General features: G+C 50.1%; 6 protein-coding genes and 1 pseudogene across 7 annotated transcripts; 6 read left to right on the top strand and 1 right to left on the bottom strand.

The window, feature by feature from the left end:
- Positions 1-8,367: 8,367 nt before the first annotated feature.
- On the top strand, positions 8,368-17,370 carry KRT78 (keratin 78). Its single transcript, XM_003988744.4, has 9 exons — positions 8,368-9,022; positions 9,683-9,897; positions 10,942-11,002; positions 11,480-11,575; positions 12,675-12,839; positions 13,194-13,319; positions 16,327-16,547; positions 16,824-16,858; positions 16,940-17,370. The coding sequence occupies exons 1-9, from the start codon at positions 8,657-8,659 to the stop codon at positions 17,209-17,211; spliced, it is 1,557 nt and encodes a 518-aa protein (XP_003988793.2). The 5' UTR covers positions 8,368-8,656; the 3' UTR covers positions 17,212-17,370.
- Positions 17,371-23,016: 5,646 nt separating this feature from the next.
- On the top strand, positions 23,017-34,901 carry KRT79 (keratin 79). Of its 2 annotated transcripts, XM_003988743.5 has the most exons (9): positions 23,027-23,667; positions 26,388-26,608; positions 27,909-27,969; positions 28,094-28,189; positions 32,037-32,201; positions 32,364-32,489; positions 33,119-33,339; positions 33,891-33,925; positions 34,202-34,901. In XM_003988743.5, exons 1-9 carry the CDS (start codon positions 23,191-23,193, stop codon positions 34,402-34,404), a joined length of 1,605 nt encoding a protein of 534 aa, XP_003988792.2. In that variant the 5' UTR covers positions 23,027-23,190; the 3' UTR covers positions 34,405-34,901. The 2 variants fall into 2 exon arrangements, with proteins under 2 accessions (XP_019690542.2, XP_003988792.2); XM_019834983.3 differs by lacking the exons at positions 33,891-33,925; positions 34,202-34,901 and adding an exon at positions 33,448-33,794 and having other exon boundaries at positions 23,017-23,667.
- An 11,735-nt stretch (positions 34,902-46,636) lies between these two features.
- Positions 46,637-53,442, top strand: KRT4 (keratin 4). The gene is made up of 9 exons (XM_003988742.5): positions 46,637-47,196; positions 49,021-49,235; positions 50,182-50,242; positions 50,629-50,724; positions 51,242-51,406; positions 51,666-51,791; positions 52,211-52,431; positions 52,684-52,718; positions 52,827-53,442. The coding sequence occupies exons 1-9, from the start codon at positions 46,735-46,737 to the stop codon at positions 53,012-53,014; spliced, it is 1,569 nt and encodes a 522-aa protein (XP_003988791.2). The 5' UTR covers positions 46,637-46,734; the 3' UTR covers positions 53,015-53,442.
- Positions 53,443-64,956: 11,514 nt separating this feature from the next.
- Positions 64,957-71,176, top strand: KRT3 (keratin 3). The gene is made up of 9 exons (XM_023257101.2): positions 64,957-65,701; positions 66,739-66,959; positions 67,499-67,559; positions 67,909-68,004; positions 68,283-68,447; positions 68,871-68,996; positions 69,328-69,548; positions 69,929-69,963; positions 70,452-71,176. Exons 1-9 carry the CDS (start codon positions 65,042-65,044, stop codon positions 70,808-70,810), a joined length of 1,944 nt encoding a protein of 647 aa, XP_023112869.2. The 5' UTR covers positions 64,957-65,041; the 3' UTR covers positions 70,811-71,176.
- An 11,289-nt stretch (positions 71,177-82,465) lies between these two features.
- On the top strand, positions 82,466-92,172 carry KRT76 (keratin 76). The gene is made up of 9 exons (XM_045061845.1): positions 82,466-83,092; positions 84,636-84,856; positions 86,264-86,324; positions 87,015-87,110; positions 87,711-87,875; positions 87,985-88,110; positions 88,964-89,184; positions 90,828-90,862; positions 91,284-92,172. The coding sequence occupies exons 1-9, from the start codon at positions 82,466-82,468 to the stop codon at positions 91,622-91,624; spliced, it is 1,893 nt and encodes a 630-aa protein (XP_044917780.1). The 3' UTR covers positions 91,625-92,172.
- Positions 92,173-96,601: 4,429 nt separating this feature from the next.
- LOC101098474 lies at positions 96,602-97,213 on the bottom strand (annotated as a pseudogene).
- Positions 97,214-108,945: 11,732 nt separating this feature from the next.
- On the top strand, positions 108,946-133,143 carry LOC101098240 (keratin, type II cytoskeletal 4). Its single transcript, XM_045062668.1, is given in 13 exon segments — positions 108,946-109,059; positions 109,610-109,735; positions 110,263-110,391; positions 115,845-115,894; positions 117,813-117,951; positions 127,496-127,716; positions 128,689-128,749; positions 129,391-129,503; positions 129,727-129,877; positions 130,983-131,108; positions 131,719-131,939; positions 132,579-132,613; positions 132,911-133,143. Coding segments are annotated over 13 exon segments (1,719 nt in total).
- The last annotated feature ends 6,586 nt before the right edge of the window (positions 133,144-139,729 follow it).

Below are 139,729 nucleotides of genomic sequence, written 5' to 3'. Positions count from 1 at the left end.
AACCCCCATCCCCAGTCCCTCCCGTGGTCCGGGTACAGCTCTGCAGATGGCCAGGGGAGGGATGCTGGCGAGGGGGATGAGTGGGGCGGGAGTGGGGGGGTGGGGGGGAGCTCATCCGGGTAACCCCCCCCCTTCCCCCACTTCCCAGTCCAGGACTTCCGGTGAGGCCTTACCTTACTTTCCCCAGCGCTGTAGGAATCCTGGGAACTTTCCCCTAGAAATTGCCCCATGGGCCTTTCACCCTCTGGGGTGTTAGGAGGCTGACCTTAGCAACACGTCTCACAAATATTTACCACATCAGGGGCACTTGGCTGCTAGCGACAGGGCACCCAACTGGCTGAACCTGATTGGTTCAGAGTGGCGGCGCCTGCGTGCTGAGCCCTGGACGGGCAAGTCTGGACTCCCAGGTTGTCTGGTGTGAACACCTCCCTCTTCCTCGGTCCGGCCCTGCCCCGTTTCCCTCTCCCAGGCACCACTGGTTTGCTCCCCGATGCCTGGGAGGGTCTCCCTCACCTCCGCTAGTGGCGTGCTGAGCCAGCTTGTGCAAACGCAGGGGAGCTAATTGTGCCCATTTTGTCCCGGCTCTGCAGTCACTGGCCCGAGCGCCATGCCGCGGGCCTCCTGAGAAGACCTGGGTTCGCGTCCTGCCTTGGCGTCTTGCCATCTTCGAGATCTCAGGCACTTGCTTTTGTGCCTGTAGCGTAAGCAACCATAATGCTCGCTTCTTGGATTCTGGAAACAAGATGAAGGATCTGCCAAGGCCTGGCCCAGGCACAGCGATGGTGCCCAGAGGGTCCTCAACAGGCGTTTGAGGAGTGCCTCATGAAACATGATCAGGTTTTATGTGTAAAAGGTTATTATTCCAAAGTAGGAGTTGGGGCATTGTCCCTTACTGCCTCTCTCTCTCAACCCTGAACTTGGGGACATACATTTAAATTCGGAACTCCCAGGCAAAGCTTTGCAAATCCCTGCTCTCCCAGGCCTCTGTCTTGGGATTGCACTCCCTGTGGGTTTTGGGGCCTCATTACCTGGACTTGGAGGGGCTGCGGGGGCTGTAGCTTGGCCCACCCTTGATGCAATAAGCCCATTTTCGGGGTGCCTGGGTGGCTCAGTCGTTTGAGCGTCTGACTTCGGCTCAGGACATGATCTCCCGGTTCGTCGGTTCCAGCCCCGCGTCAGGCTCTATGCTGGCAGCTCAGAGCCTGGAGCCTGTTTCGGATTCTGTGTCTCCCTCTCTCTCTGCCCCTTTCCCCCCCTCTCAAAAACAAATACACAAACAAAAAACTAAGCCCATTCTCTGGATGGTGCCACCTTCCTCCATTGCCAGTGAAGTGCGGAGGGCTCGGGCCACCTGTCCCAACCCAGCGGGCAGGAGGGTACTGAGGCAGAGAATGCCGGAGTGTGCTCTGCTTGGCCTGGGGCAGAGCAAGGGACTGCCTCTTTAATCTCCTCCCTCTCCTTTCCTGCCCCACAGGCCACCAGAGATGTTAATTACAGAAACTGGCCACATCTGAAATAGTGCTGCCCCCTCCTTGTCCTCACTGGCTTTGGGCAGCTTCGAGCCTTCCAGCTTTTTCTTTTTTTTTAAAGTTTTTATTTATTTTGAGAGAGAGGGAGAGAGAGCATGCACATGAGTTGGGGAGGGGCAGGGAGAGAGGGGGAGAGAGAGAATCCCAAGCAGCCTCCTTGCTGTCAGTGCAGAGCCTGATGCAGGGATCTATCCCAGAAACCTGTGAGATCATGACCTGAGCTGAAACCAAGAGCCAGACACTTAACTGATTGAGCCACCCAGGCGCCCTGAGCCTTCCAGCTCTGATGCAGGAAGCAGCTCCAGGTTGAACTGCGTTTCCTGTGTAGGCCATTGGCACATGGATGAACGTGTGACATTTTAATAGCTCTATTTTATTTAAATATGAATTGGAAAAGTTGGAACTACCACACAAAAGCCATGATTTGAAGGACATTACTGGCTAGGGTCAGAATAAGAAACCAAGTGAATTGATTTAGATTTGATTTAAAGAAAACTATTGGGGCGCCCGGGTGGCTCAGTCGGTTAAGCATCTGACTCTTGATTTCAGCTCAGGTCACGACTGAGCCCCTTGTCGGGCTCTTGGCTGACAGTGTGGGGCCTGCTTGTTATTCTCTCCTCTCTCTCTCTCTCTCTCTCTCTCTGCCCCTCCCCATTGACGCTTTCTCTCTTTCAAAACAAATAAATAAAGTTAAAAAAAAAAAGAACACTATTAAGTACATGATGGTGAGGATCGCATGTGCGAAGGACTGATGTTCTGGATGTTCTGGGTAAGAATTTGGCATGTATTTCTCAGCCGTGAAGGCCAAACTGAGGGAACCTTCGGCGACTAACAGAGAAGTCATGGGCTGTGCGTGGTGGGGGGTGGGGAGGCTGGCTGAAGACAAGTGAGGGACACTTTTCTGTCCAGTCCCCCTCAAACAACAGGACAGTAACCAACCCTTTCGCTGCCCTGCAAAAGCCAGGGAAACCAGAACAAATGTGGGCAGCACAGCCTCGCCTTGACCCCAGGAGAGGATTATCTTCTTCCTGAACATGTCAAGAACACGAACACCTGTTGCTGCTTCTAGAAGATCCCCGGGCCCCCACGGTATCCTGTACATAGTACAGCGGCGCCTCCAACACCTCTGTTGCATTTCCTGGTTTTCACATAGATTCCCCACCAGACTGCAAATTCCTCTAAAGCAGGGACTTCTCGGTATTCTTTGTTTCATCGAGTCTAGCACCCGGTAGTGCTTAATGAATGTTGATAATTGATGTGGAGGAATGACCTTTACTTTTGCATCTACTGTGTGACCTCAGGCAAATAGTCCTACCTCTCTGGGCTTCAGCTGGATACGGTGTCCTTCAACACGGATATTTCCAGGTCTCTGAGAGCATCATAGCGTGGTGGCCAAGCACAGAGACTCGAGAGCCCAACTACCTCTGTTCACGTTCTGGCTCTGTAGCATACTAGCTGCGTGGCCTTGAGCAAATTGTCTGTTCTCTTCAGTGCCTCAGTTCCCCTTTCTGTAAGATGGTGATACTAAGAGTCCCTACTTCATAGAGTTGTTAGGATTAAATGCTTCATATACGTAAAATTCTTAGAATGGGGCTTGGCACGCAGGCCCCATTTGGTGTTTTATTGTTGTTTAAAAAATAGTTCACTGACAGTGTTACCTTGATAGTTTTTTAGGTCAGACAAAGGCTTTCTGGGATTCAGTGAGATTTTTTTTTTTAAAGTGGCCCCAGCACAGGGCTTGACCTCATGATCCTGAGATCCAAGACCTGCGCTGAGATCAAGAGTCAGACACTTAACCGACTAAACCACGTAGGTGCTCCACTGAGACATCTGATACATTTTCTGATCTTCTTGTAGAGAGACAGCAAAATGGGGTCAGGGTAAAATGGGTGCAGGGGACGGGGACATACAGGCCTCCAGTTATGGAATGAGTGTCACAAGAACGAAAGACACAGCACAGGGAATGGAGTCTATGTTATTGTGATAGAGTTACATGGTGACAGATACCTACACTTGTGGTGAGAACAGCACAATGTGTAGAGTTGTGGGATCACTGTGTTGTACACCCGAAACTGACGTTGTGTGTCAATTCTACTTCAATTGAAAGAATTGGATGCTGGATTTAAAAAAAAACGGGGTCTGGAGAAAAGTATGACTGGGTAGATTCCCAAATAGCTGAGCATAAGACCCCAAAGCACAGACCCTGGGAGGATGTAAAGGGAGGGCGTCCAGGGGCATGCTTCCTGAGTCTGCCCTTGCTTTCCTCCAAGACCAGGACCCTGGGTCAAGGTTCTTCCAAAAGAGGAATTTCCCACTGTTACGCCAACACACCAACTTACAACCCGGTGCGGCCCCTCTCAGACCACCTCCCATTCTGTATTCATACGTGTATCCTCCGTGGGACTATATATTCCTTCAGAACGGGGATGGGGCCTTATCCATTTTTTATCTCCGGTATCATGTAGCTCAGTGCTGACCCAAAGTAGGAGTTCAATAAACACACACACACACACACACACACACACACACACAGACACACAGACACACGACCATGTCTCTCAAATGCATTCATGTCCCCCACCTTCAGTGGTCGGTTGGGGATTGACCAATGCTTCAGAGAATTAAGAGTCACAAGGACCTCCAGAGGTTGAAAGATGGAAGGAAATCAATGAAACGAAACTGAACGGGGATCCATTCATTCATAAGGTATTTATTAAGTGCCTCCTGTATGCCAGGCACCATTCTTTTTTTTTTTTTTAAGTTTACTTTTGTTTATTTTGGGAGAGAGACAGAGAATGGGTGTGGGGGGGGGCAGAGAGAAAGGTAGAGTAAGAATCCCAAGCGGGCTCCGGGCTGTCAGCGCAGAGCCTGATGTGGAGCTTGAACTCACAAACCACGAGATCATGACCTGAGCTGAAATCAAGAGTCAGATGCTTAACTGCCTGAGCCACCCAGGTGCCCCTGCCAGGTGCCATTCTAAGTGCAGAAGATACATAAATGAACAAAGGGGCCAAACGCCCTGCCCTCATGAGGCTCACAGTCTGCTGTGGGAAGGCAGGTGAGCAAAATGAATAAGTACATGGAATGTTAGGAAGTGCCAGGAACTAAGTGGAAAGAAAGAAAGCAGAGAAATGGATAAAAAGTGTCAGAGGAGGGATGGACCCAGGGTTGCAATTTTGGTTTTAAGGCAGCAGAGAAGGTGACTTTTAGGCATGGGTATTGGCGGAGGAGCATTCCAGGAAGAAGGAACAGCAAATGCAAAGGCTCTGAGGCATGAGTGTTCCTGGCACGCTCAAGAATAAATCAGGGGATCAGCTAGGTTAGGCTGATGTCTCATGTCGTATACTTTTCTCTTCTTATTGTAATTGCAATGAAATACTTGTCTAATTACCTGTTCACTGTGTGTGTCTCCACGAGACTCTAGGCTTTCTTGGTGCGGGGGCTGGGCTTTGCCCTTTGCTGAATTCTTAACCTTCAGAACAGGCTCCCGCACACAGTCGGTGCTCAATCACATTTTGTTGATACAAAATTAAATAAACGTGAGTAACGAATGGCATTTGGGTCAAGAAATTGCGCAGGCAGGACAGGCTTGAGCCAAAGAGGTTGGGGAATTCTAGCGGTGGCCAGGGGCGAGCTTAAGGCCCCCGGGAGTTAGAAGAAGCGGTGCCAGCCTGGCACTTTCCTGAAGGTGGGCCCAAGTGGTCAGGGGCTACAGAACAGGAGGTGTGGCTGAGGAGGGTTAACCGGGAGCAGGGAGCCTGAGGACAGCCGTAACTGTGACCATAACCGTGACCCATCAGAGCCTTCACACTCCTGGGTTTGGTGTGAAGTCCGCGATTCGAGCTGTTTGTCCTTTGGCTGCTGCATGAATTGAGACCTCTCTGTGCACCTTTGTGTACCGGAGCAGATTGCTCAGGCCGTGAGGGCCTTGCATTCAAATCTCCAAACTGCGTCAGCATTCTCTCCATCACTGAATGATTGTTTATTTATTTATTTATTTCAAAAATTTTTTTTAATGTTTGTTTATTTTTGAGAGAGAGAGAGAGACAGAGTACGAGTGGGGAGGGGCAGAGAGAGAGAGTGAGACACAGAATCCGGAGCAGGCTCCAGGCTCTGAGCTGTCAGCACAGAGGCCCACGAGGGGCTCAAACCCACCAACTGCAAGATCATGACCTGAGCTGAAGTCGGACGCTCAACCGACTGAGCCACCCAGGCGCCCCTACTTATTTATTTATTTATTTATTTATTTATTTATTTATTTTTGATTTCTTGATTTTGATTATATTTTTTTAAAATTGTTTTTAATGTTTATTTAATTTTGAGAGAGAGAGAGAGAGAGAGAGAGAGAGACTGAGTGTGAGTGGGGGAGAGGCAGAGAGAGACATAGAATCCAAAGCAGGCTCCAGGCTCTGAGCTGTCAGCACAGAGCCCGATGTGGGGCTCGAACTCACAGACCATGAGCTCATGACCTGAGCTGAAGTCGGGTGCTTAACCGACTGAGCCACCCAGGCGCCCCTTATTATTATTTTTAATGGAAGGAAACAGCAGCATTTGAGAAACGGGGCGATTCAAGAAGGTCCTTGGGTGTGACAGTCACAAATACTTATTGGTGCCTAGCGTATGCCAGACCCTGAGCTGGATAGAGTGGTGGACAAGTTATGACCAAGGGCTTAGTGGGTTGCTCCGTGGGACGGTGGCCTGAGCTGAGTGGTGGTCCTGGCTCCAGCCTGATCAGCTGTGTGGGTGGCCTTGAGCAAAAGTCACTCAGATCACGGAGTGATGGGTCAAAGCAGGCTTAGAGGACATCTGGTGCCATCTCTTAGGTTACCCAAGGGTGCACAAGTCTCTGCACCCCGCCCTACACCCTGTGGGGCCTCAGTCTTTAAGTGTAAAATGGGGGCATTGGTCAGATGCCCTTGAAGTTCACTCTGGCTTTACTATTCTATAACATTACAAATATGAGGAAGTTCTAGGGAGGTGGATTTGGTGCCATCCCACCATGATCTCTGTCCTCCACCCTTAATGCCAGGGGGAGGGGTGGTAGAGTCCAGTTCACAGAGATGTTTCTCAAACACACTCACGGAGCCCGGAAGGCAGGCATCTGGCTTTCCTTGTTGCTGCAAGGTGGTCCCCGGGGGGGAGGGTTTGGAGGTGAGTCCTCAGTGGGATTCAGCCCATTTCCTGGATTCTCTTTCTAGACCCCAGAGTGGCTCCACGCTGCCTCCCTCTCCATGGCACACTCGGATTTCCTGCTGGGATCTTTTCGCTCTTCTTCTCTTCCTCACCTGGCCCCTTAGCGCTTTGATCTCCTTTGTTCTCCCCACCGAAGGCCCCACTACTTCTTCCCCTTGAGGTCATCTGTGGTTCAGCTTCGTGCAGGGGTGTGCCAAGTGGGGCGAGAAGAAGGAGGAAGGGGCTTCTAATCCTCTGGAGGGAGGGGAGACTTGCTCACTGTTGTCTGGCCTGCGGGTAGGGCAGCCACAGGATGGTTCACATTGCTAGGACTGACTTCCTCATAGCATGTCCCTTGAGTGTCCATTATGCCGAGTCCCTGTTTATTCTTGCTTTGAGTTGCATTATCAAAGGCACAGTATCCTAGTATCAGGGGCCATCCGGCTCTAGGAGCAGGTGGGGGGTGGGGAGGAAGAAATTGCCCTCCCACCATATAAAGAAGGAACTTTAGAAATTTCTAAAAATCCGAGCTGTCCAATGCTGCTCACCAGCAGTGGAGGAGCTTCAGGGAGCTTCAGTGGTGGTGGCTAGATGCCCCCTACCAGGCGTCCTGGACCTGGTGGGAGGCTCACGGAATACCAGAGGGCAGACACAGAATCTATCCTGGGGGGAGCCCCGGACTCCCGTGTCTGCTCCCAGTACCCCAAGGGAGTATTTTTCTTTTTCTTCTTATTTTTTTATTTTTTATTAAAAAAAAATTTTTTTTTTAACGTTTATTTATTTTTGAGACAGAGAGAGGCAGAGCATGAACGGGGGAGGGGCTGAGAGAGAGGGAGACACAGAATCGGAAGCAGGCTCCAGGCTCCGAGCTGTCAGCCCAGAGCCGTCAGCCCAGAGCCCGACGCGGGGCTCGAACTCACGGACCGTGAGATCATGACCTGAGCCAAAGTCGGACGCTTAACCGACTGAGCCACCCAGGCGCCCCTCTTCTTATTTTTTTAATATGAAATTTATTGTCAAATTGGTTTCCATACAACACCCAGTGCTCATCCCAACAGGTGCCCTCCTCAATGCCCATCACCCACTTTCCCTGGGAGTATTTTTCTAAATGCGTATTTTACTTCAGAGCCCAGGTGCCTCTGATCTCTAAGCTGATACACTCAGTGTGTGACCCAAGTGGATGGGCCTGGGCTGCGTGCCTGTGGAAGGAGCAGGGACATAGGCTGGGCTTGGAAATGCGCCACTTGCCCAGATCCTGGATGGAGATGCCTGGTTGGAGTGGGGTGGCGCCTCATGGATGATTGCTGGGTTGAGCAAGAGGAGGGACTTGGACACCCTGTTTTTCGGTTTCATTTCCAAATCCTGGAGCGTCTTTCGGCCAACGATGACAATAACACCTCTATTAACCTCGTAGTTTCTCCTAGTGCCACCAAGCGCCTTCCTTCTCCAATTATTGCAGGTAGATTCTCCCTCGAGAAGCTTCACTCTCTTCTGTCCAGTGTCTCCTGGGCACTCAGATGCTCCATCTGAACCCCGTCTCTCCTTTCCCACCCCCCCCCATCTCCTTCTCTGGGACGCCTTCCTTGAATGACCCACAGTGACTGCTCGGGGCCATCGCTCCCACCCCCAGCCCCGGGGTCCAGGTCTCCAGCTGCTTCCTTGTCTTTGGGACGGGCCCAGCTCTCTTGCTGGCCTGGGAGCTCTGAGGGCAGGGTCTGGGCCTCCTTCTCCCTTGGGCTCCGCACGTGTTGGGCCCCTGTTCTCCAGCCGTGTCGGAATAGGTCAGCTGGAGCCAGTGACAGATACAGTCAGGCCAAGAGCATCTTGCTCCCCAAGGCCCAGCCCAGGCATGGGAGGGGATAAAAGTCTCGTGCTGGGGCCTCGGGGCAGGAACTCACACACTTCGATTATTGTCCGTCTGTCTGCCTGCAGCTGTGTGACCTTCCGTCTCTACCATGTCTCACCCCTCCTGCCAGGCCCAGAGGGGCTTCAGTGTTCGCTCGGCCTGCTCTCCTCGCTCTGGGGGCTGTGGCAGAGGCAGCTTCAGTAGCAGGAGCTTCGGTTCTTTTGGGGGGCGCAGGGGGGGCTTTCGTGGGAGGGCCTGGGCATCAGGGGGAAGGCTAGGGGTGTGGCTTGGGGAGGGCCGCTGTGGGCCTGGGCTTTCCCTGTGCCCTCCGGGGGGCATCCGGGAAGTGACCATCGACCACAGTCTGCTGACCCCCTTGAAGATTGAGATTGACTCCCAGTTCCAGGCGGTGCGGACTCAGGAGACCCAAGAGATCAGGACCCTCAACAACCAGTTTGCTTCCTTCATTGACAAGGTGAGGGTCAACTCGGCTAAGCCCCTCTCTCTGGGCCTCCCTTGGAGGAACTGTCCTCGGTGGGTTTCGGAATGGAGAAGTTTCCTTGGCTACCACTTTTCTTTTTTTTTTTTCCAACATTTATTTATTTTTTTTGGGACAGAGAGAGACAGAGCATGAACGGGGGAGGGGCAGAGAGAGAGGGAGACACAGAATCGGAAACAGGCTCCAGGCTCTGAGCCATCAGCCCAGAGCCTGACGCGGGGGTCGAACTCACGGACCGCGAGATCGCGACCTGGCTGAAGTCGGACGCTTAACCGACTGCGCCACCCAGGCGCCCCTGGCTACCACTTTTCTAATCACTTCTGCAGTGAGGAAGTCCTTCCAGTGGTTTAACTGCAGTCCTGATTAGGCTGAGGCCCTGCTGTTCTATGGTTGGGGCACAGGGACAGAGAACAGTTGTTCAGCAGTGGGAAGCCCCTCCCCTGTTAGCCATCCTGATCATTTTGATGTGCTCAGAGCCTCATGCGAGGGCGTGAGGCTGCCCCTGCCCAGGCTGGATTTGGGAGGTAGGGGAAAGGTGGGCTAAGTGGTGGTGGGGGGTTCCTGGGGCTTGACTTTCCAGAGCCTGTGGCCAGGGAGTCCTACCGGAACCTCAGGGACCCTCTGTTTGTGCTGCAGGTGCGGTTCCTGGAGCAGCAGAACAAGGTCCTGGAGACTAAGTGGCACTTGCTACAGCAGCAGGGGGTAAGCGACAGTCCCCAGGGCCTGGAGTCTTTCTTCGAGGCCTATGTGGCCCAGCTCAAGAGGTGGCTGGAGCAGCTCCAGAGAGAACAAGGGGCCCTGGATGCCGAGCTGAAGTTTTGCCAGGACCAGGAGGAGGAGTATAAGGCCAAGTAGGCAAACCCCAGTGCCCCTGGGGGCCCGGGTGGGGTCCAGGAGGATTTGGATCGGGGCTGTTGGTTGGAGGGTCTCCCACATGCTGAGCTCCCAGAGACACATGGGTGGCCTCCCTTCTGCATCCCAAGCCCTCTGATTCTCAGGGTGCCCCGCTGTCACAGGTAAGGAGGCCCCACAGTGCCTGATGCCCAGGTCTAGAGAGCCTCAGTTCCAATAGATCCAGCTACAAGGGCCACGTGTCCGGTCAGGGCTGGGAGGGGCCTGTTTAAACAATGCCGCAGTGGGTTTTTCCTCGATAAATCCTGTTGAGCAAGCTGTGTGCTAAAATGACTCAGATGTTCTCTGGTCTCGGTAGTGGAAGGGAATCCATTTAGGGGGACCATCCCCAGGCTTGTGGCATGATTCACAGCTGGGCTGTGTTTCTGGGCTCCCCACCTATGTCACCTGGTGGTGTGGAGAGAGCCCTGGACTAACCAGAGGCTTGGGTTTGGCGACTGTGAGCAAAGGGGTAGCTGTGTGGCCTTTTACCTTTGCTGGCCTCAGTTCCTTACCTGTAGGTTGGGAACATGTCACTGGCTCTTCTCATCTCCCAGAGCCATTGGGAGGATGGCTTGTGAGGCGGGGTGGGTCCTGCAGAGAACCCAGGATTGGGACCGGGAGAGCCGGTCTTAGATCTGCTCTCGCCACCTAATTATCTACGACTTGGGCAAAGTCACGTGATCTCCCTGACGCAAGCCAAAATGTCCCCTTCACATGACGATTGTGAGTAGTGAGGAGAGGTGTGGGAATGTGCCTTATGGACGGGAAGGAAAGTGGCCTCATGTGGTCGGGTGGACACGGGCTGAAAGAGTGGAGAGGGTCATAGCCAGATTGTGACAATGACCTCCTGATAGGGAAGGTAGGGGAGCTGGCTGGTTATGTGTCCTGCTTGGAAGCATCTAAAGGCAAGAGGGGCCTTTTCTGGGAGGTTGTGCTTGGAGGAGGGGCATGGGTTCTGATCTCACCACCTCAGGCATCGTCCTTCTGTACGTATTTGACAGGTATGAGCAGGAGGCCTACAGGCACGCCACACTTGAGAATGACTTTGTGGTCCTAAAAAAGGTGAGGGGGGGGGTGTCCAGCTGCTTCCTGCGGATCCTGAGCACCCACCATGCACCTTTAAAGCCCAATTCAGGGCTGGGAGGGCAGGGGGTGGGAATCCTAATGCAGCACATGATCTCATGCAGCCTGTAGGGGGCCCCAGGGAAATGAGACATCTATGTAGACAGAGGGACCCCAGGACAAGATCGGATGGAAGGACTGCATGATGAGCTCTGGGTGTCACTGTGGGAGAGGGTGGGGAGGGAGCGGAAGAAGCAGAACTGGTTGAGAGTAATCCGGGAAGGCTTCCTGAAGGCAGTGTGGGTCAGCGTCAGGCAAAAGGGAGAACAGGGTGGGGCGGGGTTGGAGGAGGAAGGAGTGGGTCTGCGGGGAGAGCTGTGGATGAGTATTGGGCAGTGCGCGACCAGAATTCCTGAGCCAGAGTGGGACCCACAAGCAGGAAGTGGGAGTACATGGCTTCTGTCTTCCTGTCCCCAGGATGCGGATGGGGTTTTCCTGAGCAAGATGGAGCTAGAAGGCACACTGGAGTCTCTGCAAGGGTACTTCTGCTTCTTGAAGCATCTGTATGAAGAAGTGAGGATCCACCAGTGCAGGGTGGTGGTCTGCTGAGGGCAGGTGGGAGTGAGGGGAGGCGATGGGGCCGGCAGGCTCCCTGGCCACAGTGGGCGTGGCCAGGAGGCGAAGCCTGGTTAGGGTGACTTGGATCCAGTCATGCAGACAGTTGACAAGCAAATACTGAGAATGTACTGTGTGGATTGTTAGGTCCTGGAGATGCACTAGTCAATAACCAGACACAAATCACAACGCCTGCTTTCTGTTGGGAGACAGGCAATAAACAACAGACCTACTAAAGAAGTAAATTGTAGAGTACGTTAGAACGTGATCAGTGCTATGGCCAACAGGAAATATCAGAGCAGGGAAAGGGGGCTTAAGAAGGTGGGGAGGGGGTAAGGCAGGTGGCAATTTCAGATAGGGTGGTCAGAGTGGCCTTAATTAATTTTTTTTTTTACGTTTACTTTTTTTGATAGACCGAGAGAGACAGAGCGCAGGTGGGGGAGGGGCAGGGAGAGAGGGAGACGCAGAATCCGAAACAGGCTCCAGGCTCTGAGCTGTCAGCACAGAGCCCGACGCGGGGCTCGAACTCACAAACCACGAGATCGTGACTTGAGCCGAAGTCGGACGCTTACCCGACTGAGCCACCCAGGCACCCTGAGGGGCCTTATTTGGAAGACAAAGTTTGAGAGAAGATTAGAAGGCTGGTGGGGAAGTTAACCAGGCAGGTGGAACAGGGGAATTGCAGGTGGAGTGCAGGGCCCCCAGTGGAGCACTGGTATCTTTGTGGAAACGAAGAGGCTGTGGGGGTTGGAGCAGAAGGAGCAAGAGGGAGGCAGGTGTGATAAGAAGTCAGGGCAGTGATGGGGACCAGGTGATTTCGAGCTTGCAGGACATTTACCTTTAATGTCCACGCTGCAAGAGTCATCAGACATCACCTCCTACAACCCTCCTTTTCAGGAGAGGAGACAACAGAGGGCATGCTCAGCACCACCCAGGGGAATGAGGGCTGCCCCCTGACGGAGTGTGGGCAGAAGTCAGGCATCCTGACAACCTGCCCGGGACTCCAAGGGGGAAAGGGAGCAGGGGCAGGTGGACACTGAGTCAGTCTTCCCTGCAGGAGCTGAACCAGCTCCAGACCCAGGCCAGCGACACGTCCGTGGTGCTGTCCATGGACAACAACCGCTGCTTGGACTTCAGTGACATCATCGCTGAGGTCCGTGCCCGGTACGAGGAGATTGCCCGGAACAGCAAAGCCGAGGCCGAGATGCTGTACCAGACCAAGGTGCCAGGGCCAGGGGGCAGCACGGGGCTGGAAAGGGCTGTGTCTCCATGCCCATGCCCCAGGGTGGTCGTCCCCCTCGGTCCCCTTGGGGCAGTTCTGATAACCTCCCTGGGGCTCCAGGGCTGGGTGGGCATGGCCACTTCCCCTCTCCAGGAGGGGGGCAGTGAGGGAAACCAGGGGACACCAGCCCAGACTGGCGTGCGCTCGTCCCACCGTGTCCTGCCTTCAGCGTTTCACCTGCATTCCGAGTGAGGATGCGAGGAGGTGAAGAATTGGGGACACGTTGTTTCTCATGGTCTTGGGGTCAAAGGTGAAGGTCCTCTCAACTAATGGTGTCACCTCTGTCCCCCTCAGTACCAGGAGCTTCAGGCGTCCGCCCAGCTTCACGGGGATAGCATGAAGGAAACCAAAGTCCAGATTTCTCAGTTGCAGCAGGCGAGTCAGAGGCTGCAAAGTCAGATTGAGAACCTCAAGAAGCAGGTAAGGCTCCCAGAGCTCCCCAGGCCCTCCCGGTACTCTCTTGGTGCCAGGGTCACTGCTAGGTTTGTGTGCAGGTTTGAGTACTGGCTGAAGCTTTGGATAATTTGGGTGGAGAGAACCTCAAGCCCCATTTCGGAGGAATTTGACCTCCTTCTGAATTCAAGCCTGTGTGTGTTTTGCACTGAACAACTCCAGGGGGCGCTACTTGTGCTGCCTTTCATGGCCAGGTGTACATTTGGCTTTTGGCTCCTTGGGGGAGAGTGTTAATCCATCTGTTTTCTAGTCTTTTCGTTTGAGTCTTACTCCTCAAGCCCAGCGGAGACTCTAAGGCTAGGTGCTGACTTTCTGGGTCCCGCGTTGGGGAGTGTGAGAGCCAGGAACTCAGGGGGCAGGCGAGATGGAAAGTGGAATGGGGGTGCATGGGGGGGGGGCGAGCCCTCCGTAAGCAGATGCTTTAGATGCTTTGTGTGGGTTGGAGGTGATGCTGTAGGTGCCTGGTGTGGGCTGGCAGGGGGAGAGGGAGAGGGCAGCAAGGAGAGAGACATGGTTTCCTGCTAGTCCCGGAGACCTCACTTCTAGACGTGAAGGATTACAGACTCTTCAGCTCTCAGTATCTTTGCACCCACTTTCCCCAAACCCGAAGAATCGGTTTTGGGATGGGCAGAGGGTTGAGAGCCGAGACGGCAGATCAGGCGGGCTCCTCACGCACTTCAGCTTGGCAAGCAGGGCGCGTGTGACCCGTCCACTCCCCGGTGGGGCCCCCCCTGGGAAAGCCCTTGGAGCTCAGGCCATTCAAAGCCCAGACGCAGTCTCCACCCATCCTCACCTGCTCTCCTGTGGGATGTGATTCGGGACCCGAGATGAAGGTGACCAGGTCCTATTGTTCAATTTGCTGCCAGTGTTTTGTCCATAGATTTGAATTCCTTGCTTGCGAATGCCTCGGCAGTGTCTGTTAAAATGCAGATCCCTGGGCCTCTGTCAGACTGAGGGAATCAGTATCTAAGGGCAGAGCCCAGATACTCTCTAAGCTCAGTTCGTTCACCAGGGTGACTGAGGGTGCGGAGCCTCAGCCCAGCAGCCAGTACTTAGGAGTGCTACTCTGTCCCCACCTCTGGGACCCACAGCTTCTGCCACACAGCAAGGTGCCTGTCCTGCGAGAATCCCTCTTGGGAATTCTTCCTGCCCGGCCCCATTTTCCTGCACACACGTGGTGGACTGGATATCCTTGGTGCCAGACCTAGGGCAGAGCCCCGCGGTCTAGGACCAGACATCAGCTGTCTGGGGTTAGGGTCCCAGTTCTGCCCCTCACCGCTTTTCTGAACCTCAGTTTCTTCATTTGTAGGATAGAGATGATATTTCCCAACAACAAGGTGCTTGTGAATAGAATACAAAAGAAAAGATGGGGCGCCTGGGTGGCGCAGTCGGTTAAGCGTCCGACTTCAGCCAGGTCACGATCTCGCGGTCCGGGAGTTCGAGCCCCGCGTCAGGCTCTGGGCTGATGGCTCAGAGCCTGGAGCCTGTTTCTGATTCTGTGTCTCCCTCTCTCTCTGCCCCTCCCCTGTTCATGCTCTGTCTCTCTCTGTTCCAAAAATAAATAAACGTTGAAAAAAAAATTAAAAAAAAAGAATACAAAAGAAAAGAAAAGAATAGAAAAACATAGAATAGAATAGAATAGAATAGAATAGAATAGAATAGAATGGAATGAGACTACTCTGGGATTAGAATAATGAGAGCCTTTAGGGAATGCCTTCTTTCCTGACCCAAACAGGAAGGTAAACCCACTGGATGGCAGATTAGATAGAGAAGTTGTTCCCCTTCTGGGAGTTTTCTATCAGATCAGAGAGGTAAGCACAGAGAGTGTATTTCTCAACCCCCAAACCGAGGCACATGGTTTGATATATAGTAAAACCTTGGCTTGCAAGTAACTTGTTCTGCGAGCGTTCCGCAAGGCGAGCAAACATTTCTAATATATTTTAACCTGACAAACGAGCGATGTCTGGCAATACGAGTAGTATGTGACACTGAACGTCACATGATCACAACGGAGCCAATGGTTCTTGAAATTCGCTTTGACGTAGGAGTGCTTTGGATTACAAGCATGGTTCCAGAATGAATTACACTCCCATACCAAGGTTTTGCTGTACTTTGATAACAGGACAAAGTGTTTGAAATGGGGCTGTTCCCAAACCATCAAGGATGGTGGTCACCCTCAAGATGAGACTTGTAGATCCTGCTCCATACAGGACAGGAAGGGCATTAAGTGCCTGGGTAGAGCTAAAGTGCCTCGGGTAAGGAGCTAAGGGGCAGGAGTGGGAAGAAATAGGGGAAGATCATCGGAGGAGGTGAGACAGGAAGCAGATGAGTTTGCTGTGGCTGCCGTAACAAAGTACCACCAACTTGGAGGCTTGAAAACACCAGACCGTGTATTGTCTCAGTTCTGGAGACTAGAGGCATGCCATCGGGTGTTAGCAGGTGCGCTCCCTCTGAAGGAGCTGGGCGGGGGAATCCTTCCTCGCCTTTTCCTAGCCTTTGGCGGCCCTGGGACTCCTGGGCATTCCTTGTCTTACAGTTGCATCACTCCAGTCCCTGCTTCCGTTGTCACATGGCGTCATCTCTCTGTGCTTGTCTCCGTGTTCTCTTGTCTTTTTCTAGGGACACAACTCATTGGATTTAGGGCTCATCTTGCATGCAGGATGCTATCGTCTTGTGGTCCTTAATGCATTACGTTTGCAAAGACCCTCTTTCCAAATAAGACCACAGTCTGAAGTTCTGGGTGGACATGACATTTTTGGGGACACTATTCGACCCACTCGGGGAGTTAAGGAAGCAGAAGAGGCAATGCGTTCCCTTAGGATGAGAGCAACGGGGAAGTGGGGGTGACCATGGATACTTTGAGCTCATGAGATTGTGGTCTACCCTGGGCTTTAAGCTCCATCCACAGCAGGTGACTTGGGAGGCTGTATTGGGCTTGCAGCCACTTTCTCCCTCATTTCTACACCCATCCCAGAATGCCGACCTGCAGGCCACCATCGCTGATGCTGAGCAGCGTGGGGACCTGGCCCTGAAGGACGCCCAGGCCAAGCTGGAGGAGCTGGAGGCTGCTCTGAGAGCGGCCAAGCAGGACCTGGCCCGGATGCTGCGGGAGTACCAGGAGCTCATGGGCATGAAGCTGGCCCTTGATGTGGAGATCGCCACCTACCGCAGGCTGCTGGAGGCCGAGGAGTGCAGGTGGGGGGCCTGGGAACTCAGCTGAGGGGGCAAAGGGCGATGGACTGCCACTGCAGTGCCCTCCTTGCTGAGGGGGATTCTGAGATTTCCTGGCACTCCGAGCCACTAAGGGCAACCCATTCTGCTGGGGGGCGGGGAGGCAGAGATTTAAAATCGGGACTGTGGCTTTTATCTGCTGATTGGGTATGTGAGCTGCTCCAAGAAGCTAAAAAGCATAGGGAATACATTCTTTGCAGCCCTTCTTAGCATTTCCTTCTCTTGTCCTTTCTCCATCAGGATGTCTGGGGAATGCACCAGCCAGGTCACTGTCTGTGAGTATCAGGGGACTTGGGGAGAGGGGTCCCCGTGGGGAGCTGAGGACCCTGCCGTGACTCTGGCGCATTTCTTGGCAGCTGTAGGGGGAGGCAGCAGCATTGTGTCTGGAGGAGCTGGTGGTGACCTGGGGGGCACTTGTGGACTCAGAGGCGGGAAAGGCAGCTTCGGGTCTGGCTGCTCCAGCATCGTGACCGGAGGCTCCAGCGTCACCCTGGGCTCTGGGCAGGGCCCGGTTTGGGGCCCCTGCTCTGTGTCCGGCTCCGGCTTCAGCTCTGGCTCCAGCTCCGGCGGCCACACCATCCTGAAGAAGACGGTGGAGTCAAGTCTGAAGACGTCCGTCACATACTGAGTGACCTGGCAGCCGCTTGCTCCTCTCGCCTTCCAGAACCTTCTCAGCCCAGTTCCCACCTCCACCGCCCTTCCTGGCCAGCTCTGGGTCCCTTGCCCACAACCTGAGCCAGCTCACAGGGGACTCTGCACAAGTCAATAAAATCATGCCTGCCCGCTGTTCCGAGTGTTTGTCCAGTCTCCCTTGCTCTGCCTGCTGACCCACATCTCCTTTGCCTGCTGTCCACCCCAGGCCAAGTCCACAGCACCCTGTCCTCTAGCCAGCCAGCCTCATCCTCTCCTCCCCGCAGCCCTCAGGAGGAGCTGGGAAACCCCTGATGGGCTTGGCCAGCCAAATATTGTCCTTTGTGGGGAGGGGAGGGGCCTGAGGCCCACTGACCAGAGCCTGCGGGCTGGAATCACGGGCCAACCTGCCTACTCCTCTTCCCCTGTCTCTGGACCATTTCTCTAGCTCTTCTGTGACATGAAACAGCACCCACTTCTCCCTGAGGGGGCATCTTCCCTTCTCTCTCTCCCCTCTCCCACTCTTTCCCTTTCACGAATTCTACTGAGTGCAAACCATACTTGAGGCACTGTGCCAGGACTGGGCTATGCTGGCAAGCTGGATCAATCCCAGCCTGCCCTCCTAATGGGTTCAGTCTCTCTTTCTCTCTCTTTGAGTAAATTCTATGTCCAATGTGGGCTCAAACTCATGACCCCAAGATCAAGAGTCACATGCTCCATAGACGGAGCCAGCCAGGTGCCCCCGGGGTTCAGCATCTTCCCGTCCCCTTCAGTTTCTGGGTTCTCCAACATAACCCTTCCCACCCATGAGAGCCAGATCGTCCTTCCAGAGGCCTTGGTTACCAGGGCCAGAGGCCAGCCTCCTGTAGCTACTTCAGACAGCCTCCGTTGGGGGATGGGGGTTTCTGGTGAAGTTCCCTCTGTGTCCTGCCCCTTTGTACAGTCTCCTCCAGGGACACGCTGGCTCCAGCTCCATCCGAGGTAGCAAGCTGGGTCCTGTTGCCTCAGCCCCACCTCATCTCTAAGCTTTAACCTGGCCCTTCTCCTGGACAGCAGTGCCCCCAGGAGATTAACAATTCAGCAGTGATGCTAAGCACTAGCTTTAAACAGGTGATCCCAGGGCATTTAGAGGGGAGGCTGAAGGGCAGAGATGAAGGTGCCCTGTGGTGGTGTGCAGTCTCTCTGCCACTCCCTCTGGCAATTCAGCTCGGCCCCCAGGCTTGCACCTCACCCAGTAAAACAGAAGCAGGCCTGCTGCCCAGCCCACGCTCTCCGCAGAAGTCAACCTGGGAAATATCGATCACTGTTTGGGAATGTCCAACGGGTATCCCACACCTCATCCCAATCAGCTCATCGGGGGGCTTCTTCCAGCCCTCTGTTTTGCTCCCTGGGATGTCCTTCATTCCCTCCATCTCTGCTGATGTTTCAGTATCTCTTCTAGCTTGTTCCCTGGTAAATTGGCTGTACTCCTGACTGAACACAGCCCCTCATCCCTGTTCTTCCTTCTTCCCATGTCTGCACCGGATTTTTCTCCTCCTGGAAACCTTCTCTAATTCCCTCGGTCTGAATGTGCCAGACCCTTTCTGTCCCCGGCCCAGCCTGGCTGTACCCGTAGCTATCCTTGGCTCTGTCTCTGTCTGGTTCTTGCCTGGGACCCAGCTTTCCCATTAGCCTGGGACCCGTGGGCAAGTTCTTCTTCTGCACCCAAGATGGGGACCAGCTGCTCGGCTTGTGCAGGGGGGCTCTGGTGGGCACTTGGGACTGAAACTCAGCCCATCCCCTTACCTCTTGACTCTCATCCCACCACTGAGCCTGTCTGAATATGAGACTGGAAAAGTCTTCTTCCCTCTTCAGTGGGAAGCTCTGCAGGAGGCCAGGAGTGTGGGCATCAGGGCCAGATGCTAAGAGGGTGGGGAGGGTCACCTTCTCCACCCGGGCCCCTACCCCAGCAGCCCGTCGGCTCCTGCATGGCTCCTCTTGTCTCCTCCCTCCCCATGTGGCTAACACCAAACTCCATGGTCTTGGCCACAGGAAGTCAGGACGTTCCCCACCCCCCGTCCCAGTTTTAAGGGGAGGTCAGCCCTTTTCTCAGACCTGTGGATCTCTCCATCAAAAATGTCTGAGAAGGAAGCTTTTGAGCCTTCTTTAAGGGAGACAGGGGTTGGGGGTACACGGCTCAGGAGCCAGGATTCCTGGGCTTGCGTCCCAGCTCTGCCACTTCCTAGTGGTGTGACTTTGACCAAGCTGTGGAACCTCTCCAGTTTCCTCATCCGTGGAAAGAGATTAATAACAGCGCTTGCCTCACAGGGCTGGCAGAGGGGCGTGCCATTTGGCGTCCCAGCAGGAAACGAAATTCACCAGAAAGGTCAGCTAAATGGACTTTAATGAAAGGAGTACCTATGGAGGTGTGGGCGTGGCTAAGGACACAGAAAGGATGGAGGGGCCCAGAGGCTGGGAGCAGTGGGAAGCCACTGCCACCCCCAGAGGTAGCGAGGCTAGTGGTTTGTCCAGGACTGAGCCTTTTTCCAAGACGTGGGGCTTTCAGTGCTAAATAAGGACAATCCTGGAAGAACCAGGGTGAGGAGGCCACCCGGTGTAGAGCCGAAAGACAGGAGGAAGGAGTGACAGATGAGACAGGAGCAGGGACTCTGGGGGGGATCACTTGGAAGAAGCCATAATCATGGAAGAGGCTGGGGAGAAATACCAGTCCTCCCTTCCTCTCTCCCAGATCTCCTACTGACCCGCCTCCTGCCCCCCATCCCCTCTGCCTTGGCCAACCCACCTGGAAGCCGGAGAGCAAGGGAGCAACCTACAAGGGTCTAGAAGGTAGATGACTGATCTGGGGCAGGAAGGAGGTGGACGGAGCCTACCCATCATGGACGTGAGATGTGTTACTGCACTGATGTGTCTGCCACGTAGGAAGTGCTCAGTAAATGCTGATTATAAGAACCATTGCTGTGAGTTTAGAAAGTCCTATCCCTGTATGAGGGCTCTCAAGGGCAGCAAGTGTTTTCTTTACCTCGTATCTTTCCTTTTTTTTTCTTTTTAAAGTTTGTTTATTTATTTTGAGGGGCACCTGGGTAGCTCAGTGGGTTAAGTGTCCGACTTCGTTTCAGGTCATGATCTCGCCGTCCGTGGGTTCCAGTCCCGCACTGGGCCCTGTGCTGACAGCTCAGAGCCTGGAGTGTGCTTCGGATTCTGTGTCTCCTTCCTTGTCTGCCCCTCCCCGGCTCACGCTGTCTCTCTCTCTCTCTCTCTCTCAGAAATAAACATTAAAGGGGCGCCTGGGTGGCGCAGTCGGTTAAGCGTCCGACTTCAGCCAGGTCACGATCTCGCGGTCCGTGAGTTCGAGCCCCGCGTCAGGCTCTGGGCTGATGGCTCAGAGCCTGGAGCCTATTTCCAATTCTGTGTCTCCCTCTCTCTCTGCCCCTCCCCCATTCATGCTCTGTCTCTCTCTGTTCCAAAAATAAATAAACGTTGAAAAAAAAAATTAAAAAAAAAAAAGAAATAAATATTAAAAAAATTTTTAAAAAAAGTTTATTTATTTTGAGGGGGGAGGGGCTGGGAGAGAAGGAGAGAGAGAATCTGAAGCAGGTTCCCCACTATCAGCCCAGAGCCCCGCCCCGCGAACCATGAGATCATGACCTGAGCCAAAATCAAGAGTCAGACACTTAATGGGCTGAGCCACGCAGGTGCCTGGCACCCGTATCTTTCCTACTGCTCTGTCCCCAGCCTGGCCTATGTTGGGTGCTCAGCTGACACCACCAGCCATCTTACCTTGTCCCTCCTGCGGCAGCCTGCCATCCCCTCTGCTCTTGTGTCCTGCCACAGCGGGGGTCCCCAGGCAGGTGACAGTCTGCAGACACAGAAGCCCTTGGTTGGAGCGGCAGCAGAGGGGAGGAAGCGATTCCTTAGCCTCAGAAAGAAGGTCTAAGCTTGGGTGTTCGGTATAAAAGCAGAGAGGACAGTCAAGGCCCCAAGAAGAAGGTCCCAACGGTGGCTGGGTTGGGACCCGTGAGCCCCCCATCCCCCCCACTGGAGCATGTCTCCTAGCAGTAACTCAGAGAACAAGCCCTGGGCGGCCTGTGCCGCTGTCTGTCACCAGCTTTCAGCCCAAAGCCTGGCTCAGCGTGCCAGGTCAATGACATGAGGCTGTCGTTCCTGGGGAGCGGTGGAATGTTTGTTTGTAGCCGAAGACGCTACTCCCACCTCCCCGGCTGCCCTGACTCAGACGGCTGACATCACTCCCTTCCCCACCTTCCCCAGAAGCCCCACTCCCCGCATCCCCTCCCGCCTTCCCCCTCCCACACCCCTGCAGGGAGAGATAAAGGAGGCTGAGAAAGCGATCACAGCCTCGGGGAACTGCAGGCAAAGGTCAGTGGGAAGTAATGGCTCAATCCTGGGATGGCTGGCCGAGGATTTTTGGAAGGATTTCCCCTGCGGGCTCTGCTTATAGGCAGAGGCAAAGGAGGCCCAGAGAGGTTGAGAGAGCAGCCCCAGGACACACAGCTCAGTGGGGATTCCGTCCCAGCCTGGCTTGCCCCAGTGCCTTGTATCCAAGCTCCCAGCAGGGAGGAAGAGCCTCTCTTGGGCAGTAAGGGTCTAGTTCTCTGAGTGCCCTTCACCCCATCCCTCCTGGGTGTTAGGTTTGACCTAACTTGCAGCCTCTCACAGTGGTCCTGGGAAAGAGTCCCACAGCCTCCCCTGGGCCTGGAGTGGGCCCGCTCTCCGCCTGACTTCCTTGGGCTGTGGAGCAGGCCATGTCCTTTCCTTTGGGATCCTGGGGACACAAGTGGCCACAGCCCCAGCTCCCTGCCCAGCCACTGTGGGAGGAGTACGGCAAGCACTGCGTCTGCTCCTTCCCTCGGGCGAGTTTCTCTCACCTCTCTGGGCCCATTTTCCAGTTTTCCAGCTAAAAGCTCAAGCGGGGAGGAGGGACATCTCTGAAGTCACCCCCTCAACGTTGTGTCAGTCCTAACGGCTGACACCTCCAAGTCTTCCTTTGGGGCTGTGCCTGGGACTGTGTGAAGTGATTGAAAAGCCTCCGGCCCTTGGGATTCAAGCATCAGGATCCTTGGGGGCTGGGGAGATGAGAATGTTGGGACGCCCCGTGGGCCTCTTGTGGTCTTTGTTGAACACGTACTTCTCAGATCTGTACTTATGTCCAGTCCGAATGGGGCCTCCAGTCCCCTCCAAAGTGGCTGGGCCCTTCTGGGGATGCTCAGCTGCAGGGCAGAGGGTTGGGGGTCTCAGGTGATGGTCAAAGCCCTCCATCTCTCTTCGGTCCCTAGAAGAATGTGCTTTTCCCCACTCATCTCCCTGGTCTCGGGGACCCCACCCAGCAGACCATCTGCCCCTGTATGACTGAAGAGCAGACTGCTCCCGCCCCCGCTCTGTCACCTGTGCCCCCCACCCTGGACCTGCCAGGAGGCAGTGAGGCCGTGGGTTGGGAGGCTGGGACTGGAGCAGGCCTGGGCACCCTCTCCCCAGCCCATTGCTCAATGTTCCTTCCCTTACCGCCTGTGCAGCCATGGGCCCTGGGGCTTTGGCTTACGACAGGGGCCTGGGCCAAATCCCACAGAACAGAGCCCCATTGATGGCGGCCATCAGGGCTGAGTAGGAGGAGACCAAGCCAGCCACTGGGTGGTGGGGGTGGCCGTGGGAGACTGTATCATCCTGTTCCAAGTCAGGAGAGCCCCGGGGGGAGAAGGTGGCATCCTGCCCCACACAGTCTCGGCTCAGCCCCAGCTCTGGAGCACAGGTGATAACTGGGCAGCCCCTCCCTCCCACTGGGGGAGAGGGGACTCCCCTGGCCCCCGGGGCCCCTCCCTCTCTTCCTGGGGCAATGGGGCAGGAGTGTCTGGGGAGCCCAGGAGCCAGCCCAACCGGGAAAAGATAAAAAGCCCTTCAGTGTCACAGAAGCTCACTGCGTTCCCTCACAGCTCTCTCAGCCTGTGCTCCGGCCCCTCTGACAGCCATGAGGTCCTCTATGTCTCGGCAGACATACTCCACTAAAGGAGGCTTTAGCTCTAACTCTGCAGGTGGAGGAGGCGGGTCCCGGGCCCACACCAGCTTCAGCTCGGTGACGGTGTCCCGGAGCAGTGGCAGTGCTGGGGGAACCCGCTGTGGCCCCAGCAAGGGGGGCTTTGGCAGCCGAAGCCTCTATAACTTGGGGGGCAGCAAGAGCATCTCGGTCAGTGTGGCTGGAGGGGCCTCCTCAGGGAGGGCCCTGGGGGGCTTCGGCTTTGGCGGTGGGGCCTATGGGGGCCTGGGCGCCGGCAGGCAGACATTCGGGCCTGCCTGTCCTCCCGGAGGCATCCAGGAGGTCACCGTCAACCAGAGCCTGCTGACCCCTCTCAACGTGGAGATCGACCCGGAGATCCAGCGGGTTCGTACCCAGGAGCGGGAGCAGATCAAGACCCTCAACAACAAGTTCGCCTCCTTCATCGACAAGGTGAGCCTGGGTGGAAGGAGGCCGGGAGGGGCCCTTGGAGTAGAAGCAGGGTCCCTAAGAGAGGGTGGGCTGGGCAGAGGCTGATGTAGCCCATGTGCATTGTGGTGGGGTTGATGGAATGACTTTTAGAGCTCTCCCGCCTGCGCCTGGGATGCCCAGACGTGGATGGCTGGAGACAGTCTTCTGGATCTTACTGTCACTGCTCAGGTGAATCTCAATTCTGCTCAGGAGGTCTGCGGCCAAGCCCACCTTGACTGTGGTGCAGCCTTTTCTCTGGCCATCATTAACACGGTCACACAGCAGCCTATCCCACAGTGAAGGAGCAGGCTGTCCTCACTGCTCCTCTTAACAGGGTGGTCCTTATCGCCTCTTGTCATTTCACCGCTGGGAAAACTGGCTCAAAGGTCACACATGTTATCCAAGGAGCCCCATCTGTTTCCTGTTCTCTCAGTTTTGGAGAAGGCCTAAGGACCAAGATGTGATTGGGCGCGATAGAGGGGGCTGTCCTGGGAGAAGTCACCTTTCTCTTCTATTCCTACTTGCTCTTCTGGCCAAGAAGCTCAAGTGGGGATGGACGGTGAAGAGGGTGGTCACCAGAGCTAGGGGTGTAGAGTTTGGTCTGTTCCAGATCGGGGGCGTCCTGACTCTTTCCCTGGCCTCCAGGCTGACCGCGTGGCTCTTGTACTGCCCTCCAGCATTTTCAGGTCCATTTCACTGTATCGTCTACTTCTACTCCAAACCCCCAGGTAGAGGGACCATGATGGGGAAAATCATGGCGGATGGCCACACCTTGGTTCAGTGATGTGTGGGTTCCCAGAGAACATTCATGTCCTTTTCTTTTTTTTTAATATATATATATTTTTTCAACGTTTATTTATTTTTGGGACAGAGAGAGACAGAGCATGAACGGGGGAGGGGCAGAGAGAGAGGGAGACACAGAATCGGAAACAGGCTCCAGGCTCCGAGCCATCAGCCCAGAGCCCGACGCGGGGCTCGAACTCACGGACCGTGAGATGGTGACCTGGCTGAAGTCGGACGCTTAACCGACTGCGCCACCCAGGCGCCCCAATTCATGTCCTTTTCTGACGTGAAACCTACAGTGTCCCATGAGGAATCAGAATAGGTGATATTGTGTCTATTTTAAAGAAGAGAAAACAGAAGTCTAGAGGGGTCAAGAGATTTCCCCAGGCTCACACGGATACTTGGAGGCAGAGGTGGGCCTGAAACTCAGGTTCATGGCTCCTATGGTCCTTGGCATTGAGAGGGCCTGTCACCGCTCGTGGCAGGTGCACCTGATGCATGGTTCCCAGGCCATGTGATTCAGGGCCTGGGGTGCTGTGGAGGTGGGACCTGGAGACACCAGATGGTGGAAGGTGAAGCAAGCTATTCCGCCCACCTCCTCACCTTCTCCCCTAGTGACTTTTGGTCCTCCTGTGGGACTGTCCCAGAGGTCAGACAAGCAAAAACCTCTCCCAGGCTCTCAGCATCACAGTCTAGGACGTGGTCTGTGTGGTTGTCCCTGCCGGCCGGGCAGAGAAGCCCCCCAGAGCCCACCCCTGAGCTCCCTTCTAAGTCTTTAGAGATAGGACTGGGCATCTAGAGTTAAAATTTAAAAAAAAAATGTCAAATTTACAGAAAAGTTACAAGCACAGTACAACATATGTCTAACTATTTTTTCACCCAGATGCACCCATTTTTAAAATTTAATTTAATTTTATTTCCAATACAGTTAACCTACAGTGTTATATTAGCTTCAGGTGAACAGTATAGTGATTCAACAGCTCTATACATCACCCTGTGCTCATCATGACAAGTGCCCTCCTCAGACCCTGTCCCCTACTTCACCCACCTCCTCTCTGGTAACCATTGGCTTGTTCTCTCGAGTTAAGAGTCTGTTTCTTGGTTTCTCTCTCTCTCTCTCTTTTCTTTTCTTTTTTGTTCTTTTTCTTAAATTCCACACATGAGTGAAATCATATGGTCTTGTCTTTCTCTGACAGACTTATTTTGCTTTAGATTCACCAATGTTTACATTTTGTCACATTTGCTTTCTCTGTATATGTGTGCGTGTCCACACGTCCATACATACGTTTGTATATATGCATACATACATTCACATACACTATATACGCATTTGCATTAAAATTTTTTTTTAATGTTTATTTTTGAGAGAGAAAGAGACAGAGTGCAAGTGGGGGAGGGGCAGAGAGAAAGGGAGACACAGAATCTGAAACAGGCTCCAGGTCCTGAGCTTGTTAGCACAGAGCCTGATGCGGGGCTTGAACTCACGGACCGCGAGATCACGACCTGAGCTGAAGTGGGACACTTAACTGCCCGAGCCACCCAGGTGCCCCCATCATCTGCATTTTTAACAGTTGATTTTGATGCAGAATGAGGGTTCACAAACATTGATCTAGTCCAGTGTAATCAGTGTAAGTAGGAAAAGGAGATGCAGAGAGAAGTGACTTGACCATCACCAACCACCAAATGACTGAGCTGGGGCTTTGATGGTTTATTAACTCTTTAGAGTCTTGTCATTGGATTGGACTGTCTTTTTCCAGCAAAGAATGTTTTCTCAGGAACTCCTCCCCTTGGCAATTGTAGTCTGCACTGGCCCTGTGACGTCCTGGTCAGGGATGGGTGGTGGTGATGGGCCCAGTCCTGGGTCCCTCCTGGGGCCAGAGGAATGGTACCAGCCCACCACCCTTCTTGCTCTGGCTCAGGTGCGGTTTCTGGAGCAGCAGAATAAGGTTCTCGAGACCAAGTGGGCACTGCTGCAGGAGCAGGGCCAGAACACGGGTGTCACCAGGAACAACCTGGAGCCCCTCTTTGAGAGCTACTTGGGCAACCTGCGGAGGCAGCTGGACAGCCTCCAGAGCGATCGGGGGAGGCTGGACTCAGAGCTGAGAAATGTGCAGGATCTCCTTGAGGACTTCAAGAGCAAGTAAGGAAGACTGGACAGGCTGGGAGCTTGTGAGGGTGGGGAGGGGACAGCGTGGAAAATCACCCCATTCCCAGGCTCCTGGGACCCACCCGGGGCAGTGCCCAGACAGAGCTACTCCCCTTGGGTGTCCAGGCTCTGGACCCATTGCGTCCTGGAGAATTGTCCCACTTACTTGTGTATTGTTCCTCATTGTAAAAACTCTAAGGTAGGGGGGACAGTGCAATGAACATTTATGTCCTCATTACTCAGCTTTCATAATTCTTAACTCGTAGCCCATCTTGTTTTATTTCTACATCTACTTGATTTTTCCCTTACCTTATTGTCTTGAAGCAAATCCCAGCCATCGTGTGATTCCATTCACAAATATTTGCTGGCTATATTCATAGAGCCTATCTGCATAGCTTGACTTAATGAAACATAAACACAATGCCATAATCACACCTAAAACTTTAAAATTAAAAAAAATTTTTAATGTTTGTTTTATTTTTGAGAGAGAGACAGGGACAGAGTGCCAACAGGGGAGGGGCAGAGAGAGAGAGAGAGAGAGAGAGAGAGAGAATCCAAAGCAGGCTCCAGGCTCTGAGCTGTCAGCACAGAGCCCGACGAGGGGCTCGAAATCATGAACCGCGGGATCGTGACCTGAGCTGAAGCTGGACGCTTAGCCGACTGAGCCACCCAGGCACCTCACACACCTAAAACTTTCAAAAGAGTAATTCTTCAATATCATCGACTGTCCGTTCATCATGAATTTCCAATTGTCCATACATGTCCTAAGTTTTAAAACTACAGTTTGTTTGAATCAAGACCCAAATAAAAGTTCATATATTATGATCAGTTGATATGCATATTTGTCATTTTAGGGCCCAATCTTTCATAACTTTTCCAATAACTCAATACTGGCAATTTCTAACCCTTCAAGTCTCAGCAAAAGCAGTTGGAGAGAAGTTAGTTGTTTCAAAAGATGTCCCGTCTGTTGAAAGTGAAAGCAAAGATGAGCCACTGCGGACACATCTTTGCCTGTTCTTATAAAAGCCTCCTCAGGGCTCTGATCCAAAGAGATAGTTGTTCTTGGTCGCCATATTATTGCACAAATTCTGTGTCCATTTCCTCAAAGGGGGGCGGGGCAGGAATATTTAAAGACAGTACCCCAAGTTTCTTCACTGGTGGGCTGTATTACAGAACTCCTTCTCAAAGGTGTTCTTAGATAACGTGGGACCCAACGGGGCTTAAAGCCGAGTGGGTTAAATGTCCCAAAAGGCAGAACCTGGCTGAGCCTGGCCTGAGTCTTCCTGTGTAACAGGTATGAGGATGAAATCAACAAGCGCACTGCAGCGGAGAACGAGTTTGTGGTGCTCAAGAAGGTGAGCAGGGTGGCAGGGAGTGGGGGAGGTGGTTTTTGGGCTTGCCAGGGTGCTGGGCTGACTCAGAGGGAGGTGAGAGTCCCGGGGGCTGAGGCATCTGCCCTGCTGTCTCTCTTGCCCCCAGGATGTGGATGCTGCGTACATGACCCGTATGGATCTACACAGCAAAGTAGGGACCTTGGCCGAGGAGCTCGACTTCCTAAACCACCTCTATGAACTGGTGAGATGGCAATGGACAGAGACAATTACATTTACATATGACATTGGGGATTCCCCCGCAGGTCTGATCTGAATTCACCAGTGCAATTTAATTGAGGGAATATAGAACCTGGGCCTTTAATTAATACAGGCTTCCATGTATCAGGTGCTGAGGATGGGTCAGACACTGGGCTAAGCTTTATATGATCCTCTCAACAAAGCCACAATATAGATACCATTATTGTTTCCATTTTATTGTCAGGGACACTGAGGCTCAGAGTAGCTTCCTCATGGTTACATAGCTAGTTAGATGCAGTGCTGGAAATAAAGCCTGGTTCTTGGACTTCTTCAAAGTCTGACTCTGATTCCTGTGTTAGACCGTTTTCCTTCTAGACCATTTGTAATGGAGCAAGGGTTGGAGGAGCAGAGATGGACAGAGAGGGGATGGAGATTCCAGGTTGGCTCTGGAGTTGAGGTATGGGTAGTGGGTAGATTGTAGAATCCAGGCTGGGTCCCAGGAAACAAGGGGCTTTGAAGACCAGGCTAAGAGGGCTGAAGTTAACCCGAGTTGATCCTAGCATCTCAGACGCAGACTTGGAAGGGACCTCGTGGCCCCCCTTCCCCTCCATGCTGGAGCCCTTCCTCAAACATCGCTGATAGGAGTCATGTAGTCTTGACTTGAATGCTTTTAGTGTCAGGGAACTCACTATTTTTTAGGGCAGGCATTTTCATTGTTGATCAAATTAGAAAGCTGACTTCAATCTTCTTCCCGTGACTTCTGTTCTTGATTGGGCCTGCTTCTGCCCTCCAGGCTGCACACATCCATGTGTCATGTGTCTTTCATATGGCAGCACTTTAGAGGTCAGGATGCTTGGGTGACTGCCATCTGTGGCATCTGAGGAAGCTGAGGAAATAGAGTTCTGATCTCAGACTTTGGAAAACAGGGGGGGTAGGGAGGGCGGTTACAGACTTGCATTCCTGCAGCCTAATGTCGCACTAGTTTAGGTGTCATCTTTAGAAGTCACTTCACGATATTTGATCCTTCATAAAAACCCTGGAGTTTTTCACATGAGTGCTTTCAAGTGAGGTATGTATCTGTTTGCTTCCAGCTTCCAAAGACAGGAAGTTGGCCGTTGAATTTTTGTAACCGAAGAGTTAATGAGTCCCATTTCTCCTGTGAAATGTCACTGTGGTTTCATCCCATTGTCTGGGCAACTAGACACTATTGGGCACTTTGAAACTTGATTTCCCCCATCCATATGTTGGAGATACCCAGTTGGGTAATTGGATATATTTATTGATGATGCCCCAGCTTTGGGTTCTCTGTGGACCTGGTCAACTTTCAGTTCAGTGGGGTGATAACATTTCAGTGTAAGTGACTGGTAAGCACATTAAAGCAGACGGGGCCAAGAACGGAGTCCTAGTGCAAGACCTAGGCCTTCAGTGGTGCCTTTCTCTCAGGCTGACCTCACTCCACCAATCAATAATTTATGGTTCAAGTGGCTCAGCTACTGTAAAATCTAGGTGACCACATCATTATCTGGCCCACATCTTTCTGGCTTGTGTTCAAGAAGTTGTTGGTCAAGCAATATCTGTGACGGTCCCTTAGCATTTTAGTAAGACAACCATAGTAGAAAGTGAAATCCATTTGGCTTGGCCTTTCCTTAGGGAAGTCTTGCTGGCTCCTTGCCTCTTACTTATATTTTGTATTTCTAGAGGTTCATAGGAAGTTGACATCAAGTTTAAGTTGAAAAAGTCTAAATATCATCCCCTCAAAGATGAGGACATTTGCAGTGTCTGGGGTTCTGGAACCTGTCCTACTCTCCATATTTCTCATGGATCTCTGGGAGTGTTCATCCCCTTGGCAATGCCATGGCCTTCTAGGATATGCTCCTTTGGCCTGGACCCCTGAGATCCCCAACAAGGCCAAGGCCTCTCATACTCTCTGTGTCTGTCTTGGTTTTCCATTTCTTCTCCATAATGCTGCTCTTTCTAGGTTGATGATTGTTCTCTTTGATGGGAAAGAGCCAAATGACGTGGCCGTTGAGTTATTGGTGTTTTGGGTTAGTCCAATGCTGCCTCTCTGTTTCTTTTCACCTAGAGCTTACCTACAGCCCTTGTCTAATGGCCTCAGCATTTCCCCTGGCTCATCCATGGCTGTGTTTTTCTCCTTCCAACATCTCCATCTGCCCTGTCAGAATGGAACTTGTTGGGGAGTGTTCTGTGCCATCACAATGATTTCCTAGGTGCCTCCCCACTTTTTTCCTTGCTGGACCACTGATGGTCATTCATTGCTTGCGGATTCCTCATTCTCCTCTCTTAGATTCTTTTCGCTTTTGGGCCAGGTCAACGGTGCCCACCCCCTCTTCTCTGAATGGACAACAGTTGGCTTTCTTACTAAGACCCATGTCTGCATGCTCAGTGTTTCTTTCCTTTGTGGTCCCTTATTCATTTAACACATATTACTGAGTAGCTTCCACATGGCACCAGAAGGACAAAGTCCCTGCTTTGGGGGCCCTGTATCTCCAGTTACCATGTGGTGAGGTCGTGCTGGGACAGAGACAAGGTATATGGAGCAGGCTGAGCCTGATTCTTCCTGGGAGAGCTGTGGGAGCTTCAGAAGAGGTGGGATTTGAGACAAATTTTGAGGGAAGGGCAGGAATTCTAAAGGAAGAGCAGGAAGGGCCTGCTAGCCAGGGTCCAGCCTGCACAGTGACACAGAGGTAGCATAGAGCGCCTTGTGTTTGGGGAGCAGCATGGATATTCACCCCTTCCTCTTCACCCATCCCACATTTTTTTTTAATTTTAGAGAGAGAGATAGAGTGAGTGGGGGAGAGGAGAAGAGGGAGAGAGAGAGAGAGAGAGAATCTCAAGCAGGCTCCACACTCAGTGCAGAGCCTGATGTGGAGCTTGATCTCATGACCCTGGGGTCATGACCTGAGCCAAAAGCAAGAGTCAGATGCTCAACCTACTAAACCACCCTGGCGCCTCTGGATGAGATATTTGATTGGCACTGGGGTTTGGGCAGTTTGTTGGCAGCCCAGGGCAGGAAGGACCATGGGAGAGATGGAGGCAGAGCTCAGCTGGGAGCCAATGCACATGGTATAGCGATAGAGCTGAACCCAAAGCCAGAACACAGAAACTAAGCTGCTGTTCATGACATCTTTAAATGCCTGTTTATATGTCAAAGTTGATCGTCCTAGAAACCCAGGAAGGGTCCAAGAATATCACCATGGTCTATAAATGTCAGTATATTCTAGAGGAAACGATTTGGGATTTGTCGTTCAACTGACTGGTTCCAGTTGGGCTCCAGGACAGGACTGGATGACCTTGGATGTGTCACTTCTCTTCTCCAAGACTCTTTCCTCACCAACTTCCATCAGGATCACCGTGAATGATGGTGCAGGTTGTTAACTGGCTGAGTGGAGAGTGGGGTTCGAATCAGGCCCACGGTCAGCTCCCTGGGCCCCACCAGCTGCTTCCACTCAGAGGGGAGACTTTTCCCAATTTGACAAAAGCACCCTGTGCGCCAGTCATGGCCTTGCCTGCCTCCCAGGGCTTTCTGACGATGAAAGGGACTGGTGGACGTGCTGGCCGAATGACTGGCACCAGGGTTGAGGGCAGTAAGTATGCATTCTTTCCCCTTCTTTAATCTCTTGGAAACTTGTAAATGCACAAAAAGAAATGTATTTACCAAAACGAGAGCGCCATTTCACAGCCGGGGAGAATGATGCTTTTCCTTCGAGGCTGGAGCCTGGGGCAGAGCACAGGCCTCCTGATGTCACCTGGGGACCCCATCCTTCACCCTTCAGCTGTCTCCTGGGGGCCTGGAGCAGGGGCACCGCTGGCAGCTCTCTCTTTTTCCGCAGGAGCTGAGCCAAGTGCAGACCCACGTGTCTGACACCAATGTCATCCTTTCCATGGACAACAATCGCAGACTTGACCTGGATAGCATCATTGCTGAGGTCAAGGCCCAGTATGAGCTGATTGCCCAGAGGAGCAGGGCTGAGGCTGAGGCTTGGTACCAGACCAAGGTGAGGAGAATGGCCGGTCAGGTGTATGGGCTGGGACTGGACACAGAACATCCCCCATCGTGAGAGGCCTGGGGCCAGACACACCCAGCCTCCGCAGGAACCCTAGTCACCCAGGAGGGCCGGGAACTGACAGCTCACAACAGCCACCTTTTTGGTCTCTAGTATGAAGAGCTGCAGGTGACAGCTGGGAAGCATGGGGACAACCTGCGGGACACTAAGAATGAGATTGCTGAGCTCACCCGCACTGTCCAGAGGCTGCAGGGTGAGGTGGATGCAGTTAAGAAGCAGGTGAGCCTTTGGCTGGGAGCCTGGGGGTCAGGCCTGGGTTGGAGGAGGTGGGGACCTTCTCACTGTCATGCTGAGGGGGTCAGAGCTGCTCTTCTCCTGATGGATGGGACACACTCAAACACTGGATCAATGTTCTCCTTTTACAGGACAGGAAACTGAGGCCTGAGGAAGGTCACATGGCATATTAGTGGTAGAGCAGTTGGGACAACGTCCTCCAAGGAGGTTGGTCCCATGTCCAGGGGGTCAGAGCAGGAGGGTGAGGGTTCAAGTGTTCAGGTCCTAGATGCTGATTCCATTTAGGGCGTGGCTAAAAAAGCAAGGACTTTTCCCTGTATCAGGGTGAAGCACCTGGTGAACGGTGAGGTTACATTATTTATTTTATCTCTTTTGAGGCACTGGGTTGAGTTGCAGCAGGAAAGGCTAAGGTTAGACTTCAGTAAGGACTTCCCCAGTGGTGCTACAAGACCCTGCTTGTGTAATAGTATTTCTTCTCTCAGAAGAATATTTCTGCTTTCCTTCCAGCTTGGTTAGTCGGGGTGGGTGGGGGATGGTGACGTCCGGTTTGAGGGCAGAGAGGTGGATGTGATGACCCTGGAGGGTGTCCCCAACCCCTCTCATCCCCTGGGCAGTGCCAGCAACTGCAGACTGCCATCGCAGAAGCGGAACAGCGTGGGGATCTGGCGCTGAAGGATGCTCAGAAGAAGCTTGGGGACCTGGACACAGCCCTGCACCAGGCCAAGGAGGACCTAGCCCGGCTGCTGCGTGACTACCAGGCCCTCATGAATGTCAAGCTGGCCCTGGATGTGGAGATCGCCACCTACCGCAAGTTGCTGGAGAGCGAGGAGAGCAGGTGGGGGCCCCTCCTGCTTCAGAGGGCTTCCCAGCCCTGCCCTGGGGGAGAGCTTGACCGCCTCTGCCATGCGTTTCCTCGGTTGGCACAGCCATCGGTAATCCTTAGGGTGTCTGGAATCCCTGCAGGAGTGAGCCTTCTCCTTCCAACACCAGGTGCCACCACCTTTGGAGCTTCGAGAAAAAATGAATCATCTCTGTCCTTGGGAAGGCACGAGATGTAAAGAAATTCCCCTCAGCCAGAAACTGCGTGTCTTTTGGCATGGGCTGTTTGCTGTCCGTGGTGTGTGTGCAGAGGGAAGTGAGGACGGCGCAGGACGGGGCCACTTGGCTCGCCCTGGCTCTGCTTTCTCTGCAGCAGCAGCTGGAAGGGCCACGATGTGTTTCTCGTGTCTCCTGGTCTTGTCTTGCGGGCCCTGGCTCGAGAGATGACCCACTGAGTTGACCCATTGTAAAGGCAGAGAGTGGGAAGGAGGGAGTCGGGGAGACAGAGGGTTTTCGCTTGGGCTCCGGGGACCCCTGACCCTTCTCCTGGTCTTTCTGCTTCTGCAGGATGTCTGGAGAGTGCCCCAGTGCAGTCAGCATTTGTGAGTATTTTGCTGCCTTCCCCTGCCCCAGGCCCAGCCCCGTCCTCTGCTCAGTCCACTCAATCTATCCTTGGCCGGGAGCCCATGTTCCTCTGGCCTGAGCCCCTGGAGACCAGTTGGGGGGTTCCCAAAGAATGAGCTTCCCGCCCCACCTTCTCCATCAGTGTTCCATGGCTCCACGGCCTGCATTTTTTGCTGTCCCTCACTGGTTTTTCCAAGTCCCCGGCCCTCCTCCAGCACGGCTGCCCTACCTCACCCAGACCCTTTGTCTTGCAGCGGTGACTGGCAACTCCACCACTGTGTGCGGAAGCGGTGCCGCCGGCTTCGGGGGTGGCATGTCCCTGGGCGGGAGTGGGGGTGCTGGCAAGGGCGGGTTCAGCACCAGTGTGGGCTACAGCACCAAGGGAGGGCCCGTCTCTGGGGGTACCTCCATCCTGCGGAAGACCACCACGGTCAAGACGTCCAGCCGGAGGTATTAGCTGCCCAGCCTTGCAAGCGGGGCTCCTGCCGTTTTCTCCTTGCTCTACTCACCCCACCTCTGCTGCCCTCCCTGCCTACCTCCATAGGAGCGGGAACAGCCCCCGGACCACAGGTCCAGTGTTACTTGCATGCCAGACTCTTTGCACGTGATCTGCATTTTGGGAAGGCTCAAATCTGCCCAAGTTTTCTCCTTGCTTCTGCAATGTGATGGGAGAGGGGCGGGGGTTAAGGCTACCATCTTGAGTGATGTATTTGAGTGCTTTGGGAGTGATTTTTTGATAACCGAGAGGAGGCTAGATTTCCCTCAGTTCCTCTGCTCGTCTGCTCTGCACTCGGGACAGGCTGGGGGAGGAAGGAGGGAAGTTGGGAATGGTCCCCGAAGGCCTTTCAACCTCCCCGGGCTCCCACCAACCCCCAATCCCTTTCCAAATTTACCCACCCCACCTCCCCTGTCTGTGCCTGTGATGTATCTCAATAAATGGTAACTGCAGCTAGATGTCTGTGGCTCCGGTCTCTCCTGCCCCGGGGAACTGAAATTGTCAACCACATGCTCATTAAGCCCCCATGCTAATTACCATGTTAAAAGCACATCCGCTGATAACCATCACCACTGTAGGCCTGGCTCTTACCCTCTCCCTTGTGGAATTCACAGGGGGAGACTTGAGGGAATATCTAAGTTGTTCAAGGCAGAACCCAGCCACTGAGCATCTGCCTATTACCAGCCCATCCCCTGATGCTGTTGAGCCCTCTGTTAAGGGGCTCAACTTGGCCTTCAGAACTGGGCCGACTTGGCTTCAAATCCCGGTTCTGCCACTTACTGTGTGACCTTGGGCAAGTCACTTAACCGCTGAGCCCCAGTTTCCTCCTTCATAAAAGCAAGGTGTGATGAGGACACGTGTAAATCACCTGGCTAATGAGGGTCTTAACAGGAACCAGTTCTCTTCACTTGCTTTCCCTCTGGCTCCTGGTTTCCCAAGTAATTCATCATCGTGGCGTCAGATAGCTTCTCTCTCAGCCCTCATATCTGGTCATTAAGAAAAATCCACGTTTTTCCAACAACAGCAGAATACACATTTGTCTCAAGCACACACAGAACAATTTTCCAGGGTAGATCGTATGTCAGGCCACAAAACAAGTCTTGGCAAATTCGGGAAGATTGAAATCATACCAAGTGTCTTCTCTGGCCACAGTGGTATGAAACTAGAAGTCGGTAATAGGAGGAGAACTGAGAAATTCACAAACACATGGAAATTAAACAGTAGTTTCCTCAACAACTAATGGATCATAAAAGAAATTCAAAGGAAAATAAAAAAGTATCTTGAGACAAACAACAATGGAAAAATTACGTACTAAAACTTAGGGGATACTGCAGAAGTAGTTCTCAGAGGAAATTTTATAGCTATAAACACATAAGTCAAGGAAATAAGAGGGGCTCATGAGTGGCTCAGTTGGTTAAGCATCTGACTTCGGCTCAGGTCATGATCTCTTGGTCCATGAGTTCGAGCCCCGAGTCAGGCTCTGTGCTGACAGCTCAGAGCCTGGAGCCTGCTTCAGATTCTGTGTCTCCCTCTCTCTCTGCCCCTCCCCTGCTCACGCTCCGTCTCTCTCCCTCAACATTAAAATAAACCTTAAAGAAAAAAAAAAGAACATAGAAAGACCTTAACTAAACCACCTAACTTTACACCTTAAGTAACTAGAAAAAGAAGAACAAACTAAGCCCAAAGTCAGCAGAAGGAAGAAAACGATAAAGATTAGAGTAGAAACAAATGAAATAAAGAATAGGAAAACAATAGAAAAGACTAACCAAACTAAGAGTTCTATCTTTGACCCTTCAAACAAAATTGACAAGCCTTTAGCTGGACTTCCCAAGGAAAAGAGAGAGAGGATCCAAATTAACAAAATTATAAGTGAAAAAGGAGGCACAATAACGGATCCCATGGAAATGCAAAGGATCATAAGAGGCTCCTCTGAACACTCATATGACAAAAAACTGGACACCCTGGAAGAAATGGCTGTATTCCTAGAAACATGCAACCTACCAAGATCTAATCAGAAAGAAAGACAAAATCTGAACAGACCAATTACTAAGTAAGGAGATTGAATCAGTAATCAAAAATCTCCTAACCAAAAAAAGTCCAGGACCAGATGGCCTCACTGGTGAATTAAACATTTAAAGAAGAATGAATGCCAATCTTTCTCAAACTCTTACAAAAAATAGAAGAGGAGGGAACACTCCCAACTATTCTACCAGGCCAGCCTACCCTGATACCAAAGGCAGACAAGGGCACTACAAGAAAAGAAAAATATAGGCCAATATCCCTGATAAACATAGATGCCAACATTCTCAAGAAAATTCTAGCAAACTGAACTCAGCAGCACATTAAAAGGACGCTACACTATTGGGGCTCCTAGGTGGCTCAGTTGGTTAAGTGTTCGACTCTTGATTTTGGCTCAGGTCATGATCTCATGGTTCAGAAGATCAAGTCCTGGGTTGGGTTCTGCACTGACAGCATGGGGCCTGCTTGGGATTCTCTCTCTCTTCCTCTTCCCTGCTTGTGCACATGTGCTGTCTCTCAAAATAAATAAATAAGCTTAAAAAAAGGGCCTTACATTGTGATCAAGTGGGATTTATCTCTGGCATACAAGATTGGTTCAAAATACACAAATCAATAAATGTGATACATCACATTAATATTTTTAATTTTTTTTTTCAACGTTTATTTATTTTTGGGACAGAGAGAGACAGAGCATGAACAGGGGAGGGGCAGAGAGAGAGGGAGACACAGAATCGGAAACAGGCTCCAGGCTCTGAGCCATCAGCCCAGAGCCTGACGCGGGGCTCGAACTCACGGACCGCGAGATCGTGACCTGGCTGAAGTCGGACGCTTAACCGACTGTGCCACCCAGGCGCCCCATACATCACATTAATATAATGAAAGATAGGGACGCTCGGGTTGCTCAGTTAAGCGTCTGTCTTTGGCTCAGGTAGTGATCTCACAGTTTGTGAGTTCGAGCCCCACATTGGGTTCTGTGCTGACAGCTCAGAGCCAGGATCCTGCTTCAGGTTCTGCCTCTGTTCTCTCTGCCCCTCCCCTGCTCATGCTCTGTCTCTCTTTCTATCTCAAAAACAAATAAACCTTAAAAAACTAAAAAAATATATAATGTAAGATAAAAATCATATGACCTAACTCAACACCCATTCATAGTAAAAACTGTCAGCAAACAGGGCCACATATAACAAGCCCACAGGTAGCATCATACTCAATGGTGAATAATTAAAAGTTTTTCTTCTTGGATCAGGATCAACACAAGGGTGCCCTCTCTTACCATTCCTATTCAACAAAGTACTAGAAGTCCTAGCCTGAGGCATCAGGCAACAAAAAGAAATAGAAGCTGTCAGAATTGGAAAAGGAAGAAGTAAAATGGTCTCTCTTTGCAGATGACATGGTTTTATATATAGAAAATCTTAAAGACTCCACCAAATAACCATTAGATCTAATCAATGCATTCTGTAAAGTTGCAGGGCACAAAATCAACATACAAAAGTCAGTAGTGTTTCTACACACTAATGATGAATTATCTGAAAGAGAAATTATGAAAATGATCTCACAATAGCATCAAAACCAATAAAATACTTAGGAAGAAACTTAAGCAAGGCAGTGACAGATCTGTACACTGGAAGCTGTAAGACATTGATGAAAGAAATTGGATAAGGCATAAATACATGGAAAGATATCTGTGTTCATGGATTGGAAGACTTTAATATTGTTAGAATGTCCACACTACTCAAAGCCATCTATAGATTCAATACAATCCCTATCAAGATTCCAATAGTAATTTTTTTTTTTTTTACGAAAGTAGAAAAAACAGTCATAAAATTTGTATGGAACTACAAAGGAGTGCAAATAGTCAAAGCAATCCTGAGAAAGAAGACCAAAGCTGGAGGCATCACACTTCCTGATCTCAAAGTATACTATGAAGTTATAGTAATTAAAACAGTATGGCACCAGTGTAAAAACTGACTCAGAGACCAATAGAACAGAATCAAGAGCCCAGAAATAAACCCATTTATGCATATACAGTCAACTAATATTGATAAGGGAGCCAAGAATACTCAATGGAGGAAAGACATTATCTTCAAGAAATAGTGCTGGGGGAATTGGGTATTCACATAAAAGAATAAAACTATCTCATAGCACCCACAAAAGTGAATTCTTTAATGGATTAAAAACTTAAAGGTAAGACCTGAAACCATAAAACCATAAAACTCCTAGAAGAAAAAACAGGGAAAAAGCCTCTTGACAGGGTTTTGGCAATGATGTTTTGTGGGTTTGACACCTAAAGCTAAACAACAAAATAAAAAATAAACAAGTGGGACTCTATCAAACTAAAAAGCTTCCACACAGCAAAAGAAACAATCAACAAAATGAGAAGGCCACCATGGATTGGGAAAAAATATTTGCAAATCACATATACGATCCAAATTATATAAATAACCTTTACAACTCAAAAGCAAAAAAATCCAAATAACCCAATTAAAAAAATGGCCAGAGGACCTGAACAGACATTTTCCCAAAGAGGAAATTAAAATAGTCCACAGGTACATGAAAAGATGTTCAATGTCCCTTATCTTCAGGGAAATGCAAAGCAAAACAACAATGAGATATCACCTCCCCCCTGTTTGAATGGCCCCCATCACAAAGGCAAGAGATACAAATGTGGGCGAGGATGTGGAGGATAAGGGAAACCTCGTGCACTGTTGATGAGAATGTAGATTGGTGCAGCCACTATGGAAAACAGTGCGTAGTGTCCTCCAAAAATGAAAAATAGAACTCTCCAGATGATCTCGTAATTCCACTCCTGGGAATATATTTGAAGGAAACAAAATCACTATGTGGAAGAGATCTCTGCACTCCATGTTCATTGCAGCATTATTTTTTTTAAGTAAATGTTTATTTATTTTTGAGAGAGAGAGAGAGAGAGAGAGCGCGCATGGGAAGGGCAGAGAGAGAGAGGGAGACGAGAATCCCAAGCAGGGGAGGCTATTAAGGCTCAGGGAGGCTAACTCTCACACCAGCAGCCATATGGCTGGTTAGTGGCTTCTAGGGCTGCTGATATCAAGCCGTATGTCCCTTTCCTGTGAGGTTATCTCTGTCCCCTGCTTCCCTCTCTCTCCAAATCTTCTCGTCCTTCCCCTATCGTGGCTCTCAGAGTCACCCCTTTCCCTCTTCATCTCCACATCTCCCTACTCTGAGCTTGGATCTCACTCCTCAATCTACACCCAACTGGTCTATGCCCTCCACCCCCCCCAAACCTTACTACCAAATCAGGAGAGTGGCCTCCTGTGTTGAGGCTATCATTGTATCCACCCCATCCCGGACAACCTTAGACCTCCTGATGATTCATCTGAACCCCTCTTGGTGGATGTCCCCTGTACTCTGAGCCTGGTCACCCCATCCTCCTTGGAAGAGCCCAGACATGCCCCATGAAAGCTTCCTCTAGGGTTACGGGAAGGTCTGCAGACGGGCTGTGAGCCAAACCCTAAACCACAGCTTAGGAACACAAAGACTTAGTGCTCGGCAAAACCAGTTCCATCTTACCAAACTGGGTGGTCTCCAGCTTGGGAAGACAGTCACAATTTCAGAATGATGTTTCTCGTTGCAGGGGGTGGATCGTAGGCCACCCCTGATGTCCAGCGCCTTCTAGGAATAACAGCTACTGTCCCCTAGTGCTTACTGTGGGCTGGAGCCACTGTCAACGCTCTAGCTGATTCACTCTTCCCAACAGCCTCTGATAGAAGTACTGTTATCATCCTGATCTTGCAGATGAGGAAGCTGAGGCACCGAATGGCTAAGTAACTTGTCTAAGGGCACTCAGCCAGTAAGTAGCAGAGCTGGGAATGGAACCTAAACAATCTGATTCCAGACCCCAAGTTCTTAACAGCTGGGTTATGCTGCTTTTATGGAGAAAGACACAGAGGACGGGATGCCGAAGCTGGAAGGGGACTTTGGATGCGATCCAGTCCAAACTTTTGATTTTATATGTAAGAAAACGAGGGTTGAGAGCTGGGAGGACTTGCTAGTGGTTGAATAGAACAAGCAAACAGTTTTACTGAAATTATATTTACAGCTTAAAAACTCGAGATATTTGGGTTATCATGCAATAAAACACAAGGATTCTATCACTTGTCCGGAAGGTCCACTAACAACAACGTGTTCCTTAGAAATGCTTGTTGAAGGCTGGGAATGACCAGCACACAGGGGTTCCCACACAGAGTTCCTGGAGCCTGAAGACCCCAGGGACCGCTTGGGGTGGGAGTGGGGTGGGGTGGAGGCTAGCCCGTGAGAAACCCACACTTCCCTGCTCATAACAGCAGTCGGACAGAGTATGTCTCCTTTTGTCTGTTTTACAAGTGGGGCCATGCAAGTCTTGGATGGCAAGAATGGTTTTGCCATCCATATGTGTCAGGTCGTCCCTGCTTGCACGTGCCCAGGGTGGGAAAACCTCCCCTCCCCCATTCTAGGAGTCCTCACCTCTCACTGTTCTTCCTGGCCCCTTCCTTGAATGCCGACTGCTCCTTTCCTACCAAGTCTCTGATCCCCAAGTTGACTCTGGCTGCCCGAAGGGTGACTCAGGCCCAGTGTGTGGCCGAGGTCCAGTGACAATGACTGCAGGCACAAGGGCACGGATCGACCAGGGAGGGCGGGGGTACTTTCTCACAGCGCCAGCCAGCTTTGGGGCTGCGCGAACGACCTCGGGATCTCTGTAATCCCTGGCTGAATGCGAGTGCACACCTGCCTCACTCAGAAAGCCCTAAACAAACACACCCTCCTGCCCCTGCTCCACACCCCTGTCAGCGAGCCATCCTCTTTGTAAGTGTTCTCTTTTTAAAAAAAAAAATTTTAAGTTTATTGCTTATTTTTGAGAGAGAGAGAGAGAGAAAGAGATCAAGTAGGGGAGGGAGGGGCAGGGAGAGAGGGGGACACTGAATCTGAAGCAGGCTCCAGGCTCTGAGCTGTCAGCACAAAGCCCGACGCGGGGCTCGAACCCACTGACCCTGGGATCATGACCCGAGCTGAAGTCGGTCGCTTCACCATGGTTAAGCGTCTGACTTCAGCTCGGGTCCTGATCTCCTGGCCCAACAACCTCTTTGATAAGAGTGGGAACAGTGGCTGGAGGACAAAGGGTCACGGAGGACAATAGCGGAAGCTGGGGGGTGGGATGGCAACCAGCTTTTAGACTTCGCTGTCTGGTAGAGTCACCTTGCTCCACCTCCTGAGTCCAGCCTATGTGGGCAGCAGCCGTCTCTCCCTTTTCTAGGGAAAGACCCTCATGTGTGCTTCTGTCACTCCAGGAAAAATCTGCCCCTGTAGACGGGAGGCATGTCTACCTTCGGTTTCCCATGTTACAGTTTGAGGGGTTTGTGAACTTCTGGCAATTCTGACTTAATAAAGGCACAGACTATGGCTGTAGTCTAGAACTTTCTTCCTGTTTGGCTTGGGTTTATTGTAGGATGTGTAATTAAGTTAATTTGCTTTTAATGAAAAAAAAATTAAACAATTTTTGTAGGTGCATACCTTATTTTTTTTAATGCTTCAGGTTTTTATTTAAATTCTAGGGGTGCCTGGGTGGCGCAGTCGGTTGAGCGTCCGACTTCAGCCAGGTCACGATCTTGCGGTCCGTGAGTTCGAGCCCCGCGTCGGGCTCTGGGCTGATGGCTCAGAGCCTGGAGCCTGTTTCCGATTCTGTGTCTCCCTCTCTCTCTGCCCCTCCCTCGTTCATGCTCTGTCTCTCTCTGTCCCCAAAAAAATAAATAAACGTTGAAAAAAAAATTAAAAAAAAAATAAATTCTAGTTAGTTAACATATAGGGTCATATTGGTTTCAGGAATAGAATTGAGTGATTCGTCACTTACATACAGCACCCAGTCACAAGTGCCCTCCTTAATGCCATCACCTACCTCGCCCACCCCCATCAACCTTCAGTTTATTCTCTGTATGTAAGAGTCTTTTATGGTTTGTCTCTCTCTCTTTTGTTTCTTTTCTCTATGTTCATCTGTTTTGTTTCTTAAATTCCACATTTGAGTGAAATCATATGGTATTTGTCTTTCTCTGACTGACTTATTTTGCTTAGCATAGTGCCTTCCAGTTCCATCTAGGTTGTTGCAAATGGCAAGATTTCATTCTTTTTGACTGCGGAGTAATATTCCATTACACACACACACACACACACACACACACACACACACACACACCACATCTCCTTTATCCATCAGAATGGCTAACATGAACAACACAGGAAACAGCAGATGTGAAGAAAGGGGAACCCTCTTACACTGTTGGTGGGAATGCAAACTGGTGCAGCCACTCTGGAAAACAGCGTGGGGTTTTCTCAAAAAGTTAAAACAGAACCACCCTACTACCCAGCAATTGCACTATTCACCCAAAGGTTACGAAAATGCGGATTCGAAGGGGGCACGCACCCTGATGTTTATACCCTGATGTTGGTCTACAGTAGCCAAATTATGGAAAAAGCCCAAATGTATTTACATTAATTTGGATCTGGTTAATTGAACGACACAGAATCGGTCCCTTGGGACAACGTCCTACCTAATTGGATACTTGCAAGGACGAGGTAATGTAAACAGAACAACCAATCATGTATTTTTCTTTTTTTCCTGCAGGTATTGTGTGGGGCAGAGTCACTGATGTCAAGTGGTATAGAGGTTAAGGTCATTAGACTTTGCAGTTAGACGGATAGGACTGGTTTCCCACTGCCATCACTTCCTAGCTGTGTGACCTCAGGCAAGTTGCATAACCTCTCTGAGCCTCAAACGCCTGCAGCCCTAAACTGAGCATAGCAACACCTCTTTTACAGGGTTGTTGTAAGGAATGGAACTGTTATCAGAAAAGCACCCAGTGTCCCGCACATAATGGCAACTGTAAACGACAGTCCCTTCTACCTGGAAAGCACTAAGCCCTTTCCTTTGTTTTATTTTTTGTCTCAGGGTGGTGTGTGCGTTAGCATTAGCTTCATGAGCAGTACCTCAATTGAGAAGCACCCACGGGCACAAAATAAGTTGAATATTATATATCATCTCGCCCCAAATCCCTTCCATCCCCACTTGCGTTCTTTTCTAGGCTCTAGGCACGAGTGGACACCACTCCAGGTGCCACACCACATCATTTTCTCCTAGCATGGGAGTGTCACGGTCACAGACGACAAGGCACAATGGACATCTCAGGAGCCTCCTTGGGGCTTCACCTCTGCAGATATAAACCTTCCTCCTAGCCAGGAAGGTTCTCGTCAACCGTTCAGGGGTAAGAGGATGGAGCTGTGAGTGGGAGGTGTGGAGACCCAGGTGAGGCAGCCAGGGTCTGAGCTCAGGCTGCAATCCTGGTGGCCTTCCTGTCTCCTCTCAGGGCAGGACAGCCGAGCATCAGACCTCAGCTCCACAAAGGGGGTGGCGCCAGATCTCCTCTGCTCCTATAGCTGCAGCCCCAGACACCTGGAGTGGCTCTGCCTTCCTACCCAGCCATGCCCATACCTGTGGCCAGGGTGGAGGGCAGTAGACCCTGGGATACCAGTGCCCTCAGAGCCCCCTTGACCTGAATGGTCGGGTCAGCCAGGTTTGTTCAGGTGACCAATTCTGAACTGGCTGCTGTAGAAATTAGACAAGCGGCTTCACGCTGTGCAGGGTGATATGGTGAGAGGCCAGGGGCACCGAGCCTCTGGGATGAGACTGATGTGGTTTCCAGTCCTGGCTCCACCACGTGCTACTGTGTGACCCTGCAGAGACCCTTTAGGAAGACAGAATGGTGCCCTGTGTGCAAAGCACTCAGCACAGGGAGGGCATGAAGCTGGCGTTCGATAAATACTCATGGAAGGAGGGAGTGAAGTGTCAGCGGCATCCCTTGTAGGAGGTGGTCCTCGCTCTAGGGTGCTCACTTACTCCAGGGGGACGGACTACCCAGTGGGTTTTCTTCCGTGGACCTTCCATGGAGCCTGGGAGCCTCCTGTCTTCACGGCCACGGCTCCTCCACCCCCCTTCCACCTGAACCCTGACAGGTGGAGCTCCGCAGAGGCTGAGGTAGGTGGGACTGAGGGCGGGGGTGTTACAGATCAGAGGGAGAGAGGGGATGGGGGAGGGGAGGGGGAGAGGAGAGAGCCCCCCGCCAGTCCATTCTTCCGTGCAGCCCCGTCCCTGGGAACTGGACCCACCGCCTCCCTCTTTGCACCCCACGGGCCCTGCCCTTTCTCTCTGCAGGGAGGGAGCTGTTCATTTCTGCCGTGGCCAGCTTTCCGTAGGTCATGGTCAGCTCCGGCCTGTGGGAATACCCCAGGCCCCAATCACAGCTGTGCCTCAGATTTGCAACGGCAGTCTCATCAGGGCTTTAGAAGAGGAGGAGGGCCACAGATTTGTCTAATTTCTCATCTTAAGTGGCAATGGCAAGGTCTGGGCCGGGTAGGAATGAATGTCCACTGACCTACTATGTGCCAGGCCCCGTGTAAGAGGCAGGTGTCGAGTTTCTAGATGAGAAGATGGTTTGAATGCATTCAGCTAAAGTGAGATAAGTCATACAGAGAAAGACAGATACCATATGTTTTCACTCTTATGTGGATCCTGAGAAACTTAACAGAAGGCCATGGGGGAGGGGAAGGAAAAAAAAAAGAGAGGGAGGGAGCCAAACCATAAGAGACTCTTAAAAACTGAGAGTAAACGGAGGGTTGATGGGGGAGGGTGGAAGGGAGGGGAAAGTGGGTGATGGGCATTGAGGAGGGCACCTTTTGGGATGAGCACTGGGTGTGGTATGGAAACCAATTTGCCAATAAATTTCATATTAAAAAAATAAATAAAAATAAAAAAAAAACAACAACAAATGCATTCAGCTAGTTAGTGGCACCAGGTGGGATTTGAACACAGATCCATGTCACTCAGCGGGGAAGAGTTTAAGTTAGGGCTTAAAAACTAGGATTTTGCACTTATTTTCACTCATTTATTTCTGTTTATTTTTGAGAGAGAGAGAGAGAGAGAGAGAGAGAGAGAGAGAGTGCAAGCAGGGGAGGGACAGAGAAAGAGAGGGAGACACAGAATCCGAAGCAGGCTCCAGGCTCTGAGCTGTCAGCACAGAGCCCCCGACATGGGGCTTCAACCCTTGAACCATAAGATCATGACCTGAGCCGATGTCGGACGCTTAACTCAGGCACCCAGATGCCCTTGGGATTTTGTGTTAAAAACATTGCTCTGAGAAGGGGCTCACGGGCTTCACTGTTCTGCTAAAGGGGTCCTCAGCACCAAAAGAGTTACAAACTCCTGCCTCGAATGCGGGGGTCATTACAGGAAAACAGAACATGCCCTGTCCCGGTGGAGTGGAGGGAACAGCTGGGCAGCAAACGGAGCAGTGGGGCACACGCTGTAGGGATGGGACCCAGGCTGGAGAGCGCTGATCTAGAACCCCACAAACACAGACGCGAACAGAGGCCAGAGAAGGAACCTGAGTCTTGAGGGCCAGAGACAGAGTTCTGTCTCCTCAGTCCCCAGCTCCATGCCTGGCACATAGTAGGGTCTCGGCAACCGTGTCAAGTTGAGGTGAGTCTTGATCTGGGTTTGGAAGGCTATAAGGCTGGAATACGGGTTTCTCCTTTTGTGTGTGCATGTGGGCCCCAAGTGTGCGTGGAGGAATAATAACGAGGAGAATAAACATGGGGGCAGCTTCTGATGGTTTACGATTATCATCTCGTTGCATCTTGAGAGGAGCTGCAGGTAAATGTCTGTATTATTTCCAACTTCCGGGGGAAGCATCTGAGCCCAGGGCAGTGACTCGCTCCAGGTTTGCGGAGCAGGGGAGGGCGGGCCCTGCACTTGAACCCAGGCCCTCGGTTTCCAAAATCTGTGGAATGAGAGAATGGGCAATGGGCCATCTTGTGTGGAGCCGGGGGGGGGGGGGGAGCCCCTGAGAGGCTGTTGAGATGGAAGGGGCAGTGGGTGGGGGCCCCTGAGGGTTGGGTCCAGGCAGGGGCCTGTGATTCAGGAGGCCCTGGGGCACCGGTTCAGGTTCTCCTGGAGGGGAGTGTGTTGGGATCCTGTAACCTGTGCCCTCCGAATGACATCGGTAGGTGTGTTTAGTGACATACTCAGCAGGTACGGGAAGGATGGGCCTGTGCCAAAGGCCAAGCCCAGAGATGTTTCAGATTTTTCCCTTTATGCCCCTGCAACCAAGCCCTGCTGCTTCAGCACATATAAGAGACCCAGGCTGGGGCTGCAGCATTCACGGGCCTGGCCCCTCGAGTTTCTCTGAGAAAGCCAAGCTCGCTCTCCTCTCCGCAACCATGATCTCCAGACAGCAGTGCGTCCGAGGCGGGTCCCAGGGCTTTAGCTGTGTCTCGGCTGTCGTCGGCGGGGGCAAGAGGCCTGCCTTCAGCTCAGTCTCCACGTCTGGGGGCACGGGCCGCTGCTCCTCGGGGGGCTTCGGCAGCAGGAGCCTCTACAATCTCGGGGGGAGAAAGAGCATCGCCATCAGCATGGCCGGGTCCCGGCAAGGCGCTGGCTTCGGGGCTGCTGGAGGTTTTGGCGTTGGCAACTTTGGTAGTGGATTTGGGGGTTCTTTTGGTGGACGGGGTGGTCCTGGCTTCCCCGTCTGCCCTGCTGGGGGGATTCAGGAGGTCACCATCAACCAGAGCCTGTTGACTCCACTCCACGTGGAGATCGACCCCGAGATCCAGAAGGTCCGGACTGAGGAGCGGGAGCAGATCAAGACCCTCAACAACAAGTTCGCCTCTTTCATCGACAAGGTGAGACGCCCCTTTGGCCAGACACAGTGGTAGAAACCAGGGGTCCTGTGTCCTGGGCTTTCAGACCTGAGCCTGCCACAGCGTTGGGAACCACTGAACTTCTCTGGGCCTCTGTTTTCTAGCCGTTAAAAGGGGCTCATTCCTCCAAGTCTTCCTCTTTTGTCCATGGGGGTGAGAAGACAGGCTACTCAGAGCAATGCAGTGTTGGGAGTCGTCTTAGATGTGCTCTGTGACACTGGGCAAATTGCTCAACTTTGCTGAGTCCAAGTATCCCTGCTATACGGTTTCCCTGGGTGCATTGTTTCTCAGGTTTGGTTTTGGAAGTAACGTTTTTCTCAGGTTTGGTTTTGGAAGTAACGTGGCTAATAATCTAATGATTAGCCAAAATTAATTATAGTTAATATAAGAATTTAACTACTGGCACTTTTGTTGTTGGAGCAGAAGAAAACCACGCTGGTTTCCCAAAGGCAAAAGGGACCGATGGGACCCTGGAGAGTCATCTTCTTCATCCTCCTGACTCTGGGCAGACTTGCTCATTTCTGGGTCTGTTAGAGAGGAGGGGTTGGGTCTCTCCTTTTCTCTTTGTACTCTAACTTCCTTTTCCATGCAGGGTCTAGAGATTCAAGTCCTTTTTTTTTTCTTTTTAGATTTATTTTTTTTGAGAGAGAGAGAGAGAGAGAGAGAGAGAGAGAGAGATGGAACGTGAGTGGGGGAGAGGTAGGGAGAGACGGAGACACAGAATGCTGAGCTGTCAGTACAGAGCCCGATGCGGGGCTCGATCTCATGAACACCGAGATCACCACCTGAGCCGAAGTTGGATGCTCAACCGACTGAGCCACCCAGGCGCCCCTAGAGATTCACGTCCTTGAAGCTCCGTTACATCCAAGTATGATGGATGATAGCAAGCAGATAAGCCCAGATTTCTAAGTCATCTGAAGATTAATGATTTAGTGGATGAGTGTAGTACATTTAGTCAAGGGTGCCTTGATTGTCTGTGCATCGAAATCTCAATCCTCTTAGAACGTACAGGGCAAGAATGAACAATCTTGGAGTAGACTGAGTGGGAACGTTTTCTCGTCTTACTAGTTGGATAAGCCGCCAGTAGCTTAAAGAGGCTTTATGGTGACTCTAGGACACGCAGATATAAAAGCAAGGCCCAGAGTTCGGTGCTTCCTTGTCTCATCTCCCCTCATCGCATCTTGTGGGTTCAGACTGTGATCAGTCACCCTTACCTGCTTTTCTTTCAGCTCTGAAGCACATACAGTGGGAATATTGTGCCAAACTGCTACCTTGGCTTATCTTGTTGGATCTCTTCGTAGAGAGAGGGAAGGTTCGGGGAAGTCCCCTTGGAGAGCGAGCCTGGCCGAGACTGGGAATGTGTCTAGGGCCTTGGTGCTAACTATTGATACTCAGTTGTGCACAGGTTTAAAGAGACACCTCAGGCCCATTTATTCCAAAAATCTTCGGCGAATTTATCGTGCCTTTGCCTTGGGTCAGCATCACTTTGAATGCAAGAGTTCCCAGACTGTGGTTTTATCTCCTAGTTTTGTTTATTTTATTATTGCATAGAAGTTCAATGTTCTTCTCAGCAAGTTGCCTCAGGGCCTCTGGGTCCCTGTGGTCAGGAAGTGGTGCCTGCAACACATGCGTTCCATTGTTGCCATGGAGCAGGGCCGCCATGTTGACCCCAATGGATGGTGCCTGGAGTTGTGACACGGTGGCCCTACTTGTATGGCTTTTGGGTCACCTGGGTGGCTGTGGCCAATCCTCCTGCCAAAGCTTCATTCAGGCCCTCATAGGCTGGCTGGTGCCTTTTTAACACAGGTGCGGTTCTTAGAGCAACAGAATAAGGTCCTGGAGACCAAGTGGAACCTCCTCCAGCAGCAGACGACCACTACATCCAGCAAAAACCTTGAGCCCCTCTTTGAGGCCTACATCAGTGTCCTGAGGAAGCAGCTGGATACCTTGGCCAATGACAAAGGACGGCTGCAGTCTGAGCTGAAGTCCACGCAGGACAGCGTGGAGGACTTCAAGACCAAGTATGTGTGGAGCACAGAGGGACACCGCCTGCCAATATCTGCCCAGCCACGCCCCAGGGTCCCTGGGTTCCAGTCCAGTCATTTAGAATCTCAGCCTCTGAAGAGATCCCAAAAGCATCAGGAAGGTTTTCTAGTTTGTTCCCCTGCATCCACATGGTCCCATTAAAAAATGGTGTGAGGCCTTGTTGCCCCAAATAGAAAATGAGTGATGCATTTGGGGAATTGGCCTTGCTGCATACAAACAAGATCAGAAACTGCACAGATGAAAAGTAGTAGGGCATGGTCAGAAGAACACAGGTTGTGGAGACAGACCTTGTTTGGATACTGATTCCTCCACTTACTAGCTGTGTGATCTTGGGTAACTTGCTTAACCTCTCTGAGCCTTAGTTTTCTTCATCTTTAAAATAGGCTAATAATCCTACCTTTTAGCTTTTGAGAATTAAATGAAATTAAATAAGATCGGGAAAAGAGGTACCATAGCAATGGACATAACATGAACATTTAATACAGTACCTCTTACTATACTTACTATGGTGTAGACCTGAGAAAATACTGATCCGCTCTCTCCATTCGCTCTCGCACCAAACAGAGAGAGCTGGAGCACTGGCAGCATTCCTGAGAATTTAATCCACCAAAGGGACAGCCCTTCTATAAAGATAAAACCAACCAGACCATGCGGGGTTCTCCTCTTCACGTCTTATTTCTTGAAGACAGTCTTTATAAAGTTTGATTTTTCACTTCTCTGAATAAACCAGGGTCTAGACTGGTCTCTCATACATGGTAATTAACAAATGTAAGTTGAATGAGCATTTGCATGAAAACAGCAAAATGCAGCCAATTACTTGGATATTTCCAAAGAGTTAGATGTTTGAAAGCCAGCAGCAGAGATCGGGGAAACACTAGCTCACGTGCGGCTTTTGTCTTTTCCTTCCACCCCTCCCCCCAGGTATGAGGATGAGATCAGTAAGCGGACGACTGCCGAGAATGACTTTGTGGTCCTCAAGAAGGTAAGAGATGAAGGGTGGGAGGGGCTATGAGGGTATCCCTTCCCTCGAGAGTGGTCTTTGGCTGGAATCATGGGTTTGGTTCATCTTGGCCTCATCTTTACCCCACTTGGTACTCTCCAGATCTATGTGGTCAAAGGAGTGGGTAACTGCACCAGACCCTAAGGAACTGAAGTTGGGAATAAAAGCCCATTTGGATAAGTAGTTTCCATTTCTGCAGCTGGCTTTAGGGGCAGAGTATGTCAGACGATGAGTCCTTTGTCACCTCACCTGTACTGAGAAGCCTTCCCTACATGCGGCTGAGAACATCTTTGTGTGTCACTTGACATTCGTTCCCTTGCCCCGCTTGTGATTTCTGTACCTTTGTCTCTTATCCCCCACCTCTGCAGGATGTGGACATCGCGTACATGACCAAGGTGGAGCTGGAGGCCAAGGTGGATGCTCTGAACGATGAGATCAACTTCTTGAGGGTCCTCTTTGCTGCGGTGAGGACTCCATCCCCGTCCATTCAAAGAAGGCAGTCCCTCATGTGTGAGGCGGCTGCAGGAATTCACAGTTCTTTGAAAGGACTCCAGCTCCCTTACTTGCTGAGGGCACTCTCAGCAAAGTCATGGGTAGAAAGAATTGAAGTGAGAGACTCAACTCGGAGGTTTTTGAAACCAGATGTGGTCTTAGGAGAAGTGATTAGATCCAAGATGGCATGGGATGGAATTTCTTGCTGTCCAGCATTTCCCTGGTGAAATGAATCCATTCATTGATCACCTGCTTATGGTTCCCAGAGAGCAGCAAAGACCAGAAGCATTACTTTTTTTGTCTTGAAATGTCACCACCAATCACCTGACTTCTACATAAAAACTTACCGCTCTCCCTACACATTGGGATGCCAACCCTACTTCCATCTGGGTCTGTGGCATGGCCATTTCCATCACCACAGTGGATTTCTGGTGTCAGAGATTAGGGAAGACTCTCTGGGGAAACTGACATGAGACATTTCCCCTGCAGGAGCTGTGCCAGATGCAGACTCATGTTTCAGACACGTCCGTGGTCCTGTCCATGGACAACAACCGGAACCTGGACCTGGACAGCATCATCGCTGAGGTCCGCGCCCAGTATGAGGAGATCGCCCAGAAGAGTAAGGCGGAGGCTGAGGCGCTGTACCAGACCAAGGTGGGTATTGGGGACCTCTCAGGAGCTGGGGGTGGTTTCTGGGACTCTGCTTTTGATGTTTGTGAGCAGGTGATCACCACTCAAGCCTGAGAGATGTCAGAGATGAACTCATGTCCCGGGCATCACTGGTCCTGGTCTAATTTGAGATTACATGATATTTTGTATTATCCTTGCCACCTATTCTTGCTGACTTCACTTGAGAGTAGACCCTACCCAAACAGCCCTGACCTTTCATTCCCTGTGTTTTCCTGGATATTAGGTCCAACAGCTCCAGATCTCAGTTGACCAACATGGTGACAGCCTGAAGAACACCAAGAGTGAGATCTCAGAGCTCAACAGGATGATCCAGAGGCTGCGGGCTGAGATTGAGAATGTCAAGAAGCAGGTAAGTGTCACCACCTTCTAGCCATGGAACAGGGCCAGGGCAGGTGTCTCCATAGCAGACAAACAGATCTGGTAGCAGGCCAGGAGATCCTAAGCTTGTGTGCAGGGGATTTGTGACTCCTTATGTAAACCACACTCAGGTCTTCTTAAGCAATGTTCTATTTAACCTGACATGACACCCTGGTAAATAAGGTTTCTTGGCTTTTTTTCATTGGTTTTTGCTCATCTTTATCTAATCAGTCTGGTAGGGATGTTGGCGGGCCCTGGTGGTAGTAAAGGAAATGTATGAATAGGACAGGTGGGGAGAAGGACAGAATCCTGACATCTTAGCCCATGTGAAGCTGGCACAGCATAGGGGCAGATGGAGAAGGCTTGACATTAGGGCACTGATGATTGCCTGTTCAATGCCATTGTCTACAGTGCCAGACTCTGCAGGCATCTGTGGCTGATGCAGAGCAGCGTGGGGAGCTGGCCCTCAAAGATGCCTACAGCAAGCGCACAGAGCTGGAGGCCGCCCTGCAGAAGGCCAAGGAGGAGCTGGCCCGGATGCTGCGGGACTACCAGGAGCTCATGAGCGTGAAGCTGGCCCTGGACGTGGAGATCGCCACCTACCGCAAGCTGCTGGAGGGCGAGGAGTGCAGGTGGGATGGGCAAGGCAGAGAGGGAAGGTGAGGGAGGGAGATATTCTGGAGCCTTGAGTTTGCACCTCTGCTGGGCCACCTGCTTCAGTGCTGCATGGGTGCGTTATGAAGCAGGGCAGCGTGGACAACAGCTTCACATTCAGACCTTTAACTTGGCTACATAAGGATGGGATATGTGTTTGAGACCCGCTCATTGAACGGAGCCTGGCTCCGGGCTCTGCTGTGACTCACTGCTCTTTCTCTCCCCCACAGAATGTCTGGAGAATGCCAGAGTGCCCTGAGCATCTGTAAGTACCTTCCACCCCTTCCATGGCCTTTTGTTCACCCCGGTTCGGGGGAGACTCCTGGATGCCAGTGTTGTTGGGATAACCATACCCTTTGTGTCTCTCCTGCAGCTGTGGTTGGTGGTGGCGCCAGTGCTGGGACCATCGGCGGAGGATTAGGAAGCTGCTCTGGGTTTGGCCTGGGCAGTGGCTTTGGCTCTGGCTCCGGAAGTGGCTTCGGGTTTGGTGGCGGTGTCTGTGGCAGTTCTGGCAGCAAGATCATCTCTACCAGCACCATGATCAAGAGGTCCCACCGATAGAGGAGACAAGGTCCCTGCAGCCCTTGAGCCCAGCTGGGCCCAGCCCTGGTATCTCTGTGCTTCTTTCTCCCCTGCCTCCACCCTCCCTCTCTGGGGCTCATCTTCCCAGTGTCACCTCAGTGTGGACTCTGCCCTCCTGGAGTTTGGTATCTTCCTCTCGATTTGGTCCTGGTTACCACCCGGAATGAAAGGGGTGTCAGCTGATTCTTCACCTCCTACAGGCAGAGGAGAACACAACCAGGGTCACGTATGTTCCCTCCCAGCCCGTGGCCCCAGATATCTCTCTACATCAGGACCAAACTCCTCTGTTACTTGGCAGCAACCTGGCCTGCAAGGTCAGGACAGGAACCACTCAGGGTCCCATCCACCTCTTCTCCTCCCCTCTATCCATTTTGGGTGAATCTCTAATAAAACGCTTTTGTCATTCACTCTGAGTCATTGTCCTTGTTCCCTGGGGAGAAGTCTCCAGAATTCAGGTGGGAGCAAAGGAGGCTGGGGCCTGAGGGATATGTCTGCACAGATCAAGGTCATCATCTAATCTGGGAGAGACGTGCTGTGTGTGGAGTCTGAAGGCTGCTCCAGAACAGGGACACAGACTCCCAACAACCAATAAGTACACAAAGATGGAAGACAATCAGAGCAGGTCCATCTCAGTGCGGAGCCTGCAGTGAGCCTGAAGGGAAGGGGTAGAGGAGAGGCAGTCAGGGGGTCTCCAATGAATATGGAACGAGAGGTTAGGGAGCTTATGGAGAGTTTATACTCAGTGTCTAGCAAGGCCTCCCTACTTTCATGAAACTCCACGCGTGGGACTCAATCTAACTGGACCAGCAAGGGTTTCTGGAACTTCTTCCAAGAATCAACAAGATTCCGATTGCTGGATGGAGGGATGGAAGCATGTTGTTCTCGCAGAGCTTTCATGCCCTGCCCACTTTCCCATCTCAGGTGATTATGTCTAGGGTTATGTCCATACTGCTGTCCCTGAGTGGTGAGGACGTGGGGGACGGGAGGCAGTTCTGCTAGAGCAGTAGAAGGCGAGGCTGCCTGATTGGGTCAGCCCTGGAGATTATGACTGAGGAAATGAAGATGAAGTGAGGGCAGTCAGAGGTGGGGGTCTGGTTATAGCATTTGTGGACACCCTGTTTCTATATTGGACCAATTTCAAGCTATGCCGAGGAGCATAATTTTCCTGCACCGTTCCCCGTGTGGTCTGACCTAAATCCCTCCGACTGCAGATGCAGGAGGCACTCGTTCCCTTGGCCACTCAGTTGGAGCTTCCCACCCTGGACTGCCAGGCAATTCATTCAGACTCCAGTCTCCCCAGCACAGTGCCCATGGGGCCCTTATTGCGTGCAGACAGAAGGGCACACGGGTTGCCCAGGGCCTGTCCCTGCCCAAGTGGCCTTCACACAGACCTGGAGGTGGGCTCAGGGCATCATGGGCAGGCAACAAAGCGTTAATCTCAGGGGCTTGTGCTCCCTGGGATGGAAAGGCTGCTCCTTCTTCAGCCCCGCCCTAATCTCCCCTTTGTCTTGGGGCTCACCCCCATGTGTCAGACCAGGAAGTCTTTGACTTCTTCCCACCACTGAGCCCCTCCCCTGGGAACATGCTGAATTGGCTCTTTTGTAAGTTCCTGGAGCTGGGAGGAGGAGTCAAAGGTTAGCAGTAAGGGAGGGACTTCTCAAGTTCACCCACCAGGAAGGTTCGGGTTGTGATGGGCCACCCTGAGGAGCTGGGGGCAGATTACCGAATTTCTCATACCCGCTGAGCAAGTCAAGTGTGGGACTAGCCAGCCTGAGTGGCACCGCTAGGCCTCCAGGGCCTCTTTAGTTGGATATAATGGTTTACACAGGAAACTCAGGTCAAGTGCGTGTGTGTCTTTGAATAAATGTGTTTCTGCAGGAAAGTGGTTATGTGAGTTTGTTTGTGTTTCATTTCTATAAAGAAGACTCCTGGTTCACCTACAAGAAGAAAAGCATTCCTGTTGGTCTCTGTTACCAGAACAATCCAGGGGAGTGGATCCTGGCCATGAGCCATAGGTCTGGAGCTGGCTCGCTATTGAAAGGGGATTATTATTTGTGGGGAAAGTCCAACTCTGAGATGATAGGCACCGCTCTTCTCTTAGATCTTTGAACTGGATCTGGCCAGCTCTTTGTGTTCAGGGAGCTATGGAGACACAGACTGTATTACTTACCCTTTGGAAGGCCCTGCAGTCTCCACACCCTCCCCCCACCCCCAAATGCTTTAACGTGAGGAGTACTAAAACCACTTCTCACATTGTAATGGCCCAAATGTGGGTTGGCAGGTGTTTAACTCATTATATTTGGTTCATCTGCCTTGACCCCCACTCTTCAGGCTCTTGACCTCCAGCCTTGGCTGCAACCTCACTGGTGGTTTGGGTCAGGCTCCAGGCTCACAAGCAATGACCTTATTTGCATAGGTCCCTCCCCCTTTGCCAAGACCCTCTGCTCTGAGTCCAGCCCTCCCAGTTTCAGAAAATTCTTGCCAACACTTCTGAAGTCTTCCTGCCTTGTTGCTAGTAAAACTGAAGGATATAACAGAGAGGGATTTATTTAGTGTTGCCCCCTTGTGGGATTTTGGTTTTGCCTGCTATGGGGACTCAGGTTTTGGATTCTAGGACCAGAGGACCTCAGAATAAGGCAGGTCCATTGCCATGTCTTGAGTGATGGTCAAGGTTTAATGAGACAGCGATCTAGGGAAATAACTAAGGGAGCTGTGTCCTCCTTTGTTAGTCCTTGAGGGAAGGGAATAGTGGGTCCGGCCAGGGCAAAGAGAAGGAGCAAGCTGAAGGAAGAAGCCATTTTAGCACCTGTTCCACCCTTTTGCTGTTTGAAGGTAGAGACTTAACAGTCATCTTTCTATCCCATGGAAAGAAGGCTGGGAGTGTAGGACTGTGGCCATGAAGGGTCTTGGTGGGAGCCCCAGGACTCAGGCTTATTGCTGCCCATGGTGTCTTGCATCTGCGGGGTTTCTACTTGAAGTGCTGTGGATTTGGTCCTCAAAAATTCAAAGGAGAAGCTAGATGAGCTAGGAAGAGGTTTTGGGGAGAAAGAGTTTGGACTGCCATTTGCCATTCACCTGTCTGTCATCCACCATCCATCCATCTACTGTCTATCCATCCGTCCATCCAATCATCCACCCATCCATCCACCCATTTATTAGCTTTTCAATTTTCTAGGGCAGGGACTGTGTTTATTCATTTTGATATTTCAAGGCCAGTGTGCTTGTCACATAGTAGATATTTCACAAATGTTGGTTTAATGAACCAATGTGAGTTGGTTTAATGAACGGATGTCCTAGGCAATGTTCTAATAAGAATTAGACGATTCTTTCAAGGAGTTTTCAATCAGGGTAATAATGTCTAGATAAAAACATGCACATATATAACCTGGAAGAGATGAAGAGGGAACTCTGGGCCACCTGCTTTTGGGGTGTGGCCTTCAGGCCCAGGGTGTGCTTTGGATTCACATCTGGGAAGTGCCACACGTGCACCTCTCTCCCCTTCAGGCAGCTGTAATGCTAAACCTTGGCCCTGCTCTGCCTCCTTTCCCACTCTTGTTTACTGTGAGCAAACGTTCCGGGGCCCAACAGGTTTGTCGTCACTCCCTTATTTCCTGGTAGAATCGTCTTTCCCCTAGCGACATCCATTCCTTCGATATTTGCTGCGTGCTTTCCTTATGCTGGGTGCTGTCTCCTTGGACTAATTACATAGTATCCTGTGGTCCCCTTATTTCCCACCGTGATAGCACCCTCTGCCTGGTGTCCAACTGGATTCCCTCAAAGCTGCAGCAGAGAGGAGAGCCCTGCTTTTCAAATCATTGCCCGGAAAAATACATTTAAATTTCCTGTTAACTTTCTCTTTCCCAGGTTAAACGATCACTTGACCTCCCCGCCCCCCCCCCCCCCCCCCCGCTGCCTCTTTTAGTTTTTGTTTCAGGCAATTTATTTCATAACTTCCTAAGTTGTTTTTGGAATCTCCCACGGAGGACTAGATGGGATTTCTGCTACTGACAATCTCCAGTTTGAGAAGCGTACTGGACAAACACGATTCAGCACAAACATGGTGGAGAGCTCCTATCACTCAGGACAGTCTTGCTTAGATAAAGCATTATTGAGGGCGAGCCTCCCTCTCGGTTTTATTGTCTTTTTTTTATCTTCTCTGTAAGTCTGCTTTGCGGCCATTGTTCTTCCAGTTTATTCTTACAGCGGGACGTGGAAGTGCGTTTTTTTAAAATCAGGATGCAAGTTTCTGTCTTGGAAGGTAAAGAAGGTGAAATGGGTCTCAACACAGTCTGCCTTGACCTCATAACCTACTCTCTACACAGCTGCCAGACTCATCCTTTTACAAGTCACCTCACGTCGGGGCACCTGGGTGGCTCAGTCAGTTAGACGTCCAACTTCGGCTCAGGTCATGATCCTGCAGTCAGCGGGTTCGAGGCCTGAGTTGGGCTGTGCGGACAGCTCAGAGCCTGGAGCCTGCTTCAGATTCTGTGCCTCCCTCTCTCTGACCCTCCCCTGCTCATGCTCTGTCTCTCTTTCCTGAAACCCTTCAGTGACATCTCCTCTCACCTCTTCCCTCATCCTGCTTCAGCTCTGCTGGACCCATGCCGTTCCTCAAATGCTCCCCATTCTCCTGCCTCAGCCTCAGGGCCTTTGCACTTGTGGTTCTCTCTGCCCAGGACACCCTTTACTCACATGTTGGCATGTCTTGTTCCTTCACTGTGTTCGGATTATCCGCTCAGGTCCCCTTAGACCACTCTCTATGAGATAGCACCCCTTGTCATGTCTACCCCCCTTTCCTGCTGTACTTATTTGGTAGTGCCTTCCACTGCCTGACAAACATGTATTTATTTCTTTATTGTCTGTTTCCCACTGGCGTTGTGGACTCTAGAAGAGTGGGGACTCATCTATTGTGTCCACTATTGCTTTCCTGGTGCCTAGAATGGTGCTTGGTAAATAGTTAAGTGCTCAATAAGTATTCATTTTATAAGTAGACAGAGCCCAGGAAGGCTGATTAGAGCTGATGTTTGCATCTGTGGAAGAAGAAGGATGTTAAGTCAAGAATATGATGGAGAACACAGGGTGCTTGGGTCCTTGCTAGAGCAATTAATTCACTGAATTAACCTGTGAATGTTCCAGAGCAACAGAAGGGACCCTACCGATTCTCACATTAGGACAGAAGCACATCTCAAAGCGACACACAATGACAAATGGAAAATAATAGTGACTGTTTCCTGAGTACTCAGCATGTGTAGGTACCATCCTTAGAGTTTGCCATGCATTATTTAATTCAATGCTTGCGACAACTGTGGAACATTAATTTGCTATTATTATCATCTTACAGAGGAGGAAACTAAGGCTTGGAGAAGCTTAGTAACTTGCCCAAAAACACAAGTGAGAAGCAGAGCCAGGATTCAAGCCCAGGACTGCCAGATTTATCTGGGTAAGCCCCTATCTTATCTCCAGGTGGGACCCACATGAGCCAACAGTTAAAGAAGGGGACAGAACCTTAACCTGCAGTGAAAGAAGCACAGTGTCCACATCACAGACAGTGAGGGGCCTCCTAGGGGTTTTGCCACACACTACGTCACCCCTGAACATTATATCTTCATTAGGCACTGTGATTTTAAGAGTTTCATGGACAGAATGAAGAGTCCTGGAAGGCACATGCACAGAAAGAAGACTGGGAGGAGGGTCTGGGTGTATTGAACCTAGAGAACAGCTTCTGGAAATTCAACAGCATTTTCTAATATTGGAATAGTCGTTGTGCAGAAGTCAGGGAGCTTTGTGTGTATTACTCTGGAGGGTCAGACAAGAGCGAAGTCATGTCAGTTCAGTTCACATCTGTTGAAGGCCTGATGGGACCAGATGCTGATGGACACAAAGGCAGGGAGGGCTGGCAGTGACGGCACGCAGAGGGGAGTGGTCCCGCGGGGAGCTCCAGCAGGGGACAGTGAGCCCTGTGTAACGGACAGTGGAAGAGGCTGATCGGTAGGAGTTTGAGACCTGGGGCTTAAAGATCTCAGGTGGTTGTTGGGTTACTGCCAGGGTTCTGACCCTCCAAATGCACACACGTGTCCGTAGACTGAATAAATCAAATGTCTTTCACACACGTGTGTTACCCTTTTGAAATGTAGGCGAGTATAAAAGGCAATTTTAATGTTTATTTATTTTGAGGGAGAGAGGCAGAGTTGAATTCACAGAGTTGAATTCACAAATAGATGTTCTCAAATGACCCTGAAAGGATAGAGTCTAACTTACGTGAAGGTCAATATAATTTTTAAAAAATGTTTATTTATTCTTGAGAGAGAGAGAGAGAGAGAGAGAGAGAGAGAGTGAGTGGGGAGGGATCAGAGAGAGGGAGACACAGAATCCGAAGCAGGCTCCGGGCTCTGAGTTGTCAGCAGAGAGCCTAACGTGGGGCTTGAACTCATGAACCGCGAGATCATGACCTGAGCTGAAGTTGGACGCTTAACCAACTGAGCCGCCCAGGTGCCCCTGTCAATATAATTTTTAATGTCAAAAGGGGCCTTCAGATCTGGAGATGGGTGGGTGCCATGGTGGTATGGTGGTCAGGTGGGTGAGACCCCTGCCAACCCCAACTTCACCGATTCCATGAAGAAGAGGTAGGCTCCTACTGGAGTAGAGGGCATTGAAGCTAGAGCCAAGAAGAACTTCCTCAGCTCAGGGTGATGGCTTGCTGGCCTGGGAAGACCAGAAGATTTGATGAACAGCCTTCCGTGGGGATCCCGAAGAGCAAAGAGAGGCTGCAGGGAAGTGAGGGGACCACCTGGAGGCAGAGGAGTGCTCTGGCTGGCTTCCTGGGTGCAGCACCCTATGAGGCTCTGATTTTATACACTGTAACACAGTGAGTCACTCATTTATCTAGGGAGAAAGAACCTAGGGTATTTAGTTAAGCTTCAAATAATCCAGGTGTTCAGGGTGAGTGTAAACCAACAAGTGTTTTCTCCAAATATTTTTTGGGTCCCCAGGTCCAGAGGGCTGGGCTGGACTATCATAAATTTCAACTTGGGATTGCTTCCTCCCCTGGCATCACCTGTATCACTCATGACTCTCCAATCAGAATTGATGTTCTAGTCCTACTAAGGCACTCCCAATCCCTGGTTTACTTCCGGTTCCCTCGTGAGTGGTGTCTGCTCTGAAACCCTGGCTGTAGAGTAAGAATAGATTAAGCCCTTCCTCTCACTCCTTCTGCCCCTGGCTGGGGAGGTCCCAGCTCTAGTACTAGGTGATGACTGTGGTGGCTGTGGCTTTGCTTCTCAAAGATTCTTCTCCAAGCTAATTCCCTCTGGAGGAATGGCAAGTATGGCTCAGGATCAGCGGGCTCTGGTCATGGCTGCCCCCAGTGGGGGGCAGTTGGGGATCTTGATTCACTGGGAGTTTCAGAATCCCAAGGATCCATTCCCTAGACTTCAGGGCTGGCACCTGGCCATGCAGCAGCCTTGTTCTGTCTGGCACAAAAGGCAGGCCTTCCATCAGTTCTGCCTTCCAGGTTTATCTCATCACTGAATTGATCAAGGCTCATGCTTGCAAATATGAGCATCCATTCTGTCTTATGTAAACTGAAGATAATATATGAAAGGACATTATTGCTCGTTTGCTCTCTGGGAGCCGGGTAGCTTGGAACCATGCACAGCCACACCTGGAGGCATCTCTGGTGACAACAGTGTGACCACTGTTGCTGCACCGATGATGCCTGAGGCAAGACGACAACATCCCACCTCTGCCCATGGAGGCCCAGATGTCTCCATCATTGCACCTTCCAAGAAGCTAAACTGTTCTGTCTGTCCATGGCTGTCTCCTTACATTGTCTATATCAGAATCCGAAATCTCATGAGGGTCTACCTCACTGGAACACTGTAGGTCACAGTCCTGGCTTCCAGGTGCAAAGCAATCTGGGAATGTGTTTTCTGGATTTTGTCCTAGGAAGGTGGGGATCCCAATGTGGGAAATGACTGAAACGTAGGAAAGGTGTTCACAGATGTTGCGTGGTCACAAATGACAAAAGTCCACCACGGTCTCCATTTTCTGAATCCAACTGTGCTTGTTTTCAACACTGAGCCTTGGCTCATGACCTCCTGGGATGAAATGCTTTTCCTTCTGTCTAATCCTGCCTTCCTTGAAAGCTCTGGCCCATGTCTCTTCAGGAAGCCTTCCCATGCGACTCTGTTTTTTCTGACTCTTCGTGCCTTCAGAGCATTCATTACACAGCACGTAGTTTTACAGTCTTGCTTTGTTTGGCTTGCCTAGACTGTGAGCTCTTTGAAAACCATTCTCTCTATCACATGGCGACTGAGGAGTCAAGGCTCAGTAAACACTTCTCATATTTGTTCACTGGTTTCTCTTTGGTAGGCTGGCAGCTGAAGTCCGCTTCCCCTCACCCCAGGTCATGGAGTTGATATCTATCTAGCTATCTATCGGGCCACAAACTGTGCTCACATCCCCTGTAGGGCCGCCATGGATAAGTGCAAATGGACTCATCACTTTATGGGGCCGGTTCTTTGATGGGTGCGGAAGCTGAAATTCTCTGCGTGGGTTGCAAACACAAACAGTTAACAATAATAGTGAACACTGCTTGAACTCAGGTAGTGTGCTAGGTACTTTCCAGGCATGACAATGACCTTATGAGAGAGGTATCATTAAAAACTTAATTTTTTCGATAAGGAAACTGAGGCACAGAGAAACTGCTCATGGATGTGTCATGACAAAGCTGAGATTTAAACACTGGGCCTGTGTACACCTGAACTAATATGACATTATACGTCAGTTATACCTCATTAAAAAAAAAAAAACATCAAACAACTGGGTCTATTTGGCCTCAAAGTGCACACTCTTTAATACTAAGAAAAAGAAATATGGCCTAATTTTTTGTGATATGCAGCTTTGGTCATGGTTAGTCATGGGGTGGGGCTGGCCCAACTCTGGGTTTGGTTCATTCTTTAAAGTCTAGTTCTTCGGAGGGAGCCAAGTGGAGGAGCGTGTCTGTGTGAGGCCACACTGTGGGCCGTGGGTTCACTTCACATGTTATTAAGCCTTGGGCAACAGCTCTGGAAGGTCAGGGATCTAGTTCAGACCTGCTAGAGAGGAAATCCCAGTACTGGGCAGGGGGCAGATTGTAGGACCTCAAATGCCCAGTCAACTTCAAGCTGATTCTGTGATTGATTGATTCTTTTTAAAATTTTAAATTTTTAAAAGATTTAAAAAATTTAAAGTATAATTGACATACAGTATTATATTCATGCGCAACATAGTGTACAACATAGTGATTCCAAAATTACATACATTACAAAACGCTCAGCACGATAAGTGTAATTACCACCTGTCACCCTAAAAAGGCTTGCAAGACTATTGACTTCACAGGCCCCAGGCTCATTTATTTGATAACTGGAAGTTCATATCTCTTAATCCCCTTCACCTGTTTTGTTCATCCCCCCCACCCCTCTGATTGAGTGATTGTTCTTTTTTTCCTTTTTTAGGATGACCACTTTTAAAAACATGTTTTTCATTACATTTATTTATTTTTGATAGAGAGAGAGACAGAGCACAAGTTGGGGAGGGGCAGAGAGAGAAGGAGACACAGAATCTAAAGCAGGCTCCAGGCTTTGAGCTGTCAGCATAGAGCCCAACGTGGGGCTCGAACCCACAAATCGCGAGATCATGACCTGAGCCGAAGTCGGACGCTTAACTGACTGAGCCACCCAGGTGCCCCTAGGATGACCACTTTTTAAAAAAGTTTTTATTTGAATTCTAGTAGAGTTAACATACAGTTAACAGATGTACAATATAGTGATCCAACTATTCCATACCTCCCCCAGTGCTCATACCGACAAGTGCGTGCCTTAATTGATTGAGTGGTTCCTGATTGATTGATCAGTGATTCTTGATACTGTGATTCTACAACATTTTTTCCATTGGAAAAGAGGCGACACTCATTTTGCATGTATATTTTCTTAAGCTGTACACCGAATTTGAGGTGTCCAGATTCCTCATGTTGAGATGATCTCAATTAACTTGGGGTACCTCATGTAATGGGATTTGAATTCTTTTTTAGAAAGTTTATTTTGAGAGAGAGAGAGAGCGCGAGTATATGAGCAGGAGAGGGGCAGAAAGAGAGGGAGAGAGAATCCCAAGCAGGTTCTGTGCTGTCAGCACAGAGCCCCATGCGGGGCTTGATTTCACGAGCTGTGAGATCATGACCTGAGCCAAAATCAAGAGTCAGGTGCTTAACTGACTGAGCCACTCAGGCACCCCATGAACCCATTTTTGACCAGTTTTATTTGGTTGTAATCCAGGAAAGGCTTAATTTATTCATTAATTCATCAGCTAATTGATTGACTCATTCAACCAAACAATTTTTTATCAGCACCTGTTATTGGCAGAGCACTGTGCTAAGAACGAGGGGATCCAGTACATTACCAAGACTATAAACTCTCGGAAAGCTTACGGCTTTATTCTGGGGAAGGGGCCAAGAGGATGCATAGCCTGTGGGCAACAAATGGGCGAGAGAAGGACAAAATAGGAGAACCAGGTCACTGAAGAAAATTTCATTTCCTCTGCACTCGGGCCATTCCCAGCCCCACCCAGCATTGAAACATCCCCTGTCCTTTCCTCCTTTTTCCTAATCTGAGACAGCTGCTGCCAAGGCTGCATAGGTTACACCCTTAGCAGGGCCTAACGTGCAGCAGACTGAACGAAAAAAGGCCTGTCCTGGAGAGATAAGCGGCTAATTTGGCAGGAAGGCTTTCCTCTTGGACAAGCCAAGCCCAGTACCTAAGCCTCTGAAAAACACCAGGCTGGCAGTTCTCAGGCTTTTGGAGTCAGACACGTATGGCAGTGCTGGGGCCCTGCCAGGTCTGTTTTCCCGAGGCCGGGGGTGGGGTATGGATGCTGAGGCCACAGACTTCTAGGAGCACAGCCCCTCAGCCCAAGGAGCGGTCTCACAGGGGATCCATGTATTTTGTTCACCAATGAGTCTCTGTACATTGCACAGTGCCGGGCACGAGGTGGGCCATCTGTACCTATTTGTTGAATTGGTGGTAGAACTGGAGTTTGAATCTCTAGTCCTCTGGGTCTTGGGCTGAAACCAGAGAAGTGCCCAACACGTGGGGAGCAAGAAAGGAAGTTTTAGAGCTACACCAAAATGTGGAATAGTGTATGGTTCCTCTGGGAAGTTTTCAAAACAAACAAACGAGCAAACCAATAAACATTTCTCATATTGAATGTTGCTAATGACTCATCAAAGCGCATAGGTGTTTACTGCCCCCTTTCTCGGAAAACAGTCATGAATCCCAATACCTCTGTCTCCTGAACTACAGCCTGGGATGGGCGGCAGGGGGTGGGGAGGCAGGAGGCAGAGTTTTCAGGGATCTGAGCTTTGTTTCCAGAAAGGGAGGCAAGGAGGTCATCCTTTCACCCCAAATCCAGCACAGAGTGGGGCCCGCCGGGGACACTCCATGACCATGTGTTGTCTGTGGAGTGAACTGAATCACCCCTTCTGTTGAGATACTTCCCTTGAGTGCTTGGGTGGGCTTCATTGTTTCCACTACCCAGACAACCAGAATGTCCCCCACCCACCTTTCACTCCATTCTTGTCACAGCTGAGGGCAGACAAATGGCCATTGGACACCTGGCAAGGAGGAGTGTGCCTCTTGGGTCCTGTCAGACAAAGCTAAGGAGGTGGCCATGCCCAAGCATGGGGCAGTGCCGGGAGCCACCCCCTGCCAGGTAAGCCTGCCACCTTAGCATTTTTACCATTTCAGATTATTTTCAAGGTGTGTTTAGTAGCCTGGAACAAACTTATTGCCTTGGAGGCAAACCCAACCCATGACTATTTGGGATTAATTATCTCTCCTTCGTTTGAGCCCAGCAACCTCCTTGATGTATATAAAGGGATTTATTTTGCACAGGCCTTCAGTTCCCTTCCCTCTTCCTCTGACTCTCAGTGTCCTGCTTAACTCTGGTACCTTTCCTTCACCAAGCTCCCTCACCATGAGCAGACAAGTCAGCAAGACATCTGGCGGCGGCGGCCAGGGCTTCTCGGGTCGCTCTGCCGTGGTCTCAGGAAGCAGCAGGATGAGCTGTGTGGCCCGCTCGGGGGGAGCCAGCGGAGGGGCCTGCGGGTTCCGGGGTGGGGCGGGTGGCTTTGGCAGTCGCAGCCTCTACAGCCTGGGTGGCAACAAGAGCATCTCCATCAGCGTGGCCGGTGGCTCCCGGGCTGGTGGCTTTGGGGGAGGGCGTAGCAGCTGTGGCAGTGGCTTTGGGGGTGGCTATGGAGGTGGCTTTGGTGGTGGCTTTGGTGGTGGCAGAGGAATGGGAGGTGGCTTTGGAGGGGCTGGTGGCTTTGGAGGGGCTGGTGGCTTTGGTGGAGCTGGTGGCTTTGGAGGGGCTGGTGGCTTTGGTGGAGCTGGTGGCTTTGGAGGGGCTGGTGGCTTTGGAGGGCCTGGTGGCTTTGGAGGGCCTGGTGGCTTTGGTGGGCCCGGTGGCTTTGGTCCTGGTGGCTTCCCTGGGGGAATCCAGGAAGTGACTGTGAACCAGAGCCTCCTGCAGCCCCTCAATGTGGAGATCGACCCCCAGATTGGGCAAGTAAAGACCCAGGAGCGCGAGCAAATCAAGACTCTCAACAACAAGTTCGCCTCCTTCATCGACAAGGTGATGAAACTCTGACCGGGCCCCCATTTCCAGGCTGGGACTTTGAGTTTAACATTTAGGATCAATCTTGGATGAGCCAGGCTGGAGGGAGATGGTTAGGAAGAGTCTAGGATCTGGGAAGATGTTCGGGGCTGATGAGTTTGCTGACATGGTCACCTGAGTAGGAAAGACAACGGGCTCCTCTTTGGACCTGGACATCCTAAGTCCTACCTGTCTGGCTCCCTGCTCAAGTCTCTCGCCTATTGCCTTATCTATGCCCAGGCTGGCAGCATTGGGAACACATGGAAAGAGCCATGGCTACTGGCAGGAAAGGGTCTGACCCAGGAGTGGGCGTTTATCAGACATGAGGCTTCCCAGGAGACCTGTTCCCTCCACGCTGCTGTGCCGGGCAAAGGAGACACATGCCCTGGAGAAGGGATTAGAGGGGCTTACCTGGAAACTTTAGTCTCAACAGGGCTGCAGAGGAGCTAGCAACCAGTCTGCACCCCTAACTGACCAGGTCAGAAGGAGAAGGGTGCTTGGTGTCCCCCAGACCAGGGTAGCTCACAGCTGTGGGCTCTCTCCTGTGGTGCTGATTGCGGCATTTCAATCAGTATCAGCTCCCAGTGATTCACATCCTTTGAAGGGCTGAGCGTCAGCAAGGCTTTAGGTAGGAAGAATGCCGCTGAGGCTCAAGCACATTTCTGCAGAGTGTACTGTCCTTTTGGACCTTGAGACAGAGTCACGAAGTCCCCGGGGAACACCGAGGGGTCATCTTTGCCATTCTGCTTCTGGACAGGGGCTACTTCCAGATTCCCCACCCATTTCTCCTCCTTCTGTAACTTTCCAAAGTGGTGCTGGATCTTTAGCGGCCCGACCCGAGCGGCCGTCCGCCCGTAGCCTCTCCAGCTATAGCAGAAGCCTAGCTTCGCATCCTTTCTGGGCCTCTGTGCCAGGGGATGGGGGGATTCAGAGGCTCAGTCCCACCTGAGGCGGGGCCCCTCCGCTCCTCTGCCACAAGTGTTGCCTGATGCGGCTTCCCCCCCGACGCGCGGCAGGTGCGGTTCCTGGAGCAGCAGAACAAGGTCCTGGAGACCAAGTGGAACCTGCTCCAGCAGCAGGGCACAAATTCCATCACGGGCACCAGCAACCTGGAGCCCCTTTTTGAGACCTACATCAACAACCAGCGGAGCTACCTGGACAGCATCCTGGGGGAGAGGGGCCGCCTGGACTCGGAGCTGAGGAATATGCAGGACCTGGTGGAGGACTTCAAGAAGAAGTGAGTGACAGAGACACGAGTGGGGCAGCCCTGTGTCGGAGCCCCGGCCCTTACTGCTTTCCTCCCACCCGCTGGCAGTGGTGCCAATGAGCTCATCTTCCTCTCCTGACCTTCGCAGAGGGCAGCTCGATTTGCTGGGCTCCCCACTCGCCCTCCTTCCCCAAGGACGAGTAAAGTCATGGCAAATGGGATGAGTTTAGGGCTGAGGGAGCACTTCCTCATGATCCCGGCCGGGGAAGATTCGGGTTCTAGGATCTGAAGATTGCCGGGGCAACTCAGGGCATGCTGACTGACGGTCTGGTTTCCCTGGGACCAAGGGGTTTCCCAGGAGGTGGGACTTCCAGTGCTAAAACCAGGCCAGTGTGCTTGGACAGACTGGAGTGGCTGGTCCTCCTAGCTAATAAGGGGCGAGTAAAGAGGGTGTGTTCAGCTAAGAGGGGCAGCAGAGGGATGGAGAGATGAACTTTCAGAGTTTCAGACAAAAGTGTTTATGACTACCTCGAAACCCAAACTCAGCTATTTCTTTTTAACCCTTACAGATATGAGGATGAAATCAATAAACGTACAGCTGCTGAGAATGAATTTGTGACCCTGAAGAAGGTAAGGCTGTGTGTGGGGTTCCCAGGGCTTGTGGGCATGCACGGGTTTCCAGCTGAGCTGGGGGAACCTTCCTACTCCACTGCCACAGAGCTGCTGAGTTCAGGCAGTTGGAGCAAAAAAACAGAAGCCAGGTGCATCATAGTCTGGAAAGATCCCCAAGAGTCAGTTCATTGGTTTTTCATTTTTGAGTAACCATCCCAGTGAGACACGAGTCACTCCTTCACGTGGAGACCAGTCTTGGACAAGGGCCGGTCAATCACCAGCCTGTCCTGACCCTTTCCTGTGACACGTGCAGTTTGTTGTTTGTTCCTTGTGGGGAACGAGGCCTTAATGCTTCTGTCTTTCTCAGGATGTGGACACTGCCTACATGAACAAGGTGGAGCTTCAGGCCAAAGTAGATGCCTTAATGGATGAAATCAACTTCCTGACGACCCTCTATGACATGGTGACGTTTCCTACTAAGAGGGGAGCCAGGGAGAGTGAGATATTCTCAGAGGCTGGGCTGCTTTGGTATCTAGGGCCCAGGAAGACTGAGCCTAGAGATAGGGCTGGCCCCTTGTTGGGGTTCCACAGGATGGACAATAGACACGGGTTCTCTGAGGGGCGGGGGGGGCAGGGTGGGGCAGATGCACATTCAGAACTGAGCTGGAGAATGGGTCTATTGTTCAGGAGTCTCTCTGCAGGCCTCTGCTTGAGAAGTAACAGGCCCCTCTGTGTTGGTAGGAGCTGTCCCAGATGCAGAGCCACGTCAGCGACACCTCCGTGGTCCTGTCCATGGACAACAACCGCAGCCTGGACCTGGACAGCATCATCGCTGAGGTCAAGGCCCAGTATGAGGACATCGCCCAGAGGAGCAAGGCGGAGGCCGAGGCCCTGTACCAGACGAAGGTGGGAGCTAGGCACCTCTCAGAGGATCCCTTGAGGGTCTCAGGGAGGCTGTGGCCTGTGGGGACTGCTGGGTGGTGGGTCCCTGGTGGTCACTGGGTGGACCCCTCTCGCTTCTACCCTCTGGAGATATCCTTCTAATGGCTGTTTGGCTATCCCTGGAGGAAGGTGGTTCCACTGTCCCTTGCCAGGCCACATGGGACTGGTTCTAGCTTGTTCAGAGACTGCAGGGTAGGGGAATTCCTACCACGGTGACCCAGATATTCTCTTCCCTGCTGCCACAGAAGTGTCCCTGCTGAAATAGGGTTCAATGTCATTTTAACAAATGCTTACTAAGCACCTCAAGGTTGGGTGGGTGATGTTAGGGATAGAGAAACAAGTCAGGCAAAGCCGCGTTAACACCCGATCTTCCCTTCTGTTCTCCAGCTTGGGGAGCTGCAGACCACGGCCGGCAGGCATGGAGATGACCTGAAGAACACCAAGAGTGAGATCTCTGAGCTCAACAGAATGATCCAGAGGCTGCGGGCCGAGATTGAGAATGTTAAGAAGCAGGTGGGAGGGCAATGCATATAGGCGCCTGGATGGACCAGTGGGGAGTGGGGCTGGGATCTCAGGACTCCTAGTCTGGAATGGACTGCTGGGGTCATCTCAGGCAGCATTGACCTCCGGCAAGTTCAAAGACTGAGCCAGTCCAGATGGCTGGTAATCCATGGGGAAAATATCTCCATAGATGAGGGAAAGATAGAGGTATTGGGGAGAGGGGGATGTTGCCTGGCTTTCAGATGCTTGCTATGGGGTAAGCTATGGTAAGACTCAGAGAGCCTGGGACCCTCCTGCTAGGCTCATCTCTTCCCCTGCCTCCCCCCCTGCCCCCATCCCCCAGAACGCCAACCTGCAGGTGGCCATCACCGAAGCCGAGCAGCGTGGGGAGCTGGCCCTCAAGGATGCCAATGCCAAGCTCCAAGAGCTACAGGCCGCCCTGCAGCAGGCCAAAGATGACCTGGCCCGGCTGCTGAAGGACTACCAGGAGCTGATGAACGTGAAGCTGGCCCTGGACGTGGAGATCGCCACCTACCGCAAGCTGCTGGAGGGCGAGGAGTGCAGGTGGGGCTTCCAATTCACTCTCCCTACCTTTCCTGACCTGGCGCACATGCTGAGGGTCAGATGAGTGACTAAGTGAATGGGAATGGAGGCCTTTTGTATAGAGAGAGGACCCATCATTGTCAGTAGGCCCTGAAGAGGCCTTCACCCGCCCACTCTCTCCATAGATGGCCAAAGTGCACTCACGACCAAGGGCGCACAGGGGTTCTGAATGAAACAGAATCTTTGCCTTTTCTGGCTGGCATCCCTCTGTGGACAAGGCTAGGGTACTGCTCTGCTTGGCTTCTGAATTCAGTTCTGGTTGCAATTCATCACCTTCATCCATGAAAAATTGCTGGTTATTTGCTTTGTGACAGAGCTATTTCTCTGGCTTTGTCCTGTAGGATGTCTGGAGAGTGCCAGAGCGCTGTGAGCATCTGTAAGTAGCCAGAATAACCATGACCGTGAGAACCGAATCTGAAATACCTGCAATCACACGGGCAGTAGCGCCTTATTTATATATAAAAAAAAAATTCTATGGAAGTTGGAGAGGTTTTCCGTGGGCAGAAGGGGCAGGAGACCTGCTTTTGTAATTATTTTGGGTTCAGGGCACTATTAATAGATGTCTATGGGATGGGGAGAATGCAGTAGGGAGCCTATTCATGGGAGGAGAAATTCTGGATCTTCTCCAGCGTGGGGGGCGGGGCATCAAGAGTTGACCACGAGTAGAAGGAACTATTGGGAGAATTCATAACCACTTAGCACTATGGGATGAGCACCCTATGCCATTAGAACGTGTCACAATGATCAACCGGTGCAAAGCTGCCTTGGTCGCCTCTCCGTCATCCCGGGCCCCGTGGGTCATTAATTATGATACAGCTAGGAGGGCGAGGGGCGCTGATCGTGGTTCTGTCCTCTCCCCGGCAGCGGTGGTCAGCGGCGGCGGCGCTGCAGGTGGTTACGGCGGCGGCTACGGCGGCGGCTTCGGCGGCGGCTTCGGCCGGGCAGGCGGCGGAGGCGGCGGAAGCGGCAGCGGCAGCGGCTTCAGCTTCGGCGGCGGCAGCGGCATCGGCATTGGCAGCGGCATTGGCAGCGGCAGCGGCGGCAGCGGTTTCGGCTTCGGCGGCGGCAGCGGCATCGGAGGCAGCGGCTTCGGCTTCGGAGGCGGCAGCGGCGGCTTCGGCTCCGGAGCTCGCGGCGGGGTCAGTGGCGGAGGCTTCAGCTCGGGCAGCAGCCGGGGCGGCAGCGTCAAGTTCTCCCAGTCTTCGCAGCGCTTCTCCAGATAAACACCATGCGCCGCAGCGCCTCGCGCCCCCAGCCCCTGCTCCCCGCCCATGTCAGCGACATCCTCAGTGCCACCCCCCACTCCCGACCCCAGCCCACCCTCCCGGGGCCCGCTCTCTGGGGGCTGGAAGACCCGGGGCACTGGATCCTCCATCCAGACTCCTGGCCGAGCGCTGCCGTGAGAATTTCAGGCGCCCTCTCGGGCTCCGGTCTGTGCCTGTGATTGTCCACGTGTGGCCTCAGCCACCGCCTTCTCCTGCCCTTGGGGTCCCCCCCGCCCCTGGTGGAATGGTCACCACTGCTGATGTATATAACACAGGGACCCCTCTGCCAACCGTTCTGTCGCCAATAAAGTGCATTGTGTTTCACATCAGGCCTCGGGGCCTCCCTGGCCGCCTTTCTCCCCATTGGACTGACTCCTCTCGCTCTGTGCCAGTGGGCTGTGCTGTTCACAGAACAGCTGGAGTGCTCTTCCTCCGCGACTAAGGCAGTTACTCCCGACTGTCCTGTCCACTGTATGGTATCAAAACGGGCAAGAGCTGGTGGTTCATTTGTTCTTTGAGCGCTGGGGGCCTGGTGGGAGGACATTCCAGGAGGCGTTATGGCCTCAGTTCTTAGAGGGGAAGGTCTGACCATGCACACATCGATTCCCTCCTGGCCTTCTCTCATTTGGGGGAACCTAAGAGGACCTTGAGTGGCTGAGGGGTTTGGGGACAGAGGGTTTCTTTCCTTGGCCCTGGTCCCTACTCCAGCTGACATCCTGAAAGCTTTCTCCTTATCAAGGTGCACTTGGGAAAGTGTGAGCTGCTAGAACTCCAGGGCTGCAGGGATTTCTTGAGAGTCACCTATCTCGAAGTCGGGCCCAAACAACGCCAGTCTGCTGACAGAGCTCTGCAAGAAAAAAAAAAAAAAAAAAAAAAAAAAGGGTTCTGTGTCCATTACATCTTTCCTCCTGGGAGTACGTATTAGAGTTTCTGAGAAGTTTTGTAGCAAAGAATACCTGTTAGCTGTCTTTAACGAGGCATTTCCCACAGAGGCCTCCCTTCTGGGTAGACGACTACCGACACCCTCAGAAAATGTCCTGCACCTGTCTGCATGCACTCTGGGTCCTCAGGTGGTGCGCCAGCCATGGAAACTTCCAGCACCAGGAAGCCCTGATAAAGTGTTAGTTGGCCTTGGCAGTGCTGTCTGGAATGTCATGGCTGGAAGAAACTCAGGCACAAGGAGTCCAGGAGCTTCATTTGCAAAGGAGGAGACTGAGGCTCAGAGAGGTGGAGAGGCTTGCTTAGGGTCATAGAGCGTCTGAGGGTCTGAGCCGGGAGTACAGCCGGGTATCCTGAGTCTCGAGCTCCTTCCACTGGCCCACACTGTCTCTGAGACTACAGTGGCTGTCCTCCTGGCATGGCCAGCTGCCTGGGTACCCAGAGAACACACAGGCAATGGAGTAGAAACATTTAGCCAAGCCAGGCCAGGGAAGCAATATATCCAACTCAGGCCAAAGCTGAATTTCTTTCAGAGAAGGGAAATGACAATTAAACAAAGAAAACCAGAAACTGGGGCTTGAGGATTCATATGGAAATCGCATGTTCACACTTAGCAGAGCAATCCAATGCCAGTTCTATCTGAGCTCCCAGGAAGGCTGTTTGGAGGAGGTGGGGTTTGGTAGCTATTGCTTCACCTTTGGGCAGGAAGGTGTCTTTTCTGGCTGGCATCCCTCTGTGGACCAAGCTAGGTGGGGAGACCCAATGCCTGCCCCAGCTCAGAGGGTTGGCCCGGTGGGAAGGTGCCAGGCCAGTGACAGGACAGCTGCTTCCCCTTGGATGAAGTCATTATTAATGAATTCCTTCCTTCAGCCAATATTCATTAACACTCGGGCACTGGACTAAATGTTGGAGATACAGCCGTGAGCCCTGCTCTCATTGTGGTAAGGGAGCACATCAACACAGTAAGCAAACAAATAAAATAACTTCAAGCTGTAATAAGTGCATGAAGACGAGGACCCAGGGGCCGAGCTGGAGAAAGGCAGGGCTTGTGAGCAGGCTGGATGTGGGGGTAAAGGAGAGGGAAGGTGTGGCTGTGCTTCCTGGTTTCCTCCCACCCAGTGGGAGCAGCTGGGTGGCTGGGTGGGAGCAGATGGGTGGGGAGGGGAGGGCAGTGGAAGGGAGGGGTGGAGGGGTGGGATGGGTCAGACGAGGCCCTTCAGGAGCTCCACTTTAGACAAGTTTGAGCTGCTCATGAGGTAGACATCTGGCCTACAGTTGGAGCAGTGAATGTAGATTCAGAAGGGACACCTGTTAAGACCGGAGACTCACATTTGGATGTTGTCTGCATAAGGACAGTCAGGGGAGTTTCTAGAGCCATGGGAACTGATGAGCTCTCCCAGGGAGAGGAAAGAGAAGAGGGACCGGGCTGAGCTCCAGCATCTAGAGTTAGGGAGAAGGGAACAGTCAGCTAGGCAGCACAGCCTGGTCTAAGTTTTCCAGAAACTTGGAAGCCTGTCCCTGAGAAGTCAAGGGGTTTCTAAATGGGCTCCAAAGGAAAGCCACAACAGGGCCAGACTTCGTTGGGACACTGTCCACTGGTCTCAGAGTTCACATTCAGCCAGTGGCCTCTTTCCTTTGCTGCTCCTCCCCGGATTCTGGTCTATGCCCACTGGCCCCTGTGCATCCTGTGGGCATTTATAGGAGACCTCCCTTACCTAAGTAGCCTTCAGGTGGCAGGGAGGATCCATACAGCTTCTTAAAGAGAGAGTAGCCAGGGGTTAGTCTGGCTCAGGAAGAATGGCACCACAGAGAGGGCTATTTCTTGGAGATGTCATTGTCTCAGAGGAACGACTAGGCAGGTGAACTTGGTGCCAAGCCCTGAGACTGAAGGAGTTAACTCCATGCTTGGCTGGATAGTCTCCGCCCAGCCCTGATTATTTCTAATCTAGCCTGAAAACACTTCCAGGGAACTTGCCTGCTCCCAAGTGCTCCTTCTTTTCCTTCTTGGCCTCAGCTTTCACAGAATTTCTTTGTGAAATTCTATGGTGATTTTTCAGGCTCTTAAGTCTCTGGGCTTGGGTTGGGTTTCTTGCCCTTGACTAGACTTTTTTATTCTTTGAGTAAGGAGCCAATTTGTGCTGTGCTGTCCATTCTTCTCCTGTCCTCTGAGGCATGCTTGTTTGCTCACGGGGAAGCTCTCAGAGATTGTTGAACAATGCTGACTTGTATGCCCTAAACTGGGATTTGGGGCCATTGGTCAGTGGTCAAGCATTTCTTTTGTTCTCTCTGCTTTTTTGCACGTTTCCTCCTTGGCTGCAGAATGGTACATCCTCCTGAGGTGACACGGGGACCCCACTACTATCCCTCGCCCCACTCCCATCCCCATCCACCCCTCTCTGCCTCCTCCCTCCCCAACCCCCACCTGGAAAGAATGCTGAAAACAGCACCTTCCTGTTCTAAGAGCTTCTTGACCCACTGGTTCACACATTCCTTGACGTTAAGGAAACCAAGATGGGTTTTTAGATTTCAGGTTATTTCATTCTTGTTCCTTCTGGGATGTAGGCTATGGGCCCGAGCAAGTATCAACAGTGATGGTAACACAGCCACAAAAGTCTCAGTTAAAGAAACCAGGGGATTGTTTCCCCCACAAGAATCTGCCTCTGGATAATCCAGACTGCTGATGATCTGGATTTGCATAGAAAGTTCTGGGTAATTTGTAGGAAAATCTCTATGTGACTTCTCTGTTTTGCCCAGAGCTGGGTGGGGGCTGGTTAGCCAACCATTAAAGATCTCGTCTATTGGGATTTGGGCGGCCCCTTCCCTTCTTCTCAACAGTTTCACCCATGTGGATTCTCCCTCCACCTCCAAGGCCAGAAATGTAGACACCCCACAACAATCTTGGGAAGCCTGAGAAAAACCCACTTGAGTTCTGAAAACACTTCTTCACTATTTTATCTATGTCCCTCACTAGCCCTTCTGGGATTCAGACTGCACAGTACACATCTCTCTTGTGCCTAAAATCAAGCTAACCACCACCAATAATACCTCCAGTGCCATTGGCACAGGCTGAAGGTTGAAGACTGAAGTCTAGTTGGTTCTCCTAGGAAACTGATGGAGGTAACGTGGGAACAATCTGATAGCCTTGGAATCCATGGTGACATCAACTTCTGGAGAAGACAGGGGCAGGAAGTGATGGTTCTAGATGGCAGTAAGGCATGATTTTCATTGGGGGAATCTCCCCTCCTCCACCAGAGAACATATGGCAACGTTGGGTGACTTTTTTGGCTTTTGCAACTGGGACAGTGCTATTGGCATCCAGAGGGGAGAGGACTGGTTGCTACTTAACATCCTACATTTCAGGGACAGAGCCCAAACAAAGGATTATCCAAACTGAAGTGTTAATAGGGCTGCTGTTGAGAAATTCTGGACCCACGGGAGGAGTCCTCTCATTCACCCCTCTCCTTAGGGAAGGATACTTGTCTAGCTTGGTTGTGGTTATAGCTGAGCTGAATAGAGACCATTCTCAATTTGAGGGAGGGAGATATTTTTAGAAGTTTGTTCATTTAAAATGGAAATGCCCAGGGGCCCCTGAGTGGCTCAGTCAGTTAAGCGGTTAAGCATCTGACTCTTGATTTCCGCTCAGGTCATGATCTCATGGTTTGTGAGTTCGAGCCCTGCATTCGGCTCTGTGCTGGCAGTGTGGAGCCTGTGTGGGATTTTCTCTCCCTCTCTCTCTCACTCTGCCCCTCCCCTGCTTATTCTCTCTCTCTCTCTCTCTCTCTCAAAATAAATAAACTGAAAAAAAAAATGGAAATGCCCTTCTATTCTGGGCAAAGGCACAGGAAACGAACCAGGCAAGCAATGTGACCTTATGTGGGCACTTGCAAGACCTGTGCCAATGGCCCGGGGGGTCTTGCAGTTCTGGAATAAACTTGGCTGTTTCATGCCTCTGTGCTTTTGACAGTCTGTTCCCCTTGCCAGGAATACTCACTCCACCTTCAGTGACTAGACCAGCTCTTAGTTATCGTGGAAGATCACTCGGGCACTGCTGAGTCTGGGGTCTGTCTGTGTTCCCTTTGGACCTTTCCTCACTTGCCCTTTTAGATTAAAATGACTAGTTTCACGTCTGTTCTCCACACTAGAATGGAAGTAACTCGAAGGGAGGGACACGCCTTCCTCATCTATACGCTTCTCGCTGCTCACAGTGTCACATGGGAGACACTGAATTTTACTAAGCTGATGATGTGCTGGAAAAGGACAGGGTGGGCTCTTCGACTGCTGTCCTGACACATTTAACAAAAACAACATGATTAAACAGCTCGCTTTTGTTCGGCACCTCCTGGTACAAGTTGCACACTGGGCAATTCGCACGTGTCATTTCATTTAATCCTCACCAGAGGAGGCGGGTGGCAATTATCCCCATTTTCTAGATGAGGAAACTGGGGCTTAGAAAGGCAGAGTAACATGTCTGGCATCCTCAGATCCAAAGCCTACACTTGTAACCACCGTGCTCTGCCGGCCTCTGGGATGCCCTCTCTTGTGCTAGCTCCGGCATGTGGGTGCTAACAACTCTGCAGAGTCTTGAGTTGCCAGAAGTTCCAAACCTGGTTTGGTTCCAAACCAAACCCGAAGCTCCTATGTCAGTAGGAGAGGTTTCTCCATGGTTCTGAGGCCCTGTGAGGGGGCAGGTCCACCTTCAGGTCTAGAGAGTTCGGCTCTCCAGTAGAGAAGCCAGAGGCCAATCGGGGGAAATATCTTGATAGTGAGAGAAAGTGATCTCTCTTTCTCTCTTTAATTTTTAAATTTTATTTAATCTCTTTGATGCCAAAGAGGAATTTGTAAGGTTTAAAACTATTTTCATTAACACTAGTTGATGCTTCCAGGCACATCACATTCTGGGGGTGGGTTCTTTAAATGTTTTTTTCTTTTTAATGTTTATTTTTCAGAGACAGAGAGACAGAGCATGAACAGGGGAGGGACAGAGAGAGGGGGAGACACAGAATCCGAAGCAGCTCCAGGCTTTGAGCTGTCAACACAGAGCCCAATGTGGGGCTGGAACCCACAGACTATGAGATCATGACCTGAGCCAAAGTTGGACACTCAACTGACTGGGTCACCTAGTCTCCCCGTGTGGGTGAGTTCTTTCAGTGAGGAAGTGGACTTTTCTCTCTGGGTGCTGTAATTTGACTTGCTGAAGCTCACGTGAATTCATGACAGGCTTTGGATAAGCTAATTAAAATCCTAGGTTCGTCAGTAAGTTAATTAACCTCACTAAGCTTGTGTCCTTATCTATAAAAATGTGAGTAAAAAAAAATGTGAGTGAAAATTCTGACCTAGTGGTGTTTTTATGACAATTAGAAATGATACTGAGGGTTGATGGTGGGGGTGGGGGAGAGGGGAAAATGGGTGATGGGCTTTGAGGAGGGCACTTGTTGGGATGAGCCCTGGGTGTTGTATGTAAGCGATGAATCATGGGAATCTACCCCTGAAGCCAAGAGCACACTGTGTACACTGTATGTTAGCTAACTTGACAATAAATTATATTAAAAAAGAAATCTAAAACTTTTGGTAAAAAAGAAAAAAAGAAATGATACTTGTAAACAGCTTAATTCAGTCCTGGTGTTATGGCAGGCACTCAGTCACTGTTAGCCATTTTTATATTCTTTTTACAGATGGGTGAAAGGAGCAAAGATTTGAAAGAGGAAATTATTTTCACTAAATCATAGTCCCCACAATCCTGGGAAGTATGCAGTAGCTCAGTGAATATTGTTGACTTATGGACTGCATTAACTGATGAGCCCCCGGAGCAGGAAACTGGCTTGGCCAGGCATGGAAGAATGGATTTTATGTAACCTGCAATACCGATGCTGTGATTCCTTGTCACTTCATGCAGAAATCATCAGACTTCAGTGCCTCATTGACCTTAAACTGGGCTACCCCTTAGAACTCTTCCCACCTTTCAGCCTCTAAACTGATAACTTCTAGGAGGGCTCTGTACATCAACATCGTCACCAAAAGGACTGCCATATGCTGACCACCTGCTCTGTGTAGGGGCTTCTAACACTACTTCCCATAGTCCTCATGGAAACCCAATGAGGTGGTTATGCTAACCCCCATTTACAGAACAGAAGACTGAGGGCAGAGAGTAAAATGACTCGCTGGAGGCCTTGTAACTGGAAAGTAGTGAGGCTGGGGTTTGAACACATGCCTAACTCCAAGGCCTCTATGTTTTCCACTCCTCCAAGACAAGGAAGGATGGAAAGGAGGTGCTGTCATTTGACTTCCAGAAAATTCAGTATGCCAACCAAAAGGGATGAGACCTCTTTCACTTGGTGCTTCCCAAGGGAGGATCAATGACTTTCAGAAAGACTCAGCAAGAGAGATCTGGGTTTACAGGAGATTGGTCTTCAGGGACCAATAAAGAGAGTTAGCTAGTAATATATTTTTACTGTTCATTTGTTAAATAAAGTTATTTCTGTAGTGATAAGTTTGTATTTTACGTTATTTTTTTAAAGTTTTAGGGGCGCCTGGGTGGCGCAGTCGGTTAAGCGTCCGACTTCAGCCAGGTCACGATCTCGCGGTCTGTGAGTTCGAGCCCCACGTCAGGCTCTGGGCTGATGGCTCAGAGCCTGGAGCCTGTTTCCGATTCTGTGTCTCCCTCTCTCTCTCTGCCCCTCCCCCGTTCATGCTCTGTCTCTCTCTGTCCCAAAAATAAATAAACGTTGAAAAAAAAAGTTTTAATTTTAATTCCAGTTGGTTAACAGAGTGTAATATTAGTTTCAGATGCATAATATTGTGATTCAACACTTCCCTATATCACCTGGTGCTCATCACAAGTGCCCTCCTTATTCCCATCACCTATTTAAAAAAACTTATATCTTGGGGCACCTGGGTGGCTCAGTCGGTTGAGTGTCCAACTTCGACTCAGGTCATGATCTCACAGCTCGTGAGTTCGAGTCCTGTGTCAGGCTCTGTGCTGAAGGCTCAGAGCCTGGAGCTTGCTTCAGATTCTGTGTCTCCCTCTCTCTCTGCTCCTCCCTTACTCACATGCTGTCTCTCTCTCAAAAATAAATAAAGATTAAAAAACCTATATCTTTATGAGAGAAGATGTTACTTGAACGATGCATTCGTACACCGTGTAATGTCCAATATAAGTTTTTATTTTAACCTGGTAAGAAAATAGAAAATGACAATTCCTAGTCCAGAGACAGCAGATCCAGAATGACTGTACATTTTTCTTTTTTTTTGGAGAACAAATTAATGGTTATCTTGAAAATTGGATCTGTGAATCCACATGTATGAAGGGCATGTAGCTATCAGCTCCCAGGTGGAGAGGGATGTCTTCTCGCTTTGACCTAGAGGTAGTGACTGCTGTCTTATGATTCATTCTTCCGCTCACAATTATATTATGGGCAACTGTTATGCGTCCTCACCGCAGTTGAACATCAGAGAACAGATTGGCTAGAGGGAATAACTTTGCTTGGTGACCATCCCCCCTAATTTGTAGGTAAGGCAATAAGGATCCAGAGGACTCAGCCATCCGGCAACTTTTATAAAGAAGGTTCTGGCAGGCCAGGGATTAGAAGAGCTCAGACTACTGGCAGCAGGCAGCCCATTGAGACGCCACTGCTCTAAAAGATCCTGCAGTGAATAAGAGAAATATTGCCGAAGATGCTAACTCTGTCTCCTTCTAGCAGCTTCAGTCAACAGCTGAGAGAACAAACCCAACCAGCTAAAGAAAGCGATGCTTTGGCAGGCTCAGGAAATGTGGATTAGGGGAGCCCAACCCAAACCTGTGTTTTTGTGATCTGCCCATTGCGTCTCTCTATTCCTCTTCCCCATCATAGGCTAGGGTGACTGACATAAGCCACACTTAGGAGACTGCCACCCGCTGCCTCAGCACTGGAGCCAAGGGAGGGGAAGACAATCAGAGACACTGATGTCTGGTTTTGTTTGCTTTGGGCTCTCACTTGGAGCTTCAGGTGAGCCTGGCTCAACTCTCTTCCCAGCGAGGTATTTGTTCTTCTGCTTTTAAGGGAATTCCAAAGAATGAGACTAAAGAGCTCACCAAGAGGGGCTGGCCTTCATCAGTTGATGGGTGGAGTTAATGTCTCAATGAAGAGCCCAACACAAACCCCCTTCATGGATTGTCTATGGATGGATAATATTGACTGCAATATCCAAACATTTGTTGGTGGACCATATTTAAATCTCAAAACAATCCTGCAGGTGGGGTAGGATCCTCGTTTTACAAATAAGAAAAGAGAGGCTCAAAGAAGTCAAGTACCTTGTCCAAGGTCACTCCATAGTGCGAGGTAAACAAGGGGTTTGAACCAGGTCTGAAGTTCATGATGACAGGCTCTCTGTTAGACCACAGCTACCTTACTCTTGTGAGGCATTTAATGATTTTCAAGGGACTTTCACTTATGTTATATCCTACGAGGCTCCCTACAAACCACTGAGGTAGGAAGGGATTTGACTGATGAGGACACAGACTTAGTGTGTTAAATCACAGCCCAAGGTCACCAGCCCAAATCCCTCCCAGCAGAGGTCATGCTCTCTACTATTCCAGCTTGGGTTTCTTACTCTCCATCCTCACTTGGCTTCCTTTTGCTACCATCCTTTGGTGAGCTGCTCAGGGGTGCAAAGTTGTTTTGAGAACAACCAAGTCCAAACTTAAGTTATCTCCTTTCTCCATATCCCTAAATAGAGTACTAGCAATAGCTCGGTATACAGTGTCTTACTAGGTGTCAAACACCATGCTACACATTTTATATTTATTTAACTTAATGCTCACAAAAGCCCCATGAAGTACCCACCATTATCATACCCATTTTATCGTTGAGAAAACCAAGGCACATAGAAGTTAAGCAATGGCCAAGGTCAAAGAGCTAGTAGTGAGTGTGGAGCTGGGATTCTAACCAGGCAGACTGGCTCTTGCCAAACTGCAGAACAAAAAATTAAGAATTAGCTGCAGAGTACTTAAAATTGATGGATTCGAGGATCTTCAGGCTAATCCTCTGCCCCAGATTGCCTTGTCTGGAAACCCCTCCAGAAAGACACAGTGCTGCTGATTTGATTGCAATTCTGGAGATAATACCAACCACCTACTTCTTGGGGAGTCCAGAATCACTCCCTCCTGCTCCGTCATACCTTGTAGAGTCTTCAATGTGGATAACAACTTGAAAACATGTTCTTGCCATGGGTGGTGTGGTTGGGTGTGGAGATGGGTTGGCATGGGGATGGGGGATAGTTGAGCCGTTGGAAGTTAGAACAGTAGTGTACCAGTGTACCCAGTCTGCTACCAAGGATCCCCCACCCTTCCTCCCCCTAACTCCCTGGCCCAGATGGAATACCCATAGTCTAGACCAGGGCTTCCCAAACTCCCCTGATCATAAGGATTACCTGTAGGGCTTATTAAAAATATAGACACTCAAGCCTCTGCTCTGAAGATTTTCATTCCATAAAACTGAGCTGAGATCTGGGTCTAGATAGTTCTATTCTTAGACACAGGTCATTAGTCAGTTAACAACACACGTCAGTGGTGTGCTTTCCCTATGCAAGAAGCTGGCGATTCAGAATGAGTCGGACTCAATCCCTTCCGTTGATGAGCTCAGGGCCTACAGGGGTACTGACAAGTAAACATATGTTTACTTTAAGACATGGTGGGAAAAGTACAGGGTATGATGGGAAAACAGGGAGGGGTATCTAACCCAGACCAGGTGGTGGAGGAGTAGGAGATCCTAAGGCCACCAGGACTGACGCAGCACACACTCTCATCCTGAGATGAATGGGATCTTTCAAACTACTCCACCCACCAGCTGGAGGGTCCCTACATTCTGTCCTCTCTGGCTTCTGGATCCGGAAATCACCTGCTGTGGGTCAAGGGTGGTGGTGGAGGGGCTTGGTCTGAGGCTCCTCCCTGCGCCTGTCTTTGTCCTCTTCCCAAGCCTTATACTTGTTTGCTTCAAATATGACCCTCACTTTTCCCATGGGTCATTTTATCTTTGTTTTGTTTGCCATGAGCAGCACTGCTCATCTCAAATGACAGGCTGGCTTAAATGGATGCGTTTGACTGAAGTGGTGCCAGAGTGGACTCTGTGGGATCAGTGCACCTCTTCTCCCCACTTCCCCCACTCCAAGCCCTCCTCTGGATATTTCTCTGAAGAGGTGGGCACAGATGACATGTCACTGGGGCTTCGACACTCTGGCATTACAGGGAGGGACTCAGCCCATATGGAAGAGGTTGTCTGGTCCTTACCCCTGTGTCATGGAGCTCAGTGGCTCCTAATTCCCTGGTGTCAAAATCCAATTCATCCTGCTGGGTCAGGTGCTGTCTGAGTTCCCTAGGCCCCCTGAGGAGATCACAGGAAGGGAGGGAGCAGAGCTCCTGTCTTTTGTCAGCTGTGGCAAGTTTGGGTGATTAAGCTAAAAAAGCAAAGTCATTTTGGTCCAGAGGATTAGTTTTGAGGTGTGTTGCAAATCTAGAAGCAACTTATTGCCTGGGAGGCAAACCAAACCCAAGATGACTCTCAGCTAATTGCTTGCCTTTCCTTGTGCCAAGCCTAACTCCTCAGTATATAAAGGCCAGCCTCTTCTCTGTCCCCATCCTCTGCCTTCATCCCTCTAGGCTCTTGCTAAGGGATTGCTAGCTGACCTCCAAGCTCTCTTACCATGAACAGACAAGTCTGCAAGAAGTCCTTCAGTGGCGGCTGCCAGGGCTTCTCGGGTCGCTCTGCCGTGGTCTCAGGAAGCAGCAGGATGAGCTGTGTGGCCCGCTCGGGGGGAGCCAGCGGAGGGGCCTGCGGGTTCCGGAGTGGGGCGGGTGGCTTTGGCAGTCGCAGCCTCTACAGCCTGGGTGGCAACAAGAGCATCTCCATCAGCGTGGCCGGTGGCTCCCGGGCTGGTGGCTTTGGGGGAGGGCGTAGCAGCTGTGGCAGTGGCTTTGGGGGTGGCTTTGGAGGTGGCTTTGGTGGTGGCTTTGGTGGTGGCAGAGGAATGGGAGGTGGCTTTGGAGGGGCTGGTGGCTTTGGAGGGGCTGGTGGCTTTGGTGGAGCTGGTGGCTTTGGAGGGGCTGGTGGCTTTGGTGGGCCTGGTGGCTTTGGTGGGCCTGGTGGCTTTGGTGGGCCCGGTGGCTTTGGTCCTGGTGGCTTCCCTGGGGGAATCCAGGAAGTGACTGTGAACCAGAGCCTCCTGCAGCCCCTCAATGTGGAGATCGACCCCCAGATTGGGCAAGTAAAGACCCAGGAGAAGGAGCAGATCAAGACCCTCAACAACAAGTTCGCTTCCTTCATCGACAAGGTGAGGGCAAAGCTCAAAGGTGGCGTGGATGGTTTTGGCTGCCAGGGGATTGGTATACAAAGATGCCAGTAGGATCTGCCAGGCTCATAGGTGAGGTATTGGCTTCTTTTTTTTTTTTCTAAAATTTTTAATGTTTTATTTATTTTTGAGAGAGAGAGAGAGAGAGAGAGAGAGAATGAGCAGGGGAGGGGCAGAGGGAGGGAGACACAGAATCTGAAGCAGGCTCCAGGCTCTGAGCTGTCAGCACAGAGCCCGATGTGGGGCTCAAACTCATGAACTGTGAGATCATGACCTGAGCTGAAGTCGGACTCTTAACCAACCGAGCCACCTGGGCACCCCTGAGGTATTGGCTTCTTGTCCTGGTTCTGCCTTGGGGCCTTTAGGACAGCGAACATGACTTTTTTGCTCTTCGGACCCTGTTTTCCTAGCTGTGAAACAGGGGAAAGAAAGGGAATCCAGTTCCCAATTTCCTTCTAGAGATAGGACTAGAGAAAATGAAATGAGGGTCCAAACATGCTCATTCTCCCTTTTAAGACTGGGGCATTAGCCATGAGCTTATTATAGCTAACATTCAATTTCTCTTGCAAAGCAACTTCTGGATAATTGAACTGGAATTGAGCTGGAACTCAAACTTGCATTACTAAGAACTGTGGAACTATCTCTTAGTGGTGGGTCTCAGCAACTGGCTCACCTTTACAAAAATTTTTTTTCTTAAATGTTCATTTATTTTTGAGAGCGAAAGAGAGTCAGAGCATGAGCAGGAGCATGGCAGAGAAAGAGAGAGACACAGAATCCAAAGCAGGCTGCAGGCTCTGAGCTGTCAGCACAGAGCCCGACATGGGGCTTGAACTCATGAGCTGCAAGATCATGACCTGAGCTGAAGTCAGATGCCCAACCAGCTGAGCCACCCAGGCTCACCTTCTTGATTCGAGCTGTCTATGCTGGGGCAGGGAAGGGTGTGCTGGGTTTGGGGGAATGAACCGGGAGTGTGAAGTTAAACCCAAGTCAGTTGTAAGCTGAGTAACTGGAAGGGGAAACCATTAGGGACAATATGGCACAATTTAGAAAAAGTTAGATCTTGTTGACTATTTTCACTGCCTGTAGGGAGGTAAAACATTCACTTGAAAAACAATTATAAATAACTTTATTTATGCTGGCCTCCTGTAGAGGTGTTCCAAAGGATCCTAGTAGAATAAGGTAGTGCTGGGTGTGACCCTTAGTTTTGTCATGTAGTAGCCACATCACTTTGGGCAAGTTAAACTGTTTGAGACTCTGTTTCCTTGTCTACAGAGGGGATATAGTAACACCTCCTTTACAGGTGGTTGTGAGGATTAACTGAAATAGAATAAGTGAAGATACTAGGTATAAACATATTCTAGCTCTCCCTCGTCTAAATTCTCACTCTTCCAAGTTAAAAACAAAACACAACACAACAGAGGCTATCGCTGATTGGAGAACTGGGTTCATTTTCTACTCTTCGGGCTGCGTGGCCCCACTTGCCCAACTCAGGAGACTGACTCCTTGTCTTTCTCACCTGATGCAGGTGCGGTTCCTGGAGCAGCAGAACAAGGTCCTGGAGACCAAGTGGAACCTGCTCCAGCAGCAGACCACAGGCACTGGCTCAGGCCCCAACAACCTGGAGCCTCTCTTTGAATCCTACATCAGTTTCCTACGCAGGCAGTTGGATTTGGTTCTGGGGGAGAGGGGGAACCTGGAAGGAGAGCTGAAGAACATGCAGGACCTCGTGGAGGACTTCAAAAAGAAGTGAGGGCCCCAAGTGGGGAGTTCCGCCTTCCAGGGGATTAGCAGGGAGGTGTAGCCCCGGTTTGAGATTTTAACTGTCCCTGACTGCACCTTCAGTCAATACTCTTGGATGGACTTATTGAGTGAGGCATGACCAAGTGGAAGGGGTCAGAGGGTGGGAACTGAGACTTCTAGGTGGCTGATTCTGACACGTTTCTCAGGCTCTGGGCAGGCCCCTCCTACACTAACTTAGGTGGATGAGAGAATCTTCCCAGAATTAAAAACGTTTTGGGATGAAGAGCCCTCCACACTTACTGTACATGGGAATCACCTTGGAAGCTTGTCAGAAACACATATTCCTGTGCTCCAGACCTAGATATTGTGAATCAGTAGGTGTGGGGCAGGTCCCAGGAGTCTAGTGCCCCATGGTTCCCAGGGGGGAGACCACCTAGCAGATGGTCTAGGGCCACACTTTGTAAAACACTCTTTCAATGTGTCCAGTCTAGTACTCTGTTTCTGTAGCTTCAATCGACCTTGTCCTGCATGTCTGGGGTTGTAGTTGATAGCCTCTGAGGTCTGTGAGGTGAGGAGGGAGCTCCAGATATCCGTGGGGTCAGGACTCACAGGGGTGGGTTCACCCGTTTCCGGGAAGCCCCATCTTGGGTCAACTGCACGAACCTGGCAGGCACCGCTCTGTGCCGGGCTCAGTGCTGAGCTCTGGGAATCCAGTGGCAACCCAGATTGACGTTGCCCAGAAACCTTTTCTCCTGGAATCATTCCATTTTCAGTCTTCATGAGATCCAGACCCTTTGGGGGAGATTTTAGTCATTAACGAGCAGGAATCTCATAACCCTGGTGCATGCAGGAGACATGAGTTCATTCTTAGCCCAAATTCCTGTAAGAAGCAACTCTTAATGGAAAGAAAAACAGAGAGGGCAGAGGCAGAAGCACCCAGTCTGAGCAAATACCTCTCTGGGTCTCACGTACACACATGGCGCTTTGTGACCTTTGTCACAGCCAGACAAGAAGTCACGCCCCTGGCGCCTCCTCCCCGCCTCCCCTCCTCCCCTCTTCCCTCTCCCATCTCCCCACACTTCAGCCTGTTACCTGGGCTTGGAGGAAGGAGGACGAGGCAGCGGCCTGAGCTTTGAAAGGTCTCCAAGCAGGATGGGTTATGTAATTCTAGGGGCTCAGTGCACAACGAACATGCAGGACCCTTGTTAAAAAATCGGGTTGGTGCCAGCAGAACATTAAACCGTTAGGACTTTCTGAACCCAGGGACCTGTGTAACTGCGCAGGTCACACGCCCATGAAGCTGGTCCTGTCCCCTGGTGAGAAGATTCTGGATGAGTGCTTGGGATCCTCAATTTTTTTTTTTTTTAATTTCTGGAATGTCACTGTCCAAATGTGTGCTTCTTTCTGTCCCAGATATGAAGATGAGATCAACAAGCGCAATGCGGCTGAGAATGAGTTTGTGGGGCTCAAGAAGGTGAGCAAGTGGGGAAGAACAGATCAAGGCTCTATTTCTGGGCACCACCCCCATGGAGTCAGGGCAGAGCCAGCAGCTCTGGGGCACAGTGACCCTATGCTGCGTGTGGGGTTTATGTTTTTCCTGATAGTTTTGGAAACGAAGGAAGCAGCTCTAAATACGTTATTGGTGAGGAAAGACGCCTTAAAATGTCACTGTGACTAATGAACTGATCAGTAATGCGAACAAATAATGAAGGATTTATGTGTAGCATTAATCAAGGTTTGCAGCCTACAGGGTACCCTGGATGGTATTAATAAGAACAATCAGCCAATACTTGCAGCTGACTTGATTGTAAAGATGAAGTAGTGAGAAGAATAGAATATCCTCCTTTCTATTCAGAAGGCTGGTTACCTGGTACCAAACCTCCGAAGTCACATGTTAGATAAATGTGATTTATCTACCCATACTCCATGCCTGGCTAATACGGTTTATATTTTGTTAAAGCATCAGGGTTTGGTTGGTCAAAGCAACTAAAGGGAAGAAAACCACTTTGATTTACTATTAAGAGGGAAGGTGAGAAGTGGAAATTAGGGGGAGGACAGGGGAGGGACAAGAGGAGGGACAAAGGCTTAGGAAAGAGCTGTGGGTGGTAAGGGGGCTGCAGGTCATTCTTTCGGGTGTCTGACTGCCCGTCTCCACACCTCGCAGGATGTGGATGCTGCGTACATGAACAAGGTGGAGCTACAGGCCAAGGTGGACAGCCTGACAGATGAACTGAACTTCCTGAGGACCCTCTATGAGATGGTGATTCCTTGATTTCTTGGTTTGCTGAACTCCAGAGCCTTCCTGTCTGCATCTTCTCTGACATGCTTCCCAAGCAAGACCTTAGGGGATAGTTAAGGGGCAAAACACTCACAAAACCAGCAACAGAGCTCGGAACTCAGCTACACCCCACCTGGGAAATGCTAACTTAGCTTATCCAGCCTGCATAGACCTGGGCCACAAGGCCAGGGTCCCTCTCTGACTTCTTTGTTTTCCTTCTGTCCTCAGCCCTTTTTGTTCCACACCTTCCCTCTGGCTCCTATGCCAGTATCACAGCTAGTTCCTTCAGAGCACTCCTCCCTACTCCAGTCCCCTGGAAACCCACACAGTTGAACTCACTGACTGATACTCTCAGGCTGACAACCTTATTCTATTTGCACATTTACTTTTTTTCTTTAACTTTGTTGCCTGGCATCTTTTAGGCTGTAGCCAGGCCTGAAATGCAAGCTTATTTTTCTGACTGTTCCATTCCTGGCCCCATTTTTGGGATATCTCTGCTGGTAGAAGATTCTTGGACTTATTCATTCCCAGCATCTCCTGGGGCCAAGGGATGGTGAGAATGACCATCCATGTTCCCTATAGGAGCTGTCTCAGATGCAGAGTCATGTCAGTGACACGTCCGTGGTCCTGTCCATGGACAACAACCGCTGCCTGGACCTGGACAGCATCATCGCCGAGGTCAAGGCCCAGTATGAGGAAATTGCCCAGAGGAGCAAGGCAGAGGCTGAGGCTCTGTACCAGACCAAGGTGGGAGCCCTCTCCTTGCCTGCATACTCTAGGTTTAGGTCCCGCTGACCTTTATCAAGAATATTCTAACACTTTGTGAAGCTATGTTGACTGGTTTCCCCTCTGTCAGCTTGGGGAGCTGCAGACCACGGCCGGCAGGCATGGAGATGACCTCAAGAACACTAAGAGTGAGATCATGGAGCTCAACAGGATGATCCAGAGGCTGCGGGCCGAGATCGAGAATGTTAAGAAGCAGGTGGGTCTGGTCCTATTGGAGAGATCCTGGAGGTCTTCTGGGCCATGGGGAGAAAGAGTAGCAATAATTGTGCCTCTGCCACACGCTTTCTCTGTCCTTCCATGGTGTCACATGTGGGACAGCAGACTCTGGGAGACTCCATTCTCCCTGAGATTCCCTCGGAAAGCTTCCAAGTTCCCTAAGGAGAGATGGTTGCTCCTGCTGGCTTTCCCAGCAAATCTTGCAATTGTAGGGAGGGCCTTAAACACTCCGTTCTCAGTAGGATCTATCTTCTGTGAACTATTTGTCATGAACTTCACATTACCTCAATGGCTAATTTGTGTCACTGGAATAAACTGATTAGGCAGGGGAGTATTTAACAGTCTTGCAAAAAACCAGTTACCAGTTACCACTACTGCCTTTACCAGCGAATCAGTGTTCCTTTTCTTTAAAAAAAATTTTTTTTTTACATTTATTTTTTTTGAGAGACAGAGACAGAACACAAGTGGGGGGAGGGACAGAGAGAGAGAAGGAGACACAGAATCTGAAGCAGGCTCCAGGTTCCGAGCTGTCAGCACAGACCCTGACGCAGGGCTTGAACTCACAAACTGTGAGATCATGACCTGAGCTGAAGTCGGACACTTAACCGACTGAGCCACCCAGGTGCCCCAGTGTTCCTTTTCTTGATGAGACAGGAGTTAGTTTCAGTGGGCCATAGATAAATAGACCAATTGCAAAATGGACTTCTGTTTTCTGGGCATGTGCCATTGTGGTAAGGGATGGAGGGATGCTGAATGGAGAAAAGAACTTTCAGGAAAAATCAGCTGTTTCTTGATCACTATGCTAATTAGTCTCCTACCTCCTCCTGGCCCAGAACGCCAACCTGCAGGTGGCCATCGCTGAAGCTGAGCAGCGTGGGGAGCTGGCCCTCAAGGACGCCAATGCAAAGCTCCAAGAGCTGCAGGCTGCCTTACAGAAGGCCAAAGATGACCTGGCCCGGCTGCTGCGGGACTACCAGGAGTTGATGAACGTGAAGCTGGCCCTAGACATGGAGATCGCCACCTACCGCAAGCTGCTGGAGGGCGAGGAATGCAGGTGAGGGGCTATGGGGCCAGCATTCTCCAGATAGGATTTTAGAGTGACCTTTGATAATGAAGAAAGAGAGCAAGATGATTGGAGAGGACAACTCAGACAAGGGGTAAGGAACCTCCTGAACAACAGAATTTAGGATTCAAGTGCCCCCCATTTTTTTTTTGTCAATCAAGATCGTCCAATTCTCCTATTTACCATGGATATATGCATTACACAGCTCTGTTGATCATTCTTATGAGCAATGAGTATGGAAAAGTGCTTTGGGGTTATGACAAAAGTTATAGTGATGTCCACTGGAACTTTTTTTTAAATGTTTATTTATTTTTGAGGTGGGGAGGGGCAGAGAGAGAGGGGGACAGAGGATCCGAAGCAGGCTTTATACTGACAGCAGAGACCCCAATGCGACGCCCAAACTCACTAATTGTGGGATCATGACCTAAGCCAAAGTTGCACGCTTAATCACCTGAGCCATCCAGGTACCCCTGGAACTTCCTGAGATGACAGAAATGTTTTATGTGCTCTCCAGTACCGTAGCCATTAGTCATTTGAGTACTAATGGTTAGTGCAACTGAGGAACTGAGTTTTATACTTAATTTAATTTTAATAAATGTGACTAGCTTCATGTCACTAGTAGTTACCATATTGGACAGCACAGTAGAGAGAGTCTTGTAACTTTCCACCCCTGAGGCTGAGTCCACAGGGCAGGTGGCCGATGCACACATACTCTGGAAAAATAGCGCAGCATCAAGCAGCAGTTAAGGGCTTAGGGAGTGGATATCAAATGCCAAAGCGTTGTCAAGAATTGAGAGATCTTTCTGCTGACTAGTTGCTCCATGCATCCTGTGTTGAACCTCTGTCCTCAGGCAGCTCCCAATCTGATGGAGGAAGCAGAACTCAAGGGTGAGAAGGAAGCTTATGGATTTTTTTTTTTTATATATAAATCAATGAAAGGTGTGAGAGTGAAGATGGTGCTATGTGTACTGGGGATTGTGGGATAAGGACAGAGTGGTCGACCACAGGGGGGCCCACACTGGCAAGGGGTGCAGACACACTCCATGTCTGCTCAGATGTGTGGACGTGCCTGCTCCATGAACATGAATGAGGCACAGAAAGATGGGCTGTGTGGGTAGGACATTTTCAAGCTCCTCATGTGTTGAGTGTCAGCCCCTCTCACATTTTACCTTACCTTGAACCACCACCCCTACCCCCACCCCGGGAAGGCTCACTGGAGAAGGCTTCCTGGGAGAGGAAAATCAGAAGAAAACCAGGGCTGGGTGAGGGAGGTAGAAAGACGGTCTCGGCAGGGGAAGAGTGGTGAGGCGGGACTAACCAATTGGGGGCTGGGTAGTTGAGCACTTTGCCTGGAACAGATGCTCTGGAAACTAAGGGAAAGAGGGCAGACAGATGGAGAAATGGAGGATGGCTGGTGAAGCTTCTGAGCACCTCAACCCCATCCCCTGGCCCCACAAGCTCCTTTTCCTGGGGAGATGTGGTCATAGAGACACTTGGAATAGCCTTCTTCCCCCGAGAGCTTGACCTCTAGTAGGGCAAATAGGGGAACGTGGCTCCCAAGGTAATGAACCCTCAGCTCTGTGGCTAATGACTCATTGTAGAAATAGTCCACATCTCTTTCTCTTCCTTTGTAGGATGTCTGGAGAGTGTCAGAGTGCTGTGTGCATTTGTAAGTAGCCCTTCAAAAATTCTCTCCCTGGGTTGCAAAAAGGGTGGCCACAGAGACACCTTCACTGACTGATCTACAGCAGGAGAGGCTGGCCCATACAAGGAAACCAGGCCACCAAACAGTGCTAGGGCCATGGCCACACACTCTCCGCCTCACATAAGCTGGGAAACTCTAAGGCCAAAGCTAAAATGCCCATGGGTCTTGGGGAATTCCTTAGGTTGGAGAACCAGAAATTTCCATGGATGCTGCTGGCTCTTGTTCTTGGGGAAGGACGCCAGAGAGCCAGGCTCACTCTTGTCATTTATTTACAAGTTGAGGCCTCAGAGAAGTTAAGCACCTTCCTCCAATTCACAAGCCAAGCAGGGTAGAGTTGTGACGCAGACCCAGGCTTTTGCCTGAATTGAGTGCCTGTTCTCTGCAGCGGTGATCAGCAATGTCACCAGCACCAGCAGTGGCTCTGCTGGAAGCCACGGAGGGGTCAGTGCCAGCAGCAGCGGTGGCTACAGAGGCGGCAGCAGCAGCAGAGGCAGCAGTGGTGGCTATGGAGGGCTCAGTGGTGGCAGCAGCGGCGGCTACCAGAGTGGCAGCAGCGGCGGCAGGCTCAGCAGCGGGGGCAGCAGCTCTGTGAGCCGGAGTGGAATTGGCTCCGCCTCTGGTGGCATCCAGACCTCGGGAGGCAGCAGCTATAAGTCTGGCAGTGGAGGCAGCACCAGCATCCGCTTCTCCCAGACCACCAGCTCCAGCCAGCACTGCTCCAAGTGATCCTCTGGGGTCACGTGTCCATGCCCACCTGTATCCCTCTCAGCCTGCCACAGCACCTCCTACTTTGCTTGGCATCAACAAATGCCAACCTCAGCCTCGCTTTTCCTCAAGTTCCCCGGAGAAGGGGCTGAACTTCTTCCTGGCTCCTCCATCCCCAAGACCTCTCCTAGGTTAGGAAGGTCCAGCTGCTAGTCCCAGAGGATGATGCCCCCAGATGAGCCTGTGATGGCTCCTGATGACGGTAGCAATACCTGAGCCCATACCACTGTGGGCTTTTCCAGCCTGGCCTGTTCCTACCCTGGCCCATCTCCCTTTCTCACTGGGAGTTGATCGATGGTCTGAAGTAGGCATGTTTCAGCCCGCTGAGGAGGCGGAGGTGCTAGAGGGTGAATGGTCAAGTTCTCTAGACTGTTGGTTCTCAGGGTGCCTTCTTCACATTGGCATCATGTCCTGACCTTGCCTCTGTCCCCTTAAATTCCCCCAGCTGTGGATCCTCTGGTGATGATTATGTTGCACTTTCTTTTCTCAATAAACTGCACTGTATTTCACATTCTGGTGTTTGGCTTTCATTCAGGGAGTCATAGAATAAACTGAGGTCCAATAGAGGAGAGAAATTAGGTGTGGTTGGTGGTCTTCCAGAAGTTATGGTAGGTATAAGGGATGCTCAATAGTCTTAGCTTCTCCTTTATCCATTTGGCTGGGTTCTTGTGATAGGTCTGCCCAAGAGTATTTATGTTGCTTAAGCGAAGACCCCTCTACTCCCATGGAGGTCTTCCCATCCATCCTCCTGCCTCTGAGCAGGCCTCTGGGATCCAGTCTTGGAAAAAGAGGGTTTTGCAGTTCATTAAGGGAAGAGATTCTCCTGGGACTGTGGCTCTTTTGCTCCAAATCCCATGCTGGCCAGACACAGCAAATTCTCTTTCTGCAAACACAGCTCCTAGAGTCTGAAGAGGTCAATGCATGACAGCCTCTTTTCCCAGACCAGGTTCTGAGCCAATTAAAAAATAAGACAAAGGAATGAGCAAATGGAGAGCCAATATTGCCTTTATTATCAGCAAAGCAGATACTGGAGAATACTGTTTATATCTCTGTGGGATGGGGTTCCTTTATAGGACCTCAGGATTAGACCAGATTTCCTACCTGGGAAGACACAATATAGGGTCATTGTAGCCTTCCTATGGGTTCAGACCCCTCATGGGACATAGGAGAGCAGAACATAAGCTTCCTTTGGGTAGTTTGATCTTGAGAGATGGAGGGACAAAGCTATGCATGCCCTTCCTTCCTTCCAAACTCACATCAGGCAAGAGAGAGAGAGAGAGAGAGTAGTAGAGCCACTAGTGGAATTCTCTCCACATGGATGAAAAATTAGGATTGAGGAAGACGCATACTTGCTCTATAGTGGCATTTCCAAGCTGTTCTCAGGAAGCTGAAACCTAAACCCAGGGAGGAGAGGGGCAATGAGACAGCCACTGAAGGAAACCAGGAAGCTGAGAACTTCAGTGGAGTCTCTGTTCCTTTCCCGACTCCCAAATCCAATCCCATCTGCATGCCTTTGAGCATGGTAAAATGTGTAAGTCACTGTAGATCATACATTATCTCCCCACACCTCCCAAAGTCAGATCAGAGCTGGACTAATGAGAGGTCATCTGTACATTTATCTGATGGTCCAAGAAAAGTACCAGGACCTGGCCTCCATGTTCTTGTGTCTGATCTGATCTTCTACGCTCTACCCCATCTGATCTCCAAAATATAGCAGACCTGGTCTCAAGCCTTGGAGGAATCTAATTTTAAAGTTCCTACACTTGAGAGTGTAATAAATCCTTGCCTATCCTTTCAAGGCCTGCTGGCAGGAGGTAGCTCCTTCCCCATATACCGTTGGCATAGCTCTAGGTACTGTGGAAGTAGAACAGTCTATTCTGTATTGTTGCTCTTACTGGCATTTTAGAGACATTACAAGAAGCATCACCAATCCCTATGAAGACACCCCAGATGCTCTGCTCCTTGTGCTGCCTAACTTTCCAGGTAGAGGCTGACTGCACTGGACTAACTCAGCTCTCATAAGACTGAAGCAGCAGGGTTTGGGGATGGCCATTCAGTCTCTTATCCATCCATTCCACATATGGAGAGCTTGTTCCTGAGTGCTGTCTTGGGCCTTGCAAAGTATGTGGGACACACAGTGAAAGTTTGGGGGTCAACTGAAAGAATGAAGAGAGTAATGAGAGTAGGACTTCCCTCCACCCCAGAATAGGTCACACTCCAAGGCAGGATGAAGCTGAAAGTTGACAGTGAGAGCCTGACACCTTCTTATGAGCTCTTGCAAAGGGGCTAAAGACTACAGCCCCTTTGGAGGGAGTTGGCTAAAGACTACAGGATACTTGGAATCAGGGAAGTGGGGGGTCAATCAAGCTATGTTGGAGCAGAAGCCTGGAGCAGTCCTGGGAAGGAGAGTCTGGGCAACATGGAGGTGGGGCAAGGTTACAGGGCAGATGTCCAGACCAAAGCCCAGGAGAATTCTAGGGCTAGCATCACGTTTCATGTTCTTGACACAGGCTGGGACTAAACCATGTGCCAGTGAAGCAGGGAAGCTTCCAAGATGAGGGAACCATGTCTGAGGCCAGGCTAAGGGTTGGAGAGGATGGAATATCTCTAATATGGAAAGCTGGAAATTCTGAGCTTTCTGAGCCATGAAGAATCCCTCAAATCCATCTCCATGTGAAGACAGAGCTGGGGCAGCTCTTTGCTTCTGAAGGTAGCCAGGGTATATAGAGTAGGTAGTATTCACCTTTATGTAATGGTCAGAGAGGTGACAGGAGCCTTTCCAAATTGAAGCTTGAAATCCTACCAGTTACGTCTTTAGGATTAAACAATCTGTCTCCTGGAGGCAACTGTTTCTTCATTCTCCATCTTTTATCTTTTATTCTTTATCCCCCACTCTTTCCCTCTTCTTCTAAAGGTCTTCCTCTAGATTACAAAAACAGCACATACCTGTAGCAGAAAATGCATAAAATTTAGCAAAGTTAAAAAAAAAGGCAAAGAGAGACCATCTATAATTCCACAATCCTGTGACATTTTCCTATGTGTATGCACGCACATGCACGCACACACATGCATATGGATAGGTACATGTAAATATATCATCTTTTACACAATAGGGCCTTAAAATACGTATTGCTTTGTAACCTGATTTTTCACTTAATCTATTGTGGAATTTATCCAGTAAGCGAGTCGACACTAGAGTGAGATCCTATCATTCTCCTGACACTGTGCCAGGCTCAGGAATAGAGTGGAGAACACATACAGTCTCTGCTCTCATCGAGTTTACAGTCTAGCTGGGAAGAAACTTACCAAATAATATCTTACCATAACAACCAATGTAGATGGAGATTTTCTTTTTCAGTGCAGTTTCTTATTTTTACTTAAAAAAAAAAAAAACAAAAACCAAAGGTACACATTGGGAATTAAATTACTATTTTTTCCTTCTTTCTAGAGGGGTGACATACATGTTTTCTGGTCATTAATATTCTACCAAACATTTTACTAACCTAAGCCAGACAGAGGCCATTAAAGCTCTTTGCTATCCCTTCCTATTCAGACCGAGTTAGACCAATGAATACCACTTTGGCAGGGAGAAGAAGAGAGCTGGAAGGGCAGACCTTGGAGAATCACATTTTTACCAAACTCATTCTAACCCCAACCCAAAGCCTAGCAAAGTAATTTATACAGGAAGGATTTTAAGCACATCTGCATAAATACTTAATATGCAATAAGAAAAGGACAACTTTAGTCTGTTTCCAGACTATAGTATATATTCACTGATATTCAGTAAAATAGTAACTCCAATGAAGAAAGTATTTTTGCCTTCATAGTGCTAACAACTAAAAAGTACAAATATTTAGGGGAGCCTAGGTGGTTCAGTTGGTTGAACATCCAGCTCTTGGTTTTGGCTCAGGTCATGATCTCATGGTTCATGAGTTTGAACCCCACATCAGGCTCTGTGCTGGCAGTGCGGAGCCTGCTTGGGATTCTCTCTCTCTCCCTCTCTCCCTGCCCCTCCCGAGTCTCTCTTCTTCTCTCTCAAAATCAATAAATAAACTTAAAAACAAAAGTACAACCATTTAATACTTAGATCTTCAACTGGATAATTAAAGAAATTCTAAGATTAAATCTGCCATATTAGTGTGAGTATTCATCTATAAAAATGTTTTTTTCAAAAATGATTCTTATTTTTTAAAAAAGGCTTCTTTTGCCACAGTAGGACTCCATCAAGACTAGAAGAAGATAGTGATAAAAGAACTGTAAACCCAAGACTAAGAGTTGATTTTCACATGTAGCTTTTGGGTAAAAGACGTCATGTTTTAGTTTATTCCCATAGCCAAGACTAGTTCTAATTTTCCCATGATGGTGGGCTGAAAATAGGAGTTTCAGAAATCTGAAGACAGGGCCAGCTGTTTTAACACCAGAGATAAGCATTCCTAAATAGTAAAAAACTCCACACAGGTGGGTCACTGGGTTTGAAGGACTGAAACTCTCAATCAAGTGAAAGAGCTGTGAGCAGGGGGAGATTTATGCAAAACCTGCCTGTGGTATTGCAGACAGGGAGAGTTTACGATGGTGTTGTTCCTCTTGGTTGTCACAGGAACACGTATTCCGGGGGAAGGGGCCTTCTAGATGAAATGCTTGACATAGTGTTTGTCCCAGAGCAGTCTGACTCTCCGAAACACCTGAGAGAGGTGTCTACTTTGGCAGGAGTACTAGGGCTTATTGAATAGAAGAAAGTATTTCAGGAAAAAGAGAAGTCCTGGGAGCATCAGGTAATTATCTTTTCAACCCATCAGTACCTAACATTAATAAACAGTTGCAGAACAGAGTCAGTCTTTCCAGGGTGTGGTCTCCAGTCATCAGGAGCAGAATCCTCCCCTGGCCTATTGGGCCCATGTTGTCCAGAAGGCCGCCATTACCCACAGGTGGGAGCCAGTGCTAGGGGTTGTTCTGGGAAGCTGCCACCGAAGAGGATTTGCACAACGAAGTCACTATGAAGCCACTGCTTAAGACCAGTCCTCAGCCTTCTTTTTCTGCTCTGTAGTCTAGAAATATCTATTTAAATGTCAGAAAGTCTGTAAATGTGAGCAGCATGTCGAATAGGTCATCAGCCATCTCCTCTTTATGGTGCTTTAATGTTGCTGTGAAAGCAGCCATGTTGAATCCCAGAATCCCTGTCAGCTGCAGTTCTTCAATATATTTTTCTACCAAAGAGAGGTATTCATTAAAGATGGGTGTGTAGGTGAGTTTATTCTCTTCCATGTCTCCAAACTCCTGGCAGTATCTGTCCATGAAATTTCTTTGCAGTACTTGGAGCTCTGCATCCATGACAATGTCCTCGATAGATCCAAGCACAGCAGCAAATTCAGCTTCAGAGGCGGAAGAGGTGGACAGTGCAAAGCTCTCTTCTTCCAAGACTTCTGCAGCCTCCATTCCACCCTGGCTAGTGGCTGGTCGGCCTCCCTGGAGTCTGAGGCCGGTGAGTCTGTACCTGCGCTCGGGCCCAGAGGCCTCCATGCCCTGCCCAGCTGCCCTGCACCGGGGCCCCATGACTGACTTCCAGGAGCCACGCCCTGCCTCCTGTCACAGTGGCCAAGGTTATCATTCCTAATGAGTGCACAATTTCCATTACGTGGATATAGCATATTTTGTTGCCTATGTTACGTCCACTTTTTCCACAATAATAAACATCGCTGCAATGAACACATGTGTCTCTGAACACTTGTCCTATTCATTCTTTAAGATAACTTCCTAGATGTGGAGTTGCTAAGCCACTTTAAAATTATGATTTATATTGTCAAACTACTGTTCAGAAAGAGTATGCCAACTGGTACTTTTACAGGTAATGCGTAAGACTTTCTGTTTCTCCAGCTGCATGAACACTGCAGTATTCTTTTTAAAGTGTTCGACAATTTTCTTGGTTTGATTTTCATTTCTTCGATTGCTAATGAGATTGAACATTATGAATACATTTATTAGCTATTTAATTTTCATTTTCTGTGAATTGTCTCTGTGCAGTCCATTTTCTCTTTGGATAGTCATTTTGGTTTTCTTATTAATCTACTTGTCAGAGGCAAGGATTCCAACAGCACTCGAGCCACTCAGGAGGCCAAAATCTGGGCAACAGTCATAATTGGGCCAGAATGAGTGTCCTGTGGGGGAAGTGGGGTGAGGAAGACAGAACTGGCCCAGGCAGAGGGAGGCCAGAGGGGGCTAACAGGATTGTGGGAACGTGAGGCCAAGTTCCAAATGGGGAGGAGTCACTTCCAAAATCAAGTCTGCTGTGGCAGATGGGATTATGGAGTGCGGTGGGGAGGCTAAGAGAGAAACAAGCAGGGTCAGTCATGTAGGGATGAGGGGTCTGTTGTGAATGGCCCTCTACTCCCAATCCTGCTTTAATAACTCCTTTACAGAATTGATTGCAATCTCCATCTCAGAGTCTGTCTGGTGGGGAATCTGACCTGAGGCAAAGGCTGAAGGAGCAGCTAGATGGCTGCTTGACTGGGGCTTGGAGGGTGCCTCTCTTCAGGTAAGAGCTAGTTCTCCTGGGGAGAGTGGAGAATACCCTGAGATCTTTGAAGACCCTGGAGGTGAAGAACCAGGGGCAGTGGGCAGCCCGCCTTATACCAGAGAAGTCATTACAAAGTTCTTCAGGGAATCGGAGGGAAGTGGGCTTCCCTGGCTTCCTTGGATGCTGCCATCTGATTACTTGTAAACCTTGCCTGGAATATTCAGAAAAGCTGGGCTGTGGCTGGGGCAGGGATTGATGTGTCTCCCCAGCCCACCTTCTGCCTTGTCTGACCATTCTGGATTTTTTTTTTATCCCCCTGGTTGAGTTTCTGAGGACTCCACTCTGGCCAAGGTCAGAAGTCAAGACCCTTATTAGCTGATCCCTGGCTGGTAGAGATAAACTCCTAAGCATTTTCCCTGCCTCCAAGCTGCTGGGGATCGATCACCTCCCCCAGTCTACCCTTTATTGGCATCTGGGGAGAGCAATTGACAAAAGTGTGCATTAGAGCTCCTTCTCATGCTACTGCTTAGACTAGTCTTTTGGTTGTTTCAAGCCAGGTTCTGCCTTATTAAAGATGCTGTTACTTGCAGTCGATGCCTACACAGTCCTCATTTGAATGCCCATAAATTTATTTCATGCACCTTTTGCCCTGAGAAACTGGTAATTAAGATGCAGTGTCTTAGCTGTCCGACAATAATCTTTTGTGATGGAAGTACAAAGAAAGTCTGGGACCTGAGGCATTTCTAACAGTTATTTTAAGCTTTGCATAATTATTGCTGTTCAGTTAGAATTAAATACAAATTTTAGTATAGAGTTGAATGGGTCTACCCAATCTCTGCATCTGCACATGACTGATGTATCTGAGTCTTTTGACTGTAACTCCTGCCTCACCCATCACACACCTACATATACACACAGACATACACATACCCACACCCTCATGCCTGCCTTTTTGAAACAGAGAAACACTTGTTAAAAAACAAAATTCAATTGAGTAAATGTGAAGATCTAATTGGCTTTTAGAAAAATGTTTATCTTGAGAGAGAGAGAGAGCCAGCATGCGCGCGTGAGCCGGGGAGTGGGGGAGAGGGAGAGATAGAATCTCGAGTATGTTCCATGTTCAGCATGGAGCTAACGTGAGGCTCAGTCTCACAGCTGTGAGATCACAACCTGAGCTGATATCAAGAGTTGGAAGCTCGGGGCGCCTGGGTGGCGCAGTCTGTTAAGCGGCCGACTTCAGCCAGGTCACGATCTCGCGGTCCGTGAGTTCGAGCCCCGCGTCAGGCTCTGGGCTGATGGCTCAGAGCCTGGAGCCTGTTTCCGATTCTGTGTCTCCCTCTCTCTCTGCCCCTCCCCCGTTCATGCTCTGTCTCTCTCTGTCCCCAAAATAAATAAACGTTGAAAAAAAAAATTTAAAAAAAAGAGTTGGAAGGTCAACCAACTGAGCCATCCAGGTGCCCCTCTAATTGGCTCTATTAAATGATTCAAGAATTGGGCTGCATCCTGACTAACAAGTATAGAGAGGCTCCACTGAACTGAACAAAAGGATTTTAAAGGCAGAGAGGGGGCATAAAAAAAGGAGAAAGGAATTTATTAGCAAGGAATCATTGTTCAGACAAGGTAACCCTTTTAAGAGGAGTGGAAGATGTTTATCAGTAAATTTCCTAGTATTGATGAGAAAATTCTGCATTGGCTAGTTAAAGGTTACGTTTCTGGGGGGAGGGGTCAAAAAGTGCTGTTAGTTTAGGTAGTAACTCTTGGTTTGCTGACTTGTCCTAAATGATTCTGTTTTGGGACTGTGGCTTTCTTTCTTTAAAAAAAAATTTTTTTTTGTTTTATTTTCGACAGAGAGAGGGGGAGAGAGAGAGAGAGGGAGAGCGCGAGCGAGCATGAGTGGGGGAGGGGCAAAGAGGGAGAGACAGAATCTGAAGCAGGCTCCAGGCTCTGAGCTGTTAGTACAGAGCCTGACGCGGGGCTCGAACTCACAGACTGCGAGATCATGACCTGGGCCGAAGTCGGACCCTCAACTGACTGAGCCACCCAGGCGCCCCAAGGGACTGTGGCTTTCTTTTTAACACACTAAACAGCAACAGGGAACCCCCCACCCCCCGCCCCCGCCGCCAAACACACACATGCGCGCACACACACACACACACACACACCCTTGATAAGGACCCTGGTAATAGGCAGTTATGTTGTTTGGTTGATATGCAAGAGATGATCTTCCGTCATTATACATAGGATGACACTATTAGCTAAGAGTTAATGTGTACTGAGTGCTGTTATACACCTGGGCCTGTTCTAAAATTATTCTTACAACCACACTATGAAGTAGATCATATTGTTATCTTTAGCTTATTGAGGGAAGCCAAGGCACAGCGTGTTAATTAAGCAACTTATGAAAAATTATGTAATTAGGAGCTGGAGAGTCAGAATTTGAACTCAGGCAGTTTTACTACAACATGACTTGACTGACCCAAATACCAGTGGGATACAAGAGAAGCAAATGTTTTCTAGTAGTGGGGATTCTTTTTGTCCCAAGGCTTATTATGTCCAACTCTGGTGTTCCAAGGTCTTCTTGGCCTGCCTGGTCTTTCTGTGAATTAGAAATAGGTGTCCATTCTGTGCAGATACAGCTCCACAGACTTGGCAGAGGACAACACTTTGTGTAAAGTAAAAGATGCCTGTGCTCCAGATGGACACAGCCCATGCCACCACACGCAGGTTGGTTACCAGAGCATAAGTTAAATTTTGGCTCTTTATCGCTCTTGTGAAGGACACAACCCACATAAATGTACATGGTCACCCAGGTGGTTTTGTGTTTGAACTCTGAGATCTGGGAGGAGGGAAAATATCTCTAATTCCTTGTTGATTCATTGGTCTAGTTTCTGTAGTTGGCCTGCTTCTACACCTTTTCATCCAAGGTTGGCACTGTCTTTCTAGAACAAGACAGTAATAACACCACCACTTCTTTTACTTGCTCACCAGTGGCCCAGGGTCCCACAGAATCTTAGGGCTTTAGATTGACTTCAGCCTGCAAAGAATGGGTATGTGCTTTCTTTGGCAAGGAATGCTCTGTCCAAATTCTTGATAAATTGGATCTATCCATGGTTTATCCACCACATCCGAAAGAAAATTGCCAAGTTACATGAGAATGAAGACTGGAACCTATTTATGTGTATTATAGCCCTTTAAGGAATGACGAGATTCAAAAAAATATGTGCAAGTTAGTGAAGTGATACTGAAAACCATGGTTTTCATGAAAACATGCTACTACCATGTTTCAACTGTAGCAGAGAGATCTATGATGAGATGAGGGCCTAAGGGTTTATACTGCATTTGGCTTTTAGGAAGCCAGCAAAGAATGTACTCTCAGGACTGTGGTGCCCATAATATGGTGATTATACGCAGAAGAAGACTTCATAGGTTTAGGAGTTGACCAGTGATAGGGAAATGGACAATGTGAATTTTGATTACCCGTTTGAGACCTTTAGTTGAGAAGGGGAAGAGACAGACAGGATAATAGCAAGAAGGTGTCATGGGGTCAAGATAGGGACTTTAAAGATGGGAAAGACTTGGGCATAGAAGAGAGATTGAGGACATGGTGGGAAAGAGGGTAACTGAGTAAAAAACTAGAGGAGGTGGGTAGGGAGGCTGTCTTGTAACCCTGTACAAGAGGAAGAAAAATAAGGTGGGTGTGGAGGCAGCTAAGAGTGAAGGCATGGAAGAGATGTCAAAAGGAGATCACTTATGATAACCTGAATTTTCCCAGGGAAGTAGGAAGCCAGGTCATCTTCTTTGAACAGAAAGTGGGGACTAAGAAGCGGCTGGAAGAGAGTGGTGGAAGTTTGGGACAAAGGTCAAGGGCATGAATGAGAAGATGACAGGACAAGAGAGGATTGAACCCCCAGATGAAGTGGAGATCAGGACTCTGTTGTGCCCCAGATTACATGCTTGTGTGATTCTCCCGGCAGTGCTCAGCTCTTGGGATAGGAGGGGAAAAGAATGTTGTAGCCTCCTCCTAGACATGGGACTTCGTTAGGTGACTGGTGGAAGATAGCAGAATAAGGAAATGGAGGATGCTGGTGAGAAGGTTGTTCAGATGGTCAGTAGACTGTTCCATGAGGGATGAGACAGTATTAATTTTGTTCACCACTCCCTACCACCTGGTAAGTGCATGGCACATAATAGATACTAAAAAGGTATTTGTTGAATGAATGAGTAATGCTTAGGTTGGGAATAACAGGAAAAGAGGTCGTGAGAGGGCTAGGAGAAAATGAAGGGATGAAGACAATGGTAGTATTTATAACACTGAAGAGCAGGTGTGGTGGGAGGTAGGTGGGAGTAAACTGAAGGATGAAAGATTATGGCCAGAGAGTAGGATTTGGGATTTAAGCTTCCAAGAGGGAACATTTCTTTGTGATGACCCAGGGCATGGCCCTGAGTGGGTGGCTGAGGTGGAGGAGGAAGAAGATGAGTGTAATTGAGAAGATCAAGGAATTCCTGGGTCAGGATGCAGGGTGGGTCACACTCTCAGAGGCAAAAGTCTCCAAGGGTGATGGCGAGGGAAAGTGGGGAAGCATCATAGCATCCCAGAACCCAGGGGGTGGAAGAAACTTTGGAAGTGGTTTGGTCCAACTTCCCACCAAACGATAGCAAGAAAATTGACTTGGATGGAGTGGTAAGGTCTTAATATTAAAGGGAGGCACTGGGGAAGGAGGAAAGAATAAGAGGCAGAAGAGGAAGGGCATTAGAGGTCAAGGGAGAAGCTCATTCTTCTAGAACAGGAGGCCTAGTCATTTTCTGGGTGGAAGAGTGACAGGTTGAAAGTGGTATTTGTATAAGATCATGTTGGCAGCGATGTAGGGGTGGATGGGAGCAAGGAGAGACTAGAGGTTCTGGGTGGGTCTCTGGGGGAGAAGCGAACCATGTCCAATTCCATGACCCACCATAGTTTTCCAGGTTGCCATGACCGGCATAATTTCTTCCCACGCAATGGGTCATGCTGGTACACGCCCCCGCATCTGTGTATATAACATACTACCCTCTGTTGCCTTAAGTAGCTTCTGATGATCCTGCTTCAAATAAAACTGTAATGTTTGCTGCACAGGCTGGTTCCTGCAAGTCTTTTCATCCCAACATGGGATGCTGTGCATCTTCTTTATCAGATTGGCTCATGATGTCTCCTCTGGGAAACCTTCCATGGCTAACTTCCCTCCACAGATCCCATTTCCATCCCCTCCTATAACTGCAATAGACACATGGCTATTACTGGCTCCATCTGTGCTTGTCTCGTGTTCTGGGTGAGAGTGTCAGACTGTTTGCTTCCTACATATATAGAACACATCTCCTTTTTCCTCTGAATTCCTTGCTCTATGACCAAAAGATGCTCAATAAATGTTTGAATAGACCTGTTTTGGCCTAAACTTTAGCTCTTGTGCTGTCTTGTGTGCCTTGCAATGAGTACGTTTCCCACAAATCTTTGAGAGCTGACTTGCCATCTGGTGAGCTATTCCCATGGTGCTGTCTATAGAGGCAAGGCATGGTGTTAGGTCCATGCAGATGCTGAGGTGTGAGGAAATGTGTATTCCAAGCCCAGTGTAAGCTCTTACTGGAAGCAGAAAGAACTCTGTAAACTCTAGTGCCCCTGACCTTGCCTGACTTTTTCCCTTCCTTCTTTCCACCTCGTGTGACTAGAAGGTACTCAGGTCTCTCACACAGGGTCAGATGGCAATGGATCCATGTCTGACACCCAATCATGACTTCCTTTCCTTCCAGGGGAGATACCACAGCAGCCCCGAGTGCTCCAGCTCTCCTAACCTCTCTGTTGGGAAGGTCTTCTGGCATCCCTCCCACTGTAATGGGTCCTTTTCCTTGGCCCAGGTTCACCAGAAACCACCAGATTCTGATCTCTCCTTGTAGCTAGGCTGGCTTTTGCTATTACCCCAAGTGTGGAGTTCTTAATGAAATCACTTTTTTTTTTTAATTTTGAGGACAATGCAGCCTCTCTCCCAGGCTCAGAAGGTGGTCAGGTTGCCACAACAAGCATCCAAGGTGAGATTAAGGGGGCTTATGAAGATAGGAGAGTGTGAGAGTTCAAGGGAGGTTCAATGCCTTCTGATGAGTCGGGTCCCTTCTCCCACCCATGGGCTATCTGGTTGCATGTCCTGTGCGCTTAAAATGGGTTTGATACACAGCTGGCATATTTAGCAGAGAGAGAAGCCATCCACACAAATGGCAGCTAATTTACCAGTTTTTGTCTTAAAACCATATCCTGAACTCACATGTGCCAGGCTCAGTCTTGAGCTTGGGGTAAGAGACAATCTGGGTGGGAGGAATGTCCTAAGGGAAAAGGCTTTCTTGTCCAGTGTGACAATGGAGGTGGGACACACACAGGGACCCATGTAGAGGGGCAGTACCAGAAGCAGGAAACCTGGGCAGCCATTCATTCTACAAAACTTGGGCCCAGGTGCAGTGCTGGGTGATGGGGGCACTGTTGCACTAGACAGATAAGACCCCCCACCCCCCGCCCTTGCCCATGGTGTCTATTGTTGAGGGGGCAGGGCTGCAGCCTTCATGCAGGAAAGAGGAAGAAAGGGAATGCAGGTAGCAGAACCCACAGGAGCCTGAAAGGGGGAGGCTTTCTGGAAAGGGAAGAAACCTGGCATGGGAGTGAAAAGGGGGATGTGGAGGCTCCCAGGGCAGTGAGTTGAACAGGAGCAATAAAACCATGCAGGGAGCCACAGGGAGACAGAGGAGACAGTAGAGATCTCTTGGTCACCCCAATAGTGAACACTGTTAATGCTCAGATGAATGTCTTTGGTATTGAGTCCACTTACTCAGGCCTCTGGGTCAGTCTGGAACATTCTCACCCTTGTGACTGGGGTAGCAGAGGTGCTGCTTGTAGAGCCAGGGATGCACCAGCAGAGGCTCTCTGGTGAATTCCATGGGGACACACTGTGAGATTTGTAGGTGCTACAGTTAGGAGGGAGCCCACTTTCCACTCTGTCTTCCCAAACTCTTCCCAGACTCCTGTGTAGAGTTCGTTCTGGGAGGCAGACAGCACAGTGACACCAGTGGACGCCCAGAGTTTTGGGGGAATGAAAAAGCCACAGAGTCACCCAGTTGAACCTGCTGCCTCCTGAGAAGCTGGTGCCTGGGGCCCTGGGACTGAGCCATGCCTGGCAGGAGCCAAGCTCATTCATCAAGGGAGGGCCCTGGTTCAGTAGCGCGCAAAGTCTGTAAAAGGCTAATTACAGGAAAGACTTGAAATAGAGACTCTGGGATTACAGCGAACGAAATTGGTGTGGGAATTAGTTGTAGCCAGAGAATGAAACCTTGGAAATCATCCAATTAATGAACCAGTTCACTGGGACCTATAAAAGGGGCCACCTATCTCCCTGTGTCAGAAGGTGCCCTTTCCTCAGAGACATCTGAACCAGGACATCTTCCTGTGCCCAGAGGAAGTAATGAGCCAGCAGTCCAGCAGGCTGTCCCAGGCCACCAAGGGCTCAAGGGGTCGCTCTGCTGTCGTGGCATCCAGCCAGGGCTGTATCAGCCCCACCAGGTCCCACTCAGCCTCCCGCTCTGGGGGAGGCAGTGCCTCCACAGCCTGTGCCATGATAGGGGGTGCCTTTGGCAGCCAGAGCATGTAACAGCCTTGGGAGGAGAAGGAAGGTCTCTCTCAGTGTGGCCAGATGTGCTGTCCAGGCTGGGGGCTCTGATGGGGTTACTCAGGTGTCTTTAGAGGAAGCCTGTGTGGGGCTGGAGGAAGGGGCAATGGAGACAGATGTGGTTTTGGAGGTATTCCTGGTGGATCAGGGGGCCTTGGGGATTCAGGGGGCTTTCCCTTCAGCATCCAGGAGGTGATCATCAACCAGAGCCTCCTTCAGCCCCTGAACATGGGAATCGACCCTCTAGATCAGGAGGGTGAAGACCAAGAGAACGAGCAAATCAAGATGTTCAATGACAAGTTTGCTTCATTTGCCGACAAGGTGAGGGCTCATGGTGGGGAAGAGGTCTGAGAACACGAAGTCTGGGTTGGGGCAGTGGGTCTGCTCATGAGCTGGAGGCTGGGCAGGCCATGTGGTCTCCTCCCTTGTTGACCACAGGTGTGGTTCCTGGAGCAGCAGAACAGGGTACTGGAGACTAAGTGATGCCTCCTGCAGGAGCAGTCGGCCACCTCCAAGGCCAGCACCAATGACCTGAAGCCCTTCTTTGAGTTGCCTGCGAGCCCACCTGGACAGGCTGCTGAGTGAATGGCATCAGCTGGATGGAGCACAATGCAGAGCACGATGCAGACTCTTGTGGAGGAATATGAGAGGAAGTGAGTGAAGTCTAGGTGATTGTGGTGCAGGTCAGGAGGTGTGGAGGCTTTCCAGCCAGGAAATTGTTGGTGCATGTCCTCAAGGACCTGAGTCGGTAGGCCAAAGGATGGGGTATCAGGTTGGGGGTCTGATGACAGGAGGATCTGCTCTTTTTTGATATTTGTGTTGGTGGCAAGGAGAATGAGGTGTATGTCACAGCATGGGCATCTAGGGAGCTCCTTTAGACACAGGAAGATGTCAGGCACTCTAGCATTAACAACAGTGGATCTCATCCTTTGTTGTTTACCAGAATCACTTTGGGAGCTTTATAACTTCTGAATGTCCAGGTTGCACTCATGACTCATTGGTTTTCTGGGCATTGGAGCCAGGCATTGGTAGCTTTTATAGAGCCCCAGGTGATTTCAACGTACTGCCAAGAGTGAGGACCAGTTAGAGAATGTGTTTGTCCTGGGTGATGAGGGAGATTCAAGGGGAGGTAGGACACAGATGGAGAATGGAACAGCTGGGAGCTTCCGGGGCAGATGGAAGGTGGCCTTGGGAGTGACCATGGGTCTTTGTTCATGAGGATGAGACTGACTTCCTGCAGTGGAGAATTCAGAGACCTCTATGAATGTGGTGTCCAAGGACACCAGGGGTTATGTACCAGTTCCACCACATGTTTTATCTCCTTTTTGTGTGTGTGTTAAATATAATTTATTGTCAAATTGGTTTCCATACAGCACCCAGTGCTCATCCTAAAAGGTGTCCTCCTCAATGCCCATTACCCACTTTCCCCTCTCCCCCACCCCCTTATTTCCAATACCCTGTAGTGTCAGAAACGGGGTGCCAATGTGCTCTTAAAGGCCCTAACATCATAATAAAGCATGCCACTCAACTGGCTTTAGCCTGGTTTTATCCAGAGAATAGCCACCTGCAGCCCTGCCCCAGGTTATACACTAGCTCCTGGAAAAAACACCTTTCCCTGGGCACATGTGCACACACCCTTGGCTCAGCCACCCTTAAGCATGACCTCCTTCCTTTCTCGTAGGTACGTGGATGAGTTTAACAAGTGCTCAGAGACTGAGAATGAGTTCACGGTTCTGAAGAAGATGAGCAGGCCAGTGGAGAAGAACAAGACAGCACAGGGAGGAGATGGCATGAGGGAAGAGGGAATGGTGGTGCCTTCCCAGGGATGTGAGACTGGAGAATACTTTGTCCCGAGCAGGATTCCAAGTGTTAATGACCAGAACCCAGGACAGTGCCAGCCTTGAGTCTGAACCTACGCCCTGAGGGTTTTCTTTCTGTAGCTAAGATATCTCTCAAGTGTGTTTGGTTTATCAGTTGCAAAATGGCTTTAAGCCAGTCCTTACATATTACAGTTTATTTCCAACTATTAAAAATTACAAAAATCGATAATAAAGATCTTTTCTAACACTGAGCTTAATTGTCAAAATTCTCTACTGCAAGTGTAATGTCTGGTTTAAGTGATTTTTGCTCCCACAACTACATAAGCATGGTATCTTTTTAAAAAATGCGTATTTATTTTTGAGAGAGAGAGAGAGAGAGAGAGAGAGAGAGAGAGAGCAAGCGAGCACAAGCGGGGGAGGGGCAGAGAGAGAGGGAGACACAGAATCCAAAGAAGGTTCCAGGCTCTGAGCTGTCAACACAAAGCCTGAAGCAGGGCTGGAACCCACGAACCGTGAGATCATGACCTGAGTAGAAGTCAGGTGCTTAACCGACTGAGCCACCCAGGTGCCCCAGTATCAATATTCTTAAATGCAATGGTAATGAATGAGAGCAATACTAAAGCTAAGAAGGCTGGTTCTCTGTTTTTTTACTTTCGGGATGTGGATACTTCCTGCACGACCAAAGTGGACTTGGAAATAAAAATGGAGAGTCTGACCAGTGACGTCAACTTCCTGAAAGCCCTCTTTGAAGCGGTAAGCACCTCTATACTATCCTGTAGAGTGGAAGCCACAGCATGTGGTGTCAGATCTTGCTTGATTCTGGGCATTCAGCTTCCTTTGTGAAATCTATTTGGCAGCAAACATTTGCAAAGTCTTTCCCATCTTTATCCCTATTTCTTTTTCATTTTTTCAATTTTATGCCTCCTTGGTAATATTGCTTATGTTCTCCTTCCCCTGGCTCCAAGCTTTCAGAATCTGCAGCCCATATGTTTAGAATCTCCATGTACATAGCCTCCCAATGGAAATCCTCGGGAGAGTTAAGGGAAATCCCTCACTGCCTGCTGGGAAGTTTCGTGCTGCCTGGTTTCTGGGTCTCTGTCTTGTCCCCTTCCTTTCCCCCCAGTAAAATTTAGTTTTCTAGATCTCACAACATTCCGGAGCCAGTGCATGGAAGGTTTAGGGCATCCCAGAGAGAAGGCAACACTGTGCAATGGTGTGCTCCTGTGGGCATGTAGGAGTACAACCAGGTGCTGTCAGAATTGAGTGATATGCCTGTCCATGGACAACAACTGGCATCTGGACCTGGACAGCATCATCAGCGAGGTCAAGGCCCAGTATGAGGAGATCACCCAGGGGAGCAAGGCTGAGGCTAAGAGGCTGTACCGGGTCAAGGTAAATAAGGGTGATTGCATCAGTGTAGACTCACCCAGGGCTCCTGCTCCTTCACCTCCAGCCCCTCCTGGCCCCATCACAGATAATGCACATTTTGTTCAATGGGAAACCCACTGAAATAACTTTTGCAAATATCCATAATTTGCAGTACATTTCATTCTACTACCTGATATCTTTAGGGGCAACTGTGATTTTTAGTTAAGCAATACTTTTCATTCTAAATGCCTGCTGGACCTCCATGTAATGTTAGGACTTTCTGGATTAACTGCACTTCTATTCTCATTTTATTTTATTTTTTCATTTTAGGTGGGGGCAGAGGGGCAGAGGGAGAGAGAGAGAGGGAGAGAGAGAGAGAATCTTAAGCAGACTCCATTCTTAGCATGGAGCCCAATGGAGAGCTCAATCCCACGACCCAGGAATCATGACCTGAATTGAAATTAAGTCAGACACTCAACTGACAGAGCCACCTAGGCTCCCCCTATTGTCCTTTTAACACACATGTATTTGAGGGTTAGAGATAATCTCTCCCTATCTGCTCCACACCTTCTAGCTTGGGAGGCTGCAGACTATAGCCAGCTGGTACGGCGTTGACTTGAGGAACACCAAGAATGAGATTGCAGAGCTCAAAAGGATGGTCCAGAGGCTGTGGGCAAAGATTGAGGGCACCAAGAAGCAGGCAGCTGTGGCTCCCCAAAGCCTAGGATTGTAACTCTGATGCTGGTGGGTTATCTGAACCTAGCAGGCTGGAAAGCCTTTCAGGTCCTCATTGGAACCTACAGGGGGCTTCCCAGGATACACCATACAGAGCTATGGCTTCATGTATGTTACCTTTACTCCCAGCCATCATCTTCAAGATAGAATGGTCTTCCCTCATTTCATTGGGTGTGGCCCCAGACTCCATGAAATATGTGGCATTGCATTGAGTTTCTGGGGTCTCATACCGTGGGGTATGAGATTTAAGAGATTGGGAAGCAGGTGACCAATATCTCTGAGTAAGGATTCAAATAACCACTGGAATTTCCTAGCCTAGTGTAGCTACATGCATATGAATGATACGGGCAGAAGAAGTTAGCATGGTTAACAACACAGCACACAGCTTAGAAGTTTTCATTAAGACAGTTGGAGGGAGACCTGTGGTCACCTGCTATGTGCCCAGGTGGGTTTAAAGATTCAGCCCTTCTCTTTTTTCTCCTCCCATTTCAGAATACCAGCCTTATCTCCTGTGTGACTACCAGAGCTGATGAACGTCATATTGGCATTGGATGTGGAGATTGCCACCTACAGAAGATGCTGGGTGGCGAGGAGTGCAGGTGTGTGGGGACTCTGGCCAAGGCAAGGAGGGCAACTTGAGAGTCAAGTTTCAAAGGATTGTATGGTCCTTAGCTAGACACAGTGGTAGGGAACAAAGGAGGGTCTTAACAAATGCTCGCTTAACTGAATTATACTGCCTAGCACTCCCCCTTTGGGCTCGGGGACAACACCAACTTTATATATTTGTTACAGCTGAATACTTAATGCTTTCCAACAGGCATATGGTTCTCCCCAAAGGTCAGTGTCAGTCAATCCTGGGATGGTGGACAATACAAGATGGGTACTAGGTGGTCCTGGTAGCCTGCTCCTCCAGTTCTACAAACTGGTTTCCACTCCTCTCTGCATCAGTCTCTCTTCTTTGACTCTATATCTCTGGCACAGATAAAAGCTGTGTCACTTTTGGTATAGGCCAAGCACTGTACTAGACATTCTTCATGGCTTAATTTACTCTCTTCAACAAACTGATGAAGAAGTATATTATCCCAGGTTTGTCAGTGAGGGAATCAAGGCCAAGGTGATGACAGAGCCAAGTATCCAGAGACACATTATATCTCTGTTCTCTGCATCCCCATCCTAGAATCCCAGGGAAGCCCTTCTCATGTCTAATTTCAATCCCTGATGCTGCAACTCAGATTATTGTACTTTGGCATCCCAAGGGATAATTCTGAACAGAGATGCTGAGAGGAACCACCATGAGGTTCCCATCATATTTATTTTGTTTTCCTAAACAAGATGTCTGGGGAGTGTCAGAGCCCAGTGTGCATCTGTGAGTATCTTACACACTCCATTTCTATTGTTTGAGATGATTTCTTGTGGCTTTGCTTCAGCTTGCCTACCTGCAAATTGTCTTTTCCACGGTTTGATTCCAAGAGTAAAAGAAAGGGAGGGGCAAAGGGAGAGTCGTATTTGGGTAGGACTTATCTAATGTCCTATCCAGTGTATGTCCTGGATTCCCCCTCAGACAAAGAACTCCCTACCATGGGAGGGTGGTCACCTTTTTTTGAATTTTCTCTGACACTCATTCCAAAGATAGGAATGCATACAGTGGGCATTTAGACAGACAGATGACACTGAGCAGCCCCCTCCTTTTTTTTTTTTTTTTTTTTTTTTTTTTTGCAGTTGTGGTCAGCCAAACATCCAGCAGCAAGAACATTAGTGCTGGGAGCACTAGCAGCAGCAGCAGCAGCAGCAGCAGCAATGGCATTCGGGCAACAGAGGTGGCCAGGGCATCCAAAGGGACAGTGAGTCCACCAATGTGGGAAGGGCATCCAGTCCAGAAGCACTAGCATCTCCATGGATCAGAGTCCCAGACTGAGCAGTTCATCCTCTTCCTCGGCTAGGATGGTGCAGACTGCCACCAGCAGTGACCAGAGCTCCTGCATCAAATACTGAGACTGGACCTTGATGTGCAACTGTAGGATTTCCCCTGCCTTTAGCCACACCTCTCTATAATCGCTCCTCTCTCCTAAAATACTCTCATCTGCTTGGAGGCTCAAAGCCAAGGGGGACCCAGGTAGACACTGTCAGGTTAGGAGTTTGTCCCTGAGCGTATCACCTGCCCATTGTTCTCTTATATAGAAACTCTTCCTTGCCTCCTCTCAGGTCTCTGTTTCCTTTTCTTCATTAAATTATAATATGTGATGGTGTATTTGACTCTATGAGTTTTTCAGAATAATAGGGACCCGAGATGTTTGCCGAACCAGAGAGCAACATACTCAAAATGTGGCCTGCAGGACGTTACATTAGCAGCCACGTATGGAGTGAGAGAAGAAGAGAGGAGGAGGGTGCTGAGGGTGTCTTTGGAGTTAAGCCAACTGGGTCAGACTTTGCTCAACTGCCATGCTGTGCTTCACTCTTTTTGGATCTATCCCAGGGCAGGACACGCCTTGGGGCTGGCACACTTCTCATACTGGCATCAGTAATCTTTGCCAAGAATTCCAAATGGCTCAGTGACAGCCAACTGACTAACTGCAGTGCCCAGCCTGGGTCACCTCCAGGGGCAGGCTTTCTTTATCTCCTCCCTTGGGGGCTTTAGGCTACAGTGGTAGGGGAATGTGGTCAAACGTTGCCCTTGTGTCCTCATTCCTTATGATTCAATGACAGTTGCCCCTCTTCCCAGTAAGACTCTGTAGCTCTCTGTCTCCCTTTTCCTCCCACATCTTGAGATCTCAAGGCTCTGGAAAATCAATAAATGAAAAAAAGTTTTTATTAAGTAATTTTCACCTCCTCAGACATTGTTCGGAGAATCTCACACATAAATAATTTAATCTTCACAATGATCTTATGAGGTAAGTATGATTATCCTCACTTTATAGATGAGAAAAAGGAGCACAGAGGCATAAAGATCACACTATGCCAAAGGATGCAGTTAGCAGGTGGTACAGCCAGGGTTTGAACACGAGTAGTTGGACCCTAGAGTCCATGCTTGTAACTTGCATGGTGTACCAATGTCACATGTGTGGTTTTGTTTGTTTCATGATAGATTTGTGGGGTGGAATGTCTTTGGTCTTTGAAGGCAGAAGCTGACTAGTCACAGCCCTGCTCTGTCCTTGGTTCTGAGATCTGGTCCAGATACCTGGGGGACTCAATCCCTCCAAACCTGACTTCTCAGTCCCACCTTTAGTTCTGACTATTTACATGTGCTCACAGATTTTCCACTTAAGATCAAGTAATGTTAATATTAATATTTGTTTCAAAGTTCAACTTTAAAATAGACCCAGGCTTTGTTTTGTTTTGTTTCTTTTAAAACCGGGAGCAACAAACAAGTGTCAGAGTCCTTATAGATAATAAAACTTACCTAATTTAGCATGTTTGCTTTTTTGTCTCAGCTGCTGGGCAGTATTTGTCATTGGATGATTAGCATACTTGCTTTCTTTTTAAAAACATGGATTATTACTATTATTACTGTTATTATTTTTTGGATTATTATGTTTAATTTAACTCCCTTATTGGGATGAGAGGGAAATGAAAATAAAGAAAATTGAGAGGATAGTCTTCTTCTCTTGATCAGAGCTAGGCTCATGATGAGCAAATTGGAAACTGGACACTCACAGAGGAAGAGAGTAATTTAAAATATTAGCTGTTAGTATTTGCTAATGTGATAATAAAAACAATATCTACCTCTCAGGGATGTTTCAAAAAATACATGAAATAATATACATGGAAGTATTTTATAAAGTGAAAATATTCATACAGATATTATACTACTTGTATACAAATTTTGATTAGCAACTAGATTATAAGCTCTTTACTTTTTTAAAGTTTTAAAAAATGTTTTATTTATTTTTGAGACAGAGAGAGACAGAGCATGAGCAGGGGAGGGGCAGAGAGAGAGGGAGACAGATTCTGAAGCAGGCTTCAGGCTCTGAGCTGTCAGCACAGAGCCCAACGTGGGGCTTGAACCCACAAACTGTGAGATCATGACCTGAGCCGAAGTTGGACGCTTAACCACCTGAGCCACCCAGGCGCCCCTAGATTATAAGCTCTTTAAAGAGAGGGACTATGCCGTATATTGTTTGTATCTTATGTGATATCAGACAGAAAATTTGTACTTGTTGACTGATGTATTGATTAAATTGTACAATGCATGACAGAGGTCAGCTCCTACAACAAGATAGGTACTCAATATATGGGAGATATTACCACTATTATTTTGAGGGTTACTACTGTTAATTAATTTCTGAGGAGTCAGACTTTCAAGCCTAGAAATGACTTCAGAGGCCCTGAAAAGGAATCCCCATTTGGATACTGAAGTCTTCTCTAAAACACCACTCTATAGTCAGCAGCTTCCTGTGGAAAGTAACTCCTCTCTTTCATAAAGGACACTAAACTGAGTTTTACCTTGTAAATTCTACTCATTGGTCCAAGTTTTTCCCCTCTGTGGCTATAGGGAAAATCCTAAGTCCTCTTGTGCACAACAGTCTACAAATGTTCGAGGATGTTTTTCCCCTTTATTGGATTCCTTCTCCTTGTGGAATCATTCCATTTCCAACTCTGCTTTGGGTGCCCTTACCATTCTGGGTGCTCTGTCATAGACATCACATCCTCTGGATGTCTGGAACCCAACCCAAACTCCCAAGAGTGGACTGACTAGCCCAAGGAAAAGAGTGGGCATGGAGCTTCTCACTATGTATCCTCCAACTTTGTAGTTGGCAGTTTGGCAGCTCCTGCCACTGACTCATCCTGAGCTGGAATAGAGGAGAAAGGTGTTATATTTAATCTTAAGGGACGTAGCTTTTTAAAAACTTTTTTATTATAGAAAATTTCAAATAAATATAAAAATAGACAGAAGAGTAAATGAATGCTTCTTTCTGTACCCATCAACGATCAACTCAACAATCAACTCATTATTCTGTTTCATTTCTATTCTCCCCACTCCTTTTACCCCTCCAGATTATGTTGAAACAAATCCCAGACATCATACTATTTTATTCATACATAGTCCTTAAGTTTCTCTAAAAGATAAGGACTTTTAAAATAATATAACCATATTAAAATTATCACTCTTAACAGGATAAACATTAATTCTTTGATAAAAAAATTCAGTCCAGTTTATCAACTATATTCAAATAAAAAAAAATCCAGTCTGAGTTCACATTTCCCATAATGTCTTGTGAATGTTTGCATTAAAAGCACTTGTTTAATCAGGATCTAAAAAATGTTCATGCATTGCAATTGGATCATATCCCTCTTTTTTATTCCTTGTAATTTATTTCTTGAAGAAACCTGGTCATTTGTCTTGTAGATTTAGTGTCCTGCTAATTTAGTGTTCCCCCACCTCCACCCCTCTGCCGTGATATTGTTCAACATGTTCCTTTTTTCTTTGTCTGTATTTTTAATTGTCATATGTGAAAATGGACTTTTTTGGGGTGAACTATTCTATAAATTTTAACAGTTATGCAGTATAGATTCGTGAAGGCACCGCCACAGTTAGGGTCCAGAATAGTTTTGTCACCCCCCAAAACTCCTGAATGTTATTTTTTATAGTGACACACTCCCTCCACCTTTAACCATGGGCAACCACTGACTTGTTCTGTCACTATAGTTTAGTCTCTCAGAGAATCTCATATAAACAAGTCACACAGTAGGTAACCTTTTGAGACTGACTTATTTCCCTCAACATAATGCCTTTGAGATGCCTCAATTTGTTGTGTGTATCAATAGTTTGCTTCTTTTTATTGCCAAGAGTATTCCATAGAATTGAAGTACTATGGGTTGTTTATATCCTTACTTCTTTTTTTTTCTTTTAAGTTGTTTTTTTAAATTATTTTTGGGAGCAAAAGAGAGAGCATGTGAGCTGGGGAGGGGCAGAGAGAGAGGGAGGAAGAGTGGCTCCTACAACATGTCAGGAGATCACACATGGAGGCCACGGTCAAGGAAGCATTTCCCAGGGGATGGCCATGACATTTCTATCACAGGGATGTCAGATAAGAAACCAGGGTCATTCCTGGATCATAACTGTACTCTCATTACAGTACATCATTGGCAAAGGAAGAAGGTTGGGGTCAGCTATCGGCCAGGGTGGGCTAGGGGCGGACGGTGGTCTTGGTGACTGGGAGCAACAGGTAGGAAGATGTATTGTAGACTGACCAGGGAAGGTCTGGCTCAGGGCTCCACAGAAGTGTGGGGGAGAGGGAGGTACTGAACTCCCTGCAGAATTGAAATGGGGGTTGGACATTTGGTTGGTTATTAAAGGGAAGCAAGATCTGGGAGGTTGGAGGACTTTGAGGGTGTCTGCATCGCATTTGAAGCACAAATCTTACCATGTTATTCCCCCATTAAGTCCTACAGTGCTCCCTATTGCCTGAGGACGCAATCTGACATCTTCATATGACCCATCAGGCCTTCTTGAAGGGGCTCAGCCTGTTTCTCCAATGCGGTCCCAGAACACCACACCCTTTTCTGTATTACCTTTACCAGTGAGCAAAAATGCTTCCATTTTCTTAAACACTCTGAACTATTCCAAGTCTTGGGTCCTTTGCACATGCTTCCCTTTTGGCGGGCATATTCTCTGAGACCCCATCTTCCTTCAGCTCTGACATCTGCTCTTGAGGAGAGATTTCCATGTCTGCCCCTCACCTACCAGCAGAGTTACTCACCCCCTCATCGTGTCACCAGCAGGCCCTGAACACACCTGTCTTTCTCAGTACTTTTGTATTGACGTGTCTGCCTTCCTTGCTGGCCCGTGAACTGGCAGACTGAGCAGGCAGAGCAGGCAACAGCCATTGTTTGCGGCACCTGGCAGTTCTGGGCCCAGAGCAGATACTGGATGAGTGCATAGTGAATGAGGGCGGAGGATCGAGCATCCTGTCAAGGGGCACTGTCCAGGTCAGAGAATGGGAGTCAGCTGGCCATGGATGTGCTACCGGTGCTATACTTCCTCCAGGTCTTTCTCCATCTGCCTCATGAGCAACCCAGTTGGCATCTTTCTGGGACCCTGTTTCCCTACACCTGTAGTATCCTCTGGCTTACTGGGCAAGTGGCCCCTGTTGAAAATGAGATAAAGCTAGTCTGTCATAATGTGTCTTTAGTAAAGCCCTGTTGGCCCTTCAGGTCTCATGGAGGGCATGTGTGTGTGTGCGTGTGCGTGTGCGTGTGTGTGTGTGGTGTGTGTGTGTGTGTGAATTGCTCCAAATTTATCCTGAGATCAGGTCTTGAGGCTCATGGCCCTGATGTGGCTTTAGGGTCTCCGTGTCTCTCCATGTGCTGCGTGCACCTCCATTCCCTTTGTCAGTCGGGGAGTTCTCAGTGGAGGAGCCTTCTGTGTCTTCTTCTCCCACCACCCCCCGCTATCCAATCCTGGTGATTGGAGAGAATCTGAGACGGACTGCCTTATTGGATCACGATACAACATTACCTTGTCCTTAGGAAACGCAATGCCATTACTGAGTAGTAGTCTGCACTGCAAAGTCAATGCCAAATCCTGGTGGCTGGTGCAGACTTAGAAAGCAGCAGATAATTGGTTATGCTAAATTCCTTACAACAAACAAATTGTGCCACTTCTCAAGCATTCTTACCGCATTTCCACCAGAGCTGTAGCAGATCTTTATGAGGCTTTACCACAAAGGACTTCTAGCTGAGGCCCAAGCAGCGGAGTGGAGTGGGGGACAGAGATTCAGCCCACTGTCTATGACGAAATTCTGCACTCCTAGGACTACATCATTTTTGGAGGGGGCACCTTTATCTAACCTGCTTTCATAGCCTGTGTCATGATACAGGATGCCTTTGGCAGCCAGAGCCTATACAGCCTTGGGGGAAGCAAGAAAATCTTGCTTAGTGTGCCACCCAGGCTGGGGGCTCAGTGTGGGGATGCTGGGGATGTTTGGGTGCCTTTGGAGGGAGACTGTGTGAGGCTGGAGGAAGGGGCAATGGAGATATGGTGGTTTTGGAGGTATTCCTGGTGGATCTGGGGGCCGTGAGGGTTCAGGGGGCTTTCCCCTCAGCATCCAGGAGGTGACCATCAACCAGAGCCTCCTTCAGTCCCTGAACATGGGAATCGACCCTCTAGATCAGGAGGGTGAAGACCAAGAGAAGCAGCAAATCAAGATGTTCAATGACAAGGTTGCTTCCTTCATCGACAAGGTGAGGGCCTGTGGTGGGGAGGGGGCCTGGGAACATAAGGCCTGGGTTGGGGCAGTGGGTCTGCTCGTGAGCTGGAGGCCAGGCAGGCCATGACCTCTCCTCCCTGGTTGACCGCAGGTATGGCTCCTGGAGACCAAGTGGTGCCTCCTGCAGGAGCAGCTGGCCACCTCCAGGGCCAGTGCCCATGACCTGCAGCCCTTCTTTGAGTCCTACACCAGCTGCCTGCAGGCCCACCTGGACAGGTTGCAAAGTGAGGAATAGGGAAGAAGCTTAATGCGTCTCACTGGTAGACCTGCAGTGTAGACTGTGTTTATGAGCACAGACTCTAGATCCACACTGCCTGGGTTTAACCTTGACTATGTGACTTTCTAGCTGCTCAGTCATAGGTCATTTACCTAACTATCCTGTGCCTCAGTTTCCTAATTTGTAAAATAGGATGATAATTGTATCTACTCAGAGGTTTGTCCTGAGAGTGAATTCATTGAACATATACTGAACATTTCAAAAGTGTCTGGCAAATAGTGATACAATGTTATTATTATCTTTTTAAAGTTTATTTATTTTGAGAGAGACCGAGAGAGTGGGAGTGGGGGAGGGGCAGATAGAGAGAGGGAGAGAGAGAGAGAGAGAGAGAGAGAGAGAATCCCAAGCTGGCTCCACGAAGTCAGCGCAGAGCCCAATGCGGGGATGGAATTCATGAAACCGTGAGATGACAACCTAAGCCGAAATCAAGAGTCTGATGTTTAAAATGACTGAGCCAGGTGCCCCACATTGTTACTATTAATTCATATTAAGTGTCCAGAAACCAGATTCTTAATAATTATTATTTTATTATTATTACAATTATAGTAACTAAAATGTAAATAATAATAAAGCAAATAGAGTGCCTAGTCTGTGCCTGGCCCTCTGCTAGGCATTGGGGCTCCTGTGACCAAGGAGTCAATTCATGGTCCTTATACCCAGAGCCCTGTGTCTGGGGACCAGAGCAGCAGAGCTGGGCCTCAGCGTGACTGGGTACAGGGATTAGATTAAGAGAGGGGCTGCAGAGACAGAAGCCCGGGGTCGCTCTCTGGGAGTTCCTAGCCCCGTGGTAGACTGCAGGGATATTAACTGCAGTGCTGACTGAGGAACAGAGAGATACTCCCGAGCCATGGGGGGTCCCCAAGCCTCAGGGTGGGGGAGCAGAGGAATATGGGAGAAAAGAGGATTGGACCTGCATAGCAGGGCTGCAGAATGGGAAAGGAGGCCGTGTGCCATCCAGGTCTGTTTGGGCTTGGAGAAGTACTGCCCTTACCCCATTCTATGGTCCATTACCAACATCCTGAACATTTATGCCACAGCCGGGATGAGCTGGGAGGACACAGGACTCAGTGGGTCCCTATGACCAGGCTGGCTTTCTGTTTGGCTCACCCATGGAATCTCAGGGCTGGAACCTGGAAGCTGGAACATGGGGTGAGCTGGGCCAGCCGGGGAACCTTCCTAGCATGCCTCTGACACAGCTGTGCCCAGCCCAGACTTTTCTCCTCTTGCAGGTATGGTGGCCAGATGGACAAGTGCACAGCAGCACAGTGGCTTTGTGCTTCTCAGGAAGGCACATGAAGGTGGGGCTGGGCAAGGAAGAGGAAAGCAGGGAGCTGGGGCTGAAGCCACGTGGGATGGCACTCCTCAGGGGGCAAGCCCAGTTCCCGTTGTGCCCGTTGGACCTCCCAGGACTTTCTCGGAGCTGGAATGACACACTCTACTTCCCTCGTCATTCGATCTGTGTCAGAGAGTCGAGGTGAGGGGGTGAGGGCGATGGGAGAGAGCGACCCTCCCCCGCCGTGGAAAGGGCCATGCATGAACCCTTTGCGTCCACCATCATAAATCCTGCATAAATCCTGCCCTCTTTTGTATCCCCCCCACCCCCCCGGAGATTGAGCTAGTCCCAGATTATAAGGACTTGATGGTCGACAAACCACATCAGCCCTTTGGAGCATAATGCCACCTTTTTGCCACAGTGAGGGATTGGCATCACGCACAAGAACTGTCTTCAATTCTGGGTCCCACTTTCAAGTCACTCTTATCCTAAGTGGTTTAGTGACCAGAGTAGACGTGGTTTCTATTTCCCTTCATAAAAACTGTAATTATTGACAAGTGTGTATTTTGTTTTGTTTATGTTTTTACAATTTGAATATGGTTTATTTATTTATTTATTTATTTTTAATATGAAATGGATTGTCAAATTTATTTCCATACCACACCCAGTGCTCATCTCAGCAAGTGCCTTCCTTAGTGCCCATCACCCCCACTTTCCCCTCCCTCCCACTCCCCATCAACCCTCAGTTTATTCTCAGTTTTTAAGAGTCTCTTATGGTTTGGCTCCCTCCCTCTCTAACTTTTTTTTCCCCTTCCCCTCCCCCATGGTCTTCTGTTAAGTTTCTCAAGATCCACGTAAGAGTGAAGACATATGGTATCTGTCTTTCTCTGTATGACTTCTTTCACTTAGCATCACACTCTCCAGTTCCATCCACGTTGCTACAAAAGGCCATATTTTATTCTTTCTCATTGCTGCATAATATTCCATTGTGTATATAAACCACAATTTCTTTATCTATTCATCAGTTGATGGACATTTAGGCTCTTTCCATAATTTGGCTCTTTAAAAAATTTTTTTAAAATGGTTTTATTTTTGAGGGAGCACCCAAGCGGGGGAGGGACAGGGGGAAAGGGACAGAGGATCCAGAATGGGCTCTGTGCTGAGAGCAGGGAGTTTGATGTGGTGCTTGAACTCACAAACTGCGAGATCATGACCTGAGCTGAAGTCAGATGCTCAATTGACTGAGCCACCCAGATGCCGAGAGAAAGAGAGAGAGAGAGAGAGAGAGAGAGGGAGAGAATCTTAAGCAGCCTCCATGCTCAGCACAGAACCCAACACTGGGCTTGATCTCAAGACCCTGGGATCATGACCAAGGCTGAAATCAAGAGTCAGATGCTCAACTGACTGAGCCACCCAAGGCGCCCTTCTTGTCCCCTTTTTAAAATCAATTTCACTGAGGTATAATTTGCATACAATAACAATGCAGTCATTTTCAGAGTACATTTCAGTGAGTTTTGACTCACAGAGAGGTGTATCCCCGTGTAAATACAACCACAATCAAAATATAGGACATCTTCCAAAATTTTCTCCCACGCCACTTTGCTGTCAATCATCCTCCAGCCCTCAGGCCCAGGCTGGGGCTTGCTTTCTGTCACTACAGGTTACTTTGCCTTTTCCAGAATTTCATGTAAATGAAATCATACAGAATATATTCTTTCTGTGTCTAGCTTCTTTCCCTCATCATGATGTTTTGGAGACCCATCAGATACATGTTTGCCCTAGGCTGTGGTTCACCTTTTCTTGCCCTTTCTCAGTGACGTGTTTCGAAGCTCCCTGCTGGCTCTCCAGCGCTCTGGTGGTGCTTCTCAGTCATCAGCATTTGCACCTGCCTCTAAAGACTGGCTGCTTGGCCCAGCCTCTTGGTCTAGATAAAAGTCTATACCTGGTCTGAAGACAGGACGGGTGACTCTCTCTTATGGCTCCCCCAGCCCTTCACAAAGATGTGGAAGTTTTCCTCCTATAATAAGGTTGCTTATGTTTTAGGGATTAGTACATCAGAGTTAAAGCAAACTGGAACTTAAAAAAAATACAGGTGCCTGGGCCACATTACCTAAGATTCTGATTCAGGAGATCAAGAGTGAGGCCTGAGGATCTGGATTCTTAAAAACTGCCCAGTGATCCTGATGTGCAGTCAGCCCCAAGGCCACTGCCCACAGAGTGAAGCCTTGATTCTGGAGCATAGCACAAAGACACCATCATAATCAGTTTCAAACTTCCATATCACCTGTCCCCCACTTCCATATCCTCTATTCTGCAAGAATGTGGGGTCTCTCACTAACCCTCCCCACTCACCTGTATCTGAAACGTTTTCCTCTCTATTGGGGATGCTTTTCTCTTTTTGTCCATCCACCGGGCCCATTCCTACTCATCCCTCAATACCCCACTCAAAATTGCCTCCTCTATGATGCCTTCCATAGCCTTTCTTCCTCTTATGCCTATAGTACCGCTGTCCAAAACACTGATCCCAATGTGATATAAGGAGTTGTTTACATGACTGGCTCCTCCTTCAATACAACTGTGAGTTTCTCCAGACCTTGGACCTCGTCTTGTGCAGAATCGTGTTCCTGTTGGGTAGCCTGGTGCCTGGTGTAAGTAGGTGCTTGACGAACGACCGCGGAGAGAATGAATGGACGTTTGGAAAGATAATGGTATGGATGGTGGTCCTTGTACCCCTTGCTGGGAATGGAGTCCTGGGGAAGACAAGGGTTGGCTACCCCTGCCTGGGCCCTCTGAGCATTGTGCCTGACCCTCACTCCCAGCTCTGGTTTCCATGCCTCTTGGGAGAAAGCAGAGTCAGAGGGTAGGTTGGGACAGCATTTACCTTCTGACTGTTATCAGTCTTCAAACCTCGTTCGTGCTTAATGCTTTGGTCGTTTTCATTTGGGGCTGCAGGTCGTTTGAGAGCATTTTGTCTGTGAGTCACGGGAGGGTGTGTGTCTCTGTGTGGCATGCTGGCCCATTTGTCTGTCAGTCCTGATAAGTGAAAGGGTTTTAAAAAGTTGAAGACACTCCACAAATGTCAGATGCTATTAAGTGTTGGCACGTATGCTTACGAGGCTGTGGCTTGGCACTTTTTGGAAACGAGAATGGCTCAAGTTGTACAAGGCTGGCTGGCTGGGTGCTGAGGGTATAGAGACCGCCCCAAGTATGGTGCTGCCCTCCACGGGCTTTTCCGCTGGTTGAGGGGAGGAAAGACATTCTCGTCTGACTTACTTAGGGGCAATGGTGTCCCAGGAGCTGTAAGACAGGACACCATTGGGGCTGGGGTGCTTGCTGGTTTCTAAATTATGGGTCAGTTTGGGTGTAAAGAAAAGGGGAGGGGGGCTTGAAGCCAGAGGATTTTTCATGATCCCTGGTACAGAGGAGGAGCCAGTCAGAAGAGGTCAAGGTAGTACCCGGCACAGAAAGGTGTTCAGGAAGGGGTGGCTGGGGAGCAGATGAGGGGGAGGGCAGAGGAACCTCACACTACGGTCTCACTTAGAGGCGGGGCTACTAGCTGTGAACCGCTTAGTGTCAGGGTGGTTCATGGCCCTGGCCTGCGGCCCATTGGCTTGCAAAACTGGGACTCTGATACTCACTGGAAAAAGGTAAGATGATATAGCACCCATCAACTACCCCCACTGCTGGGGAACTACTGCCAAGTGCCCTTGCTGGGGGCTTAGACAAGAGTAGGGTCCTGCTTGTACCTTGGCTCCTGGTTCTGCACTCTGTTTTCATCTGTCATTTCCCAAACTTGATCAAATCTGAGTCAGTTGCTCAGAGTCAGGGCCTGTTCCATGAGCTGAGCTCTGGGTAGGAACAGACACAGAGCACTGTGTGGGGTCCCCACAGGAGGCCTTTGCCGGAAGCCCAAGTCTTGCCTGGCTGCTCCACAAACACGGGCTCCAGATTGGGACAGAACGGGATCGGAGGCTATTGGCACTTACTGTCTGTGGGCCCTCAGACAGGCAATTTAACTTCTGAGCCCCAGTTTTCCTCATCTGTGAAATGGAACTACTACGTGCCCTTCCCTACAGGGTTGCTGGGAGGGAGGGTAGAAGGGAAGAGGTCTGTGAATGTCAATCACTGAGCCCGCCCCCTGGCCAGCATGCCACGGCTTGCCTACCTGACGCTATTATAGTCCCTCACAGACAGACACAGAAACAGACACAGCGTGTCTGCTCTTTGGTTTATACAACACTGTATAGCACTTACCTCAGGTCCCAACTCCCAGCTGCTTCATAGGCGGAGCAGGAGTTTATCAGCTCTATTCTGATTGGCTAAATGGTAGCCCAGAGGGATCCGGAGCCTGGAAGCAGGGCTTCCTGTTTCTGTCCAGGGTGCTTTCCATGGCACTGCTCTGATGGCCTCCTGGGGTGGCAGCGTCTGGGCACTTTGAGGAGGCCACCCATCTGTCAAGGACCCTGTCCTTTGGGACAGCAGCTGCTGGCCTAAGACCTTTCCTGGGTTCTAGATGCAGCGAGGCCGGTCCCTCCCCAGTATGACTTGGCTCAGAGCTCACCTGGTGTTGAACAGTTCCCTATGGAGCAGGGTTCTCTCCAGTTGCCGACAACAGGATGACAGTTTGTCTGGACACCAGAACACAGTCCCTCACCTCCCCCACACCCGATCCAAGGCCTCCTGACTCAGTGCCCCCATCCTGACGCAGCCCCACACGCTTCTTTCTCCTCAACTCCTTCCTAGCTCCACTCAACCACCGCTGTCCCCAACCCACATTATCTGCCATCTGCTGTGCTATGTGTTGCCAAGCTGGTCCTTAACCCTGAGCGCCTGAATCTGAGCGCCCTGTTTCCCAGAGAAGCCAGGGCTCCCTGAAGCCAGGAGCGATTTCTCCTCTGCCTTCCTAATTCCCCCCAGTGACAGCCCGGCTTCCTCAGAGCAGAGGGGCCTTGGTCATGGTACCTTCATGAGAGGCCTAGCCATGGCCATGGAGAGGAGGGGCTACAGGGCCCTGAGTCTCTCAAGGAGCCCCTATGCCCTCCCCTCTGGGAAGGCCCAGCTGTGCTGGTAATAACACGCTCTGCTCCTCTTTCTAAGAGGCAGCTGAGGAGAACAGCTGGGTTTATAGTCTGCAGGCGTGGGGGATTAGCAGTGGGCTTTGCCAGGAAGAAGGGATTTGGGATGGGCCCTCATTAGAGCCTCAAACTTCCATCCCAATTTCTTTGGAATGTGTTCTTTATGTTTAAAATGCAACCTGATTTCTCAGCATATTCAAACCGGGCCACGTTGCTGGCAACCATCAAGGGGTGGAAGCCACTGCATTGTTCCAAAGTGTTTCCCTTGATAGAAAGGATTGGAGAAGATGGTAGGCAGGGGGTGGGAAGACAGTGTGGCCCATTTCCTCATTTGCTCCCAGGTCTCTTTCGAGGAAGGCAGGGGCCACGCTGGAAATGCACCGTTCGGATTTGGGAGTCAAGACCAGCCTCACATGTCTGCGAGAACAGGGTGACTTTATATAAATATTGCTTTAATGTCTCCTCCCCACAACTCCCAGCCGCAAACCCACCCTCCTTCCACTTTGCCCAGACTGACTCTGTCCTCAGCATCACAGACGTCAGCAGGCCGAGGCGGTGGATGGAATGTGGGGCTAGGACACGGGTGCCCTTTCTCTCATTTCCATACCTCCTTTGAACCCCTGACTTCAGTAGGTCCAATGTGAGCCCCGCTCCCCTCCCCCCGCCCACTCAAGTCTGAAGCCCTGTATGTGCAGAAAAGGAAGCTGAGTACAAGGAGACTCAGGAGGTGGCTGTGTCCAGACAGCACCTGGGCTGTGAACTCTCAGTCTGTGCCCCGATTCAGACTCAATTGCGGTGTCTTGCTTTTTCAGATTAGTGAGAAGCTCTGGGCAAGAATCAGGGCCTTGAGGGCATGGGGCTGGTACGTAGGGGGGCGAGGGGGCAAGGAGGGCAGTCCCCGTCTGTGACATAAAGGGCTTCACGGGGAAGAGAGCCCGGGGCAGGGCACTGTGATCAGAGAGCAGGTGTGTGCGTGTGTGTGGTTTTGCGAGTCTATCTGCATGTGTATGTTAGTGGGAATGCACACTCTATGCAGGCTCTTTCCCCCCAGAGGAGCTACGGTTTCGCTGCCAGCAGCAGAGGCACCAAGACTGGTCTCTGCTGCTGAAGGGAAGTAGGAGACAAGTGTTACAAAAACGACCTACATTCACACCGCACCCAAGTGACAGAGAACTTTTCTCATACATGATCCGCTCAACAACCTGAGGAAGAGGCATCCTTCGTCTTTCTTTCTTTCTTTCTTTCTTTCTTTCTTTCTTTCTTTCTTTCTTCTTTCAACTTTAATGGAAATAACAAAAGGGAAATTGGTAGGTTCAATGGGGCTTCTGTAAAATTTATGGGTTTTAGGCAGTGCGTCCTGGAAAAGGAATTCAAGATGAGAGACAAGGATGTCACTGGCTGGTGGGAAATGCAGATGACAGTGTCCCAACAACTTGGAACACTGAGTCTGAAGGTATCTGAAACTTTGTTTCTAATATGGAAGCAAGAACAATGTAAAGAATTTGAGGACAAAAATCTACTCCTCCAGGATGATGTGTTGGATGTAACTAGCCCTGTAGCATATACACCATGATGATAAATAAAAAGATACTTCAGGGGCGCCTGGGTGGCTCAGTCCGCTAGGTGTCCGACTTCAGCTCAGGTCATGATCTCGTGGGTCTGGAAGTCAAGCCCCATGTGGGGCTTTGTGCTGACAGCTCAGAGCCTGGAACCTGCTTCGGATTCTGCGTCTCCCTCTCTCTCTGCCCCTCCCCTGCTCTCTCTCTCTTTCTCTCTCTCTCTCAAAAATAAACATTAAAAATTTTTTTAAAAAAGATACTTCAGAAAACTCATGGTGGAAAAGAGCCTTCACTGGCATACGATCTAGCTCAAGTTAAGTAGCCACTGCCCAGCTGCAGAACGGTGGTGATTTTTATAGTTCTCATTTTTCTTAAATTTTCCTGGGGAGGAAACCCAACCTTCCCAGATGGGGAAGGTGGTGTCTTTCATGTGAGCCAGGGGGAGGAGGCCTTGGGAATCCTAATGTGAGCCTGGAAGAGGAAAGTCTGGTGGTCTCTTGGGTCTGGACGAGGTGGTCTACACCCGCTTCCTGGCTGGATTGGCCCTCCTCCAGCTTTCTCTACCCAACGGGCCCCTCTCTGTGCCTGCTCCCCTCCCTCTCATGAGCCTTGAGGGTCTTGAGCCTCTCATGGTCTTGAGGGTCTTGACTGTCCAGCATAAGCCCTGGCAACAAGCTTGGTGCTCTGCAAATGTTTGTTGAATGGCCAATTGATATTTATTCTACATGTGTGTACAGTTGGCCTAGAACTTTTAACCAGTGGTTCAATTTAAATGCAGCTGAGCCCTACATTTAACCAGGTTTGTCAGACGAGGCTGACTCTAGGTGTGTCTGGACCCTGTTCCTGGGACACTGGCTGCCTGAAAGCCAGTTCCTTATGGCTTTTGCCATTTCCCACATTAGTGCAGTGTACCTGGTGGTCCTGCAAACCTCTTCCTGGGGACTCTATCTACTCTTGGATGTTGGGATCTCTTGCTATTTGTTGACTACTAAATGACTGAGGAACGAATGACTGAGGAATGAATGAATGATATAGCGGGAAGATCATCAAGCCTAAGTATCAGGAAACGTCACTTGTGTTTTGTTACTGACTTGCTGTGTGTCCTTGGTCATCTCTGGGCTTCGGCTTCCTTACCTGTGCAGTAGGGCTCTGCCTCCCCTGCATTACCCCAGTGCTGCTGTCCACACGGGTTTAGGACTAAACTGTTGCAGAGTTACAGAATGCAGCCCTGCAAGAGAGAGGAGGAGACCGCTGGGACTTTGGGGAAGCCATGGGCTGCCATGATTGGAGCTGGCCCTAGACAGCTCCCTGGGGCTCTTCCCATTGGGCTGCAGGTGTGGTTCCTGGAGCAGCAGAACAAGGTCCTCGAGACCAAGTGGACCCTCCTTCAGGAGCAGGGCTCCAGTTCTAATAGCAATGACAACAACCTTGAGCCTTTTTTTGAGAACTACATCAGTAGCCTCAAGGCCTTCCTGGATGGGCTGCACACGGAGAAGGACAAGCTGGAGGGTGAGCTGAGGAGCAGGGAGGAGACGGTGGAAGACTTCAAGAAGAGGTGTGCACTGCCCCGTCCCTGGGTGAGGCGGGTGAGCTGGCAGGTGGCAGGGGTGGGTGGCAGGAGGCCTGGGCTCTTGCTTCACTCTGTTCCAGCTAACTGTAAGCTTGTAGAATTTACCCCATCCTCTCTGACTCTCAGTAGCCCAGTCTTTAAAGGAGTGGCTTATGGCTTGCTTGAGGCAGAAGTCCTTCTGAGAATTTAGTGAAAGGGTATACACGCAGAATTCTGGGGAGTTCCAAGACACCCCGACGCTAACAGACTCGGCTAACGTCCTCTGTCCTCCCTGGGCTAGACCGTCTTCAGGTTCTCCTCCGAATCGGAATTTTATTTCCCCTGTCAATAAGCTTCTCAGCAAATAGCAACTTGCTGTGCCTTGGCCAAGCCTCATTCTGCCACTTAGGAGCTCTGTGATCAGTCTCCTCACTGTAAAATGGAAAAAGTGGGAGCATTTACCCTATTGGTTGTAACGAGGATTCAATGAGTTAATACAAGCAGAATTCACTGGCACGTTCTTAGCGACCCATTCTTGGGTTTCACTGATTTGTTAAGTGTCTACTGGGAGCCCATGGGGCTACTATACTCACTATACGCTAGTTGGTACCGCCCACCTCCCTCCCAAAAGCACCTGGCAGCTCAGCCATCTCCCTTTGGTCTTAGAAATGGTTTTCAAAAATCCAAAATTTTCCAGGAAGCCTTAGGAGATGAATCAAAATAGGACCCCCAAATAGGAACAGGCTTCTACTCCAGTGTCCAGTAATGACCACCGCCATTATTAAGTGGTACCTGGCACATAGCAGAGAGTCTGTTGAACGAACTCTCCCTTGAGTTCAGAAGGGCTGTGCATTGCAATGACACCTGTCTTGAGTGAAACTGGCAGAAGCCCTGAGTCCATGTTACTTATGAGAAGGGCTCTGGGGCCATGGGGACGTTCCAGAGAAGGCAGATCAGACAGGGGCTCTTTTCTCACAGGTATGAAGAAGAGATCAACAAACGCACGGCTGCAGAGAATGACTTCGTGGTCTTGAAGAAGGTGAAGGGTCCCTCCCTGCCCCCACCTCCCACTAAGCAGAGTGGCTGGAAGATTGAGGGGAAGCATGAGTTTAGTCCTGCTAAGCTGAGGGTCTCCTTTAGGCTATGTGGGTGAGGGCCGGGGCCCGGGAGGGAGCCTGCTGAGCAGGGTGGGCAGGCAGGGGCAGGTTATAAAGGGCCTGCCAGACTTTGGCGATACCTCTCCCTGATGGGCATGTGGGGCTTATGAATCTTGTTAGGTCTTGAGTTTTGATGAGAAAATGGACAAAGGGAGGCAACAGGGTTTTGTGTTTTCAGGAGTACATCCCCATAATCCATCTAAAGAGAAACTTTGAGGGTTGCACAGTCACAAACCCTCCTCTGCCCTGGGCCCATTGTGGTGGCCCCAGCCCTGCTCTCCTCCCCCCCCCACCCCCCCCACCCCCACCCAGCCCCTTAGCTCCTTTGCTCCTCTCTGTTGGGTATGCACCAGCCCAGCCTGTCAGACAGTGGTTTAGTCCTGTGAGGACACGCCTGCCTCATTTCCCCTGAGAGGGAGCTCCTGGGGGGGGGGAGGGGAGAGGATCCTGTGGCCCCTTCCTCATGGCCCAGGACTGGGCCAGCCCACAGGCTGGAGGGAACAGTGTTTGAACTGTCCCCTAGGATGTCGATGTTACCTACATGACCAAAGTGGAACTGGAGGCCAAGGTGGAGACTGTGACAGATGAGATCAACTTCCTGAAGGCCCTCTATGATGCCGTGAGTGTGCTTTTCACGTGCAAGCCTCTGCCCCACCTGCCTTCCCCCTCCTGGAGAGGAAGGCACTCAGAGCTCACCGTTAGGCGCTTGAGTCCTGTCTGTGCTTCTGACAAAAGTGATACCTTCCCACCTGGCCCTCAGTCAGTCCTGACCCTTCTAGAGCTGGTGGCTCCCCATCTTCTGCGGGGCCCTGGTGTGGATCTGCTCAGGAATGGGCATGTCTGCCTGGCTCCGCAGGAGCTCCGCAGACACCAGCGACACGTCTGTGGTCCTGTCCATGGACAACAACCGCTGCCTGGACCTGGACAGCATCATTGCTGAGGTCCGTGCACAGTATGAGGCGATTGCCCAGAGGAGTAAGGCAGAGGCCGAGGTGCTCTACCAGACCAAGGTGGGTGACACCAGCATGTAACTCTGGAGGATCTTGCTCTCCCATCAAGCTACATGAGCAGGCCATCCAGGAGGGCAGACCTTGCCTCTGAGTCATTCTTTTCTCTATCGCCAGCATAGCAGTCCCCTCACTGTCTCACTGGTCTGATCTCACCCACATGCATCTCCCTTCCTAACCGGAAAGCTCTGACTTTGCTCTAACTTGGTGCTTCTCAACAGGAGGGGAAGGCATGATTTTTCTCCCAGGAGATGTTTGACAGTGTCTGTAGAGACTTTTGGTTGTCACATCTGGGGTGGCGGTGGGGGTGCTACTGGAGTCTAGTGGGTAGAGGTCAAGGATCCTGCTACACATCCTATAATGCATGACCCTGCCTCCCAACAAGAAATTATGCTGCCCAAAATGTCAGTATGCCAGGTCAGAAAATCCTTAATCCCTCTGGCTGCATTCCCTTTATTGCTGGAGACACTTCCATCACTCCTCCACCAATCAGGACCTTGTCATTGTGTGCTCTGATTCAATCACACTGAGGGGTTGAAGCCAGCATCTGGAAAGAAGTGGGGAGACACAGAGGGGGGTGGAACAAAGGGGCTACAGGCACAAGGAGTTCTGTCCCCCTCCTTCTGTTCCCAAATCTGAATGGGGCATCAGCTGGCCCATGTACGGCTGACTCTTCCGTCTTTTCTGCCCAAGGAGGGACAGTCTGCTGGTTAAGAAGATGGTTCTAGCATCTGCAATGTTGGCATTCAAATTCCGGCACTGTCACTTGATAGCTGGATGAGTTTAGTCATGGGACTTAAGCACTCTGTGCTCAGTTTTCCCATTCATAACATGGAGGTAACCTTGCCTTTCTCATCTGGTTATTGTGAAGTATGACATCAAGCACAGGGCCTGGTGCAAACTGTCTGCTCCACAAACAGCAGCCGTTGTGCTAGAAGACAGGTCCCTTGATGCAGGGGCGAGAGCACTCAGTTCCGCCAACTGGGTGACTCTGCGGTAGTCACATGTCTGTGTTTTGGTTTTCTTGTGTGTGATGTGAAGGGTTGGGTTAGGGGATCTGTAAGGCACCTGCTGGGTTTCTGAAAGGGTAACTCTTTCCTGGACACAGTTGGGGGAGCTGCAGACCATGACCGGCAGGCATGGAGATGACCTGAAGAACACCAAGAGCGAGATCTCTGAGCTCAACAGAATGATCCAGAAGCTGCGGGCCGAGATCGAGAGTGCCAAGAAGCAGGTGGGAAGAGGAGGAAGAGCTTGTGTCTGAGACTGTGGGCTTACGCTTGCCCCATAAATCCCAGGGCTCAGCACTTACCACAGTGAAACCATGACCTGGACTCATGCATGCCAAGATTAACCAGGTGCAGCTCTGGGCTGGGTGCTGAGCAAAACTTGTCATGTGGATCCAGGTCCTGTACCCCTGGAATCTGGTTGCTGATGTGGGTCAGAAATACTGAATACAGGCAAGGTTAGGGAGGTCGGGGAAAGAAGCTGATTGGTTGAAGAATGAATTGGGAGAGTAGCTCAGGAAAGTTTCTCTGATAATCCAGAAAGACTTCTTGGAGGCGGGAGGTCTTTGGAAGATGCTCAGTCTCTTACCATGAAAGGCGAGAAAGGCAGAGTCTGACTTCTTGTGAGCCGGGCTAGGTCCTTGAGGCCAGGTGTCACTAACTCCACTCCTTGATGTGCTAGGACCTAGACGAAGGCCCAGGTTTTAACCTCTGTGGGTGGTAGTTTCCTCATTTGCCCAGTGTGAGGTGACCCACATGCAGACACCAAGCATACAGTGCAGGCTCTCAGTGTATGTCACTTGAATCTAAATCGAACTCCTGCCCGCATCCCCCGAGAATGCCAACCTGCAGACGGCCATCACTGATGCAGAGCAGGGCGGGGAGCTGGCCCTCAGGGACACCAATGCCAAGCTTTAAGACCTCAAGGCTGCCCTGCAGCAGGCCAAGGAGGACCTGGCCAGGCTGCTCTGGGAGTACCAGGAGCTGATGAATGTCAAGCTGGCCCTGGACATTGAGATTGCCACCTACCGGACCCTCCTGGAGGGCGAGGAGTGCAGGTTAGTGGGAATCCCTCTGGTTCCCAAAGAGGCAGTGATGCCCGGTGGCTTTCCTGCCTGACCCAGCTGCCAGGGATCGGGTACCATCAGTGTGTGCATGTGCGCACTGCTGGAGGTGGTGATGCGCCCTTGGCGGGCCCAGCCTGCTCCTCTTCAGGGCTGCAAGATGCTGCCAGACCTCCAGAGAGCTGTGTTTTCTGTACAATAGTGACGCCACCAGAACCTTACCTTGGGCAGACCTCCCACCCTTCTTGTCTCATGTCTTAGCTGTAAAACACATGTCTGCAAAGAGGAGTCATAGGCATAACTATTATTTCTAGGCCATTTCTTTATCATTGGCTTAATTGTAGGTCTGAAGAGGCAGTTCCTGTAGCCTGACCCTTGGGTACAGGACCTTGGCCCATATGGATTCAAATAATATTTACTGAATAAAGAGAGGATGGGTAGGCCAGGGGATGTTCCTCTACTGTTACTCTGGGATGCTAGTAGGAAGGGCAATAATTAAAGTCCAACCTTACCCATCCAGAGTCCATCCTATTTCTTATTGCCAACGCCAATTGCTGTGGACCTAAGCAGGTGCATCTAGCAGAGGGAGTTGCCACACAGGTCGCTAACACTGACCTCTGCTCTTCCCACAGTGATGTCTGGCGAGTGCCAGAGTTCTGTTAGCATCGGTGAGTTACCCAGTGCTTTCTCTGGGAAGGGGCTCGATGGCTGAGATTAAGGTTTCTCAAATCGTGGGCCAGCGTTGGTGTGAGATCATCTCACCTGCAGCCTGGGAAGAGCTCTTGGGTGGTGGCCAGGGTAACCCAGGGGCTCTGAGTCCCTCCTTCCCCTGCCAGCCACCTGCCCTCACCACCCAGTGTGGAGTTTCAGTGGGCGGGACACCGGGGAAGGCTGGAGGGCAGAGGGGGTGGCCCCGGGGCTGTAGGATGCCCCATAGGCTCCCTGACCTCAAATGCTCTTTGCAGAGATGGTACACAACACCAGCAGCAGAGGCGATAGCGGCTGTGCCCAGGGAGGGGCCGCCCTGGAAGGCAGAGCTGGGACCCACAGGGGCCTGGGCTCCGGAGGGGGCTCGGTGGTACGCGGGGGCTTCTCTAGTTCGGGGGGCTCATGTGTCATCAGTGGGGGTGGCAGGAACAGCCCCCGCCAGGTCTTGCAAAGTTCCTCCCAGAGCTGGCGGTCCCACCACAAATTCTGAAGGGGGCGCCCCAGGTGTCTCAAGACCCCAGCCCCCTTCGTCTGCCCGCACACCCCAGTTCTGCGTGCTGTTCCACAACCCCGTGGGACCCTTTACCACTGCATCTCTGACCTGCGACCTGGAGTCCCACCTTCCCAGACGACTGGCATCTTAGCCCAAAATTTGCTGCCAAGGATGATTGGGTTGAAAAACCATCTATCGCCCCAAAGCCAGGCTGAGGGGCATGGCCCAGGAGCCGGGTTTTTCATCATCTCTGCCTCTCAGGTGCCCCCCTTCCAGCCCCACATCCCACTGGCTTGAGGGAAAGCCCCAGGCAGTGGACGCACACACCTATCCGTGCCTTGATTTCCCATGAGTGGTACTTGTCCGTTTTTGGCTCCAAGAAAAGACCTCTGTGTCCTGTAGCTTCAATAAACTGCATTGTGGTTCGCACCTGGTGGTGAAATTTTCATTCTGGCCTCCATGGTCCCTGGTTCTTTTTTTTTTTTTTAATGTTTATTTTTGAGAGAGAGACACACACACAGAGTGCAAGCAGAAGAGGGGCAGGGAGAGAGGGAGACACTGAATCCTTAGCAGGCTCCAGGCTCTGAGCTGTCAGCACAGAGGTGGACTCGGGCTAGAACCCATGAACCATGAGATCATGACCTGAGTCGAAGTGGGGGGGTCTAACCAACCGAGCCACCCACGCGCCCCCCCCATGGTCCCTGATTCTAGTCTGCACACCCACCCATGGGTCATGGCAGACCCTTTCACACGGAGACTTCCTCCTGAGCCTGGAGGGAGACAGGAAGCTCTAGTTTCCAGGCAGCAGAGGCCTTTTCAGCCAGCAGACACTATGGATGACACGGATCCACGTCCTTAACTGATAAGATTTTCAACTCATAAAAATGTCATTACATCTGAAAAAAGTTATAGGTTAGATTTGCTTGCTTTTCAGTAATTCCAAGTATGTCTGAAATTGTCCACAAATTACAGCTAGTTGTAATTGAATGAGTTGTCGGTAGACAAATATTTTCAAAAGGCAATTATAAAAATTCAAATGTTTCATAGCAAAAGCGAATGTGTTTGATATGATGTGGGGTGAAGCCTTCGGATCTGAAGAGTTATGAGAACCGACAAGAACTTAGAATGGCCTCATGACAGGTCACTGCCCTTCCCCACCTCAGACATCGCACTCGATCAAGGCAGATCCAGGGGTACTTGGGTGGAACACAGGTTCAGTGCAGGGCCAGGGAGGACCCTCACCAACCGGGGACATAGAGGTGGGAGAAGCAAAAACAAAAGGTGAACAAAGGTATGAGTCCATGCATGAATACCTTCTTTGTAAATCATGGTCCTCATTAGCATAAAGGACCGCCAAAGGATGTCAGATAAACAGAAAGAGAAGACACACCTTAGAGTGATCACAGAAACTCTTAGCTAAGTAAACACCCACCTGCCAGAGAGCCAAGTGCTCACCGGGCTAGAAAAACACAACACACAACTGCAGCTTTGACAGAGAACGTTCTCGCTCTAGAGTGAAAAGTTTACCCGGAATAGCCAGAATAGTCTGGAGAGAGGGAAGTCTGGGGACTGTCCCGTTGCAGCCGGTCCCCACAGGGGCTGCAGCCTCACCTCTCAAAAGCAAACCCACTGTTGGCCATACCTGGTGCCCCTCCATCCACCCCCCTCCGCTCCATCCCATCCCTGGTGGTGAATGCCTGGCGGTGGAGAGAAGTGCCTTTAGCTTAATGGCTTGTTTCAAACTTACCAGGAAGTTGCCGTATTCCTTAAAGTAGGATGATTAAAGAAAAAACTTTCTGAGTCTTTCATATGGTTTACAAAATATCACAGGGCCATGTTTTCTGGCTCACGATGACATTCTGATTTGTTAAGGGAAGCGGGACGGAAAAAACAGTTTGGTTAATAGAAATCTGCACACATTGTGCAGCAATACGATCTTTGTTAAAACCGATGCTGTCTTGTGATTCGCCTGGCACTCGGCTAGCAGCTTTTTTTTTTAACGTGTATTTATTTTTGAGAGAGAGAGAGACAGCGAGCAGGGGAGGGGCAGAAAGAGAGGGAGACACAGAATCTTCAGCAGCTCCAGGCTCTGAGCTGTCAGCACAGAGCCCGATGCGGGGCTCGAACTCACAGACTGCGAGATCATGACCTGAGCTGAAGTCGGACGCTTAACCGACTGAGCCACCCAGGCGCCCCTCTGCTAGTGGCTTTTTATGAACGAGGTCATTTCATCTTCACAGAGGTGGGCAGTGTTATGGCCTCTACTTTACAGATGAGGCAACTGAGGCACAGAGAGGTTAAGTGGTGGAGCCAGGATTCAAACTCCAGCAGCTGTTCCGAACCTGCTTCATAAAACAGAACGTGATCCAGCACAGGCTTTGGCAGCAGGCTTCCCTGGTGTGGTGGGGGCCACTTGCAAGCTGCCAAACCATGGACAAGCTGCTTGGGGCCCCCCCCCACCTCTCCCCCACCCCGCCTGCTCCGTGCTAAATCTCATCAATAAAACGAGGTTGCTCAGGTTGAATGATATCGTCTGTTTAAGCCCTGGCACATTGTGAGAGCCCAGTAAATGATCATTACTGTCAATGGACGACCTTTCGGGAACCCACCTATTCTTTAAAAGAAGGAATGGTAAGACATTGTTAATTCTTTTTTTAAAACTTTTTTTTTTCAACGTTTATTTATTTTTGGGACAGAGAGAGACAGAGCATGAACGGGGGAGGGGCAGAGAGAGAGGGAGACACAGAATCGGAAACAGGCTCCGGGCTCTGAGCCATCAGCCCAGAGCCCGACGCGGGGCTCGAACTCCCGGACCGCGAGATCGTGACCTGGCTGAAGTCGGACGCTTAACCGACTGCGCCACCCAGGCGCCCCAAGACATTGTTAATTCTTTACGTTTGTGTCTCTCCCACTATGGGCAAGGGGAGACATGATCTGGGAGGTTCCCACAGGTCTCCCATTCCCTGCCCCCACCCCCTGTGGATTTGTGATTCTGGTCCCCAGCGCACCACTTACTAGCCCTGTAACCTTGAGTCGATCCCATTTTCCTCTTTGGCCCGGCGTAGGGAAGTACCCTCTGCCAGACAACCCCCGTCCCCTGCCAGGGCCTCGAGGTCTCTCTTGGAATTCAATCCCCATCTAACCCATAGCCTTATTTTCCTTCGGGCCCACACCTGTCCCGCTGCTCCCTTTGCTTTAGAGACCAGGGAGAGGTGCCAGCTTTATAAATGGCTCTATAAATAGTCATGGCTTCCAGCATGTTGGATGGAAGGGTTTGATACGTCTGGAACAATATTATCTCTGGACCTTGGCCATGAGAATGTGCAGGGCTGCCCTGAGACCTTGTGAGGGCTTGCGGCCCCAGAGCACCTGTTGGGTTTTACGAGAAAGAGAGACACTGCCTGATCCTTAGTTTCCGGGTAGGCCCTGGGATTCTAGTCAAAAGGATATCAGAGGTGGGGGTCCTGGCTGGTTTGGGGCCTGAAGGCTTCACTCTTGCTGCAAACACCCACCACAACCCAGAAATTAGGAGAGAGATTTCCCAGGGGTGTGCCTCTGTGTGGGGCACCGCTTTCTCACCTCTGCAGGCAGGGCCTGTTAGAGATTGGAGGTGGGGCTCTCCCATATCCATTTCACCCAGGCTGCAGGAACAGAGAGGCTGTGGGAATTCTTCATAGGCTCTGGTTCTTTCTGGGTTGGGAGGGAGGGTACCCAAGCTCTTGCATCACCAATTTTCCCAGTGACCTTGACCAAGGCCTTCCTTTCTTTGTAGCTATTTCTTTCTTGTAAAATATGAAGGCTCTGGGCTGGTGGAGAATAGTGGTCTGAGGGAATGGGAAGCCCAGGCCAGGAGCTTCGATTCCGTCCCAGGACCCTGCTCTCCCTGATCTCTGTCACATCATTGCCTTCCCCTGCTGCCCAGGGGTCCAGAAACTCCTGTCTGAAGGAGATTAAAGGCCTCCATACCTACACCAGGGCCGTAGCTGTTCCCTCCTTCCTGAGCAGAGGTGACTGAAATTCTCCCTCCCTCCCTTTCTCTGTCCCCACACCCCTGCCACACTTCTGCGCTGCCCGGCGATATCCACCTCCAGACCTGGGAGGTGCAGGCTGAGATGGGGAGCAGATTTGTGGGGGCTACCCCTGCCTGTCACTCTGGCAACTCCTCTCGAACCCTGCCTCCCACTGCTGCCCGAGACTGTGATCTGGTGGCTGATAAGTGCCCTGGGCCTCACCCTCTTGGCAGCCCTGGGTTTCAGCACCTGGGAGACTAGCAGGGCCAGCTGGAGCCCTCAACGGACTTGCTCCTTCCCTTTAAGGAGGGTGCTGCTGGCAGGTGGGCAGGGCGGGGAGGGGAGGAAGAGGGCACGTCTATCTCCAGAGACCCCACATCTTCTGCGGTACATGTGGGCTCTGGAGTGGGAGTGCTTGGGTTCAGATCTCCACACCACCGTTGTCATCTGTGTGTTCTTGAGCAAGTTACTGAGCTCTCTACGTCTCCTTTTCCCCACCTGTAAGGTGAGAGTAATTATAAGAATGGCTTCCTTATACGGGCGCCTGGGAGGCTCAGTTGGTTAGGTCTCTGGCTCTTGACCTCAGCTCACGTCATGATCTCATGGGTCATGGGATCGAGCCCTGCGTCGGGCTCTGTGCTGACAGCAAGGAGCCTTCTTGGGACTCTTTCTCTCCCTCGCTCCCTGCCCCTCCCCCACTCGCTCTCTTTCCACCTCTCAAAATAAATTTAAAAAGATAGTTTAAAAGAATGGCTTCCTTCTAACGTCGCTTCCAGATTGAGACTCTCCATGTTTTAGACCCAGCACCACGCACAGCCCACAGAAAGCACTTGGTAAGAGGTTACCACGATTGTGTATTCTTTTGTCCTTGAGCTGAATAGAATCTCAAGATTCAAGATTTCATTGGTTCTGCTGCTTCCTCCATGCCAGTGGGTTCAGAACTTTTCTGCCCATTAAAGCCTTCTGGGACCTTTAAAAAGTTCCAGAGCCCAGATCACAACACACCAGATCAGTGAAATCGCAGTCTGGGGGTGGGGGAGTGCGGGGAGGCCCAGGCACCAGTGGTTGTTGAAGCTTTCAAGAGGATCCCAACATACAGCAAACTTAGAAACCACTGCTTTTGTTGACCAACCAACTGGTCGAGGGGTTTCCTATAGGGATGGCAGCTTGTTACAGAAACCTCACCCAGCATCCAATACTGACCCGAGGACAAGTATCTCTTTGAGGTCAAGTAAAACTCTCTCATGCTTCACCTTATGCCGAATTTCTCTTATCTTGAGAGGGAGCAGAGAATAGCTGTCACCCTATACCAAAGGTTCAGGTCTTTCCCCAAGGCCTTCACGGGAGTGACAGCAGCCCACCAGGGGCCATCCAGCTGACCGGAGACAGACTGGGGTGTTGGCATTGGATGCTGAGTAGCTGGTCACAGCCAGAGACAAAGAAGCTTTCTAAATTCTGTCTGGGACTTCCTCTTTTATTTTACCGTAACTTAATCATTCTCCCTGTCCAGCCTGAGGGTGAATATAAACCTGGGTGAGCTTCCTGTTTATTTAGCTGGTACACACGTGGAAGAGTTAACTACGTGGCATTCTTCATGACGGGGCTCAAAAATGAGTGTCGCCAGAGAGCACCGTAGCAGGTGAGAGAGAGGTGAGCTCACATGCTCTGGGGTCTTCAGGGGAGGCTGTGTGAGGGACCCCCCCCCCCGCCCCCCGCCTTGTATGACTCTTTGGAATTTCCAGTATGCTTTTCCATGTTTGATCTCAGCTACGCATTATAATCACCTTGTGAATCTGGTATTATTATCTTTGTTTTATGGGCCAGGAAAGTGAGGCTCAAGTGCTTGTCCAAGCCCTGGGGCCAGGAAGGGCGGAGCCAGGATTCAAAGCTGAACCCAAGGATCCACCTGGGACTATCCTGGTTTATGCACTGAAAGCCCAGGCAAAGCGGGGCAGTTGGTCATCTTACCAGGATCTGAGAGTAACTATATCTATGCTTCTTTAGTGTATTATAGTGTTCCATGCTTTTTTCTTTAAAAAAATTTTTTTTTAATCTATTTATTTTGAGAGAGAGACAGAGTGTGAACAGGGGAGGAGCAGAGAGAGAGGGAGACACAGACTCAGAAGCAGGCTCCAGGCCCTGAGCTGTCAGCACAGAGCCCGACACAGGGCTCGAACTCACGAACTGCTAGATCATGACCTGAGCCAAAGTCAGACGCTCAACCGTCTGACCCCCCCAGGCACCCCGATGCTTTTTTCAATGCCTTAGAGCACTGGAGAAGTTTCCTTGAGAAATAGCTACTGGTTCCTTTATGCATCTGAGGCTCTGGAGTAAGGGACTTGCCTAAGATCACAGGCTAGTAGAAGTAGGGCTGGGAGCTGAAACCAGTTTTTGTGACTGTAAATTTCAGGTTCACTCTCTCGTCTATCCCACAGTATCTCCTGGAGACGGTCCACTAAACAGTTATTAAGCAGAGAAGGTGTGGAGGCCTGAAGCTGCTCACATAGCCCCTCCCAGCCTAGGATGCCTTCTCACCGCTGCTCCCAGACACCTCTCTTGTTCTTTTCCACCAC

This window comes from Felis catus, chromosome B4 (genome assembly GCF_018350175.1).
Source record: "Felis catus isolate Fca126 chromosome B4, F.catus_Fca126_mat1.0, whole genome shotgun sequence".
Lineage (NCBI taxonomy): Eukaryota > Metazoa > Chordata > Mammalia > Carnivora > Felidae > Felis > Felis catus.
This window is presented reverse-complemented; position numbering and strand designations above follow the sequence as displayed.

Bases quoted from the DNA above. Each gene is read 5' to 3' on its own strand.
- KRT4 (XM_003988742.5), top strand. From the start codon at position 46,735: ATGATCTCCAGACAGCAGTGCGTCCGAGGCGGGTCCCAGGGCTTTAGC. The intron at 51,407-51,665 runs GTGGGTATTGGG...CCTGGATATTAG, and splicing joins AGGCGCTGTACCAGACCAAG to GTCCAACAGCTCCAGATCTC. The intron at 52,432-52,683 runs GTGGGATGGGCA...TCTCCCCCACAG, and splicing joins CTGGAGGGCGAGGAGTGCAG to AATGTCTGGAGAATGCCAGA.
- KRT78 (XM_003988744.4), top strand. From the start codon at position 8,657: ATGTCTCACCCCTCCTGCCAGGCCCAGAGGGGCTTCAGTGTTCGCTCG. The intron at 12,840-13,193 runs GTGCCAGGGCCA...TGTCCCCCTCAG, and splicing joins AGATGCTGTACCAGACCAAG to TACCAGGAGCTTCAGGCGTC. The intron at 13,320-16,326 runs GTAAGGCTCCCA...CACCCATCCCAG, and splicing joins TTGAGAACCTCAAGAAGCAG to AATGCCGACCTGCAGGCCAC.
- KRT76 (XM_045061845.1), top strand. From the start codon at position 82,466: ATGAACAGACAAGTCTGCAAGAAGTCCTTCAGTGGCGGCTGCCAGGGC. The intron at 83,093-84,635 runs GTGAGGGCAAAG...CACCTGATGCAG, and splicing joins TCGCTTCCTTCATCGACAAG to GTGCGGTTCCTGGAGCAGCA. The intron at 87,111-87,710 runs GTGATTCCTTGA...TGTTCCCTATAG, and splicing joins TGAGGACCCTCTATGAGATG to GAGCTGTCTCAGATGCAGAG.
- KRT79 (XM_003988743.5), top strand. From the start codon at position 23,191: ATGAGGTCCTCTATGTCTCGGCAGACATACTCCACTAAAGGAGGCTTT. The intron at 27,970-28,093 runs GTGAGCAGGGTG...TCTTGCCCCCAG, and splicing joins AGTTTGTGGTGCTCAAGAAG to GATGTGGATGCTGCGTACAT. The intron at 28,190-32,036 runs GTGAGATGGCAA...CTTTTTCCGCAG, and splicing joins TAAACCACCTCTATGAACTG to GAGCTGAGCCAAGTGCAGAC.
- KRT3 (XM_023257101.2), top strand. From the start codon at position 65,042: ATGAGCAGACAAGTCAGCAAGACATCTGGCGGCGGCGGCCAGGGCTTC. The intron at 66,960-67,498 runs GTGAGTGACAGA...TAACCCTTACAG, and splicing joins GTGGAGGACTTCAAGAAGAA to ATATGAGGATGAAATCAATA. The intron at 67,560-67,908 runs GTAAGGCTGTGT...TGTCTTTCTCAG, and splicing joins AATTTGTGACCCTGAAGAAG to GATGTGGACACTGCCTACAT.